This window comes from Rhipicephalus sanguineus, chromosome 3 (assembly GCF_013339695.2).
Source record: "Rhipicephalus sanguineus isolate Rsan-2018 chromosome 3, BIME_Rsan_1.4, whole genome shotgun sequence".
In the NCBI taxonomy this organism is placed as follows: Eukaryota; Metazoa; Arthropoda; class Arachnida; order Ixodida; family Ixodidae; genus Rhipicephalus; species Rhipicephalus sanguineus.
Genome location: NC_051178.1, coordinates 46,631,278 through 46,775,456, shown reverse-complemented (window position 1 = coordinate 46,775,456; position 144,179 = coordinate 46,631,278). Strand labels below are relative to the sequence as shown.

The 144,179-nt window shown below is 45.6% G+C and overlaps 3 protein-coding genes across 3 annotated transcripts in view; 2 read left to right on the top strand and 1 right to left on the bottom strand.

Moving 5' to 3' along the window:
* The first annotated feature begins 8,288 nt into the window (after positions 1 to 8,288).
* Positions 8,289 to 9,764, top strand: LOC119385446 (solute carrier family 22 member 16). The gene has a single exon (XM_037652878.1). It carries the CDS (start codon positions 8,289 to 8,291, stop codon positions 9,762 to 9,764), a length of 1,476 nt encoding a protein of 491 aa, XP_037508806.1.
* Positions 9,765 to 38,191: 28,427 nt separating this feature from the next.
* Positions 38,192 to 129,529, top strand: LOC119386617 (transcription termination factor 2). The gene is made up of 17 exons (XM_037653902.2): positions 38,192 to 38,578; positions 39,087 to 39,711; positions 53,435 to 53,714; positions 57,393 to 57,532; positions 62,397 to 62,474; positions 65,222 to 65,442; positions 69,864 to 70,039; positions 73,757 to 73,821; positions 81,218 to 81,300; positions 96,149 to 96,240; positions 98,185 to 98,314; positions 100,959 to 101,126; positions 105,862 to 105,923; positions 107,960 to 108,113; positions 122,921 to 123,003; positions 127,878 to 127,952; positions 129,252 to 129,529. Exons 1-17 carry the CDS (start codon positions 38,339 to 38,341, stop codon positions 129,385 to 129,387), a joined length of 2,808 nt encoding a protein of 935 aa, XP_037509830.1. The 5' UTR covers positions 38,192 to 38,338; the 3' UTR covers positions 129,388 to 129,529.
* A 4,804-nt stretch (positions 129,530 to 134,333) lies between these two features.
* The window catches only part of LOC119386616 (shootin-1), a 67,204-nt gene continuing 57,358 nt past the window's right edge, over positions 134,334 to 144,179 (bottom strand). Inside the window, exons 15-17 of the mRNA XM_037653899.2 lie at positions 142,609 to 142,656; positions 141,842 to 141,989; positions 134,334 to 141,064 (exon numbers count right to left, since the gene is read on the bottom strand). Coding sequence (XP_037509827.2) covers positions 141,003 to 141,064; positions 141,842 to 141,989; positions 142,609 to 142,656 — 258 coding nt within the window. The 3' untranslated portion in view covers positions 134,334 to 141,002. The remainder of the gene's footprint in view (positions 141,065 to 141,841; positions 141,990 to 142,608; positions 142,657 to 144,179) is intronic.

Genomic DNA, 144,179 nt, shown 5'->3' with positions numbered 1-144,179 from the left:
GATGTCCAGAATCGACGCCGAAGGGAATGCGAGGCAGTTGTTCAAGCGAAGCCGTAGGACGTGCGGAGCGAGAGGCACGTCTTGTACCCGGTCGCCGTCGACGAGTTGCTCGCGCGTTGCCAGCACAAACTTCTTGACGATTCGCTCGTCCGTCTCCGGATCGAAGGTCAGACTTTCCAGGATCTTTGAGCAGAACGCGAACCGCTTCAGTTTGGGCGATGCCTCGGCCACAGCCAAGAGGGACGTGGCGTCCAGGTAAGTGAATATCCTCCTCCATAGGTCGAGCGGGAAAAGTCCGACGAAGTCCGAGGCTTGTCGGGGAGGTACCGGGACCGTCGCCGCCGCAGAAGTTGATGCCATGGCTCACGGTACGTGAATTCAGGTGGTTACACTATCGCAAAACCGCAACTGCAACCGACGGTAAGTTCACGAGGAATGGAAGACTGTCGTGATCGAGCACGTCGAGATGGAGAACTCGGTACACGCGAATGGTCTCGTGGACGAAAGCTCTCGTGGACTGCTTGCGAAGGAGTCTCTTAGCGAAATGTGCAATGATGCCTCTATTTCTCTCTCTCCCGTTTACCTTATTGTGGAGAGCTATTTGCAGCAATGTATGCGAGAGTCTGCATGTTGCTTTGAGAAAGGGAGAGGTGAAAGAAAAGCTCTGTGCAAAGAGAAACCATTGTAAGGTGCTGAGCCGTGTGTTCGCGCAGGGATTTACAGGAAATAGCGCTCACCTTTTTTGAGGAACCACTTGACACCAAAGCGTGTCGAATTTTGGTTCTATACTGAGGAGAGACGGTCACCTGCCCACTCTTCCCTTAGCACACTCTGTTCCTTTGTTCCGCGAAGACAGGGTTGTAGAGTGAGATTCCTAAGCCTTTCTGTTCCTGATTGTCCACTTTGCCGAACACAGGGTGACCCTCCCCCCTCCCCTTTTCAACACGTCTAGTCCAGTGCAGTCAGGTGCGTAGGCAGAAATTTGTTCCGGGAGTGAGAGGGCGCCTATCTGAAGGGCGGGGGGGGGGGGGGGCAGGCAAGTGTCGTCGAGTGTCATTTCGTTCGGGGGGGGGGGGGGGCACGTGCCTGGTGGGCCACCCCCTGGCTACGCTGCTGAGTGCAGTCACTATGCCCCACGCGTCATTTACATAAGTCTATGATGCATGGGGCATATAACGACTGTACTCAGTTGCGTAGCCAGGGGGTGGCCCACCAGGCACGTGCCTGCCCCGCCCCCCAAATATTGTAAATATATTCTCCTTCTGCAGCAAAAGGGAGAGTCGGGCTAGTTGGTTTGCGTTCATATTGAAACAGCGCAAAAGACGTAGGACACAGAAAGACTTGACAACACAAGCGCTGAACTGACAACTGAAAGCTTTATTCAAGCGAAACATAGAAAGAGAGAAGGAGAAAGAACAAAAAATGCGCACGCAACCTATGCACATGACAAAGGGCTACACTTGTAACATCATTATGTCTTCTCCAAGTACGTTAACTCGCAATCAAGTAAAGAAATCGACGGTGCGCTGACACACGTGTCACTGTTTTTGCAGATAGCGAAGGCTTCAGCTATCTCTCTTATGCGAGAATCCGTGTGTCTAAAAATGGTGGTCGTGCGGCAGAATTCTGGGGTGCAACCACAGGCGGCACAGTGGGCAGACAAATGGGAGAACGGCGCACCCTTTAAGGAGCTATGGTGCTCACGCAGCCGAATGTTGAGGCAGCGCCCCGTTTGCCCCACATAAACATTAACGCATGAAAACGGAATATAATAAACAACATTGTTTTTGCAAGGGACAAACGGCATGCGGTGCTTGACTGTGCACGTTCCCCTAGACGACATATTCACACTCGTGGACAACTTATCGATTCTGGCACGCAAGCTGTTGAGCTTATTTTTGGCGGAAAAGTGAACATCAACGTTGAACTTGTCGGCAATCTTTTTTATACGGTGAGAAATACCATGAATATGCGGAATCACCGCTAGCCTCTTGCCCTTTCCCGATTTTGCATTACGAGGTTCTGCTTGAACATTTTTTACTTTGTTCAAAACTTTTAATGATGCGGAAACAACGGCATCACGGGGGAAGGCTGCATGTTCCAGACGTTGAACTTGAGATAGAAGGCTGGAGGACATTTTGTGAACACAAGACTTTGTTAAGGCAGAAAAAATGGTGTTAACAGTGATGCCAGATTTTACAATTTTCGAATGACTGGAGGAATAGCAGAGCAAGGGCTTCCTGGACCTGGGGGAAAACTCCCAGCAAACGTGGTCCTCAATAAACGTCAGAGAAAGATCCAGCAAATGAATAACCCCTTCCACAGGGTAGCTGTTTGGGCTTGTTGGTTTGGCATGACACAGGTTGAAAGCGCAAAATACGAAGACAGAGAAGAGGCTTGACACACACGAGCGCTGACTTACAACAGTATTTTATTCGGAACCAGGCAGCCACATATATAGCACAGAAGCCGTGACACATCACGTGTGCGCTGTCGGCACAAAATACACACAAACACACAAAAATACGCACAAACGTATCCGAGATGAGAGGGGGGTTTTTAGATGCGCACTGTAGATCTTGCACTGTTATGACCACGTGTGACCCGTCTTACGACGAGTGTTCAGTTGTGAGTAGAAATAGAAATTGGCTAACCCGCGAGATTATTGAGGCGGAGTTATTGATAGATTAGGTGACGCATGTGTATCACAATCGTCTATTGCTCTTTCTAGGAAAGAGTTATGTTTCTTGCGTCGGGAGATGAATTTTGTGCCGACAGCGCACACGTGATGTGTCACGGCTTTTGAGCTATAAGTAGGGTTGCCTGGTTCCGAATAAAATACTGTTGTAAGTCAGCGCTCGTGTGTGTCAAGCCTCTTCTCTGTCTTCGTCTTTTGCGCTTTCAACCTGTGTCATGCCCTTCCACAGGACCTTCACACGTAAAAGTCAGGCCTTGTCCTATTGCTTTGAAGCATTTCACAATATTGATGATGTGGTGTGTGAAATTGTCCTTTTTTAACACAATCAAATAATCATCCACATAGCGAAAAATCTTCATTACCATTCCTTCCAGATCTTTTGTCAAAACATTGTCAATGCTGCTCAGAAAAATATCGCATAGCACCGGGGCTACCCGGGACCCTATGCAGATACCCGATCGCTGTACTACATACACTTTATCGTTCCATCCAGCCAAAGTTGAGGACAAATAAAACCTAAGCAGCTCAACAAAGCTTTCAGTGCCGATACTGCAGCTGTTGATAAATGTGCCCTCATCGTTCTGATCTTTGATGCAAGCCTTCGCACACGTCATCAACTGCGCATGCGGAATGGAATAAAATAAATCAACGACATCAATGCTAAAGGCCATACACTTCTTGTGTTTTTCCGCATATAAATATTTCACTACATCGTTGGAACCATTAATGAGAAAAGGGTCATTAAGAGAAAGAGAGCTGAGGTGCTTTTGAAGAAAACCAGACACTTCATACTGCCAGGTATGGCGATCGGTCACAATAACACGAAATGGTACTTCAGTCCTGTGTGTCTTAGCCGTGAAAAAAGGCCTTAAAAGGTCTTCCTTAGTTTTTCCAACTGCATTGATAAGACGCTCCAAATTTAAGTCCTTTATGAGTGCAATGGCCTGCTTCCTAACCTGCGCGGGCTTAAGCCCTGAAGGGACAAAATTCTTGCTTATCGCACTGTGTGCTTTAAGCCCAAACTGCTCTTGGGACATAACTACAAAGAATCCCTCTTTATCCTATGAAAGCAGCCTCAAGCCGTTCGAAACAAAGTGATTCACCAGAGGTTCCTTTACCTTCGCACGCAAACTCTTTCGCGGGAAGTTCTTCATAAAAATATCTCGTGTGAGTCATCTCTTTCAATAACAATGTCTTCAGTGGATTGCAACCACTGATAAATCGTATTTAAAATCCCGATATCGAAAGGTGCCCGCAGAGCACCGATTATGCGAGATATTCGTGTTAAAAAGCATCGACACTATTGTCGAAATAGCTAGGCATACGTTAACGGACTCATGAGTCGACTCAGGCTCACTCGGATGTAGCCGTGAGTCTGGCTGAGAAACATTTTAGTGAGTTTGAGTCCGAGTGCGCCCGTGTCCTGCTCGCGCTTCTGCTTTTTTGCTGGATGCGAGGCTGGCTAACGAAACAGCCGCCTTTTGTGGAAGCGATCGCTTCTTCCCTACCCCTAATTCAGGCAGAACTGGATGTGATAATCATGCAAACAATGTCAGAAACCGAAGCGAGGGCTTTCTGGCCATACATGTGCGGCTGCGCCCGCGCGTTCGAATAAACGAAGGGGATTTCTTTTTGCACGCGGACAACCGCACCCACACGATTGTGAAAGAAGCTCGCATAACACCTGAGGAATGCCCATGCATGCCATCCTCAGCCTTATCTCAAATGGTATTCCTGGAAGACGCCAGCTCGGACTGTGGGCGATGGGGGTGTCTTTTTGTATGTCGCATTTCGCATTCTTTGTTACGTTATTTCTTCTTTCTTTTCTTTTTCTCCGTCTCCAATGTCGGTAGGAAATAATAAACCTTCAGGTGGAAGTATAGCACTTCTCTTCATCGTTTCTGAGTTCGCTGTCCTGCTTCGCGCTACACCACTTTAGCAAAAACTGAAGATCAACTAGCCGAAGCCGAAGTAGAAGGTCTTCGAAGTAGAAGGTCGTTTAAAGGAGCGGGCAGCAACGAGGGGGCTACTCTCCCTTTTCTCTCGAATGGGTCAATCAGTGCTTGAAGCTTGGCGTTACGTGTGAATTGCGCAACGAGCGGGTGGTTGAAGGTAGTTGAAAGCTGCCAATTCCCATGACAAAGGGATAAGATAGTATTCATTATCATCATCAACAACTACAAAGCGTTCGCGTCACTCGGCCTAAAGTGACCACCCGCGCGTATCATCTAAAAAGGAAAACAAAATTGAATTCAATGAATGGTTCATTGAAGGAGCAAGGAAGATGTCGCCGTAGTGTCTCAAGGAGCACGGTGTTAAATATCTTTTAAAATCGTGGGAAGGACCTAAGGACCCGGGCAATATTCAATACTGATGTGGGTTCCTGATCTGGTTTAAAGTTCTGCGGCTGTTGTTGTTGTTCTCTCCTCATGGCACATACCCAATAAAGGGGATCGGCCGAGTAGATGGTGAATTCGTCCTATATTTTCTGCATGTTGTGACTCCTTGTTACGCTATTTGCTTATAATTATTGAATAAAAGTGCCAATTATGAGTAATGAAAAATTTAATGCCCATGGAATTTAGCGAGAGATTCTTTTAGTAGCAATGATGTATTCCTGAACAGCAAGGAAAACATCCCTGTGGCTGTACCTCAGGGTAGTGGTCCCAAAAGAATTCAGTATGCTACTCAACTTGAAAACAAAGAGTTCTTGTGGTCCCGATGAAATCCCTAACATATTTCTCACGCGCTATGCCGAGTTTCTTGCCAAATTTCTTGTCATTTTGTTCCGTGTCTCACTCATGACTGCAGAATTGCCAAATGACTGGAACACTGCCGGGGTAGTCCCTGTGTTCAAAAAAGGTGACAGGTCACTTATACAGAATTATCGTCCAATTTCACTAACATCCCAATGCTGGAAGCTTGTAGAACATATTATAGCTAATTGTGTGCGTGAAATTCTGGAAAATAACGCTGCGCTAACGGAATATCAACATGGCTTTCGGAAAGGGTATTCAACGAGTACCCAACTAATAACGGTAGTTCATTCGTTCGCTTCATCTCTTGATTCTAACAGCCAAGTAGACGTAATATTCCTTGATTTTAGCAAAGCTTTTGACAAGGTTCCGCATGATAAACTAATTATGAAGCTTAGAATCCTTGGCATCCCTGAACACTTCATCAGATGGATTTCTGCGTTCCTTACGAACAGGAAGCAATATACTGACATTGGAGGTCAACTTTCCGAAAGTTTGCCAGTTGCTTCAGGGGTGCCCCAGGGCAGTGTGTTAGGCCCCCTGCTTCTCTTGGTTTATATTAATGATATAGTTGACGTAGTAACCCGTGGTGTTCGAATTCGATTATTTGCTGACGACTGCGTATTGTTCAAAGAAATCTTTTGTCCCGACGACCAAGTTGAGTTAAATAACAATTTAAATAATGTATTTCAGTGGTGTGAAAGATGGGGAATGGTCCTCAACGCTGATAAAACCGTACTCCTCCCTATTACGCGTAAAAAAAACGCCCCTTCATTTTACTTACACACTTGGTTCCTTGCCACTTAGGCAAGTCGACAATTATAAATACTTGGGTGTTACAATAACAACTACATTATCCTGGAATACACACGTCAATATCATTTGCTCATCTGCATTCAGGAAGCTCTGCTTTCTAAAACATAAACTTCGCGATGCCCCAAGTAATGTTAAATTAATGTCCTATTATTCTTTAATAAGACCTAAATTAGAATATGCCAGTGCAGTATGGGACCCATACACTCAAATAAACATCGAGTCTCTCGAAAGAATACAAAGGAAAGCAGTCCGGTTCATTTTCAATAAGTTCTCACGAGTTGATTCTCCATCTGAAATAATGAAAACCAACAACATTCCCCTTCTTAGCGCGCGTCGAAAACAGATTAGAATGGACCTGCTTTCTCTTCTTCTCAACCGCAAACTTGCCATTGACCCATCTCCGTATCTGACACCCCTATCAACCAGGCCCACAAGGCATCATCACGCCAAATCATTGACACCTTATTTCTGCAGAACAGACGCTTATAAATACTCGTATTTTCCACGCACAGTCACAGATTGGAACGAAATAACTCAGGCATCCTCTTAGTATTAATTCCTCCTCACATTCACCGTTCCTTCCACACGAAAATTTGATTGTCTCACCATTTCAGTTTCCACATATTTTGATTGCAGTGCATTTTTGCATTTTTTGCCGTCAATAGCGAAAATGTTTGAGTTGTTGTTTTGTATTTGTTATTGTGTTTATGTATTTATTGTTTATTCCTTCTGTAATCGCCAATATTATGTAGTATTGCCATGTAGTATCCTTTCTTTTCTTCAGTATGCCGTTATTCGCATTATTTATAAAATAGTTTTCCATGTCACCTTTGTATTTACTATGACTGTATCTCACAACCCTAAACAAATTGTTATGTCACTTCTGTATCAACCATGTCCTATTGAAAATGCCCACCTGCTTGGACCTAAGGGTCTGCAGTATGTACTAAATAAATAAAGAATGGGTTCTGATAATTCCAGGCCCTGTTTTCGAAGAGATGGTGCTAGTATTCGTTTCCTGAATGTGTTGAACCGGCGACATGATATGAAAAAATGACCAATCGTTTCTTCCTGATTACAGAAGAGGCACAGAGAGGAGTTCACTAAACCTGATCGATGGAAGTAAAAATTGAGGGACGTAACGCGGCAACGAATTTCTGTTACGGCAACTTCCATCAACCTTGAATTAGCTAAATCGCTGTGCCAAGGAAATAGAAGGTGCTTGTACTCTGGAGAAGCTGTCAACGCCGAGTTCTCCCAATATTGTACCCTTCTTCTCATTTTTCTTTTACAAAGAAACAGGGATCACATTGTGAGGAAAAGATCAGCCAGCCAAGACCAGCTTATAAGCATCGATCGCCATGCGCTCTTGATAATCACGTGCCTGCAGCTGCTGCTGATGAAGAAGAAGCGGATATCTATTGTGCTTCTTCTTATTATTATTTTTATTCTAATTCCTATTCGGAACAATGATTAAAGTGTCTGATCTGTATGTTTAAAAAACTATTATTGCACTCTTTCATTGATGCGTACGTGTTTTTTTTTTTATATGCATTGCTATTATTTATTTATTTATTTATTCTTTTTATTGGCATCTGCATTCAATACTCAAAATATTATTTTAAAAAATTTTTTTTGTAAGACAACTTCTTGGCCAATCCCCCTGAGTGGGTATGAGCCATGCAGTAGAGGACACTACTACTACTACTACAACGCATGCTGCGTCAGTTTGATCTGCGACGACGGGATATTCGACGAAACGCCTCAAGAAAGCAACACGTAGCAGATTTGATCTTGCAAGATGACCTTTCTCGTCTCGCCCATTCTGCCGACGAAGGCGTTGCTGGTAAGCGAGTCCTTTGACTGTAACGACGCATTCGGTCACGGCACCTTCCAGAAGCGGTTGATGCTGCTCTGCGCTTTAGGCGCGTTTTTTGGCGAACAGCCATGCCTTGGCGTTCTCGCTGATCTCGAGAAGCGTGGACTACAGATGCAAGCAGCCGACGCCGCAATCCAACATGTCGGCAGTTGAAGAAGCGGACCGATGCCTCGTCTACGAAGCGGAAGGCAACGTATCTCGCGCGGTGCCGTGCCGTGAGTGGGAGTACGACGTCGAGCGGGCGAGGACGACCGTCGTGAGCGCGTGGAACCTGGTGTGCCAGAGAAAGCTGCTCATCGCCGTCATGTCGGTGGTTCAGAACTCGGGCGCCGCAGTGTTCGCCCTGGTGGCTGGGTACGTGGCGGACAGCATCGGCCGAGCGCCCGTCCTTGTCGCGGCGGCTCTAGTGCTCCTGGTCTCGGCAAGTGCGAGCTGCCTTTCCGGCGACTACGTGACGCACGCAGCACTCAAGTTCTTCAGCGCGGGAAGCTCCACCTTGACCCTGATTTTTTCGGCAATTTCTCTTTTCGAGGTGACCACCCACAACAACAGACCGCTGCACGTGGCCGTGAGCGGAACGCTCGGTCTGCTGGCTTCCGACGTCTGGTATTTCTTCATGCTGCAATGGAGCCTCAGGTGGGATCTCGAACTGGCCACATTCATCCTTCCGGCCCTGTTGCTGCTGCCGGCTTACCTCTCGGTCTACGAGTCACCCCGCTGGCTGGTCGCTGCCGGGCAGTGCCAGCGAGCGGAAGGCGTCGTTCTGGCCGCTGCCAACACCAATCACTTTCCCCTGCCCAGCTCGGCGTGCCTGCTGGACAAAGTGAAGGCAGACATGAACCGCAGCGCGGATCGCCGGGAGACCATTGTCGACGCACTGCTGAGCGGCATCTCCATCCGGCAGCGTGCCCTCATCATGTTCGGCTCCTTCTTCTCGAACGCGTTCGCGCTGTACGTCGTCGTGTACACCAATGAGCGGCGGAGCATGCCGTGGCAGCCGTACACCTCGTTCTTCTTCAACTTCACGGGCTACGTGATCATGCATCTGCTCATCAGGAAGGTCACGATGCTCACCGTGATCGTCTCGCTGTTCGCGGCGCTCTGCGTGGTCCAGTGCCTGTTCATCTTGAACGTCACTGCGGGAGAATCGGCGGTTGTCACCGAGGCACTGACCGAAGTGCACGTGGCCTTCTACTACACCGGCGGTATCGTCTGCTTCGTCTACGTCCTGGAGCTCTTCCCGACGGCCCTGCGCGCTACGGCCATCGGTTGGGCGTACGCCTGCGGCCGCTTCGGAGCGGTTTCCGCCATGCTCTCCCTTCTGCTCAAGAACATCGGCCGCGAGAACGTGGCTTTTATAGCGGCGGAGTTTATCCTGTTCGTTTCACTGTTGACGCTGCGCAGCCTTCCGCCCGCCACCACGGTCGAGTGCACCAAGATGGCGTCCAAGCGCTCCTCGCTAGCGAGCAAGCAGAACATCGAGCGCATGAAGAACACACTTGCCACGGTGCAGGCGGACGGGGGCAGCAAAAAAAGCAAGATCGGCTCCGAGGGCAGCAAGACGCCGTCTTCCGTGCGAGGTGGCCGCTCCCGCCGCGCCAAGGCCAAGCAGTAGACGTCGTACGATCTACAAGGTTTCGTGAGCATCGCTGCCCAAGCTGTGAATTATGCTTCGACGTCGTCTACGAGCAGTCGCCATTGTATGAGATCCATTCAAATGACACGATTTTTTGCTTTATTTTGAGTGCTATAGCTAACCAGACTCGTAATTTTGCTTCCATATATATGTTTTTTGGTAGAGCTGAGTACACGATAATTTAAACATTTTCTCGTTTGTTTGTGCATTTCCTTTATTGAGCCAGTCGGCTATATCGAAAGTTAGTGATGTGCAGGTGCTTCTTTTTGGTGTCATCGTCATCTACAGTGACCCAGAAAAATGCAGTTTTCACCGAAAAACAGAAGTAGGCGGTCTATTGTGCCTATACACATGGGCGTCCGGAGGGGGGTGCAAGGGGGGGGGGCGGCTGCCACCCCCCCCCCTGGAATTTCGGATAATATCTTTCTATGCAGTAGCAATAAGCTGCACACGTTCGTTAGCACACAAAAGGTCCGCATATCCGTGTGAAAGGGCCTTCAGGATTGCCAGCCAACTCTGCACGTTATTACATATTATTGACTAACCTTGCCGGTCAAGTCACGGTAGTGAACCCCCCTCCCCCCCCTGGAAATATTTCTGCGGACGCCCTTGCCTATACATGTATGAAAAATGCACTGTACAAGAGTATTTCAGTGCAAGGTAAGCCTTATAACCTCCGACGGCCGCCATTTTGCCATGGCGTGTGTGACGTCATGTGCTGCATGCAGCGGAGCCGTCGTCTCCTACCATAGTTTAAGCCGCTGAAAATCCTTCACTTTCAATGTCAAGCTGGAAAAAAAATGAAATAGCTCGATTTCACGCGCAGCTGACCCCGGAACAAAATCGTTCGCCGGAATGCAGACGCTCGCACTGCAAGCAGCTTGTAACGTCACGGCTCGCGAGTGCCCCAGTGTTGCTGAACTCTCGGCCGCTCACATGTTTGTAAAAATATTCAAATATAAATTAAGCGCTCAACCAAGTGCGCTAAAATTTCGCCAGCTTGTTTGTGAACGAACACTGATAATTAACAAACATAACACACAATATGGTCTAAAATTAGGTGTCATGCCTCCTTTAGTTCCGAGAGAACGATTCTAATCGGAAGCAGTAACTCTGCCGATGTTGATAATAGAGAGCTCAACATTAGGTGGGGTGTTATGCGAACTTCGTGGCTAGGGATGCAGCGGACACGACGTGGAACACCTGTGACATTCCAATTTCTTTATATCGCATTCATTGCCTCGCCGTTGAGGCGAAACTATGCTTTCTTTCTTGTTTTTGTTCGGGCTTGCAGCTTATGTCGCTTCAACTTTATCCAATAATATTGGTTGAAGTCACATTAAAGAGATGTAGGGGCGGATCCAGGGACCTTCTTTTTTTTACAGTGAAAGCTGTTATGAGATCAGAACAAGGACCGTTTTTGGCGCCGTAGTTGTCCGCCGCCGCCGCCGGTGTCCGTAACCACTATCGCGCGAAATAAAAAAAGCCGGCAGACCCCACGCATTGTGGGAATCGATGTAATGCGAAGCAGCCAGCAAAGAGCTGCATACATCGTCTTGTATGTCATTGAGGAAAATGCGTGTCATGGTTTTCATGTTAACTCCTATTATTTATGTTCGTCACACAGTAACGTCGCGCAATACCAACTTCGGGGTCGATCAAGCTAGAGAAACGGCCGCCAGCGCACCATGAGCGTGGCACGTAAGTCATGCTGTACATGACACGTGTGTCATGACTTTCATGTTAACTCGTGTTATTTATGTTCGTCACACAGTCACGTCGCAAGATACCAATTTTGGTGTATATCAAGCTATCGAAACGGCCGCCAGCGCACCATGAGCGTGGCACGTAAATCATGCTGTACATGACATGCGTGTCATGATTTTCATGTTAACTCGTGTTATTTATATTCGTCACATAGTCACGTCGGAAGAGACCAATTTTGGTGTATATAAATCTAGCGAACGGGCCGCCAGCGCTCCATGAGCGTGGCACGTAAGTCATGCTGTACATGAGATGCGTGTCATGATTGTCATGTTAACTCGTGTTATTTATGTTCGTCACACAGTCACGTCACAAGATACCAATTTTGGTGTATATCAAGCTAGCGAAACGGCCGCCAGCGCACCATGAGCGTAGCATGTAAATCATGCTGTACATGACATGCGTGTCATGATTTTCATGTTATGACTTGTCATTTATGTTCGTCGTACAGTCATGTTACGCCATACCAATTTTGGTGCACATTCGATTAACCAAGCGACCACGGGAGCACAAAGTCGTAGGCGAAACGGCCGCCAGCGCACCATGAGCGTAGCATGTAAATCATGCTGTACATGACATGCGTGTCATGATTTTCATGTTATGACTTGTCATTTATGTTCGTCGTACAGTCATGTTACGCCATACCAATTTTGGTGCACATTCGATTAACCAAGCGACCACGGGAGCACAAAGTCGTAGGCGGCTAGATAGATAGATAGATAGATAGATAGATAGATAGATAGATAGATAGATAGATAGATAGATAGATAGATAGATAGATAGATAGATAGATAGATAGATAGATAGATAGATAGATAGATAGATAGATAGATAGATACGCTCTAAGTCGCAGAAATTCGCTAAGAAATGCTTCGCATTTAAAAAACGTTTAGCGGCGTCGTTTAGCGGCGCTCCGTAACATGAGCGCGGACATCACGTTGAAAGCTTGAAACATCCCTCTTGCCCTCACCACGAGACAACCGCGCGAGCAGACAGCGGAAGGCCAAGGTTCTCCTTGCGCAAATATAAGAAGAAGCGAGCGAGCCCGCCGACGACTTTTAAATGCGCCTGTCATGCTCATAGCGCCATCTCGCTGGTAATGAAGAAACGCTTATAAGCGCCGGCCATCTCTGAGTCCGTCCAGCGGCAAAGAGTGTGTATATAACGCTCGCCGCTAGCTACGTGGAGGACCTGCATTCCGTGGCGTAGTGGCTAGCGCCGCTCGCTGCGGAGCAAGAGGTCCCTGGTTCGATTCCGCGCTTCGGGAGCATTTTTCTGAATTATTTTTCTTGGGGCCTTTTATATATATATATACATACCTATACATATACGGTGCATGACGGCGGCGACGGCCAAATTCAGCCGAGACTGTCCATATAATTGCTATCGCAATAAAACTAAATAAGAAAAAATATCCGGGCTGGAACGAGGTTCGAACCTGGGCCCTCCGCGTGGGAACCTAGTATTCTACCTCAGAGCCATGCCGGTTTTTTCTTCTCGCTTTATTGCCTGTTATTAGACATGTACATCAAACAATAAGCACATGAGAGAAACGACAAGTTGTGTCTGTCCTACTGGACAGACACAAGTTTAAAATTCCTTGAGCGCTGTCAAGAAATTGAGCGCTGTCCTTGAGCGCTGTCGTACCCTCGACAACCACTCAGGTACGAACTCCTGAGCTTTCCGCAGTTCCACAAACTTGGTCATACACTCACGAAAATACATCCGTGCGGGCCGTGCATCTGGATCGCAATAAAATCCCGCCATATGAGCCCGCCATAAACAGTGAAGGCCATTTAGCATAATCAAGTCAAAGGGGAGTCCCTCTTCGTCATTTACTGGCAGAAATCTTATACCATGTGGATCTAACGGTAAATCCTTCTTTATCGTCCTTTGAAGTACATCCCAAAAATAAACTCCTTCCCAGCAATGTAAGAAAACGTGGTCTATAGTTTCCGGTTTTTTTTTTTTTTTTTTTTTTACAAATGAGGCCCCCAAGGTAAGAAAAGACCACGGTCTTCTTGAATTGCCTTGACAGATAATGTACCTGTGTGAAGCTTAAAAAAGAAAGACTTCGCGGCAGGAGCCACTTGCGTTTTCTTCACCCTCTTAAGCACATCTTGCCCTTGACCTCCACTGGTACAGAGGTACAGGTAGAACAGCATCACATACATCTTTGTACAGCTTTTTACGTGTCACTGAAAACAGATACTCATTAGAAAATCTAACAGATAAAAAGCGTACACTTAGAATAACCTCCTTAAAGGGGTGGTGCCATCAAATTTCGAGGCTATAACAAGCCTGTTGTGGGTTTCCTCTGTATGCAAGGACATTGCACACGAATGGTCGGACAAAGCAAACGTTTAGAATATATTTTAATTCACTTCCAAAGTGTACCTAAATGCTCATTCTCCCGATCGAAACCCATTGCTAGCGCGCCAACAGTGACGTATATCTGTAGGATGGGCAACGAAAGTTGTAGTGACGTCACACCAAATCTGCTGTAGTAACGTGAGCAGGGTGTCGGAACGAAATGTTTTTCGTTTCGGTTTTAGTTTCGTTCCACCGCAAAAAGTTCCGTTCCGTTTCTGTTCCGGAGCGAAAAAAAAAATGTTCCGTAACGGTTCGTAACGGTTTTTTTCTGCGAAAATGTGAAGTTAAGATAATCATTAAAAAAACATTAGATAGAGTTACTTGCCCTCCACTTAAAAAAGTGGGACAGGGGTAAAACACGTTCTTCAGAGGAGCGGGAGTAACTTTACCACGAATTCCTACCAACTAGCACAAACCAGTATACACTTTAAAGTCATAGTACTTATTTTCTCAAACGTCAATTACGATTTTTTTAGCGGGCTCAATGCTTTGTGTCAAGGGAGTGAGCACGATCTCAGAAGCAGCACGTCATTGAGTGTACTATCTGATGTGCGAGACCACTGTTCTTATAAAAGCATCGCCAGGTCTGCGCGGAACACGCAGCAGTCACAGCGAAAGCTGTAAGAGCGGCCTTTCTAGAGCCCGCTGTAGACTCTTGGGGCAACTAATGCAAGTACCCATGCAAGGTACCCACTACGCCAGAAATCATCGTAATTTTTCTGAAGTAGCGAAGCACCCACTATGCCATTTTTTCGTCATTTTTCGGAGAATCGTGGTACCCGCTACATATCTCTAAGGCATTATGTGGACTTCGTGCTGTGGCTGATGACGATGAACAATTATGACTGAGCCCTTTGTAACGGGTTGGAAGCATTCAACGACCGACTCGTTGCGCAATTCGCATTGTGTGACGCCAGTTTGTTATTTTACTCTTCTGCACGCCATATTACACATGCTAACACGATTCCTTGCCCGACATGGCGCCAGTATAGAGTATTTTTTCGAAGGATCGAGTTACAAGCACCAGCGTGGCTCCGTGGTGGAATATTCGGCTGCCACACATCCGGTCCTAGAAAGTTGTTTCTGATTTTCTTTTTCCTTATTTCACGCGATAGCAGTTACGGACACCGGCGGCGGCACGCAACTATGGCGCCAAAATCGGACGTCATCTCATAACAGCTTTCGCTGTAACAAACTTCAGTGCCGACAACGCCCTTTCCACGCTCGCCAGCGTGAGAGGCGCGCAAAAGTCCAATAGCGTTAATATTGCCACTGTTTTCGTTGTTCGCACAATTTCAGCATATTTTTGCTTTGGGATTCCTGCCTGAGGTACGCGCTAATACTGTACCCTAGGATATGCATAACTGCTCATGTTGCATGACCTCAGTTGTTCCGGATTGCCAAGTTTTCTCGTGAACCGAAAAACGATTGAAAAAATTTCGGTTTCACTCCGGAACGAAATAATAGATAAAGTTTCGGTTACGTTTTCGTTCCGGTCAGAAATATCGTTTTTTTCGTTTTTCGTTTCTGGTTTTCGTTCCGTTCCGACACCCTGAACGTGAGTGACCTCCGGACCTCCGCCACTTCCGCAACGTACGTACCGGCTGTAATGAACTATAGAATACATTAGTTCACTGTAGTACCGGCAAAGCATCGGTTGCCACATCACCTCCCCAGAGTTTCGATCGCTTCCTGGCTATGTGCGTCACAGCCTTGTGGGTCACGTGACCACGCCTCCTACACTTCTACGTCACTGCCCCAACTCGGCGCCCAGAAACCGAAACCGAAAGTTATCCAAATCAAAAGGCGATATTAAGTTATTTAGCGAGAATACATGAATGTTGGTGCATGCATCATGCTTCCTGGAGCTATAGGAAACGCTTACAGCAAAGGAATGCGCAAGCCACAAATTTGGTGGCACCACCCCCCTTTAAGATACCCGCGACAGCCAACCTCGTCATGTGATTCGTACCAACCACATATCCAGGTAAAGTAGGCCTCAGTCTCAGTTGGCACACCGTACGCAGGAAAGGATAATTTGTATTGCGGAAGACGAGGAACCTGTTACTACTTGGCGTATGCAAAGGTGTGGTAATCCCAACCCTCCCTGTTCACTCGTCTAAACAGATTAGTTCGACTGAATCTCTCCCAATTCGACGTCCAAACGAAAAACTGCGATACGCGATGGAGCTTCTGTATGTTGCCTTGAACAATGCAATACTTGCATGACATACCAAAGTTTTGCGGCAAAGACGGATTGCAAAACAGAAAGGGCTGAGCGTGTCATCAGTGCTGAGCCCCCTCCTCTGGCTTGCTTCAGCTCAGTCACAAAAGCTTTCTGTTAATATTTCGGAAGAATTTTGTAGTATTAGCTACACTTGCCTAGCCGGAGCCAATTTCGCGTGGAGCCTCATGAGCCGTGCTGCACATGCGCGAGGATCAGTGATGTCACACAGCTGGCTCACCGCTCTCTCCGCCACCGCGATCTCACGCGCTCTCCGCCACCGCCGCGCGACTCGCCCCTGCTGGTCTGCGCCTTCGGGAAGAGTGGCGTCGTAGCCACGGCAGACACATTGGCGCCGGCGCGCGCGCGGACTCCACCACCGCCGTGCGCGACTCGCCGCTGCTGGTCATTCTAGAGGAGTGACGTCTAATGGCAGACACACTGGCGCCAGCGCGCGCGCAGCTATTCGCCTTTGTTGTGTAGTCGCTGACACTGCGCTGGAGCCGATTGATAGCGCCTCTGACTGGCGTTTGTATGAGTAGCACCATGGAGAAGGAGAGCGCAAATGCTGCTGAACGGCGCAGAAGAGCCGAGAAGCTTATCTCATTGAATCCCTAAGTAGTTGCCTGGCAATTAGCGGTTCAACGTACGAAGAATGAACAGAAGAAGGCTAATAATCCTAGACAATCTGGAAAGCTAAGAATAATCAGCTGAACCTTTGCTAACGCTACGTATATCCTGGCATAGCCGAGCTAAGCCACTGCAATTTTTTAATTATATAGCAGTGTTGTACACGTTCCTCTAAAACAGGAACGAAAGCTAGTTCCTCGTTCCTTCCCAATATTGGAGCGAGTTCCCGTTACAAGTTCCTGTAATGAGAAAGGAACTCGTTCCAGCTACATTTCGAAAATTGAAACGTGTCGTTACATTAACGTTACATTTGAAGTTTTATTCAAAATATAGTGCCCGTCACTGCCGGATAATTCTGAAGCGAAATAAAGTGAGCAATTTAAAGCTCACATCGAGCTATACAAATTTTACAATTTTGACATCGCCAGCAGCAGGTTATATGCAGATAAAAGGAATCTAAAGAAACCTCCTAGACAGACTTTTTATAGACCACCGGCCATACTACAGACATGTCTAACTGCAACTTTCGTGCTCGTCTATTACAAGTGCAGCACATGAGGCACTTTCCACGTCACTCTTCAAATGCACAGTCAGAATACTGCGATTCAGATATTCTAACAAAATTTCCATAAGTTTCTTGCACAGGAAACCGCCTCGAAAGGAACAGTGCACAGGCACTTAACGAGTGCTGATTCAATATTGCAGTGTGAGTAGAAAATAATGTCCAGAATACGTATTCGCAACCTAGTAAAGCGCCTTGTTCGCACTCTGCAAGAGTAGCATCTAGATGTTCGTATCCGACAGACGAACCTGTTTTCTCCAACGTTTATAGATACTTTTTCAGTTTTCCGAACTCCCCGCTTCGCCTGCGGGGAGCAGGCGGCCGGCTGCAGTTCCCGCCACCGCGGCGCTGCAGTCCAACTTTGCGCCAACCAAACGAGGGTCGTCTGCTACAGCTAGGTGCGATGTGCAGCGTTTATCCGACGAATTCAGGTTAAGAAAGAGCCCTGCCGCGCAACTTCTTGTTTTAGGCACGAGGAGTACAACTTCGGGCCTAGATAACCGAGCTATGTCTTTCCGGGACCTCGGTAGAAACACGTAGTTCGCGTAAGTTACGCGTGCACTCGTAGATTAAATAGCCGTACACCGCCCTTTTTTCTCGTTATTCGGACACTAGAAGCAAAATTCAGAGTTCAGCTGTATGAGCTACGTCTTAAAAGCCTCGGTAAATGCTGCGACTCATCTGTTTTCTGCTAATAGTTATTTAAAAGCTGGTTCCGCGAGTCATAGCATTTGGATCTTCGACGCTCTACACATTAGCTCAGCGTGCACTGCCCTAAAGCAAGTTGAAACTGATCCCTTGCTGTAAGGTACGACCCTCGTTGAAAATCCCACTGAAACAACGTTATCTTTTCTTCAGGTGACATAAACCAGTGGACTTTTTTTTCCAAGTATTCAAATTTCTGGATGTCTGTCAGGGAATATTTAGAATCATTAAAGAAAAAAACGCAAATTTTGCAATTTTTTTCGTTATTCCTTGCTGTTTCATATTGTTTTCCCTTATGTATATCCCCACTCCCCTCTGTAATTCCCTTGGGCCCTGAGGGTACAATAATAAATAAGACATAGGAACACAAATTTATTGACACAAAAACACTTGCCACGATCATACACTATTTCACTAATATATCGCCTTTAGCTTACGAAATTGAAAAGGCATGTTTAATGCATACTTTCCACGAGCTTCGAATTTCACACAAGTTTAGCTTTTTTTCTTTCCCTCTGCGCTTTGATAGCACTGTCGTTGTTGGCATTTTGTCTTGCAAAAAAAATGCACCCGGGTTACAATGTATACGTGAATCAACTCTGCAGTAAATTTCGCTGTAGTGTTGTTGTAGTGATCGCAGTGGCGTATCGAAAGGAAACTTATTCAGCAATTTACCGCTCGCCGAAACCACGTAGGTCAAATCCTCGCGGATGACAGTGCTCTTGAGGATGCAGTAGATCTTCTTTGAATTCTGCATTATAGAAAATGATTACCGGACGTTTTCCCGGCTCTTCAGGGACCGCCAACTTCAGTTGCGGGGGAAGCTGAAGTGCAGCACTTTTCCACTAGGTCAGAAAAACTGAAGTTCTCTGAAGGAGCGGGTACCTGTTGAGGGATTCTTCCGGCAGATCGCAAGGCAGCTGTACAGTTTGTTGAGGTAGTACAGTACCCTTTTCTTCGGCGACCTTCGTCTTTGCGGCTGCATGACAAGTACACTGGCAGGTTCGGAAATAAACGAGGAACTACATCACTCCTCAGTGCCCACGCACCACGGTCGATTTCGACCTTCTCATTTTGGTTACTTATGTGTCTTCAGTATGTCACCTTCTTGAAAGTGAAGATCGCATACTTGCACGTCTCCCCAAAGGTTGTCCGCGCGTGGAATGACCTTTGCCACTTCTGCAGTAACAATGGGTCGACGGGGAGAGAAAAAGTGGCGTTTCTGGGGGTTTTTCTATACCCGTGGTGCACCCGGGCACAAAACCGTCGGCATGACGTCCCGAAGGTTACAGCATCACGCACAGGATATCAGAAGGTCCACACGTACACATGTGCTCGGTGCGTCCACCCGTGGTTAACGCTTGGACGGTCCTCGATATCAACATCGAGAGAGTCCTACGTCGTGGATGTCCGAGTGTTTGCATGAGTGTCGACGTCTCGAATTGTCTTCAGAAGACCGTGAAAGCCTGCCACGCGCACAGAGGGCGACGAGGCTACACACAGATTAAAAAAAAAACGGCACACCGACACCAACACAGACACGACTGCGACGGCAGGGAAGCGAGCGGAGAGTGGAGAGCGGCTGTTTACTTGGCGCAAAGTTGGACTGCAGCGCCCCCACACTACCTAGGAGCAAATCGCGCCCGCCTCGAAAGGAGGAGTTCGGAAACTGCACCTCGTTGCCAACACAAATAGGAACAGTCAACCGAGGTCGTAGGAGCGAGGGCAGGCTCAGCGGGTGCAACACGAATGTAGCTTTGGATGTAGTACGCGCATCGTTTATTACATGACAGACGTTATCGGTGCGGTGATGTTGGAGGTGTTCCTGCCCATGCGGCGCCACTGCGGCACCCACTGCGTTTCGGTCCTCTTCCCCGCCATCCACGCGACCTGGTGTCAAAAGACAGATTTGCTATGGCTGCCGGTACGCATGCACGAGTGCTAAAGAGACGATCGACCAGCCGCTAAAACACGCGACGAGAAAAACGTACGTTCCCAGGAATTGGGCCGAAGCTTCGCAGTCGGCGAGCGCGCTAATATAAAACCAATAAAACGTCGGAAGTGTATGCTGAACGCGGTAAGGCGTCCCCCAAGGATAGAACCAAAGTGTAACTTCGCCACCGTTACGTTAGTTCCCGACCATTCATGCGCAGTGGGAGGCCACCGCAGGCGATTTCGGTGGTTAGCACGATGGTGCTTCCTCACTTCTACGGCTAGTTTGTTTTTGGATCATCTTCCCATGCGCGTCAACACCAGATTCGCGACGATGATTCGCGCCGTTCGAGGACTCCGCGAAACCACGCGCAGGCGCCTCAATTACGGTAAGTCCGCTCCCCTACTTTTCCCTATGCGCAAGGCCACGGAGACCGCGTAGCTGAACCGCACGAATACGCAGCCACACGCACGCACACCACACACACACACCCACACACACACCACACACACACCACACCAAACCACACCACACACACACACACACACACACACACACCACACACGCACGCCGCACAGACGAGAGAGAGAGGGAGAGAAACATACACACAGAGAAACACACACACACACACACAAAACTACTTTCGAGTTGGACGAACAAAAAAATCACCGAGGTAAAAAAATATAACGCATCGTTTCCTGGCAGCAGCCTCACAATGGGGTTCGATGATTCTGGAATGTCAAGTAAATGTTCTGCAAGGTGTGTCTACACTGCAGAGCGACCCTTGATTGCTGTCACAGTGGCTCAGACAAAAAGAAAAAAATCTTCTGTTCCTACCGCGCGCACGTGGTCGGTCTCGGCATCGCGCGCTTCCCTGCGCCCCCGGCGGGCGCGTTTCGCACACAAAATGTGCCACCGGTGTTGTTTATGAATTTCCGCTCTCCTGCGCCGACGCATGTCGGCCAGACGGAAGGTGCGTGAATGAGCGTGCGCGGGAAACGAGCTTTCACTAAAAGGTAAAGATGGGGCACATTTGCGACCCACCGCATCCACTAAGTGTGAGCCGTGCTTGAGTAAGATTCAGAGTCGGGTAGAAGCGGCGACACCACGGCTCGAGAATTGGAGGTGTGGCATATTTTCTTCTTTCCTGGCACGACGCACTTGGGACATAAACGTAGTGGGTAGTCTGCTGTGGAGAAGGATAGGTAGTTGGAACCAATGGCGGAGATACAATAATAAACCGCGCTGTGGTTTCGGAACCGCGTTTCAGTGTGCTATCTTTATGGTGACCCGGACTACGAACGCGACTCCATGGAGCAGCGTGAGCATCTCGACGGCCTCAGCCCTGGTACCGCTGCCACTGATGGCCATGTACCCTTCGTCCGTTGCGTTGTTGGAGGTACTATACCATAACGCTACCACAGTGTGGCTTGCCGATCCCTCCTTAGTTCATTCAAGTCGAGAACCAAGTTCCGCTTCATCGCATCACGTCAGAAGTTCGCAGCATGAGCTCCTCGTTGAAGCGTTGCCGCCACAGGCAATGGCCGAAATACGCGACATCTCGTGGGCCCGCCTGGTGACACTCCATATGCGACGCAAACAGGCTCTTCTTCACCGACTCGTCCGCCTAAGCATCGGCGCATTCAGCAACTTCTGTGCACGAAGAGCTCGGGGACCGCAGTCCCACACAGTTTCTACGTCACCGGCAGCACCTGCTTGGGGACCAGCGGACGGCTTAGAAACATCCATACTACGTGAGTTGTTTCTACAGCGTCTTCCACCTACCGTGCGAATGGATCTTGTCCCAGCTCAGGATAAGACGCTGTCGGAGCTGGCGAATGGCCGATGACATGAGGGACGGCTCCGGCAGTCATAACGCTGCCCAACCTCTCCGATTGCTGAAGCAGATTCCCTTCGAGAAACGGTAAAAGATCTCGCAGCTGAAGTCGAACTTGCGTCTGCAATGCTGAGCATTCATAACTTAAATGACCATCCTCGTCCACACCGACCATCTTCACGTCGCCTGCTCCGCAACGGCCCCTCCACCAGCCCGAGCACCGCTTTTCACCGCAGAACACATGCTATATATCCGGCGTTCGTGCCGCGGCTCGCGATGTGTGCACCCGCTCATGGCGCATGGGAAACGCTCCGGCCGATCGTCAGTACAGCGGCGGGCGATCAGGCCAAGCATCAAGCGCCTCTTCACATCACCGACAGAACCACAGGTCTTCGCTTGCTGGTGGACACTGGAGCGAAGTCCGCATAATTCCAGCGTCCAAAACTGACCGGCGTCCGCGAGAAGTCTACTCCTTTACAATCGATCAATTCTTCGGTCATCGCAACTTACGGACAGAAGTCTCTGACCCTTGATCTCGGTCTCAAAAGGAAACTGCAGTGGTTATTTTGGATAGCAGACGTACGCTACGCAATCTTAGGCGCCGATTTCTTAAGGCATTTTCATCTGCTCGTGGATATGAACCGCTGTCGCCTGGTGGATAGCTATACCGGCTTATCGGTCAATGGTTTTCTGTCACGCGCTACGGCCCTAAACCCCACTTTCGTGAAACCGCCTACGTCACCATATACAGCTCTGCTCAACGAGTTTCCGGAGATTACAACGCAGTCTCCAATGGATAAGACCCCCAAGCACACTGTGACCCACTGCATCGTAACCACAGGCCCACCGGTTCACTGCCGCCCTCGCCGACTTGGCCCTGATAAACTTCGCATTGCTCGCAACGAGTTTGAGCATATGTTACAGCTGCAGATCATTCGTCCGTCATCAAGCTCGTGGTCGTCGGCGCTACACATGGTTCCCAAGAAGAACAATGACTGGCGGCCCTGTGGTGATTATCGGGCTCTCAATGCAGTCACCGTTCCAGATCGATACCCGTTACCCAATATTCAGGACTGTACTGCCTTTTTAACCGGCACAACAGTATACTCGAAGATTGATCTCGTGAAAGCTTATCACCAGATCCCCGTTGAGCCTTCTGACATTCCCAAAACTGCAATAATTACCCCATTTGGGCTCTATGAGTATTTACGAATGCCCTTCGGTTTGAGAAACGCAGCTCAGACATTTCAGCGTTTTATAGACGAAGTCACAAGAGGCTTGCCGTTTTGTTTCGCCTATATCGACGATCTTCTCGTTGCCAGCAAGGACGCTGAAACGCACAAGGCACATCTACGTGAGCTTTTCACTCGACTGCGTGATTACGACCTTGTCATCAATGTAGAAAAGTGTCAGTTTGGAGTCTCGGAGATAGCATTCCTCGGACATCAGATCACTAAAGATGGCATCACTCCTCTACCTGACAAGGTTCAAGCTATCCTCGAGTACCCGCCTCCCACGTCCATACGTAGTCTGCGACGTTTTCTCGGACTCGTCAATTTTTATCGCCGCTTCATCCCTACATGCTCTACACTGCTGCAGCCTCTGGAAGCACTACTCTCGACTTCTCAAGCCGAGTCAGCCGCACTTCCCTGGGACACGGTCGCGGATCAAGCTTTTTCCGCCGTTAAGACCAAACTCGCCCAGGCCACCCTCCTGCATCACCCTTCACCAACTGCTCCCACTAGCCTCATGGTGGACGCTTCTTCAGAAGCAGTTGGAGCCGCTCTTCATCAATGGATCAATGGTGCATGGGCTCCAATTTCCTTCTTCTCCCGCAAGTTACGCGACACTGAGCGCCGATACAGTACTTTCGGACGGGAGCTCCTCGCAGCCTACCTTGCGGTGAAGCATTTCAGGTACTTCCTTGAAGGGCGACAATTTGCCATTCTTACCGACCACAAGCCACTTGTTTCGGCTTTACGTTCCTGCAGTGCCACGCACACTCCTAGAGAACTTCGGCACCTTGCTTTCATTGCCGAATTCACCACAGACATACGTTATGTAAAAGGCAGTTTTAACAGTGCAGCGGACGCTCTCAGTCGTATTACCATCAATGCCACGACAGGCACCACCGACCTTTCATTGTCTTCGCTCGCGGAGGCACAGGCATTAGACGATGAGCTTCCACGACTCCGATACTCTACTTCCCTCCGACTGGAACAAGTCAACTTTCCCGACGACGACGTTACGCTCTGGTGCGATGTTTCACACAACTGCACTCGTATCTATGTTCCTTCACAGCTGCGTCGTGCTGTTTTTGACACCCTCCACTCCATCTGCCATCCAGGCGTAAGAGCTACGCAACACCTGGTCACTGAACGCTATGTCTGGCCGCGCATACGCGCTAACATTCGTGACTGGGTTCGCACTTGCACAGCGTGTCAGCGTATCAAGGTACAACGGCACACCAAGCCTCCATGGGGAAAATTCCCTCTCCCTGATGCACGTTTCGACACCATTCATTTGGACATTGTCGGGCCTTTACCTCCATGTCGGGGAAATACGTATTTGCTTACGTGTATTGACAGGTACACTAGGTGGCCTGAAGCAGCTCCAATGCCTGACATCACGGCAGAAACAGTTGCTCGTACCTTTCTTGCTACCTGGATTAGCCGTTTCGGTGTACCATCAACGGTGACTACCGATCGAGGCAGACAGTTTGAGTCAGCGCTTTTCACCTCTGTCACATCTCTACTGGGTTGTGCGCGTATTCGCACAACTGCGTATCATCCAGCATCAAATGGCTTAGTGGAGAGACTCCACCGTCATCTAAAAGCAGCACTCGCCTCGCAGCCTCACGCCGAAGATTGGGTATCACACCTCCCTATCGTGCTTCTCGGCCTGCGTTCAACACTTCGGCCAGAACTTGCCTGCTCTGTAGCCGAGATGGTTTATGGCTGCACACTCCGTTTGCCTGGTGACCTCGTCAGCCCCGTTACTACGCAGAGTGTTTCGGATCCATCTTCTTTCGTCCAGCGTCTGCGGGTCTTCATGCAAAACTTGCGCCCATCACCAACTTCAGCTCATACTAAGAACGACGTTTTTCTGCCGGCAAACCTACAGACATCTTCACACGTTTTTGTTCGTGTCGATGCGTCTCGCCGTGCTCTTCAGCCTCGCTATGACGGTCCTTTCCCAGTCATCAAGCGTTCTGAACATCATTTTACAATCCTGCGTAATGGGCATGAAGACACAGTCAGCATTGAAAGGATCAAGCCGGCACCCATTCTGACAAGCTCAGTCTGACCATTTTTTTTTCTTCAAGTGCCCACGGCCACTTGTCTGCAGGGGGGGCCTATCTGTGGCATACTTTTCTTCTTCTTCTGGCACGACGCACTTGGGACATAAACTAGTAGTGGGTAGTCTGCTGTGGAGAAGGAAGAGGTAGTTGGAACAATGGCGGAGATACAATAATAAACCGCGCTGTGTTTTCGGAACCGCGTTTCAGTGTGCTATAGAGGCATTTCATATAAAAGCACGAGGTTCCATGTGTATCAGTGATACGTCGTTGTCTCTCGCAGGCAGAGAGCAAGCTCATAGATCACAGGTTGTGATTAGGGTAGTATGCGCTCGATGTGTGCCTAGTTTGCTGCGCATGCCTGTGCATATATATTTCGTTGCACTGTCTCTTGAATAAACAGTCGAAAGTTTGCGCTCCCCTGGACCCCTCCTCGCTATTTCCTTGGACAAGAACAGGCGTACGTTTGTGACTTGTACTTGAACAACCGACTAGCCCAGCAACGTGTATACTTCTAAAAGTAAAGTACTTTGCAGTAAACCCCTTTTGTTGCTCTAAAGGACCCTTTGGAGAAAGAAGTTGCGCTGATGACACATGTACGGCACCGCACTAAGTTCTCTAGGTGGTTTGAGGCCTCCGCGATTATAGTACCGGTTTGTCTGATAAGCGCCGCAAGAAAGAAAAAAGAAAATGAGAGAGAGAGAAAAAAAAGGCATGCTCGTTAAATCGGCTGGTGAGAACACATTTTAAAAACCACGCTGTTGGTTGACACCCATTGAGCAGACTGCAATGCACCACACGACACTATCGACAAAGCAAAGGACACTGCCGGAATCCAACATGGCGGCGCTAGCGACGTGATGCGGGCGTACGAAGGATGACGTCACTGCCCGGGGACAGCAGTGTATTTTGGGGGGGTCACGCACACAGGCGTGCGCAGGGTTCCCCTCAAGGAGGGGGGGGGGGGCGAAGCTTCATCGCAGCGCCCCCCCCCCCCACCTACCTTTAAGTCAATGTATGGGGCAAACTTTGCGCTCCCCTCCTCTTAGGTGACTATATGGGGGCGGCCGCGCCCCTGCCCCCCCCCCGTGCGCACGCCATGGTCACGCATATTTACAACGTCACAGAGGTGATTAGTCGACACCTTATGAGCCTTCAGTAAAAGGCTGCATTGTCGAGTCGTACACACTGCATGCGAGAGAATACCATTTACGTTCGAAATGTGGATGCAGAATCCGCTTTCCCTGAAAAGGAACATTGCCGGGAGGGAGATACTTCTTCGTCTTGTGACACTGCTCATGAACGACTTTCCGGAAGATGCCCTCTCGCGTAAAGGACGTACTCACAGCGCCCGTTCTAGGCATGCTCAAGCAGGCGAGCATCCAAACATTATGTCTGAAGGTGCGCGTAGAAGTGATGGGTGCATCAATTTTCTCGCCGCAAACCATGCCGCGAACAGCCAAGGTCGCCGCAGCGGCCTAAAGAAACGCCGCGTGCCGAAAAATTGCTGTCGAGAAGGTGACGGGGATGGGGGGGTGCGGTTGGTGGTTTTGTAGGAGGGGGGGGGGGAGCGATCGCCCAATCTAGGGTGCCTTGATGATCGAGGCACCCTAGCCCAATCGCCCCTCCCCCTTGGATCCGCCATTGAAGAGATCGTTATCGGTGCACAGGAAGTTGTAGGGCGCCGTGCAATAAAAAGCCATAAAAAACCGAAAGAATCTTTCGAAATGGGCTCACCTTTGGACCAGGGGCGTAGCCAGAAATTTTTTTCGGGGGGGGGGGGGGGTTCAACCATACTTTATGTATGTTCGTGCGAGCGTTTGTATGTGTGCGTGTATATATACGCAAGCAAAACTGAAAAATTTCGGGGGGGGGGGTTGATACCCCCCAACCCCCCCTTTGGCTACGCCCCTGCTTTGGACTATGTTCACAAGCCAAACCAGGTAACCTTCTGTGGTGTTCGCGTGTGTAATCGGTTTCGGTTTCGAAATGCCATGTAAAGATGCCAGGGGGCGCCGCTCTGGTGTCGATATTGTATTGTCGATATTGTATCGATAACGATACAACGTTAATCAGGAAATTTTGTGGGATATATTGAAGGAAGTGGGCATAGGTGACGACTGTGTACAGCTTTTGAGGGAAATATACCGAGAAAATACAGTTTGTATAGAATGGGAAGGAATAAGTAGCAAGGACAGCGTTGAAATTAGCAAGGGGCTGAGACAGGGATGTCCTTTGTCCCCGCTGTTATTCATGCTGTACATGGCGAGGATGGAAAAAGCGCTAGAAGGTAGCAACATTGGATTTTAATTTGTCACACAAACAGGTCGGAGCGATGGTTGAGCAGAAGCTTCCAGGTCTATTTTATGCTGATGATATTGTCTTATTTGCGGACAGTCAAGATGATATACAGCGACTGGCAGATATATGCGGAAGGGAGTGTGAGGCTCTAGGACTAGGATTGTACAACAAAATGTGGATTGATGGAATTCAATGATCACGGAGACCATACGGTCTTAATACAGGGCCAAAAAGTACCGAGGGTAAGCGAGTACAAGTACCTCGGAGTATGGGTAAATGAGGGGGATAGATATATGGAGGTACAAGAGGAAAGCATCGGTAGCAAAGGAAAAGAGGAATGCTGCAATTATGAAGCACAGAGCTTTATGGGGATACAATAGGTACGAGGTGCTTCGAGGGGCTGTGGAAGGGTGTGATGGTTCCGGGGCTTACATTTGGGAACTCAGTGGTGTGCACGAAGTCAGAGGTGCAATCAGGAATGGATGTAAATCAAAGGACGGTGGGCCGCCTCGCCTTGGGCTCTCACGGGAAGACGACAAATGAGGCGGTAAAGGGTGATATGGATGGACAGGCTTTGAGGTGAGGGGAAGCGCAGAGCAAAATGAGATTAGAAGAGAGGCTGAGGAAAATGAAGAAGAGTAGATGGGCAGAGAAGGTTTTCAGGTATTTGTATAGAAAAAGCGTTGACACGCAGTGGAGAAAAAGAACTAGGAGGCTCACCAGTAAATATACGGCTGGCAGTGCGGGCGATATGGCAACAAGGAGCATTAAGCGGAAGGTCAGAGAGGCGGAGAGGACTTATTGGATGACAGCGATGGAAAAGAAGTCGATGAGGGTGGCGATTTGGGCTTGTTGGTATGGTTGCATGATAATTGATGGTAGCGCAGGCCAAAGACACGGACAAAAGAAGGCACATGAGACACCACAGCGCTGTGGTGTCTCATGTGCCTTCTTTTGTCCGTGTCTTTGGCCTGTGCTACCATCAATTATCATGGAAAAGAAGCCGGCTCTGAGTAACTACCGAAAAGGAAAAAACGAAATCAGGAGGGAAAGGTTTTATGATAATTCAAGGGGAAGCGCTTTACTGTTTGAAGCAAGGTCGGGCTGCCCGCGTAGTTGTAAAGCGAGATTCAGTAACGAAGAAGAACAATGTACATGCTGCGGGGGAACTAAGTAAACGATGGAACATGTACTGATTGAATGTGGCGATATTCACCCAGGTATACGTGTGGGCACGAGTCTACATGAAGCCTTAGGTTTTAGGGACAACAATGGAAAGCTGAACACGCCCGCGATAGAAATAAGTAAGAGACGGTTAGAGTATTGGTGGCAGAAAAGTAGAGATAAAGTACAAAAATAAAAAATTGGGGAAAAAAAAGAAGGTCATTCTGCCTTAAGAAGCAGGGAGATGGACCGTGAATTTATATTTTTGGTATAATAACATAGATTTAATCAATGTAGATAAGGCATTAGGACAACATGAAACAAGGAAGTTTCTTTTTTTATTATTTCTTTTCTCCTTCGAGCCTGGTGGCAGACATGTCACCGCCCCGTAATAAAGGGGACGCTCATAGCATCCATCCATCCATCCATCCATTCAACCGGCGCACTTGTAAATAAAGAGAGTGTGTGAGCAGTACTCGTCGAGTGCGGACGTTCTTCTTTTCTCGGCGCTTCGCGCCAACTCGCGTGTTCGGGGCTGGACGGCGTCCCCGCCGGCCGCGTTCGTCAAGCCGGTCGTCTTCGCCTGCCTCCTTCGTCGGGACCACCAGCCGCCGACACACCAATGGCGACGAGGTGAAGTACGAACAGTTTCCTTCGTATTCCTTTTTGCCGGTCCGCCTCAATGATTCCATTCTGCTGCGACGCTACTTCGGCGTTTCCCGCCAACACAGCAATGGCGACGAGGACATGTAAGAAGTATTTTTTCTGCTGCGAACTCTACTTTTTCTCTTCTGCAACGAACCTTTCGTACTAAGCCTAACCGCTCGCCTTTCTTCTCGGCATGGTGGCTGCGGCGTCGCCTCGTTTCTCTGTTCTTCCTGCTCAATCGCCGCTGCCTTTTCTTTTGTAAAACGGTGTCTACTGGCGTCAGTTTCTTCTTCCGGCTTTCACCTTCACTTCTTTCGTCACGATGGCGTCTCTAATTCCCCCGCCTTTGTTCCTTTCAACGCCCGGGGACCCTCCAATTCCGTGGGCTGACTGGAAATTAATTTTTCAGGCCTACGCCGACGCTGCCGGGGAGGACGCCGCCAAGCCCGAGCGTCGAAAAGCTCTTTTCATCAACGCATTAGGCTACGCCGGTTTAAAACTCTATCAGACTTTGAGTTCCGCCAACGCGTCAGAGACGCCTGCGTCGTCTGACGTATTCCAAGCCGCACTCGCATTGTTCGACGACCATTTTAAAAGACGCGTCCTGTGATTATGTCGCGCGCCTCCGCTTCCAAGAGCGTCGTCAGCTTCCCGGTGAGCCCGTAGTAGACTTCATAGCTAGTCTCCGGTCGCTAGCCGCGTCTTGCGGGTTCGGCGCGCTCGAAAATGACATGATCAGACAGCAACTCTTTTATTGGCGTCGTGTCGCAGAATGTCCGTTGCCGACTCCTCCAAAAAGGCTCGTCCATCACTCTTTCAGAAGCCCTCTCGATTGCGCGAGAGGATGAACTTGTTCGTGTGCAGTTGGAGCAATTCGCTCCGCACTCAGTGCAGCAACTTTCTGCTGCGGGGGGCCATGGCGCCGGTCCTTTGTTTCACGGGACGCGCCAACAAGGCGGCCCTTCTTCTTCGTCTCGGCGCGGCGGTCAACATGGCCGCCCGCCTGCACAGTCCTTTCGTGGCGGTCAACATGGCGGCCCCTCCGCGTCGCGGGGTCGGGGAAGCCGTCAACATGGCGACCCCATGTCGCCGAATTCATTCTTTTCGGATCAGCATCGAGCTTGGGGCTCGCGTCCGCATTTTCTTTCACATAGTACAACCGCACACAGTTTTCGTTGCGGATCGGCTCGGCATTTAGCCAACTTTGCGCAGTGTCCGGCAAGAAACCGCACTTGTCTTGCGTGCGGAAAAATCGGACATTTTCAGTCCGTCTGCAATTCTTGTCCTGTAAATTTTCCTGAAGCATTTCCTTCATCTGCTCCGTCGAGTGCTGTCGCGCAGACCAATACAGTCACAGTCTTAAACGTGGATAGTCTCCACTCAGCTCCGGAACCCCGCGTCGTGGTTTCTGTAGAGCACGTTCCTTTGTCGGTCTTGGTTGATACTGGTGCTTCAGCATCTTTACTTAGTACCGAAGATTTATACAATAATTTTCCTGGGTTTCACTTGGCGAAGTCTAAGTTTCGTCTTCAGAATTATTCTCGGCAGGTTATTCCTAACCTCGGACACTTTGTTGCTAAAGTTTCTTACGGGGACACGAACGCTCCGGTCTTCTTCCACGTCACTCCGCGTGGTCCATCACTTCTTGGCCGTGACGCAATTCGTGCTTTGGGCATCAACATCTGCGGTGCCACGATGTCCTGCTTTCCCTCGGGAACCGGTGCGACTTTGCCCGCAACTACAGCAGTGACTCTTTGTTCTTCCGAGCCGGCTGCTATTTCCCCTGCAGTTCCTCCTCCTGTGTATGCTCCGGCTGCACCTTCTGCGTGTGCACAGCGTTCTACAGTGCCTGCATCTTCTGCATGTGCTCCGCCTGTGCGTGTGCTTTCATCGACGCTGCCAGTTTCGCCCATAGTGAATCTGAGTCTCCGACAGATGCCACTGCCGTGTTACCTGACAGTGTTTCCTTTGTGCGTCCGACAGTTCCGTCTCCGCAAGTGCCTCCCGGTACCAGCAAAACTTTTCTTCAAGGGGGGGAGGCCTTCTCAGCTCATCGAGATGGACCAAAGATGAAACATCGTCCTGCAGTTTGTGCTACGAAGTCGTGTGAGGAGGCAAAGCCATCACCGCCTCTCATCATTCTGAGCGTCTCGACACAGAGTCCACCTAGTTCTTCAAGAAAGCGCCGCTCCAGAAGGAAGCGCAAAAAGCCGGGACGTGTTGAGGACTCCGTTACGTAAACTGTTAAGTTGCTTTCTAACGTCCGTGATTAGTGTGCAGTGTTTTGTGTAACATTCTGTGTAATATACTATGTGCAATAGTTAGTCATAACAGGTTCTTTTCCTATACAATTGCTCATTACGTGCAGTGGACTGACTCCACGTACATTGTTTCATGCAATAATGCTCTGTACATTCTGTGCATTTCATTCCGTGCAGTGTTCAGCACACATTCAAGTAATGTGGACTGTATTACCAGGTGCATTGGCAATGTGTAGTGCTGTGCTCAGTGTCTGTATTAAGGTACATTCCGTGTATTGTAATAAGGGTATTCTGTGTGTCGCATTGCAGTTTACTAATGTCTATTTTCTTCGAGGAGGGGATGATGTGGTGTTCGCGTGTGTAATCGGTTTCGGTTTCGAAATGCCATGTAAAGATGCCAGGGGGCGCCGCTCTGGTGTCGATATTTAGAGTCACTGGAAAATTTTCAGAGTATCGCATCTGTTTTCCGCGCGCCGCCGCCGACGCGATTGGCTTACTCGCATCACGTGACCTCTCGCCGCCATATCCCTTCCAAGCGCTTTGGGTGCAGGCGCGTTCAATGCAGAGCGTGGCCGGACATTTAGCAGTACCACGGTCCCAGAAGTACTTCGTCGCTTTTTTAAACGCGTCATGCAGACAGACATTTTTTTTTCGGGGGGGGGGGGGCACGGGCCCGATGTGCCACCCCCTGGCTACGCCACTGCATGTAGATGCGAGAAGAGAGTAGCTCACCATCAATCGAACGTTACTGCTGAGCTACTCTGGGAATCTCGTTTGCCGTGTGGGAAAAATTAATGTCAAAGAGCGCCGTTCTACGTGGCTGCATAGTTGGCCTGAACGAATTCGCCCCCCTCGAATAACACTCCTTCCCGCAGTAAACTACACTAACTTTGCTGGAAAAGATCTTATGCGACAGGATACTTCACCTTTTCGGTTTGCTATGGTCAGCGATATTGAAAACTATATACCTTTCTATTTGCTCGGCTGTTTATATCTCGATCTGTTGAACAGATTACGCATGCTGTCCGAGTTATAAGCGTGCCACGCACGAGAGCGATATCGAATATTTATTAAAATAATAACTGTTTACTGGTATACCTTGAAGGCAATTGTGGCATGGTCTTTGGCACTGCACAAAACAGAAGCGTGGAACTCTGTTGATAAACTTGGTATAAGGCAATGTTATCAAGCGCATTTTTACATTTGTTGAAAAAAAATGCTGCTAATAGTGCATTACACCGAGCGTACCCTTAAAATACTGTATAGTTGGTGAGAAATGGTCACAGCCAGGGGCGTAGCCAAAGGGGGGGGGGGGGTTCAAACCCCCCCCCCGAAATTTTTCAGTTTTGCTTGCGTATATATACACGCGCACATACAAACGCACGCACGAACATACATAAAGTATGGTTGAACCCCCCCCCCCCCCCACGAAAAAAATTTCTGGCTACGCTTCTGGTCACAGCAAAAAAAAAAAAAAAATGCAGATCTCACGTATTGAGGAAGTCGATTTTATGCGAGCCCTAGGTCAATATACATACTGTGTTGCAGTAGCATGCGCTTTAAAAATTACGGAATGTGCTATCTCTGATCAAAAGAACATAAAGCACCGTGCCGAGGAAGTTTTAATAAGAGTGCATTATGAAAAAAAAAAATTGCAGCAGTGCAGAAACTGAACCCCAGCTGTTTACGCGCTGGCAAAGCCAAAAAAAGAACTGTTTGTCGGAACAGAGAAAAATATTTGCAAATTCATTGGGGAATATTAGGGAGACAAGAAATAGGAAATGAAACGATTAAGTAGTGATGTCAATAATTTTTGATGGCCTCTTTTCTACATTTCGTAAGATAAGATGCACCTTACCTACCGCACGCCGATTTGCCCGTGCGTTCGGCTGCTGGCGTTCCGAATCAAGACATCGCGAACATCCACCGTACACACACAATTTCTATTACACATATCAACAGTTGAACAACAAGCACGGTGCGCAAGCAAGCTATGCATCAGCGATCAGTCGAAGGACGCAATGTTGAATGTTCTCGATGTCGTTCGATAACGTTCTCGAGTGCAGTGAACCTGAACACCGACTGCAAAGCTAGCGCAAACAGTCAAGATTCACCAAATGTCGAAGTAAATGGCATCTTGCACCAGGGGCGTAGCCAAGGGTGGGGGGGTTGGGGTGTTCAAACCCCCCTCGAAATTTTTCAGTTTTGCTTGCGTATATATACACGCACACATACAAACGCACGCACGAACATACACAAAGTATGGTTGAACCCCCCCCCCCCCCCCGAAAAAAATTTCTGGCTACGCCCCTGTCTTGCACGATGTCACTGCGCTAATGCAACTATGTTTACAGATCCGGACCTAACGAACACGCCCGGGCGTGACACGAAGAGAGACCGAGGAAGCCATGAAGAGAGTTCGCGAGCGCATGGCAACATTCGCCGTACGTTCATTAGTTGCACTGCTAACTGCGCAGTCGATCCATACCTGTCGATGACTCGAAATCACTTCTAATATCCTCTTGAAGAAACACACACACATAATGCCGTTCTGCCGAGCGTAACACGGCACAGAGGCTAAAAGATCGGTCACTTCTCAACACACGCTAGCAACGCGCCGGACGGTCTGGAAGGGACATGGCCGCCGCCACCCAATGTTGCCCGCGTGCAGCCTACCTTTGCGGTACTCAGTCGATATCAACCGGCGCACTTGTAAATAAGGAGAGTGTGTGAGCAGTACTCGTCGAGTGCGGACGTTCTTCTTTTCTCAGAAGAGCTTGGGTGGGGGCTAGTTGGAACATACTGTAGAAGATTTTCGCGCTGCAAAGTTGAGGACGAAAAAACATGGACAACACAGACGAAGCGCATCTAACAACTGAATTTATTGAACCAAGAAGGTCAAAAGGAGAGGAAAAAAAGACGTAACATACGAAAGAAAGGGCACTGTAGGCAAACCACGCATGAGCCAAGCATCGGTGCTATCTATGCAGTGAAACACGTGCATAAATCTAATTCAAACTTTACGTCTGTATCAATGAGGTCACTTATGATCCGATTACATTTATATTTGTGTCGCTAAACATGACACTTGTCTTTCCGTGAGTGCTATAGATGGGGAGCTAACGCATGCGCCAAACTTCCCCGACATCAAGCTTCAATGATAGTTCTTCTGTTTTTGTCCTTGCTGTGCGCCACAATGGAAGTGTCCCTGAAATTTGGGTTACATTTACAATCAGAGCAGTGCTGAGCGAGATTCCCTTCGATTGCAACCCTACTACACAAATTTTTGTGTTCCTGAAGCCTTTTGTTCAGGCACCTGCCCGTCTGCCCAATGTAAGATGCCCCGCAGGTTAAAGGAATCCTGTATACAACTCCTACCTTGCACTCTACAAATTTTTTGACGTGTCTGACGCCACATTCTGCATCTCGGGCGTCGCCTTCACTACTCTGGGAGTTGACTTTCCTACACAAGCCTTTTTGGGCGCCGAGAATACCACTTGCACACCATACCGGGAAGCCACTTTTTTTAATCTATGCGCTACGGTGTGCAAGTACGGCAACACTACCACCGGATTCTTGTTTCTTTCCTTTTCTTCTCGGTGCTATTAATCTCTTTTAGGCAGCATTCTGCCACTGCCGACAGGACCCCGTTTGGATAACCGCTCTTTTTTAAGCGCTCTATTTGCAAGCTCATGCTTTCACTCGTTCTGTGCTGACATGATTTTTTAGTCGCCTGCATCATGCACGATTTTGCAATGCCTCTTTTTATAAGTTTCGTGTGATTAGACTCAAATGGCAAGATAGGTTTGCCACTGCGTGTCTTGTACATCCAACACGTGTGCTCCGACCCGGCACTGATTTCCAAATCTAGGAACTGCAGCCGGTTGTCCACCGTGAACTCGAACGTGACGTCTAGGCCGTGACGTGGAGTACCTGCACGTGGAGAAGTGGAGTAAACTGCAGATGAAATACTGATCTTATAAGACTTCTCTTAGGCTTTACATGCGAAATAATAGCTGTAGATGTTAATAATATACCGTATATACTCGCATAATGATCGCACTTTTATTTTTTAAAAATTGACGCCAACTTCGGGGTGCGATCATTACGCGAGGTAAATTTTCCGTGAAACAATATTCTGAGCACCGAAAACGCAAAGAAGTCGCTAATCTGAATTCTTACGATAGCTATCATGAACATAACCAAAAATAAAAGTAGAGTAAGGCTTACCTTTGTAATAAAATGCATGCATTACGCAGGAGCAACATGCATGGAACACTGCCCTTTTATTTTTGAACTCTCTGACCCCCTAACGTTCATTCTGAGTCCGAAGCGTCACTGGCGTCAGTGTCGTCGCCGCACGATTCCCTGTCGGAATCGGCAGTGTCTTCACTGTCCCACAGACGGTCATCTTCTGTCCCGTCGAGCGCGTTGGAAATGCCAGTCTTCTTAAAGCTCTTGACGACCACCTCGTCGGAAATGGTACTCCACGCTTCGAGAAATGGTACTCCACGCTCGAACGTGACGTCTAGGCGTGACGTCCAGTTCCTAGATTTGGAAATCAGTGCCGGGTCGGAGCACACGTGTTGGATGTACAAGACACGCAGTGGCAAACCTATCTTGCCATTTGAGTCTAATCACACGAAACTTATAAAAAGAGGCATTGCAAAATCGTGCATGATGCAGGCGACTAAAAAATCATGTCAGCACAGAACGAGTGAAAGCATGAGCTTGCAAATAGAGCGCTTAAAAAAGAGCGGTTATCCAAACGGGGTCCTGTCGGCAGTGGCAGAATGCTGCCTAAAAGAGATTAATAGCACCGAGAAGAAAAAGGAAAGAAACAAGAATCCGGTGGTAGTGTTGCCGTACTTGCACACCGTAGCGCATAGATTAAAAAAAGTGGCTTCCCGGTATGGTGTGCAAGTGGTATTCTCGGCGCCCAAAAAGGCTTGTGTAGGAAAGTCAACTCCCAGAGTAGTGAAGGCGACGCCCGAGATGCAGAATGTGGCGTCAGACACGTCAAAAAATTTGTAGAGTGCAAGGTAGGAGTTGTATACAGGATTCCTTTAACCTGCGGGGCATCTTACATTGGGCAGACGGGCAGGTGCCTGAACAAAAGGCTTCAGGAACACAAAAATTTGTGTAGTAGGGTTGCAATCGAAGGGAATCTCGCTCAGCACTGCTCTGATTGTAAATGTAACCCAAATTTCAGGGACACTTCCATTGTGGCGCACAGCAAGGACAAAAACAGAAGAACTATCATTGAAGCTTGATGTCGGGGAAGTTTGGCGCATGCGTTAGCTCCCCATCTATAGCACTCACGGAAAGACAAGTGTCATGTTTAGCGACACAAATATAAATGTAATCGGATCATAAGTGACCTCATTGATACAGACGTAAAGTTTGAATTAGATTTATGCACGTGTTTCACTGCATAGATAGCACCGATGCTTGGCTCATGCGTGGTTTGCCTACAGTGCCCTTTCTTTCGTATGTTACGTCTTTTTTTTCCTCTCCTTTTGACCTTCTTGGTTCATAAAGTCAGTTGTTAGATGCGGCTTCGTCTGTGTTGGTCCATGTTTTTTCGTCCGTCAACTGTTGCAGCGGCGAAATCTTTCTAACTTCTATTTCTTCGGCGCTGTAGCGCCAACTCAGCGTGTTCCGGGGCTGGAACGGCGTCCCAGCCGGCCGCGTTTCGTCAAGCCGGTCGTCTTTCCGCCTGCCTACTTCGTCGGGACCACCAGCCGCCGACACATCCCTTCCTGACGTTGCTGCCCACTGAAAGCGGGAGAGCGTAAAGCGCAGCTCAGCCCATCTACACCGCTACCCACGCTCAATCATTTCGCGAACCGCAAGTGCAAAACAATAGGCGTGGATAGTCTTAATGGCTGATATTGTAGGCTGCTTGGCGTTAACCCTTTCAGCCCTGTGTTTTTTATTTTTAGTCGGGGAGTGTGTTGTGCCTTGTTTTCGTATAGTTATGACCTCAGAAGACCACAAACGAAAAATTGAGCCACGGTGCAAGTATTAAGCCGATTTACAGACATGACATCAAATTAGGTCATTCAGGGCTCAGTGGTTGTGAAAGGGGGGGGGGGGGAAAAAATGGCATATTTTTTTCCTACTATTCACTAGAGGTACACAAAATGTGAACCAGCGTCTGCAATTTTCAGTGTGATACTCATTGAAACAGACTTCGGTACGTTCGACCCGAAATGGCTTAGGCCGCCTCGGCTGACCCGCCTCGTCGTACACCCTTCACTTCGGTCAAGCTTCTTCTCTTAGCGGCACCATCTTCCGCCAGGCATGTCCACCATTTTGGTGTCAATCGCAGTGGGATACATTGAAGAAGTATTCCCCCAAGCAGGGGCAGTTTCGCGTTTCATTTCCGAGGTTGCTACAGGAAATGTTGGGTGATGGTGTCAATTGACACCGCCAGGGCCGAAAGGGTTAATATTCAGTTCAAACGACGCGCTTTTAGAACACGTGAGTATGAGAAATGCGGCGCTGTTCTTAGCTTCGTATTTTACGTTATTCATTCGTGTTCTAGAAAAGCTTATTAATTTGGCACGCTTAATTTTATATAATACGAGGTTAATTTTCGCATACGCGATGAAGCATTTAGATGTGTGAATAAATAACCAAAATAGTCTTCTTACATACGATACTAAAGAAAAACCGAAAGGGCTTTCGCGGTTTGTCGACTCGTGGTCGTCGTGGTTTTGCGATCTTGGCGGCGAAATTTGTAGTGCGACAACGTCGACTCCGTTGCCCTACCAGAAACTGTATCATTTCCCTAAGTGTAATGCCTCGGTGACAACGTTTCACGCCTTTGAGGCTGTGCTTGCGAAGTATGGAGTCTTTAGGCGAGTGCGGCAGGAAAACAGGCGAGCAACCTGAGAGCGAACGTCGAGAAAAATCGGAGGCGTTCTCGCGTCACCGTGGCAATGATCGCGTGGCCGAAAAACAGAAAGTGCTGAGGCCACCATCGCTGCAGGACGCGCCTGAAATGCCGACCAGGACTGCGGCGGCTAAGCTCCCATCCACGACCAAGTCAAAAGAGGCACTGGAGTTGGAGATACAGAAGAAAAAGGTTAGAGCGCGTGCTACAGTACGCGTTGGCACATTCCTTGTTGTTCAAACTGAAAGCACGCGAGCGTGATGCCTTTATTCGAGGAGTTGATATGCGCAGCTCTCACGTAAACAGCGGCAGCGCTTGTTTCGCCCGTATTTGAGGCGTGTCTACTTACGCATGTATGTCATAATGTTACTGAATCTTTCTGCTTCTGGGACCGTGAAACTAGTGCTCGAAAGCGTGAGGCCCTTGTCGCCTTGTATTCCATACACCATCTTTAAAAACGGTGAGCGAAGCTTGAAAGAAGCGTGGAATCGTTTCTGAGCACAATGAAAGTCCGGAAGCAATGAAAGAAACGTAAAAGATATCGTGTCGAACGAATCAACGTTAACCTTTAGGATTGTTTTCCACGCAGTGAGTGTAATCGGTTACTGAAAAGCTACACGCCGCTTAGGTTAAGGTGACTTCACGTAAACATAAAAAGCACTCAAAGCACCCTTCAAAACTTCTGTTTTTATACACGCAGAAAGTAATTGGAACCATCAAGCTGAACACCCTCCCCGACGGAGGCAAACGGCTCAAGGACCAGTTGAAAGAACTGGAAGACCAGCTCTCGCTTCTGTGCCTGTCGGCAACAAGCGATACTGGCACGAAAGGCTGCGCAGCAAAGGATACGAGCGTGGCTGCTGAAAATTCTTCCCGAGGGGACTGCAGATCAGACGTGGCAGTCGAGAGGGCGGTGAGACAAGCTGACACAAGGGCTGAGCGGCCACCTGTCGCTGCTAAAGAGTCAAAAGAGAGTGCCCCAACCAAAATTAGTGCCAGAGAATGTGACTCTTCAAAAGAGAGCCGGCCTGACAAAGGCTCTCAAACGAAGGATAGTGCTGATGCACATCGTTCAAGTGCATCAGCATCAAGAGGCGACGATAAAAAGTGTAGTGACAGATTAAGCCAGGATGTCGGAAAGAGCTGCGTTCTGCCCGAGTCTACAGGAAAGCAAAGATCACCCGAATCGAAAGACAACAGAGCACAGAGCTGCTCTCGAGAACATCTTCCGGCAGATGGTGATCTGTCCAAGTCCAGTTTCCAATGTTCAACGGCAGCTGATATTTCACCGAAAGGGATGTCATCTTCAACGAGTGTGCGAGAAGGTATGTATGATCTGCTTTCTTTTAACAGGCAGTTTCAAGCAGAGATTGAAATGTAGCTTTTTTTTGTAGCTTTGTCTTTCATGTTGCACTGTGGCAGGCCCTTTCGTTAGTACAAAAAGCTCGGAGGATGCCTAAACAGGTGGTGTCACCAAATTTTGAGGCTATTCGCCGGGTGTGTGACCGATGGCGGCGCTGCAAACGGCACCTGTATGACATTAAGAGCGAGGATTCGCGCACTTTCGTCTGCTACGTAGGCCCAGTGCCGTGTTGAAACCACCGTTGTGGTAAATCTCAACAAAAAAAGCAGTTCAGTTGGTCATCTTGTGTATGGTGGCTACTGATGCCGTTCGAACAACCGTGGGTCTGCTTTCGACGTTCAGTTAGAACTACAGCTCTTTGTTTCTTAGAACTGCGGCCGCTTGTCTCCGCGGCGAGTGCTGCGCAGTGGTGAAGTACTGCTCTGACATGAAAGCAGTGATGCACTCTGAAAGCACTCTGATGTGAAAGCAGTGTTTGACGAAAGTGCAGAAAAGATACATTCCATGCAGAGCAAAAGTTTGTAAAGAACTACATGTAAGCTGTTCAATGGTGTGCTACTATGTGTGAAAGTGCTTAGAAAGTCACTGCAAAGTTCCCTGGGCAAAGCAACAGGCCCTCACTATATCTTTATTTGTGAAGCGAGAAGTTGTGAATAAATTGCTGTTGTACAAACTAGTGAGCACATGAAATTTCACTATAGTTGCCTTTATTGCAGTGACCACTCAAACAACATATAAAAATGCTACACTGCATTTTTCAATACATGAAAAGTTAACAATTTTGTCACAAAATTCTGCATTACACCTTATCCCATGTGGTGTCAAGCACCCATATCTGATCGTGTTAAACATGGGAATGATGGGACACAACATAAATGGGCTTCTTGACTAGTTCACATGAGAACTTGCAAGAACTTTCTTTAACTGAACACTGAATAAACAGAACACATTTATTGCTACAATGCCTGCATCAAGCATGGTTAGACACATTTGATGCCCTTTTGTTGACATTTTGTACAGCTTGCACCACATCCCTTAACAAAAAAAAAGAAACACTTTCAAGTTTTAAACACATAACATAGACCACCTTCATACTGTGATATGCTAAAAATAAATAAAAATGGTGCATTATTTTTGTACTCAAATGACAGGTTTCTGCAAACGTGTATTGCACAATCAAGAGCATGCATGGTACTAGATGCAAATTACAGTTCCAGTATGAATTCCTGCAATGAAAGATGTACCAAGCAACATTAAAAGAAGACACTGCCTATTGGCTTTCCCCTGAGCCTTAATATAACACAGATGCAACCAGCAAAAGCACTTCTGGCTGTGATCTTACGTCACTGGTGTTTCCTTTAGTGAATCACGCCCTGGCAGCTGGTCTGCTGAACATAAGAAAAGTACAAGGTGTAGCAAAGCCAAGTTATGGTAGCAACATTAGATGTATACCTCAGGCTATTTATAACCAGTGGCATCCACACTTGAAAAAGTAAGTCGTCGTATTAATGCACAGTGGCAGTACAGTACTCCTAGTTCATTAAGTAGTACCTTGTTCTACTTCCTCGTGTTCTGCTTGCGCTAAAGTTTGTCATGAATGCATGCTAACCGTCTTGTCAGTGCATGCTCATGAATACTGCCTTGCGCTTTGGAAATGCAGACACGTCTCTGCCAGCAGCACCAGGAGTTTACATGAAAAGGGTTTTGCAAAAAGAAATCAAATGTCAGTGCAGGCTCAGCTTGCAGCCACTTAAACGTTATGTTGTACACTACTGCACACAGTGCAAAAATCTAGGCTATGCACCTAAGCCCAGAAAGTTTTTTGTGGTGCCTCATCTCGTAAACACTTGACTATACCTGTAAGTAAAATAAAAAATTTATGCACTAAAAGCTTGTGCACTTTTTACTGCTTATCACAGCTTATGCCTCTCCACATACAACATTCTTACTGTACCAAATGAAGAATGTGTGGCAAAACATATTGCCTAAATGTAAAGTACATCTTTCAACTACATCTTCAAAACAAGGCTGTGAGAAAGGCACATTCAGAGTTATGTTCTCTGTCTCATTGACATAGACAAATATGTCAGTTACACTAAAGTTCGTAGCTCCCATCTACGCCTGTGCTTGACAGAAGTAGCCACTTCTATGCTTTATGTGCCTGGTGCCACCTTCACAACATGTTTCTGACTTCATAAATTTCTCTCTGCTCTTGGGGCATTTCACCTACAGAAGTCTTGGTGGACAGCAAGCACACGCCACAACACCATCAGGGCTTGCACCAATGAATGGCTCGCGCTGGAGCACAAATAGGCCACATTCTTGAATACAAAGATTATCGTGTTGGTGATTTTGTTCCAAGTAGCAGGTCTTGACAGTCGGCTCAAGACTGATGCCTCTCTGCATGTCTCCCGTCCTTGCACATTTTTCTCGCATTAATTGTTTCAACAGAGGGCGCACATCGTGAGGCCCCATCGGTGGCCCACGGTGAAAACACCGTGGGCCACCGATGCAGTTATCATTCCAGTGTGGTGCTCCAGCCAGAAATTGTTGATGCTCTGCCCTCTCGTAGCACGTTCTATTTTCTCAATGTCATCAGAACCACGCAGTTGATAGAGGCTGCAGAAAACATCTTCTACCGACACCTGTGTAGCCTGGTTTGCAAACTCCCTAATAGCTGTCTTCAATGTCCTTGGCCCATTTGTGTCATGTCCTTGTTTTTCTTCTTGCGGGACTTTTCTAGCTGCAAAATCAAAATAAATAACGTGAAAAATAATGTGAAAGTTCGTTTTGTACAAGAGCTGTCAATTTCTCCAAATTTTATCAACAACGTGATATTGAAATGCTGAATGCAACTAAAAGTCCTCATTGCAGCTGCTTGTCATCACATTGCTCAAATGACGTTAGATGAGCTCACTCATGGACAGTTTGGGGCAATGTAAGCAAATTTTCAAAGTTCGGATAAGAACAGACAAATTTGATATCACATATGCGAAAACATATTTTCAAGTGGCTAGTGGCTTACACACCACCTTTGCATGATGACTGTAATGCCTAATCAACCTGTAGATAATTTAATTACTTTAGTCATGATAACATAAATGATGAATAGGATGTACCACCGATCCTGCCATTACCGTGAGACATACATCTGTAGGTTAGGCTGCTACTGACGGCTAGTTGTGTTTTTATCCACATTCATTTGCGTTTACTTTTATCATTCCTACACTTTAATTAAAAACTATGAATAACTTTTGTGTTTTGCATGCTTCATTATCTGTTGGCTTGATACAATCATGACTCACAAAATATGGGCAAAGCAGCTCCTTTACTAATTCATGGCTGTTATTTCATGTTCTTACTGTCTGGCTTCACAAGGTTCTGATCTCATAATTAGTGACACATAACAATGTAGCACATAACTTCTAAGAGGTTCACATTTAGAACTGATTAATTTTTCAGATCACAAAGACAGGCATGAGATGGCCTCCATATTTATGCAACAGATGTATATGAGATCATTTTTCTCAAGTGTGTACACACACACGCACGCACGCACACACACACCCACACACACACAGAGAGAGAGAGAGAGAATTCATTCCTGACTCATATTTTAATAATGCTCACTTTTTGTGGTCAGCCCTAGACTGCAGCTATCAAACAGACCCTGCATGTTTCAATAGTCCTACAACTACTTTGCACGCCCAACGAAACTGTCGTTGGGTTTTCACCTTCAGCACTTTACTGAGGTAAATGAGCTGCACATTCAATCTTAGTATGCAATACTTGACTGACGAAAACTCAAGAAAGAAGAAAGACGTTTATGACTACCTGTTACTTCCATATCACACTTAGAAAATGTAAAGCAGATAACCGAGTTGTCATGTAGAACTGAGTTTTTTGTTTTTTTATTGCCCCACTATTTCTTTGACACACTATTAGTAACTTATTTTGCTTCCATTTAAACTTTATATTTAATCATAGTGTGTGTGTCCGAAGTATTGTGTGTGCGAAATATTTCTACAAACAACCAGTTGGCAAGTGAGAATTTAATCAATTTGAATAAAAGGACAGAAGCTAAGTTGACTGAAAAGGCAACCAAAACAAATCCAAATGTCAGTTAGTGGCTAGAGCAGTGTTTTCTTTGCGTGGACAGGATAGTCCTCGTTTCATTAAATGTACATCACGCAAATCGCTATGTATGGCAGGCACCTATAGAGTCGGCTGTATTTCTTTTAAATATGGGTGCATATTCATATGCTTTATAACTTGTTATGCAATTGAATGAACATCACAATAAGGACCAATTAAGCGCAGCTTAATTCTCTATTACGTTGTATTAATCATTATAGTGACTTAATCATCTGAGTGACTTAGCCAAGAGGCACCCTAACGCATGCATCTTGCTTTTCGGTGACTTTAATTACCCCAATATTGATTGGTCTACTACGCAGTTAGCTACAGGGAACTCGGAAGCTGCTGAATTTCTGGACTTCTGCCTTAACCATAATCTGACCCAACTGATAAAAGAACCAACTCGTGTCACGCAAGATTGTGCCAACACGCTTGACCTTATTCTGACATCTCATCCCGAATACATGTCATCAATTAGTTACCTTAAAGAAATAAGCGACCATAAAGTAATTCATGCCACATTTTCCCTCAAACCACCTTTTCACCATTCACCAGCAAAAAAAATCCGCCTCTACAACAAAGGTAACTACTCGGCCATAAACGACGAACTGCATGAATTTTATCAGTCCTACGAGTCGACATTTGACAATCACTCTGTGCAACAAAACTGGTCATTATTTCAGGACAAGATTAATGTTTTAGCCGATAAATATATTCCACTCACCACTATTCCTTCCAATCGTCATAAGCCGTGGTACACCAAAACCCTGAAAACACTTGAGAACAAAAAGAAGCGGCTCTTTCGTATTGCGAAGTTTAAACCAAATGCCGACTCGTGGGACAGATACTATCAAGCTGAACGAGCATATCTCGCAGCAGTTCGTCAACGTAAACATTCCTTTTTTCACTCGGACCTTCCCCGCATGATAACCGATAACCCCCGTAAATTCTGGCAGACAGTTAACCCTCAGCCCAACCGCACTATCCGTATCTATACTGATCAGGGTGATATTCTTTCAGATTCTGAGTGCGCTAATACATTTAACGCCGCTTTTTCGTCCGTTTTCACAGCCGAACCAGACGCCCCTCTACCTGAGTGTTCTGCCCCTACCATGTCAATAATGCCGGCTATAAATTTCTCGGCTGAAGGCGTCGCATCATTGATTGAAAAACTAAAGGTATCGTCGTCCGCAGGTGTTGATGACATCACTTCTAAACTGTTAAAAAACACTAAGCATATTTCTGCCGCACTTTTAACCTTGTTGTTCTCGCAGTCTCTATCATCAGCCACTCTACCAAACGAATGGAAGGTGGGCAAGGTCGTTCCCGTCTACAAGTCAGGTAACAGAGTTTCACCATTAAACTACCGGCCCATCTCCATAACCAGCATACCGTGTAAAATCATGGAACATATCATTTACACTAACATCATGAACTTCCTCGATTCCAACAGTTTTTTCCATTCATCGCAGCATGGTTTTCGCAAGGGTCTGTCCTGCGAAACACAGCTCGCTCTTTTTCTTCATGATCTGCATTTAAACATGGACTCTAACATACAGGTAGACGCAATATTCCTTGACTATGCTAAAGCCTTTGACAAGGTACCACATCAACGCCTGCTGTTAAAACTTTCCCATTTAGGCTTGCATCCAGATGTCATACAATGGGTTAAAGAATTCCTTACCAATCGGTCTCAGTGTGTGCGCATCAATAACACAGCTTCTAGCCCCGTCCCTGTATCCTCCGGCGTCCCCCAGGGCTCCGTTCTGGGTCCCCTATTGTTCCTGATATTACATTAAAAAAACCAATCAAGTAAAGTATTTAGGTGTTACAATTACAAACAGTTTAACTTGGGAAACACATATAGAAAATGTGTGCAGCAACGCGCTAAAAAAGCTCGCATTTTTGAAACGAAAATTGCGTCGTACGTCATCAACCGTAAAATTAACTGCATACAAGACTCTCGTCAGACCGAAATTAGAATATGCGGATCTGATATGGAGCCCGCATCAAAAGTACTTAATCGGGAAATTAGAAAGAGTGCAAAATCTGGCCTTGAGGTTTATATACACCACATACTCGCGTTTTTCAAGCGTGTCCGTTCTTCGCGACAGGGCAAATTGAAAAAACTAGCTCATCGCAGAAATGTATGAAATTTTTATATCAGCTGTACCACGGTCACTATAAAATTCCTCGTGAAAGTTACTTAACTGAGCCCCCCATGCGGTCGGGTCGTACAAACCACAACAAAACCGTTAAACAGCCATTTAGTAATCTTAAAATACACCAGCATTCCCTTTTTCCGCATGCAATATCACTATGGAATAAATTACCCGAAGAAGTAGTTAACGCTAATACAACAGAATCGTTTGTTCAGTTTTTAAATAACCTTTCGTTTGACATGTAAAGCTATGTTATGCTGAACAGCTATGTTGGCAGTTGACTCCCACGTTCATTTTTTTATGTATAGAGAATTTACCTCATGTGTTGAATTGTTGTATGTGCATGTTTTATCACTGTTATAATGTTGTGTGTTTGGAATTGCGAAGCATATGTTGATTGTAGTTGGCGTTTGCTTTACCGGTAATTTAGCGACTGTTGTAATCAGTATTGTTGTTATTGTTTATGTTAATGCTGTTCCCACTCCTGCTTGGGCCCGAGTAGGGCCTGCAGTATTTGTAAATAAATAATAAAAAATATCAATGATCTACCTTTGGAAGTTACTTGCTCTATTCGTATGTTCGCAGACGATTGTGTTATTTACCAGTCAATAAGAAATACCTCCGACCAGGCCGAGCTGCAGAGCAGTTTAACTAAAATCCTGAATTGGTGCGATCGCTGGCTTATGATCCTGAATCCCAGTAAATGTAAAGTAATGTCCGTCACCCGCTCGCGAAGCCCTCTCCTCTATCCGTACAAAATTGCTAGCACTCCTATTGAATCTGTTAGTACCTTCAAATATCTCGGTGTAACTATCTCCAAAGATCTCAATTGGTTTCCACATGTGTCTAACATCATCTCATCCAGTAACATAACCCTAGGCTTTCTCAGACGTCATTTACGAAGCTCTCCTCCTCACGTTAAACTTATCGCCTACAAGTCTTTAATTCGTCCAAAACTTGAGTACGCTTCCGCAATCTGGAATCCTCATCAATCTTATCTCATTGACGCATTAGAAATGTTGCAGAACCGCGCCGTCAGGTTCATCCACTCATCATATTCGTATAACGTTAGTGTATCCTCGCTAAAGGCGGAAACCGGCCTGCCCGCCCTTTCCTGCCGCCGTCGCACTGCCAGCCTATCCCTGTTTCACAAAATGTACCACAGTCCACTCAATCAGCCACCTTACATCTCACCGCCTGCTCGCATATCCCTTCGTACAGGTCATTGCTTAAGTGTTGCTCGTCCTCAAACCCGTACTCTCACCTTCTCGTCTTCTTTTTTCCCACGCACCATTGTAGACTGGAACGGCCTTCCCCACGCCATCGTTGCCACCGCCAACCCAGATGCTTTCATTGATGCTGTAAAATTGCACTTCTCATCCTGAATGGTCATGTATCATGCACCCTTACTGTACACCCACCCCTTATGTAATGCCCCCACTCGGGGCCTTTAAGGAAATAAAGTGAAAGTGAAAGTGAAAGGTACTGCTTTAAATTCCATCAACTTCATGAGTGCTTCCAAATGTTTCCAATAGTGTGAAGTCAGTTCAGAGCAAAGAAACCCACTTCTAATGTAAAGTTCAAGGCTGTTTCTACATTTCCATGACTGTCTTCTTAGAGGCACTTCACATTAAATTAACACATAAACAAGCAAACGAACAAGCACTTCATGACAATGACTGAATTCACGTACGCATATTTTCAGTTAGCTATCCTTCAGAGTATAAAAAACTGATCTCTCGTTTCTTAGTTTGCTGCAGCACTGTAAGACTGCCTGTATGCATGAGCAATACATCGCATTGTTTTGATAATTCGCAATCTACATTGTAAATCTCAACTTTACAAAAGGGTTTTAATTTCAGTCTAAGTATGGTAGCTTGTTCAAGGTGCATTTGGGCAGGCAAACCTTAAGGAAGACCTTGAAGTAGTCTGTTCAGGATGTCACCCTGGATTTCTGGGAGCTGCTTCATTTTCATCTGCAAAAGAATATTACACGTGTGATACTGCACAAATTTGTAAAGCCATGCCTGCTGCAAAATTTGATTCACTTTGCTAAACTTACATGCAGATGACCCAAAAAGAAACCTTAATATTGCAGTGATGACATGCGATTTTCATGATACGGCACTGCTGTTTGGCATGAAAAAAACAGAAACATACACTTGGCAGCAATAAGTTTCAGTGCCTAAGAACAGTGCTTCAGCGCTGCAAGCAAACACTTCTACATAGATGCCTTACACCAGAGAGCAGCATCATGTTATTGGACTTTACATAAGCACAGCAACAACTAAATAGTGTTTGCAACAAAGAGGGGAAATGGGTCGAATTGAAGCTGGTCACGCTTGCTCTAAGGATTGAGAACTACAGTCCTTGAAACCCTTGCTCTGGCCAAAGCCCACTGAAATTTATTGAAAAATGAAGGCACTTCACAGTTATAAAATAGTATCACTATCCAAAGAGTGTGGTGCAATAGACCAACTAGTGTCACTTGGTCATGCAGGCCATTCTTGTGATTGCGTACCAGTGAGTATCTGGGCCATTCCTGTCGTTATGTGCCACCAATATGCACCCAGTAATGAATTTTAGCTGTATTTATGGGTATGTGCCATGGGCAAATGCCCCGCTGACCGTTGGGTATGTGCCACTTTTCAATAAACCTCTTTGCTAACAACCCGAGGGTCCAGCTTCAGGCCATAAACAGAGAACCTATGCATCGGTGCTCACAGCATGCGAGTGAGGGACCTTTGCATGTGGCAACCATCATCTGCTCAGGGACCACTTTTAGTGGCTTGATTCAAGTACTGTACGGCTTATAATTAGGGCAGTGCCTATTCCTATCTGCAGCTGAAATAACTGTCACCTCTACTTATTGATGATACAGATGGAAATCTGGGAAAATTGACAATATATGAGATGGTATCGTGATATCTATGTGTCGCATGCAGAGAAGAACATGTGAATGATGACAACACGCCGTAAGCGTCATCTGTCATGCTGTGGCAAAAACCACATTTCTTCCATGACACTGTCGGGCGCCCTCGCGTGCTGCGGTGCTGCGGTGGCGTTCTCCTCCTCAAATACTTCTTTTGCTGTGGTTTCACCGTGATCAACATAATGTAGCCCACCTTCGCAATGTCTTGCAAAACTTTTTTTTAATATTTAATTGATTAACTCTGTGTCCTGCTAATGGAAGGAAATTTTATTCAGTTTTCTCTACAGCTGATGCATTACAGAAAGGAGTCACTATTATGTAAAACAGTACACGTTTTAGCAGCATGTTGGGGTGCACAGTAATTACGGATTCAAATGCAACATCAAATTTTTTAATATAACGACTGGTATGCACGATTTCTCGAGATAACCGTGCCATGTCGCGACGAATCTGGTCTCTAAAGATAATGTTGACTCTGATTTACGCGTTTGAATCGAAATTGCACCGGTATGACCCGAACTGAAGACGGTGGGAACGAAAGCATGTGCAATACTTAGCCCTAAATGTGCTGTTTCAATCCGTGAGTACAGTACATGAATTTGTTAATGAGGGCTCACTCAAATATGTCAGTACTGATGATGCAAGAAGGGAAGTAGTGCGACACTGAACTTGCTGTTAGAACAAAGCAATGCCTCTGCAGGGTGTCGCATCGTCCATTATACTTGGAAAAAATACACGATGGTGGCTGTAACATATATAGTCGGCTAAAAACTGGGCTGTAGTAATATTATCTTATGAAAATAAAAGGGAATGAGATATTATTACAAAGTGGCACTCAAAGCAGATCAAGGATGGATTTCAGTATAGTGACAGTTGCATAAAATGAAATTCTTTGCTTAAAATGGGAGCTTAGCTGTAGCTACTGTTACACATTCTGTCGCATGTTTTAAGGGCATGACATCAGGAGGGCAGGCGATTACTACAAACTTGAGTCATTGAAATTTCCTTATTGAATGCAGTTGTGCTTACCAGAGAAGACTATCAATTAGTGGTAACAGTTGCTGTGCAGTCTTTACTGCCAAAACCTAATTATGGTGACAGCAGTCTGCCTCGATTTAAAGACATTGTGCACCCCGTATCGACCATGGTGGCAATAATTGGAGTGCTACACAGTGCTCGCATCAGTCAATCAATTGATCAATCGATCTGGAAATTTATTTTTGCTGCAAGTTGCAGTGGAAATAGTGGGCGAGAGAAAAAAGCTGCACTCACATAGCATGAATAAGCTCTGTCTGCTCGTATGGCAGCATTGATGCAATCGTGCATTACAGTCCAGTTCTATGAACATATGAGCAGCTTTAAAACACTTCTAGACCACAACCATAGCTGAGTAGTTGCGATGAAAATTATAGAATGTACATTTCATATTGTACAATTACACATGCGAGAATTTATGGAACATTTATACAGACAGGTTAAAATGCATTTTTGTTATTAATTACCATAATTCCAACAATTTTCTTTTATTTTGGAACTTATTTCAGCATGGTTGCAAGCATGTATTGAAGTATTTTTTTTTTCATAATGGGCAGGCAAATTCAGTATGGTGGTTGATACCAGAAAGAAAAGGTTTTGCTTTTTTGAAGATTTGCTCAACCTAGAAATATGACGATTTTTCATACGATAGTAATGAACCTATATTCTCAAAAGATGTTACTACAGTGATAACAGAATAGTAGTCTTGGAATTTCTTGCATTGAGGTGTAAAGAAGACTGCAGTGATAATAAATACACAGAAAGAAAAAAAATTAACATCAAAACCTTACAACTGAAGTAGACACAACATCATATTGGCCTTTTAGCTTCTGGAAGAAGTTAATCTCTGCACATCGAAATTAAAAACTGGCACAATTATAGCATGAAGGCTTGTTCCTCACCATTATAGAGACCGAATGTTATGCTTACACATATGCCGAGCCATGTCATTTAGGCACTAAGCACAGGAGCTCCTGAATTGCAAATGTAGGGAACCTAGACAGCAAAGCTATGTCATGTTAATTCTAGTGAAGTGAGGCAATGCCTCAAAATGCACATGGTGTCAGTAGGATATTCCAGAAGTGCATGGCAGTAACTGTGAAAGTGATGGGAAAATGCAAATATTTCGTTTTGTTTGTCTTATGGCTTCATTCACAATGTGACAGTGTAAACGTCTCTCTTGACAATGTAATCACAGTGAGGTGCAACTTAAATGCTCTGTATTTTGCTCTGTGCGAGAAATTTGTTACGGAAGGCATCACATTTGATGCCTACGTCAACCGCGTGGCCGAACTGAAGGTGCTTATTGTGATGTCCTCCTTACAGACACTGACCTACAGGAAGCTTGAAAAGCTAAATAAGCAGATCTACAAAAAAAAAATCAGTTTCATTGCAGATGAAGCAATGAATGCGATAGCATCAACTTCTAATATGATACGAAGTAAGGCTGACAGCTAACTAACACTTTGGATGCGGGCTCGCGTAGTTACACAACGCTGGTGTAAGAGCAGAGGTTGGCAAACTCACTCATGAGTCGACTCACTCAGACTCAAATCGGGCCGTGAGTCTGAGTCTGGGTGAGTAATATTTTGGTGAGTATGAGTCCGAGTGAGTTTGGCTGAGGAAAATTTTAGTGAACCTGAGTCCGAGTGAGCGCTAAGAACAAAATATATTTCTTGAGTGAGTCTGAGTGAGTTCCACCTTCTATTGCCGACCTATTGTCCTATCTGCTCATCTTCATCATTACTATCAGTCTTATATCATAAGGCTTGCATTTATACTGAAGTCTATTGACACATATGTCAACGCACGAGTGTTCATGCGCCACCTCAATATTTATTGATCAGAGGCGCAAGTGGGTGGGGGGGGTCCTCCGCAAACTCTTTCACGGGAAGTTCTTGATAAAATATCTTGTGTGAGTCATGTATATCATAAAAATGTCTTTAGTGGATTGAAACCACTGATAACACGTATTTGAAGGTATAAGATCAAAAGTCATATCGTAGAGCACCGATTATGTGAAATAATGGCATTAATGAGCATTGGCACCATGATCGAAAAAGCTAATTTTACGCTAACAAACTCATGAGTTGACACACTCAAACGCAGGCCAAGTCGTGAGTCAGAGTCTGAGTGAGTCTGGCTGAGTAATATGTTGATGAGTCTGAGTCCGAGTGAGTCCGGTTCAGAAAAAGTTAAGTGAGTCTGAGTCCGAGTGAGTTCGGTTGAGGAAAATTTTTATGAGTCTGAGTAGGAGTGAGCCCTCAGAGCAAAATATATTTCTTGAGTGAGTCTGAGTGAGCTCCAGTTCTTTTGCTGACCTATGTGTAACAGAATACGGCTGCTCAAAGGAGAGAAGCGTTGAGGTCACAGCATTTAGAAGGGTATACGAGACGTCTGTGATACCAGCTAAGATAGCGCGCGCGCCAGCAATCGCGACTGCACCCTTAATGTCAAAAGTCCACAGTTGCTACTCGAGCCCCCCTCCTTCCTTCCCTCGCGCTTCATGCTCCTTCAAGACGGGCGGCGCATTTCCTCTCTGCATGAGTAGTGATCAACGGCAGGCCTGGCAGGCGGTGTTACATTATTGCATGCGCCCTCCGTGCAATGGGGATCGGTCGTCTCTTTTCATCTCTGCCTCAGCCGCGTTTGTCACCCTCGCTCGTGCGCTTTTACCCAAGGGTAAAACATATGATGCGCAGGGGATGTTATCGATTTTGACTTTATACGGAACATGACTGCAATGCCGACGGCAAAAACCTGTTCAGAATGTCCATATAATTGCTGTCGCACTAAAAGCCAAAGCAGTAATCTGCTAAATTATATCACTGATCTTAAAAAGGCCTACTGCTATGTAATTGCCATTCTTGTGCAACCACATTCTTTTTGTTGTTTTTTCAAATTTTTACGGAGTGAACCTAGCTTGCAAAACCTTTTTTTTTTTCAATTATTTCATGCGTTTCTTACTCGGGCTAGACTGGTCGCCTAGTATTTAAAGAGGTAGTATAGTTCATACCTGGCGATACTTTCTCCAAAGGCTGCTTCAGTGTTATATCTATCCTAGGCCAATTTAAATATGTACTTGTCCACCCCAAGCTGCTACAAATCTGTTTTTCAAGCTCCTGAGATGACAAAAAATTCTGCTAAGTGCTCCAAATCAGGGTTCTTCTGCTCCAAAATCGAAATCTTGCTGCTCCAAAAACTGCTCCCAAATCAATTTCAGTCGTCTCACCCCTGCCTTCTGGGAAGGGGGCTTGGTCCGTACAGTGACGCACCAGGGATCGGTGGAAGTCAAAGTAGCTGTGTACTGAGGGTGGCATACAAAATATATCGCTGCTGTAATAAGAGCTTGAAATTTATTTGTGCAAGAGGTTCAATGTGTTTGATGTCGAATCCTATCGCCTAACCCCAATATCCAGCACCAATGGTACCAGGGCCCAGTGGCAGTGCTGTGTCAAAGAGGCGCCCCGTGAGCCCAGTGGCGCGTGTAAGCAGCTGCCAGGAAGATCCTCGGCCTCCAACAAGTGCACTGCACAGTGTGTATGACCGACGCGTCCTCCTCACGTCCCCGTTGCCGCTCAGCAAAGCGGCCGCTTCTTCGGCTGCAGGGAAGAAGGGAGCCACGTCGGAGACACTGGGCACCCGCATTTCCAGATGCCTGTCCGAGCACTGCACAGCCCGCCTGCAGCCCTTAATCCAGTGGGTACCTCTCCCTTATAGCACAAACACCATTGCTGTAAGCACAAAGAAACATTCTCATATGAACACAGAAAGGCACTGACATCAGGGACAGACATATGTTGTTGCTGTGGTAACAAACACACAGGCTTGTTAAAAGGAACATGAGAGTGTATGACAAAAGCATAACGTAAAACGCATCATGTGCCCACCCATCGATAGAGGTTGATACACACACAGCTTTGTGTGAGGACGCATGCCCTGCTGTGATGGTTCTTTCCAACTTTCTTTTAACTTGAAAGCTAGAAAAGCAAAATCTGAAGAAAACAAGCAAAACTATGGCAGAAGCGATTTGATGTTTAAACTGAAAAATGTAAATTTCGATGAAAATAAAAGCAACTATCACAGTAAGATGGGCATCCTGGCACCCATCAGGCAATATAAATCTTTTGATTATTAGCCAACAGCATGCATTATTGCTCCAGTGTGGATTTAGGGTGGATGTGTGAATGTACTCCCTAAGGTTACACCTATCATTTTCCTTTCCATCGCTCGCTGCATCGTCCTCAATTTAAGTTGAACCCTCTTTGTAAGTCTCCAGGTTTCTGCTTCGTAGGTAAGTACCGGTAGGTAAGTACCGTAGGTAAGTACCGTAGGTAAGTACTCTCTCAGCTTATGTGTGATGCAGTGCCAGTATATGGCTCGTGACAAACTCATCCAGTCCTTTCCTCCCAGCTGTTACTGTGTCGTTAGTACACCAATCAGTTTACTACAGTAAAACCTTGGTGATACGAATCCTTGCGGTGTCACCAAAAATATTTGTGTCATCCGAAATACCATTAATGTGGCATCAGTATACGCCCAAACTGCTAATGCAGCCAAGCAGGTTGCCATCGCCATGGCTCTCCTAGATGACAATCACGAAAATGTATATAGTGATTCTAGGGCGGCCATTTGCGCTTTCATTGTTGGTGCTGTGTGCAGGGAGGCCAAAGCAATACTCAGTGAAAAGTGACAACTCATACCTTTACATGGTGCCCTGCTCGTATGGGCTCCATGGGAGAAGGGATTATCAATTTAGTGAGCTGGCCCACTCCAGGACATGAGGGTTAAAGGGACCGACAACTGCCCAGAACATGAAATGAGATGACTGCACTGATGGAAAGATTGTCCGTCGCATTGACTCAAACCAACCCTGTTTATCTCGTGAGAGGCGGATTTATATTTTTATTTCTTCATTGAAAGTCGCGAAAAAGGACCTTTGGCGCCTCTGGTGGCAAAATCATAAACGGTCCGATGAAGCCGGTCACGTGACCATTGATTGGTGTATGCGTTCGATGACTTTTCTGTTAGTACTGAAATATTGTTCATTTCTTTATATTAAAAGATATTATTCCATAAAAATGTACATATAGGCCTGCGTTAGTTGTATGCAACAAAGTGGCGCTGCCTTCGCTTGGCGTAATGATCCCATGCCGCGAAAAGCCATCCATGACACAGGCGCAGGCAACCTTGGTCGCAGGCGCGCACAACGCTGTACAAATACCGAGAAGGTGTGTAAAGCCACATCATCTCATTGTAACAGTTTGCTATTTTCAAAAATGGCTGGAAAGCTCAAAATAAAGGTGGTTAAGCATAGCTACAGTAACGCCTGCGAAAGCAGAACAACGACAGCTTTCACAAGGGCTAGCGGCATTGCTATCAGTTCTCAGCGTTGCTGAAACAAGCCTTCATGCGCGTTTGGAGCCTTTCAGATCAAAAAATACTGCTTATAAAATGTGCTTTTAGAATAAACCACTGCAGCTACAAACGCTACGAAGGGTAAGCTTCCTGTCGCGCCGTAAAAAGCTGGGTCGAGAAAAATCAGTTGTCGGTCCCTTTAACTATCCGCGACCATGGAGGTCTCGGCCTGACTGTCCCGTCGTGGGAGCTGCCCGCCGTGTGCTAAGGCACACACCTCCGGACTTTGTTAATAAGGTTTTTCCAATCCAATCCAATCCGAAATTCTTATCACCAGAAAACATGGAAAGTTAGTATGCGACAAAGCTGGCGTACATTTTCATTTATTGTTTCTCAGCCCTGGTATCGAAAGCAAATAAATAGTTCTTCTTATATAGCAAGCTTTGTCATTACAATTTTTGTTTTAAGGAAGAAAATAATTTTTGAAGCTCCCCATTGATGGCATTGGGGAACTTCAACGAGGAAGCTGCCGTATGACCAAATAGCCATCAATGGAGAACTTTTTCTTCCGTCAAACGAAAAGTGTAATGATAAAACTTGCCACATAAGAACAACTATCTATTTTCTTTCAATTGAGATGTAAAGCTGTTTTTTAATTAGAACACCATGGTTGTAAATTTCATCTTAATGTGGAGCGAAATGATGATTTTCTCAAATTGGCGATTTGTTCTCGTAAAATTTAGAAACATCAGTGGCCTGCAAATATTTTTAACACAAAATATACCTTCTGTAAAGTAAGTAAACCACACTCGGATGATATTCTGCGAAATTCGGAAGGCTTCCCATACATGACCAAAAAATTTTTTCTCTCCGAAATATTCTAGCAATTCACTGTTTTCAATACAAGCATAGAGTTTCGTACAATAATCTAGAGAGGAAACTGGCGCTGCGATCATTCAACCACCATGGGAATGATGAGAAGTACAGGCTTCGGATTGGATAGCGTTAGCTAACGAACTCTCTACGGATCTTTTTCTACAGTTTCAGTTTCGTTCTTTGCGAGGCGTGGGCAGTGGGGTGCATTGCTAAGCACTCAAGCAGTGCCTTTGTTGTTCAAAGAGGCTGAAGACCGCTAGATCTCTTGGTTTGCTGCGATGTTGCAGCTTTACAGGTTGTATATGACAGTTTTAGTAAAGCGTCGTGCACTCACTGCTGCACATAGATGTAGCGTCCCATGCCAGTGCAGGAAATTGCATAAAGTTCACGTTTTTTTATAAGTGCGTCTTGCCAAAACTCGTTCAAATCGGTTGCAAAATGACGCCGAAGCTAAGTAGGCGCACCATCACGCTCCCCTGACTTGACTTCACAACAAAACGAGAGATGCGTTGGGGACAGGCCACTTGGACAGACGCACCTGGCATTGCAGCAGACGATACGTTAAGTGTTTCTCACTCAATACAATACTGTTATTTCCATAAATAGATAATGCGTACTTTCGAGGGAAAAACAAGCATGTTTGTTTTCAAGTCTTGTAAAAAAATAATTCATTATTTGGTGATGCCAAATCTGGAACACAATTGCAGAGCAATGAATACCCTGGTGGTGGAATTTGTCTAGGTTTAATTTCCCTCTCACGGTCACGCAAACATTTTGCAATAAGTTTTATGCACAAAAGAATGAAGCAAGTTTTAAGTGGAAATAATTTCATGTCATTTTGTTTTACACTCGGCAAACAAGCGTTGTGAATCTCAAGAACCTAATCCATCCGAAGCAGATCCGAAGCGTGTACTTCCCATCATTCCCATGGTGGTTGAAGCGCCGCTCAAGGAGCCCGCATAAACACTAGCACCAGATTCCCCTCTAGGTATTATAGTAAGGAAACTCTATGAATTCAAGAAACCAAGACGATTTTTTCGAATACATTTGAGATGGTCGCCAGAATGGCTAGGATGGTTTGGCATGGAATGACCCACCTGTAATTTTATGTGCATCTGCTGTCTCTCTGTATGTGGCAAGCAGGAGTCTGTCCAGCCAGCCTGACGAGTGGGATGAGAGCCCCCAGCCGCAGGGGGTGCAGACTTCCCTGATGGCCCACCAGCGACAAGCCTTGCGGTGGATGCTCTGGAGGGAGGAGCAAGAGGCTCCAGGAGGCATTCTGGGTGAGCTTGCATGGGCCTTGATTCTCAGAGTTTGAGAAAAGCCCGTTGTCTGCAATCTTATGCCAAGCGGATAGAAGCAGTGGAGAGTGAAGCCAGCTGTGAAGGGGCATCGGAAGAATGAAATTGGAAAGGCTATGTCTTGTGAGAATTCGGAGGGCAGGTCAATCTGTCTGAGAGCATGGAGTATTGGCGAGAAATTGGCTTATGTCGGTTCATTTCAGAGATTAGCTGTCGAATGCATTGCCAGAGACACTAAGGTTGTATAGGACTAATAAAGGGAAAAGGACATAACAGGATAATGTTAAAAGGGCCGGGCCGTAATGTTCAAAGCTAAATCATCATATCACAAGAAGTTGTTTGTTTGTTGATTGGTTTATGGGAGTTAACATCCCAAAGTGACTCGGGCTGTGAGAGACACTGTGGTAGAGGGCTCCGGATAGTTTTGAACAGCTGGAACTGTTTAATGTGCACTGAAATTGCACAGTACATGGGCCTCTAGCACTTCGCCTTCATTGAAATGCAACCACTGCAGCAGCTATCGAACCCACTTCCGTTGGGTCAGCAGCCGAACACCACAACTACTTAGCCACCGCGGAGGCCCACGAGAAGTAGTTATAGGAGGGAATCAGTTGGCGAATATCACTGCGTAGCCTATGGCTAAAGGGCAGGAACAGTTCTTCTATATATTACATTGTTGCAGTATTTGTCCACAGGTATCCTTTCTTGGCTACGCCAATGCCACTGTATTCATCCCCTTGGCCACCCGGAATTGCCATTCATCTGCACTTGCTCCTGTTCATACTCATGACTACTTCATAACTCGGTAACACACTTGCACCTGTCAAATAAGTGTAAAGCAAGCATGAATTAATGTACGTGTGAGTAAACATGCCAAACCATTGATGTTGATTATTATTATTTTCTTTTTGTCGTGCCTTTTCCACACCAAGTCATGCCATTTCAGATATTGTGGGTGCTAATAACAGTTATGTACCCTGCCCTGCCACTGCGGCATTTCTCATAGTCTCTGTTTTGCTTTCTGACATTACTCCGTGGCAATCAGCAATTCTGTCAGTCAGCTAATCAGTCATTCAGTCAATTGCAGCACCTAGTAACAGCCTGCATATAATTGCGCAGAGCCTGTATACAGTGGACTCTTTAAATGGATCCTCGAGGAACCAGGGAAATGAGTTTCATTTCTCAGGGGCTCCGTTTGCTGAGACCAAGGCGAAGGTTTGACAAGATGCTCCTTTCAAAGAGGCGAATACTTTATTGATACTGGGTGCAACTGCAATCACAAGAGAGGGTGAACTGGTAGTGAGCTTGCACAAAGCCATTGACCCTGAGCAAGTATGGTACAGAAGCAGAGTGAACTACAAAAAGGCACACGCAGTTAGTACCGTTACATATTGGCTAGCCACTTGACCAAGTGCTGCTCAAGATTCTTGTTGTTCACTGATCACAGCCTCTTCTTCCTTTGAGAACAACTACTCGTGGAAGTGTTCAAGAGCTTCTTCCAGGAAAAAATCTTATTGACAGTGAGCACATTGTGTTGCATTTTGGTGTCGCCATGGAAGACACTAAGCGAGCTCATAGGCTGAGGAAACCAGAGCCAACCTTGAGCTTAACTATGACCTAGGATGACTCGAAGGCGAAAGCCGTCTTGTTCTCTTCTTTTTTCTTCTCAGTTGATTGTATTAAAACTGGGAAAGCTTTTGGCGACACTGGAAGCTTTCTGCACCCAATGTGGTTTCGCACTGCCTCCAGGATCGGAGGCATTGGAATCATTGCATGATGATTTTTTGCGTCACTTGTGTTGACACTGCCAACACCGATGGTCACTTTATGTGTGTGATGAGGCCTCTAAGGCTACAGCCTAAAAATATGAAGAAATGAGCTAGAGAAGTCAGAAGCATGGGCAGTGGTCTCTTTAGTTTTGTTTCCCAATGATGGTTATGGTTCTGTTTACCTGGAGTTGCAAACCCTTTGCTTTTATTTGACCCACTGCTTTTTATATGGCCCAGAATGCAAAACCAAACAACTTGACACTGTTCTATTAAAGCACATTCAGTTTATCGAGACTACAGTAATGGAAGTACTGCTCCAATTGCTCCAAACTGCTCCAAATGAGAAATGCTGCTCCATGCTGCTCCAAAGTGTAATATTTGTTAGTAACTGCTCCAAACCTGCTCTGAAATGGCATTGGGGAACTAAAAACAATGAGCTTTAACAGTGTGACCATCCAGTGAAAACAAAAATAAACTGTATACTAGCTGTACACTAGCACATTAACAATGCTACATGTACTGGTATTGTCGATGTACAGGGTGTTTCAAGAAATGTGTCCGAAAATCATTAAAGGGCCCGTAAACAGGCTGCGACTTTTTTTTCACACCCGCCAAACAAGCTCGCTAATCCGTACAGTAGACCGCGGCGATCACGTTTTCCGAATATTACAGCGCTGCGCCCCGCGCAGACCCTTCATTTCGAAAAACAATTCCCGCTCTTCTTTCCTACGCCTGACCAGTCCTCCTCGTACGCGCAGTGACGTCAACTCGGCGATCGCCGAGTTGACGTAGCACTGAGCTCGTCGATTGGTCTAAACCAGGTCTCAACAAACAGTTGTCAAGTTAACGTCAGTTCCTGTTCCCACCCACCGCTACGAAACTGCGCCCTTGTTTTTTGGCCCTGCGGTGATGCGGTTTCGGCCACGCAGTTGTCGCGCGTATATTCCTCGCACTGCATAGCACCTGCACGCACTTCGGCGAAGCGTTGTTCAGTTGCCGGCTGCAAATCGAGCGGGGAGAGGGGAATCTCCGGTAGCTCGGACGGGTCGCGCTTGCTCGCGCGGCAAGCGGGGTTCTCCAGGCTTTTCTCTCGCGCCCCTTCGACGTCTCGGAAAGCAAGCACGCATTCCTGCTGCATTGTGAATTGTCACAAAGGTTTAAAAATAGTGAAGAGCCGAAAACTGCCCGTCAAGTTACGGAGCACGTGCGACAATATAAACAATAAACAACCAGGAGCCACAGCAAGCGGAAGTGCATTGCGACTGATCGAGCTCGCCCATGACGTCAATTGTTGACGTCGTGTCACGTTGCCGAAGTGGGCGGAGTCACGACGACGGGCTACGCCTTTTCCTCCATGTGGCGGAGAAGGGTGGTGAGACCGCGCGAAAATTTGAAACCAGCTGAAACGGATGTTCTAACCCCTGTAACTTCCTTATTATAGCACGTACTCGCAAAATTCTTGCGGCAGCATGTTCACATAGCAAAAGTGCGCATATTTCTTTTCATTACAATTTTTGGACATCGGGGTTGTTTACTGGCCCTTTAAAAAATTAGGGAAATGGAATATTTGCTCACTGCCTTCATACTTACTTTTTCTGTGACGGGAGACATCTTAAGATTACCAGACAGTAATTACGATATTAATGAAATAAAATAAATTAAATAACTTCTTAATTAGCGGAGACAGATGGTCGGTTCAAATGGCAGAATCGCTGTCCTTCCTGCGAAAAAGGCCATTGCTGCTTTGAGATTTTGAGAAATCAGCGTCCGGTAATTATTGCGGAGCAATGAAATTCAGCCAAATTCACTGGCAAAACTGAAACCAAATCTCCGATGAACGCAACTAGCAGACGATCGGAATGATGTCACTGTTCACAACGGCAATTGCAGGCATGTTAGTTCCTCTGCATTTGTTAACATACATGCACCCTAGGTGGTCTAATCGCAAAAGAAACCCACACAACCACAAAGCGAAGTCGATCGATGGTTGGTACAAGAACGCTTGCTCATTCTAGACGTCTAGGAAGAGTATGGCTGTTGCGCTCTTCCAAGTTTCGGTTTCATCGGCGAAATTTGTCATCTTTCATTACTCGCTAAATTGCCAGCGGCTGCTTTTGTGAAATCTGAAAGCGGCAACATGCTTTTCGCAGAAAGGGCTGCAATTTTCCCATTTCACTCGACCACCTGTTTCCTCTAATTAAAAAGTTGACTTCATTTCTTTAATTCCTGTCGTAATTGAGGCCTCTACTCAGCTTAAGATGCCTGCTGCCACAGAAGAAGTAATTACGAAGGCAGCGTGAAAATATCTCATTTTCCGTATTTGTGAAGATTTTCAGGTATATTTCTTGAAACGCCCTGTATATCTGATTTAGTTGTATATTTGTACTTGACAAGCACACTGTTTTGGTGAAATGTGTGTGCGATTAGTTCATTATCATAACGATTACTGTTTCCGTGACGACTTTGATGTGTGACTGATAACATTTTGCACTTTATCAGCTTTGACCTCATTTATGCCACATGAACTGGCATTTCAAGTGTATAGCTCATTTAGCTTATTTTATTTTTTTAATTTTCAATGCTGGCTATTTTGGCGAAATAAGAAAATGACATGTTGAACTCGTACCGATTATAGACTGCTGCTTTGGCAATAGTTACATGTGATTGTGGCTGCTTTTGTAAATTGGTGCTCAGCTTTATCGCTTTTATATTATTTCTGCCACGAGTACTGGTATTTTAAATATATGTTGCTCATCTTAATTTGTGGTCCGTGACCATCCATCTGCTTAATTATTTGTTTCTTGCAATTTGAAGTGATTATTATATGTGCAATAAATATTAATATTTATGAGATGCTTAAATGATGCTTTAAACTCCAGGAGTCGTTTTGAATATTTTGCCATCTGCTCCGAAAACACCAATAGGTGCTCCAAAGCACCATTTTTTCTGCTCCAGAATCTGCTCCGAAAATCAGAATGTCGCTTCCATCGCTGCTGTTGCATTTGACAGCATTTTTAGCTTGTAGCATGCAAGTTGTGACATTTTGGGTGCCCTTAATTTTCTTCTCTCGTCCACAGCTGATGCAATGGGTCTGGGCAAGACGCTGACCATGTTGTCACTCGTCGAAGCAGCAGCGGTCAAGGGACAAGGCACACAAGTTGGCCTCGAACATCAAGAGTAGCGACAAATGTGGTACACGCTTCTTGTGCTTGCATTTATTTATACAATGTCATGGAATTATCACATCCTCAAGATTTATCGAGTTTCCCATTGCCCCACAGTAAAGCAAACCATTATAACGATGCAGTTATCGGTGATGTATCGGATACGATAGAATTCTGGCCACCTGGTAGGTGCTTACTGCAAAAATTTGCCTGACAGTTTGATAAAATAAAGTACTTTCAAGAGAATGATGTCGAAAGGTCGTTACAAGTGCTGCAAGCATGCCACTGTAGAGGAATCTGTGAAAGGAGCGTTGTGTGTGGCATACATCACACTCTCATCACCGCAATCACTGAAGAGAGGAGGGGAAGAGCTTGCTTGGTTGCAGCTGCACAGCGCCTGGCAATGGTTTCTAACGCACCTTTCCACCTGTTTGTGCATTTGTGAAAGATGGCACAACTAAGCAAGAGGCAGTATTTCTTGAGGGGAAGCAGGACATTCATCGGGATTTCCGGCAGCGTCACGGAAAAATATCACGATCTGCCCCGGTATCACAGGCGAGGGGGGGGGGGCGAGGCCCCCGCGCTTAGGAAGGACGACCCAGCAGCATCACGGCGGTCACAGCTACTGACCGAGAGCTGCGCTCGTCGGTGTTTATTCTGGTCTCGCGACCAGTGCTGCCCGCCGAACCTGGCAGGCGAACGAAGCTGCACTAGAAGGGGCGCCACATGCTTGTAACACTTTCGCATTTGACAATCTTATAGGGACACTAAAGAGCAAAACTATTTTTCTCATATCAGTAAAGTACTCTTTCACTATACCAAAAACACCACGCTTCCTGCGAGAAGGCGCTTAGTAGGCGAGAAAATGCGCAAAAACAAAATGTGGGTGGCGACACTACCTTGAAGTTTCCGCACTGTTCGTCGTGATGTCACATGTTTTGATGGCACTTACTAGGGACTATGTAGTTCCTAATCAGTAAAAATGAAGTACATTGTCCTCTGAGGGGGCCATAGACTTAACATACCAAGTTTGGGGTAATTTTGCTGAGCCAACGGCGCCAAAATGCGATAAATACGCTTTGAAATCCGTGAATTCACGCGGGGAGATTTCAGTGCAAAATTTAAAAATGAAACTTTGAACTTGATTTTCTCCTCTGTTAATAAACCTATGATGGTGAAATTAATGACATTAGAGTTCTCGGAGCACAATTTATCGATCTGAACTGATTCATTGTTTCTCTTTAGTGTCCCTTTAACGATCCTCAAGGCTGGCGCCGTCCTCAAGAATTCCAACTTTTGTGCAATGTCCGACTTTTTTCAGTGTGCTTAAATAATTTTATGGCTTTTTATCTAACTTTTAATAATGTGCTCAGTGTTCTCTACCAAGACTATCATTGTTCGACCCGATTCACTTTTTCTTGGTGAGTAATGAGACTTACGTACAGGGCGAAACATGTGGGCATGTTCTTATCTTATTTTTTTAACAAATAGGTAACAAATAGGTGCCCCTTGGAAATGTAAACTTGCAGACAGGTGGGAAATGTTGGAGAATATAATAAGGAAGATATGAAAAGTTACATAAAGGATATCCTATATTACAGGGACTTGTGTAATAGCAAAAGTATAGTATTTATTGTATAAACTTTAGACTTGTGTAAGAGCAGCATGCGAAAGTATGCAGCATGCAAAGATTTCCTGATGTGTGCACGCATTGGAGTACCGAATACAATTACTTCTTCACTGGAAATGTTCTTTCCTGATTTTGGTCTGCCAAGTCATGGGTGCAGCTCCTGCACATTTCTGTATAGTGCAGCATACACTCATCATAGTGCACCTCTGTAGGGGTGAAGCTTTCAGACAGGTTGAAAAGGGAGTAGGCTGAATTCAAATACTGTTTACTACAAATTTCTGTCTGAATGCAAAATGGGTCTGTTATACCCACAGTAAAGTGTAAGCCTCATATCGACTTAAAGAACTGATTTATTGAAGCCTCTCTATTTTTGACGGTGCTACACAGAGGGCAGCTTTAGACACTATGTGGGCCTATGTCATTACGAAAAATTAATCTCGAGCCATATTTGGCTCACTTTAGGCCTTGGGATGTAGACCAAGTCTTGAGCAGCTGTCGCCCTCTGAGCTGCTGCAGTATGTCTCCCCTCTCTGGCCTTCTAGTCTTCCTCGTGTACTTCTTCTGTACACACCCTGTGGTCATGAGCAACAGTGCACATTTGAGCAGAGCAGCTTTTGAAGTTGGCAGCTATTGAAATTCGAAAGTCCACAGCTAAGAGATCTATTGTGAAGGTGTGTCGAGCACCTGGACGACCTTAGAATTTAGTCAATTATGTCCGAATGTATGTTTTAACAGGATTCGTCGTAAGCAAAGCTCGATCACTGGAAATGGTGGGAAAATCGGCAAAGCATTGCACCTTGGTATGTCTGTTGTAAGCAGATTTTGTTGTAATGAGATTGTACTGTATATTTTTGATTATAGCAAAGAGCTGCCTCTTGTGCATAATTTTTTCGCTAACTGAGGGATAACTGATTGAACAGCAAGGCATTGTCTATCAAGCCGAATCTTCTATGTGTGCCAGGCTTTTGAGATACATGTGCTCAGCATATTTGTTTGAAACAGTCATTTTAGTCGTTTAGTTGTTCTATTTCACTAGTCAACTTTGCTACAATACGACTGCTCACTGATGCAGATGGCAATGACGACTGTGAAACGGCAGTGGCTGTGTCGCCCAGGGGTGGGACATTGGTGGTGTGCCCACTGTCCCTACTTCACCAGTGGGAGGAGGAGGTGCAGCGACACCTGCCCGATCGGTGGCAGGTGCACGTGCACCATGGGCGCAACCGTACAGCCGACCCAGAGGAGCTAGCAGGCTGCGACCTAGTCGTCACCACCTACGACACCATCAGCAGTGACTGGGCTCGCATTGATGCCACAGGCAACAGTGCGGTGGGTATTGCTGCCCACACCTATGATGCTGTGGACCACATTCTGAAAAGGCAGATCTTTACATTTGGGTGTGGGAAAATATAGAATTTCCCACACATACGTGTCCGTGGAAGAGCACGTGAATGGTGGGAACGCGTTAACACTTTTTCTCAAATATGCTTTGTCCATGGGTCTTCACCCAGAAGAGCTTTTTAGTAGAGGTGTGCGAATAATCGAAATTTCGAATATTTTTCGAATAGTGTTTGCTATTCGATTCGATTCGAACTGGAATTTTACTATTCGAACTATTCGAACTTCCCAAAAACAAATACAGCCAACGCCCGATTGAAAGTGACCCCTTCAGATTTTTCTTCAGCAGATTACACTCTCGTACTGCGGCAAAGCTGCCTTTCAAGCTCCGTTGCGGTCGAACTTTGCCAAAAGACAACGTCCAATTGAAAGTGGTCCCTAGATTTTCAATATGCTTCACCTCATCACACCCCGGTATTGCGGCAAAGCTGCCTTTCAAGCTCTGCCACGGTCGCAAATGTATTAACTCAAGAAAACACTGGTTCCAACATGGATATGAAAGATGTGGCAAAGGTGGGGGCTCAATTAATGCTGTTTTGGACCTGGAATTTGGGCAGGAAGTCCGAAAAATCGGAAACCGAAGCTTTTTAGCATCCAAAATTTCAGATGTTCTTATATATCAACCTCTACGAGGCAGATTTAGAACTCCGGACTTGAAGGGAGCACACCCTTGTCCGCCACATCAGTTGGGCTTCCACAGAAGTTGAAAGAGGATGAGAGGTTGAGGAAATGGCATCTTTGCCTATCACGTGTAAAGTGTTGTCGGCAATACTTTGGTTGCACCAAATCATGTACATAAATGCAATTCGGCCTCTACATTGCCTCGTTCTTGATAAGACAACGATGAAACACCACCCCACCAGTGCTTCATCAACCTAACGAAAAGAAACACTTTCATGTTGCTATCTCATAAGAATATGCTTAGGAATCCTCTTTAACTTTTTTTCCCGCAATTTCGCTTCAAAGTATTCGAAAAATATTCTAGAAATATTCGAGAAATATTCGAAAAATGTTTGATTCGATTCGCACCCACACTTCAATATTCGAATTTGCTTCGCACCCAAAATTTTGATATTCGCACAGCTCTACTTTTTAGTACAGTAGAACCCCGCTGTTACGTTCCTCACTGCTGCGTTTTCCCGGCTGTTACGTCGTTTTCCGCCGGTCCCGGCATAGCTCCCATAGGATACAATGTATTGGGATCCCCGCTGTTACGTCGTAACTGTCGGACCGTTCCCGCATGATACGTCGCGAAGTGCGCTCGGAGCCGACCGAGTGACTACCAAAGTGAGCCGCCATGGTGCATTTTCACGCAGTTTGGCCTTGTTTGACCGTAATATTAGCCGCATGAGAGGCGCAAGCAACAGAATCTTTCAATTGATGCAAACAAAAGCATGGCCTTCGAGATTCAAATTGCAAAGATGGCGTCTATGACGTAACTGCTCGCGAAAGCAAGGCCTTCGAGATGGGCATTTACTATTGACAAAAGCATAGCCTTTGAGATTTGTATCGCACAAACATGGCGTGTATGACGTAATTGCTTGCGAAAGCAAGGCCTTCGAGATTGGCATTCACTTCTGCCATCGCGTTGGCGTAGACTCATCATCATCGTTATTTGTCGGAGAGCGGGAGGAGTTCGAGCTGGTTGGAGCTCGCATGGTCGTGCGTGCGGTTCGCGGTCGGACTCGCTGCGCCGGTCGTGATTGCGTGTGCTTAGTTCTTTCATGCCTACAGCTGTTGGTGTTAAAAAAAATCACATACGTTGATTACATTTCTGTGGATGAGGCCGTCCTGTATAAGCTCCGCGTTTCTATCCATCGACTAGATCGCGGCTGAGCGCGCCAATTTTCGTGCTGCTCGTAAGAATTGAAATAAAATTCTGTACCACTAAATATTTTGCCGTTTTTCCTGTTTTTCGGCTCTTACGTTTCCCGTCTCTTACGTTTATTTCCTACGGTCCCTTCAAAAACGTATCAGCGGGGTTCTACTGTAGTTCATTCCACCAGCACATCTGGATTTGTAATTGCTCTTGTGATAAATACCCCCTAAAAAGCCCTGCACTTTTAAGCTCATGAGAGCTGGGGTCCCAATTCAAATTTTTTTGCTTGCTTTTTTTAAAAATGTCATCTCATTAATAAAGGTATGCCTCCTGGTCGGAGCAGCCGCAATTCGGTTGTAATATACGCAGCTGTCAGTAGGGAGCCCGGCGCTGACGGCCCTGGTGTCAGAAGGCCCACTGTGAAGCGGCTACACCATGTCATACATCCGCCCCTCGCTTTTCAGGGTCAATAGCTGATGGTTAAAAAAAAGTACTCCATGATGTGAAATCAGCTGCTCCAGAGTGCTCCCAGATGCAAAATTACCTGCTCCAAAGTGCTCCAATATGAAAATTTTCGCTCCACCAAAGTGCTCCAAAATCAAAATCCTGCTGCTCCGAAAATTGCTCCAAATCAGAAGTCCTCAGTAGCATCACTGAGCTATGATTTCAAACAGAAGTGCATACATCTTTCCTCTTAGCCAGAGAGTTAAGGGTCCCACGCACAAACACCGCAATGTAAGGCTGTGCAACGTCACGAATCGTAGTACTTGACCTTCGCACATCATCTAATGCACTGTACTGCCTCTAATAGGAGGAGAATGAAGAGAGGAGTGGGGCCCATGATGTAAGTTTGATGCAGTTCCTCGGTATGAGAGGAGGTAGGGAAAACCTGCGGTTTGTGGAAACCATATGGGGCAATATTTGTAGTTTTTAACTAAGCTGTGGCAATTAGGAGATCGAAAAAAGAAATGCGGACAAAAAAAAATGGCTTGCTCTCAGTGGGGACCACACCCACTACCTCCGCCTTACACATGAGCCACATTATCAATCATGACATGACATCAGCCGCCATCCACTCTCTTGCATATGTGTAATAGTGGGTTAAGCGAACAGGGCAGAAGTTCAGGAGAAGACGCTGGCTCTCAATAACCACGAACAGGGGGTGTCGCTGGAGCCATTGTTGACCCTTTGTATCCCACAGCCAATCTAAATACTTTTTTGCGTATATGCAATAACTAGAGACCAGATTTTAGGCAAATGCCTATTTTGTTCCCTGCGCTCATATCGCCCCATTTTGATATGTGAGCATGAATTAGAGGTTAAGAAGGGCTTTCGTAGTGTTTTTACAGTGCCTGTAAATGCCTATTTTTTGGCATTTGTGCCTAAATGCATATAAGTGCCCATAAGTGCCGATAAATGCCTATTTTCAAAACTGGTGCCTATATGAGCACAATTTAGTACACCTATGGCTGACGCGATCTGCATTTTAAATTAGACTGATCTTTAGATGAGATTTAAAATGCTGCATTTCTAGTGAACCTTTATTGCCCCATGGCTGATGCAGCATAGCCCAAGTCACTTTTACACCATTAAACCCATTTAGCCGAGTTACTTTTATGTTTCTCTCTTAATTTTTATTTGTGCTGTACTAAAGACCAAGTGAACGGAGTCGCAGTAGCCAGGAAATGCCGACAACAATTCCTCCATTTGTTTTTGTTTCAACTGAGAAAAAAAATTGGGGCAGCAGAGCTGGTAGCGGTGCCCTCCTCCTTTCCCTATTGCACACCCTCACTCACCTTTCCCACCCCTTGCTATACTATGTTATACATGGCTAAGCATGCTCTCTCTTTTTTCCAGCTCTCTTTTGTGTCTCTTTCTCTCTAAGTCTATTTCTTTCACTATCTTTGTTCTCTTTCTTCTCTTTCTTTTGTGGCACATCATATGTATGCGTAGGGTAAGCACGAGCAATCATATTTTAGAATTTATATCTTATTGATCAATTATTCTTTGGATATAGATTGGTTATCACAACACATCGGTCATGGATATTTTTGGGTCAGGCTAAGCTAATCGAAGCATTTTCCGTGATGTATTGGTTATTGATCGATTATCGATTAGCTATTGATTGGCTATCACAAGGTATCGGTCATGCATTTTGATTCAGGCTAAGGTCATGCATGCATTTTCTAAGCTTTAATGGTTATTGATTGATTATCGATTACCTATTGATTGGCTATCACTAGGCTTTGGCCATATATTTGGGCCACGATGTGCGCATCCAAGCATTTTCTAGAATTTATTGGCTGTTGGTCGATGATCGATTAGCTAATGATTGGTCATTGATTGGCTATCACTAGGCATTGATGTCTATGCTAAGAGCCGCTTGGCACATACTCACTTTCAGTGGCGCATACTCCCCCCCCCCCCCCCCCCGAGTTTTTGCGAACGCTGGACGCAGAATAAAAAGCTTAAACAACTCCGCTGTTAAAAAAGAATCTCTTCTCATGCTGGTTTCTCTTTCCTGCCCACGCAGCTGTCCCCACTGTTTACAGTCAAGTGGCGCCGCCTGGTGCTGGACGAGGCACATAACATCCGCAACCTGCACACGCGGCGGGCCAAGGCCGCCTGCGCGCTGCTCGCATGGTCACGCTGGGCCCTCACGGGGACCCCCGTGCACAACGACCTCAACGACATGCGCTCCTTGCTCAAGTGAGGACGACCACCTCTTCCTGCCTATGCTCATTTGACTTGAACGTTTCTGTGTCCTGGCAAAATTCAGAGATTCTGCCAAGCAACATAGTGTTGTACAAAGGCATATTTGAGAGCCACTTAGACGATGCTAATCCATTGCTTAAATTAACTGGTGCTTTTCTCTTGTTTAGCGGCCATCGAAGTTTTGAGGATGGGCCAAGCCGCTTTTGAACATGGGTCAACTCAGTTTTCTAATTGGGAAAAGTCAGTTTTCGGGGTGGACTACCCAAATATTGGTGTTGGGCCAAGTCCATTGTGGAGGTAAGCCAAGGCAGTGTCCAGAACACCCTAACCTAACCTACCCAAGCCCTACTTTACTTATTATTGGTCAAATTCGGCAAAAGTCATTCTAGGTCAAGTTTTGGGTGGGCCATGCCACGTCCTACACATGCCCGATGTACAAAACGATGCATTGCCATTCGTATCCTGTAGAGCCAAATCGTAGAGCCAAATCGTGCGTTGTTTGTCGCTTTGCCGTGCCTATCCATTCCCCCACAGAGTCCACCTGAAGGCTTGTGTTTTTTTTTTTCTGATATCCGAAAAATATCAATAGGTAAAGTAAAAGTGCAATAGTGGAATTTTTATATCAGGGCCTACACGTCATGATGGACTTTTATTAAAGTCTTTGGCATCAGTGAACAACCACTGTCACTGGGGAGGCTAGCAACGGCTGGCCAGTATTAGTTGTTTTGTGACGTGCCTTCGGCACAATTATGGTTTTGCCAGTCATTATTTCCAATCAAAGCCAATTCATTGTTATCTGATGCACATCACCCAATGCAATTATCAACTGTCCGGACTTATTGCTGTATCCATGACGGTGTCTGTGCAGTGGTCTGAGTGCAGTTTTGCTGCGCTAAATGGATATTTTTTCACACGTGTTTTCTGTTAGCTGACCCCCTCACATTCTTCTTTGTTCTTTTAGATTTGTTATAACAAATTGCGCATCATATTAATCACATTCACTTTTGCTTAATGGTGCATGATGATACGTTTGACATACTGGAAAGAACTGTGCCTGCATTTGTGGATTGTGCTTACAGTAGAATTTGTACATCGATGAATCATGCTGACGAGCAGTGCAAAGTGGCATTGAACATATAGTATGTGTGCGCATTTTTCGCAGACTGCTTCTCATAGTCATTTTCCTGGCTTGAGGTATTCCGTGGCTCGTTCCCAACCACCGATCTTTTACATAGCTAAAATTGCAAGGACAATGGCGATCTGCATCTGAATACTTTTCAGTCTGGCCAAGTCACACTATGCACCATAACTGTATACTGAAGTATTCATAGCCTATGGCATTAATACATTATTTACTTGAAGATGTTAATTAAAATGTTGAACAGGGCCAGTTGGCACATGTTTGTGATTCAGTTGTGCCAACTTTTAAAACTGAAAGACGATCAGAAGGAAGAGCAAGGTGTTGAGGTTAAGCACTGAACATCAAAGTTAAAACTTAGTGACCTGTATAGTTTTAGTTCACAGGATTTCAATATTGTTCTTCATCTTTCCTTCTCATGTTCTTTTACTCTTTCACTGTTAAAACTCATTGCGATTCAGTCATGAGCATGTCCTAACTGGCCCCATCCATTGCTTTACGTAACATGTTCAAATGTTTAAGTAAATGATGTTTTGTCATCATAGCAATGCTTAAGCATATTAATGAAGCTTTATTAAAGGGGTACTGACGCCCTCTTTCGAAGCCGAGTTTACTCCGCCATACAAATCTCCTGTATACAGAGACAGCTGTGAGCAAGTGTGAAGCTCAGCAAATGCTGATTTTGATTTTAAAGCCAATTTTTCCATGGCGCACCTACCGACATCGACACTAGCTTCACATCAGGCTACCGTACCAATTCTGGTGACTTCACGCAGCAGTCTGGCCAGTTGTGATGACGTTAAGTACCAAAACTTCCAAGATGGCCGCTTGTGCATTACCAAAACATTCAAAAATGGCCGCTTGTGCGTCACCAACGGAGCCACAGTGCGGAAATGCCGTGGAAACGTCATTATATATTGTGCGAGCACGTGACGAGAAATTCATACCGTGTTGTGATGTCAGCATACAGTATGAACCGAAACTAGTTTTTAAAAACATACTGTAATTACTTTTTCAGGGTGCACTTGCGCTTAGCACTACCTCTTCTAGGCTCTTGAGGGCTTGACCTTTCATTTGACGCAAAATAAACGACAACTGAAAGTTGTTGTGTCAGTACCCCTTTAAGTGGCACTACACTGCTCGTCATGGGTAGAACTTAGCATAGCACACAGATAGTATCAAATACAGTTGTCAATGCTTTGGTGTTCACAAGAAGTAGCTTGCTACGCACTGAAATGGTGCGATCTTTTGTAGTGTTGTGCTGTGCAGGGTTGCCACTGACTTTCGAGTAAATGTCGCCAAACGACGAGCAAAAGTCGCCAAAAGTCGCCATTTTCTTACAAATTTCACCAAAAAAGTCGCCATTCTAGATATGTGCGGCATAGCTAGTAATAAAAATTTCCACTCACGTATAGCCCCGTAGAACACAGTACCATCCAAGACCCTGAAATTATATTGACGTTTCTCAATGCCAGTCGTATCGTCCGCTTCACCATGGGAGTGCATGGTGGTGCTTCTCCGACTAGCCGCAAGATGTGCGTGGTGGCGCAAGGGTGAATGAATGAAATGCTCATGATATCTTTCCATCCCTGTCCGCTCGTTTCAAAGGTAAAAGTGTGGTAAACCTTGGGCGAAAACCGTGAAGGCGTTGTTAGTAGACAGCTTTATGTACCCTTATATGAATTAAACGGATTAAAAGGTTTATTGAAGGTAATACGACAGAATTCTTACAGAAACCGAATATGATACCGGACGCAACCGACCCTTTCTTATAGTCACCTATATCTACACGCGTCAATCCAATGCGTTATTAATGATCAGGTAGACAATGTAAAATGCCATATAGCAATTGTTTTGATTGCATACGCTCACCGAGAACAGTGTAAAATGCCTCAATAAATATTTTTTTATTGCACTAATAGTCGCGTATCCGCCTCTCCTCGCTGTTCCAAAACAATCTTTACTAGCTGAATCGGGGGTACTGAAACAGTGAATAAGTCGCTAAGATATTCAGAACAGTTGGAGCTTTGGCGGAACAAATGGTCGGAACACGCAGCCAACCCGTTGTCTAGCCCCTTCAGAAGCGAAACTTTAGAGAAGCTTAAAGCACCTAAAGCCATAAACTTATAGTCAAACACTGCCCCCTCGCGGTTTGCAAGGCAGTCCGCTGACTTACATTTTGCTAGAATGTCGCTGGGGGACGTTCCAGTACCTCTTGCATCTAGATGAATTGAGGCGATACACACGAGTTACAGGACAGACATACCGAATGACGCGTAATGTGCACATTCTACTCGTGGGTCTAAAATCAAGAAAAATACAGAGAATGTTGACGCTCATTCGTTGGGGAGACACTGAGCTTAGGATGCGTAACTCAGTGGAGACCTAAGCCGAAAATCGCCAAAAACTCGCCATGTCGCCATTCATAATTTTAGGTCGCCACGGGCCTCTCAAATTCGCCAATTTGGCGAAAAGCAGCCACCATTGGCAACCCTGGTGCTGTGGTAAAATAAATGGCGGTGTCTAGTTTTTCGGTCCAGTGAAAGTGTAATGCTGTGTCCACGTATGCGCAGGTTCCTGCAGTGCCACCCATTTGATGACGACATCTTTTGGAAGCAGTGGGTAAAGGAGAATCCTGGTGAGGAACAGTTGGTAGAGGGTTTTAGATTCATAAGGATGTTGATGCTGGTCACTGTTATAGATAATACGGTGTTGGCTGTTCGGGTTAAGACACTTAAAGGGATCCTGAACCACCCCTCATGCTTGGTGAAAAAACACATGCGGAAAGCAGGCACTGCTCTTGCAGGTGTCTTGTAGGTGTCTAAAACTTGGTCTCTGAATGCCTGTACAGTAACAGGAGACAGCAGGTGTTCACGTGTATACTTAAGGAATGCATAAAATTCTGTGATAGTGGTGTTTATTTTTTTGTTCGTCTTGGTATACTTCACCAGAATACATTGTGTGTGCTTTACTATGTAACACCACTAAATTGCGGTGAAGCTGAGTATTAAAAAGTGCTGTGGCTGGCCGTAGATCGGCGTGCGAAAAAGGCTGGTCCGAGGCAGCGATGTAAGGAACGTGGCAGTAGTAGCTTCACTTAACGTCATTTTATAGCTGAAACAGTGATGCTATGTTAGAAATATCGAGGTGGCAAAGTGTTTCAGCTTTTGAATTTTCAAATGTCCTCATACATTGGCTCTATTACGAAATGACTGGTTCCCCAGATGTGAAAGAGAGACGTCCGTTTAATGGCAATACTAAAGGCGAACTGCCGCACCGGCCACGTGCACGCGCCCTCGATGCCCCCTCGGTTTTCTCTTCTTCGGTGGAGTCTGGCACGCCTGAAGTTGCTCCGTTCTGCACTATTATGCAACAGGCTCTATGGGACATGTGGCAGTGCAGCCGAGGCATTCAAATCATCAGGCATGCCCAAAAAATTGTGCATTCTAAAAAATCAGTCGTTTGCTGTACGTTCTTGTCACTGTGATTTCTGGGAATCCATCGTGATGTAAAGGCACATTTCACATTTGCATGCGATGTGGACAGTGAAACAGCCTTTCATCTTTGACAGCTTTTGCTACATTTGTCGCATGCACAGCTTGCACTAAATTGATTTCACTAGGCTTGTGTGAATAGTAAATTTTAGGTTCGAAGCGAATAGTGATTTGGTCGAATAATTTCGAATCGAATTCTAATAGTATATATCACATATAAAGAAAAATGAGAAAAATTGTCATGAACCAACTAACCTGCACAATAGTTTTTTAAATTGAAACAAGGCACGTGCAGATGTCGTTCTTTTCTGTTCAAAGTAGAGATGGGCGAATATTCGGGCGTTTCAAATATTCGAACAAATATTAAAGTATTCGAATTCGCTTCGATACGAATTTAGATTATTCGAAATGAACGAATATATGTATAAATTTGACCGCACATAACCCCCTGTAAAGGTGGTTTCACTGCAGCTTCTGGTTGCTGTTCCGTGAAACAACCCATCCAGGGGAAATCTGCACTGCCGCGAAGCCACACTTTAAGGTTAAATGTACATATTTTTTTAAGTATAAAAGTGTGTTATATGGGCTTATATGCGCTAAGTATAGTAATTTTTAAATTGTAATATATTGCACCACTTATAATCCTACTGCTATTCAAATCTTGATACTATTCAAGGCTGCTTCATTTCAAACCAAAAAAATGACATTCACTCATACCTAGTTCCAATCCTTAAAAATATTGTGCAAGGGTCATGACAAAAATGCTCATTTTTCTTAATAATATGCAGTAAATACTATTCAAACTATTCGATTCGAAATTATTCGACCAAATCACTATTCGCTTCGGATTCGCTTCGAACCTCAAATTTACTATTCGCCCATCCCTAGTTCAAAGGAAAGTGGAAGCAACTTTGAATAGTAGCAGGATTTGACTTTTGGTAGAATGCAAGTGATAACCTGTAAAATATGTCACTTTTTAATATTTACTCTACTTAGAGCATATAAGCTGGTATAACAAGCTTTGAAACTTTAAAAATGATGAATCGATGTGAGGGTAATATTAATATGTTAATTTAACCTTGAAGTGGGGCCCCACAAAAATGTGCTGCCATGCCCCGAGCGTGCTGCTTCTACTCGCTAGGCTGTCTGTTCTGCCGCTACTGTCACTTAGCGAAAACTACCGAGTGGCATGCGTAGTGGGGTTCAGTCTCAGGTTCTTTGTTGTGCGTAGCGTGTTCCTTCGTCCGCTGCGGTTTCCGTGTCAGTGCTGCTGTGTGTGGTCACCTATGCGTGCGTTTGCCGCGGGCGAGTACCTTGTTGCGTCAACGCGGTGTCAACAATCTTCCTGCATGCGATACGTCTCTGCAATGCTCTAGCACATGGGTTCTCAAACTGGGTTCCGTGGAACCCAGTGGTTCCGTGAAGGACATGTTAGGGTTCCACGAGTGGCCAGAATGAATGCAACCCACTCCCATTTTACCCCCATTAGCAACTAACTTATTTATTTAGACAAGCAAGCTTACATTGCATTTTGCATTTAACGAAGCCGTCGCATGCCGCATCCACACATCCGGTGTCTGCGGGTAGCGAGAGACCCACGTGGTAGCAGCACTAAAGACTCGTTGTCTAGTGCGCGCCATGAAACATGCACGGTTTGTGGACCTGTGGCGACAGAACGCATAGAGCACTGGTAATTCACGCTCGTGAGTGTTCAAATCATTTCAAACGACATTAATGGGCACCTTGGTGCTTTATTCGTGGCTCATGGCGCGTCGGCGATCAGGTGGCACAGTTTTCATACCCAGTGATTTGCCACTGCTCGGTTTTGCAATCAAAACGTGCAACGAGCGCTTTGATACGCGTAAGAGGCGTTGCTTCGTGCCGGCTGTGGGCTACATGAGCGTTTAGGCTTAGCTTTACGACTGGTGTATCGGTCGACGGGCGTTTCGCTGTGCAACTGGCATGCCTCCTATTTTTGTCTTGCAAAAAATAAAACAGGCCTCAGTATGTCCAGCGCTTCGTCTGCGTGAACACATTGCTTACACTGCGCGGTGCCTGAAGCACGCAGTGTACAGTCGGCGGGTGCTTTGCGCAAGTTGCAGAGCAGCCCGGGAGAGGGGGGGGGCACTTTTATGTATTATTGGGAGTTCTACATCAACAACTATGGCCTTCGATATTAAAGAAAAAAGAACACGCCACCACAGGCAGTGTTAATACTGTGGCTGCGCGCGTTGAGAGGCGATATCACTCCCCCCCCCCCACCGCTTTCGATTGTCTTCATGCTCAAGAACAAGTTAGGTTCTTCGGCACTCTGAAAGAGCCGTTGGGGTTGCCCAAGGCCAGAACGTTTGAGAACCCCTGCTCTAGCAGTTTTGCACAAGGAGGCAGCAGAAGATTGATGCGATGTGTGTTTGTGTTGTCTGCCAATAAAAGTGTACAGCACGCTTACAACGGCATTACTCTTGCAGTACCATACACACATATTCTACGAGATAGTCAGTGCGGTGAGGTTTCTTGGCACCCGCGGCCGCACTCTTGAAGGTGGTTCTGCATGAGGTGGCAGCAAACGGCAGTGCAGCGCGCTTTTGTTGTCTGTTAAAAGTGTGCAGTACACTTGATGCTATGCCAACCGTGCGGCCGAGTAGATAGCTAAAGGCGCTTATTATGATGTACTCCAGAAAAAGAGTAACACTGACCTACAGGAAGCTCTCGGGAAGCTTGAAAAGCTAATAAGCAGACAAAGCAGGCGCACAAAAAGCCAAAGCAGTAATATGCTAAATCATATCACTGATCTTAAGCAAAGGCCTACTGCTATTTACCGTATATAGACCTTATGCAAAATCTACTGCCATCTAGCGGTCGCCGTGCACATTTCCGCCATGTTGAAGGCTGAGCGCGCTCTGCATGTGCAGACACGGAGCGTACGTATCGACGTGTCGCTGATGGGAACGGCAATGCCGACATATTTTCGTGTGTCGTGTTGCTCAGATTAAGGAAATTGGGGTGCTGAAAAAAGGTTCATAGGAAACTAACCTCCATGTTATTAGATTTCCTCGCCGCCGACGAGAAGCGGCAGATCGTTCTGTTGCTCCGGCCACTGCTCACGACTAACGCCGTGTTTACGTTCGCCGTTCTTAATAGATGCAGTATGTGACAGCATCGGCACTCATCAGAGAACACTTTTTCGTGTCATGCCGGAACCAGACAGTTTTCGCGCTGTGCGCTTGCAGGCACAGACAAACTGCGGCTTCGTGTACAAGCTTCAAAGCTACATCGTGGCTACTCGCGCATGCCTGCGCTGCTGTTATTACTTTGTTTATTAAATTGCGATAATAATTACATGTTAGACAGGTCGGTCGAGTGCGTCATTGATTCTCAGAGAACGGACCTATTGTGTTGGAGCGTGTTGTTTGTAGTTTGTTTTTGATTGTGGAGTTTTACAAGGTAACATTTGGTGGGATGCTTTGCGTGCGTATTGCTTCACTATGCGTTTTTTTTTTTCAAGCATTTCATGTGCTATCACCAACAAATTCAGAGGGGCGGCCCGGATGGCCTGACCGCCCTCCCTTACTATTTTTTTAATTTATACATACCCCAAGAAGAGCATATATATCAGGCTCTCCCAGAAGCTGACCCCCTTCGGAAAAATCCTGTATCCACCCCTGTGTGCTATGCAATGTTAACATATGCTTGTGTGTGGCACTTTTCGTATGAAATTGAAAAAAAAAAAAGCTCTTCCGGCAAATGTGTTACACTCAATCGTGGGTGCATTACCATTGGTTATGTGCTGAGGTGGGTTCGCAAGCGTTCAGTCGGCGACGCAAAACTGCCTTGCGGAAACGGGTTGAAATTTAAGGCGCCAGTAGGCCTCGAAAGTGACGATGTGAACGCGAATATTCTTGGCGTATCGTGTTATTTACAGCACATGTCCGCTTTGAAATGGGCCAACAGCATTTTCTTACCGTTATAACTGTGCCTAGCCGTGTCGCGCGCCAAAGTCTCCTCCCAACCATCCTACACTACACGCATGGTATTCAGATAGCTAACAACGCTTTATTCGTTACACTGAGAGCAGACGCAAAATTTATAAGCCAGAGCAAAGCTTCATTCTCAATGACAGCAGGCCTACATGCGACTCGGTGACAAACTAGTACCTTCTTCTCGTTGTGAGACAGTTATTTACACGTAATAACTGTCAACGTAATAACTAGGAATTGCCGGTAACGTGTACATGCCGTTACACACTCGTCTGACGTTTTTATGCCCCGGTTGCCCACTAACGAAGCAGATACAAGCTAGAAGTTATAGCAGCGACAGCAATCCGATTCGGACACAAGCCTCCAACATGGCGCCAAATCGGTAACTTTGTGAAACCTCCGACAGATGGCAGCAATTTTGCATAAGGTCTATTGCCGATTATAAGTCGACGTTTCTTTTCATAAAATGACCTTCCAAAGTTCGGGGGTCGACCTATGATTGGAGTCGACCTATACGCGGAATCGTAAAGTTGACTTATCTGTGGGGTCCCACGAAAGGTCGTCGTCCTTGGATTTTCTGCTATTCGACGCGTCGATAACATCAGCCGCAGAGGCAGCGGAATCGCGGCAACAGCTATCTCCCAACGCGCGCGCGCCGCTTCCGGAGCCAGGCGTTTTTGCGATCTGCCACGACAATCGTGAAACTATAGCGAAACCACGCGAGGCGAAACTACGGAGCGCGTTTAAAAATCACCACCACGTGGCATTAATGCGAACTGCTTGGGAAACACAGCCTCGAAAGCAGCATTTCAAACCTTTGATAGAGGGCGAACGATGCTCTATTGAATAAAGAGGAATTTACCTTGCGATGCGCCCTGCAGTTTTGTTTTCATACAATAGAAATGATTTGTTGACAAACCATCCGCATCCGTGTGGGCTGGCAACACTTCGCGGGGAACTAAACCACATGACCAGTCACATGCGCCCACAAGCGTCTTCGCGTCTTTTTGCACTCACGCCTGTTCACCATTTCTGCATTACGCTTCGCTTGCGAGCAGTGGTATGCGCAATTTGCGACGCTGCCAAACGGATGCCAAGATGTCACCGCTACGCCAGCAACAGTACAGCGCTGCTTTCAAGAGGCAAGCGATCCTCTACGCAGAGTCGGAAAGCAACGTTGAAGCAGGGCGCAGGTTTGATGTGTCGGAAAAGTGCGTGAGGGAATGGAGAAAACAAAGGCCCAAGATCTTCGCGTGCGCTGCTATACGCCGTTGCTTTTGCAGACCAAAGTCTGGACGATACCATGCCGTTGAGGAGGCAGTTCGAGATTGGGTTCATGACCAGAGAAGCACGAGCCTGAGTGTTTGCTACGATGATATTAAAGCAAAAGCACGTACTGTCGCGAAGGAAATGTGCATCCCGCAAACAGAGTTTAAAGTATCCAAGAAATGGGTCAACGATGCCTGGTATGGACTGCCAACCGACATGGTTTGCGCGGTGTTTTCCACGTGCGACATCTCAGTACCACCGGCACCCATTCCGACGGCGAGCAGCAGCATTGGCTCACACGATGGCAATGACCGTGACTGCGTCCTTCTCTCAAGCGACGACGAGTCGTAAGCAATGTTTCACGGGCAAATAAATGTTTCTTTGCATCACTCCCTCTTCTGAAAAACTTATTGGTGAGCTATGGCCGCAGCATGAGGCTGTGTTCGGAGTCAACTTTTTTTCCCCTAGAAGGTGTTCTAAGTTGGGGGGTCGACTTATAATCGGCAATATACGGTAACTACAATTCGTATGCAATCACAGCTTTTAAAATTTTTTGTGTGTGATGCATTTTTCGTTTTTTTTAACCAAATTTTTGGAGTGAGCTTAGTTTCCAGAACCATTTTCCAATTATATGTTTGCTACACGGGCTAGATAGGTTGTGTGGTATGTAAAAAGATAGTGTAGTTCATACCTGGTGATAATTTGTTAAAAAAGCTTGCTCCAAAGGCTGTTTCAGTGTTATGTGTATTCAAAGCCAATTAAGGTTATGTACTTGTCCCCCCAAGTTCCTACAAATTTGTTTTTTCAAGCTCCTAGGACAACATATCAAATGCTGTTAACTGCTCCAAATCAAGGTTCTTCTGCTCCAAAATCAAAATTTTGCTGCTCCAGAAACTGCTCCCACTTCAGTTTCAGCTGTTTCACCCCTGCATTATGCGTGATGCAGGACATTGAAAAGAAGTATTATGTTGGAACAGTTCCCCACCTTTGTTACCACTATAAATTTTTCTAACTCTTCTGTATAAACTCTTCTTGTTCTTTTATCCAATGGCCTTCATTGCCTGGTCTGTGGAGGTCGCAGACTTACGCACACCTGCTCTGCATGTTGGTTCAAATCTTCCATTTACTCTCTCTCCTATCTCTTACACTACTGGTGGTGCTGGTTTGTGCCCCCTTATGTTTTTTTTTATGAACTCTTAACACCTTGCTGTTTGCCATGTTTCAAAATGTAAATACTATAACAGGCTATCCCATTTATGACTGAATTATGCCCTTCCCCCCATTTGACTTGCAGGACCAGAGGCACTCGCCATGGTGATGAAATGTGTCCTGCTTCGCCGAACCAAGGAACAGATGGGCAAGGACGGCAAGCCGTTGGTGAGTTGGGTACCTTTCGCACGCCTCTTACCATTTGCTTCATCGTCTTCTTTCTATTTCTTGTGCACACTGCTCACCTCTTCTGCTTTCTTGCCCAGTAACTTTTCCTGATGTGTTTCTGGATCAAAATGCCATATTTGAATATAGGTCACCTTTTTTTTTTTTTTCAGGGGTCTTACTCAGTATGTGCACTCGATTGTATTTGCAACATAGGATTGTTGAACTATATTCATGAATGAAGTTGAGCTAGCGAAGTTCTTCTGTTGCGTTGATGAGTGCCTCTTGCAACCGTGCACAGTGCTCAGAGGCAGCTCTTGCACCTGCTGTGCCAGTGGTGTTCACCTAATCAGTGTAATGGTGGGCATTCTCCCACAGCACATGGCAGTAACATTTGGCAGAGTTGCTTGTTTTCTTTGTTGATTGATGTGACATGTCTGTTCGTACTTGTGATTTGCATTGGCTGTTGCACAACTGCTTGACAATGTCTCCTTGACAGAGCTACACTGCTGCTTCCAAGCGTGATGTGATACCTTTTGCCAAGAACTCCAACAACTGCGCTGCTTAGTGGGAGTTTGGTGTAAATGGAAAGCTGATTATAGGGCAGAGAAAGCAGCAGGACGCACTTTTTATCTGCAATAAACAGTGCCGTGCCTTTTGCAAGCCAAAAACCGAGAGACACGATGTGCTTAGGCTTTGTGTGAAGGAGCAGCATGCAAAGGGGCTTGAAGTGTCTCACAGAGGCATTGAGATTGAAGTCCAGTATATCCCCTTCAGTGGCAGTGTGTAGCATTGTACATATAAACCTTAGGGGCTTGTAATGCACCGCATGTTACTTCAACCGACTTGAAACGCAGTATGCACATTTTACACGCTTCCCCAGTGGACAAGTGCTGCTCATTTTTCATTGCACTGCGTATTGCTGCAGAGGATGATTTTGCTAAAGGCACTGACATGTTCAACAAGTCGTTGAACATCGTTCCAAGAGCCACAAGAAAATTATAATTTTTGTTTGCTCGGAATGGATATAGCTCATAACAAATTTCCCATGTACAGTGATTCCACTCCTGCGCCAACTGCGCCAAAGTGCGCCAAATTGTATTTACTGCGCCATCCTGATAAGATCGACGAAATTTGCGCCAAACTGCGCCAAAGCCTCGGGTTTGGGGGCGTCTATCACCGGCAATCGCACCGCCGGTGCGTCAGAACATGTGCAGCTCGATCTTGGGGCTGCCAATAAAGTCGCAATCATGGACCAAGAATTATTCCGCTGAATAAATAGCGCTCGCGCGTGCGTTCCGAGTAAGCCACGATGCCATGCACGGTGCCGACGCAGCTTCCGTTCTGCAAGTCGGCTCGACAGCAAAACGCGCTCTCCGCAGAGGCTCGTGACGTCTCTAGGCCTATCGGTAGCGAAGTGTGGCGGCGATTCATCGACGGACGTCGTCTGTGCCAGAAACGCTGCGCATAGCTCGTTTCAAGCGTCGCACGGCACGTAAGGAAAGCAATGTTCAGTAATAACTACATGAGTGCCGCTAAAATGTGTCACTTCTGTTTCCGGACATCGCTGAATGAAATCTGGGATCGTTCGCAGTAGGTATATTGGACAATATCGAATTTTCCTTGCTTCACGTTTATGGAAGAGCACGCGAACGGTGGAAACGCGTTGACACTTTTTCTCAGATATACTTTATCCATGAATCTTCATCCAGAACAGCTTCTTCGTATATCCTTCCGCCAGCACGTCTGAGTTTGTAATCACTCTGCGGTAAATAGCCCCTAAAAGGCCCTGCCCTTTCGAGCTCACGCGCTAGGGTTCCAAATCGAATTTTTTGCTTGCTTTTTTAAAAATGTCATCTCATTAGTAAAATCATATATCCTGGTCGGAGCAGCCGCAAATGCGCAGCTGTCATTAGCGGGCCCGTCGCTGACGGCCCACAGTAAAGCGGCTACGCCATGTTACACGTCCGCCCCTCGCTTTCGGGGATCAATAGCTAACGGTTAAAAAAACTCAGTTTCGCTTAAGAGCGAAGCAATGAATGCGATACCAAAAAATTGTATTGTGAAACGAAGTAAGACTAGCAGCTAACTCTTTTGGATCCGATCACGCGTAACTCAACAAAACGCTGCTTTAAGGGAATATGGCCCTTCCAGGAACCGAAGCGTTTTCTTGCTCTGAGTTCTCTAAACGCGGAGTAAGCGTTGAGAGCACAGCAAGTTTACGAGCCGTCTCCTGATGCCTCGAGATAGCGCGCGCGCAAGCTACTGCGCCCTTCGAAAGATGCGGTCCCCCGCCCCCCTTCCGCTCCCCTGGCGTCCCTTCATGCTCCTTACAAAAGACGGGCGGGGCGTTTCCTCCCTGTTTCATCAGCAATCGACGGTGGGCCCGCACGCGGGAAGATGTTATCTCATGCGCTGTCAGTGCGGCGGAGACAGACGGCCGGCTAGTTTAATCTCCGCTTCAGCCGCGTTCGTCGCCAGCGCTCGCGAGCTTTTACCCGCGGTTAGAATGTGCGTAGTGATGTTATTAATTTGGACTTTATACGGAAAATTACGGCAACGGCGACGGAAAAAATCTACCGAGAGTGTCCATATAATTGCTATCGCAACGGTCAATGTACGGGGCAGATTTTGCGCCCCCCCCCCCTCTTGGTGATTGGGGGGGGCGCCCCCCCTGCCCCCCCCCCCCCTGTGCGCACGCCTATGGTCCTGAGATTATTTTTTCCATGAGATTTGCAATGAATCGAAATATTTCTAGCCTTCATAAGAGCCCCATAATAATACTCAGGTGCTTGAATGTTAAAGGGGTCATGAACCACTTTTCCAAGTAATGCTCTAATGGCCTCAGTATCGGAGTGTACTGCCTCCCGAATCGATTGCCGCAAAAATTTCTCGAATCCGTCAAGAATCAGCGGAGTTACGGGGGTTTGGCGCACGCTCCCAGCGCTTTCTCTCTTTTCTCGTGCCGGCGAGCGCACTGGAAGCTAGACAGGGAGGGATGGCATGGGGGAAAGAAGTTACGCCAGCGCGCGTCATGAAATGCGATCGCTCTCCCGCTGTGATTCGCTTGCGCGAGTGCGGCTACCGTGTACTGAGGAGTGCGGCGCCGGCAAGTGGTGGCACCCCGCGGCAAGAAGCGCATCTGATCCGAACGCCGCTCTCGATTTACGTCGGCTATCGGCCAATAAGCATGCTATGTCTCTTGCTACGTACAGCGGACAGACGCCCCGCCCACCGACGAGAGTGAGAACCGGCCTCTGTTTGAAAAGAGGGTGCCTGGGGAAACGGCAACTTCGCGCTCCGCTTGTGGCCATTACGCGGCGCGCACGACTGTAATATTTGGCAGAGCAGTTCATAGCCGTGTCAGCTTTCCGCAGGATGTGTTTTTTCAATCAGCCCAAGGGGTGCTTCATGACCCCTTTAATGCAATATGCTTCTGTATTGCACTCCAGGATGTAAAATTCGCTGCTCCAAAGTGCTCCCAGATGCGAAATTATCTGCTCCAAAGTGCTCCAAGATGAAACTTTTGCTGCTCCAAAGTGCTCCAAAACGGAAATTTTGCTGCTCCAAAAATTGCTCCAAATCAGAAGTCCTCGGTAGCATCACTGCATGTATTTCAGTCCTGAGAGTTGATCATTTTCATTCAAGAGTAGAATATGGCTGACTTCACAATAACCCACCACATTGGTCCAGTGGTCATGATGCTTGGCTGCCGACCTGTAGGTTGCGGGATCAAATCCCTGTCACAGCGGCCGCATTTTTGTGGAAGCGAAAAGCTAGAGGCTTGTGTGCCGAGATTGACGTGCATGTTGAAGAACATTGGATGGTCAAAAATCTCCGGAGCACTTCACTACAGCATCCTTCATAATCCTATACTGGTTATGGGACATAAAACCCCTACAATTACAGTAATACCTCGTTAACTCGAAGTAGTAAAAACCAGAAAAAATTTCGAGATAAGCAGATTTTCGAGATAAGCAAAGTTGGGCAAATTCCATTGAGAATTGTAGTTCTATCTAGAAACGTTATTCCTACTGACCAGTTTCTTAACAGGAGTGCCAAACTGGCTCTTTGTAAAGTTTTTGAAGAAAAATAATGATATACAGTCGAATCCGTTTATAACGAACTCGAAAGTGTCTCGAAAAGTGGTCGTTATATCAGTAGTTCGTTGTATATGGACTCGCCCTTAAAAACGTGCGCTTAGCGGCCAAGCCGTCTTTTTTTCTTTGTGCACTTTGATAAAAGTACTCACAACCCCTTCGGTGACAAGCTAAGCCTTTTCGCGTCGTGAAGCGACACCCGCTGCGTGCTCACGAGTGAATTAACCGCCTCTGCAATGAGCTGACACCGTTTCACCGAAGTGCGGTACCGCGATGTGGAGCCGATCATCCCTGGCTAGTTGCGTGCAGTGCGTCGCCTACTCGGGTCGCGGAGTCACTGCCGCGCCGCTTGCTGTATGCCGTATGCGCACGTTTGTACGTTCTTCGTGCTTGCTTCACTCCGGACCGTGCACGGGTGCGGCAACTAGCCTCTCCGTTCAACGCGGCGAAAACAAGCATTTTGCAAGCAACGCGCACTCCACGTCTCCGCTATGCTCTCGTGGCCCTGCACGGCGATGCGTGGCGCACTTCAGTTGTCACCTAGTCAAACACGCAGTATACGCTCGCTGTCAGTCAGTGCATCGACGTTTCTCGGTGCCCGCGCCGCTCAACAACAGCGAGCTACTTTCGTTTCTACAAAGCGACGCGCACTTTAAAGCGGTCTCGCACGACGCGGCGGCGGCGAACGGCAGCATGGCTAAACATGGCGCGCTCGTACCGCTGTCAATCCGCAGTGTACGGCGTACGCCACACGCGCAGCCGAGCAGATATCTACAGATGACTGTGATAAGGTGGTCGGCTATAAGGCATAATGGGACGTTCATCGACGGCCGCCACCTCGCCTTCGCTCTTTTCTGATGCTTATCCGCGAAGGCATCGCCGAAATCGCGCGGAAGTCGTAATCACCGATCGACCGGTCTCTGCCGTTACCGAAAACACGGACGACTTTTCGCGGCACATTGCGGCGTCGACGAGTTTAGGGACGCAGTAAACCTTTTCGCGATGGAAAGTTATCGCGGTTATCACTTCTTGCATTTATGCGTTCTTGTTCAAAGGCATTTTTTGGTTCATCGCAGACGGTCGTAGCCGCAGAGAACGGCGTCAGGAAGGTTACCGCGCGAAAGCTGACCGCAATTCTTCATGCTGCCTACTATTTTTTTCCCTCACTGCCATTATGCCACTCAAGAAACGCCTGGAAAGTGAGCGACCTCACTCGCAGCGTCCGAAATCTGCGTGCGGTGCTCGCCGATCTGGGTATCTTAGTCGTGAGTCCGTGGTCGCGAGTAAACTGGAGCGGGGCACGCGCGAACGCGCGCCCCTGTCACGCTTTAGAAGGCATGTTTTAACTTTTTTTCGCTTCGTATGCGCCATATTTTTACTGCGACCGTGTCTGAAGTGTTCGTTGTAAAAGTAGGAGGCTTTGAAAAATGTTCGCTATATCTGGACGCAGCTTCAATGGTTAGCATAGGAAAATCGTAAGTGCACCCAAATATGGTCGTTATAACCGATAGATCGTTATATGTGGGATCGTAATAAGTGGGTTCGACTGTACAAGCACTATTACAGCTATGTTTTTCGGCACTGCCTTTTTATTTAGTGCAGAGAGACCGACTAAGGCTGGTCTGCCTCTCAGTAACACTTGCACCTAGCAAAGCTTTCTCGAGTTGCTTAACACATCGCATGTGCCGATCATCCGCGCCGCTGCACTCAAATTTATTTCGCATCAAGCGAAGCATGTTTCTTGTTTCGGCGGATGTCGTCACCCCTCGAGTAGCTGCGTCGACGCTGCCGCGATCACTGTGCGTGACGCCACGTTGTTTGGCTTAAGAAAATGGTCAGACCAGCCCATGTTGCAGGCTAGATCAGTTTAGCCCACCGCTAAGTCTAGAGAATCGGCCTTATCTGTCGATGTGACCTGAAGGGGCTCCTCTCGCACGATGCCACACATTCAGCGCCATTTTGACGTCCGGAAACTTCGAGCCTCGAATCCGTTTCTTTGATTAGGGCTACGTTTCTCTGCAGCATCAGTGACTTGCTTTGCTTTGGTGGCGTTATCCTCACCACATCGCACGGCCGACGAAAAAATCCGCGCGACGTGCCTTGCGTAAATAAAATGCCGAAAATTCGCATCTCTGACGGTAAACAAAACGTGTACGACCCGAGCGATTTTGCAGGGCCTGCTTATGTGCACATCTATAGCGTCACATGACGTGACACAGGGTTGCTCGACAGAGTTGGTATGCCGCTAGGTTCCGACTTTACTTTCGGGAATAGTGTCCACTTCGTCGTAAATGCGGCAGCCTCGCGCGAACCTTGTGAAACGTATGACATTTTGCCGCTAGTATTTTGTGAAATGGTTCGGCGGCGAAGTTTTGGTTCCATTCTCAGTCGAAATTTCGAGATAACCGAAAGTGGGCACGGAAATACTTCGAGATAAAGGGCAATAAATACATTGCACCTATGGGAAATTGTTCGGTACCGCGGAAAACTTCGACTTAGCCGATTTTTCAAGATATGCGAGTTCGAGTTAGCGAGGCATTACTGTAGTATTATATTATGACTTCACTATAAGTATATCTTTAATTACACACTAATTAATATTAATTACTGAAAAATACACACATCAACATATTCTCTTTCTTGAAACATGATATCAAGTGTCTTGGAATTAAGTTGTATAAGTTTGACACACTTACAGATAGTGTGTCATAATTTGTGCAGGAAGGGGATATTAGTTGGTACAACAAGAAGGTACTGGCTGTCAGTACTTAATGCAAGTGAATGCTGGGTCCACAACTTTGTGTGGCACAGCACTGTAGAAGTATCACCTGCCTGTGTCTGCCACCAGAATGGAGGAACAGCTGGTGGTGTTGTGCTTTATGCACGCTTAGACGACTTATGGCGTAACCGCTTGTAGTGTAGGACCAGTTATGCTCTAGTTTTTTGTGACTCTTCCTCAGGACTTTGTACATGTACTATACACAATACTGCTTATTGTGCAGCTTCCCAAAACGATAGACTGGTTACAATGCAGCTGCTGGAAAATCTCGCAAGCAAGCAAAGTGGCGAGTGCGCTACTCAACGGAGAGGAATGCATTGAGGGTGAGACAGATGAGAAGGAAACTTAGAGTGAGGGAACAAAAGGCATTGGCGAGAAAAAAAGCAATAGAAAGGCGGCAGCATGTGGGGGCAGCAGTTGCCGCGCAAAGTATGTGAGAGGGTGAGTCGCATAGGCAGTGAAGAAGCATTTGTTCTGACTGCTTGTAGCTGTGTGCACTCCATGTGTGTGCCCATGTGCACATCAAGTACACATTACTGCTGTTTGACTCATCGGCATTATTTTCCTGAAAATAAATAGTTTCATCATCATGGAATAGAGATATCGTGCATGTAGACTGAACTCTAAGTTTACGCATTGTTCTGGAAAGTGACAAGCTTTTAACTCTTTCGTTACCGCAAGAAAATGGTCATTTTTCATATGTCTCAGGAAGAAAGCTTTTGCCAGTTTGAAAAGTACTCCAGCACGCATTGCAGGATACCAAATTAAGCATAAAGAAGTGGTCTTTCCAAAAAAATATAAGTTGTAAAGCAACAAAAATATTATGGAATGAAAGTGCGTAACTTTTTGTTGCCAGCTGATAAACAGAGCAATAAAAAACACTACATATGCAAACACGCACAAAACAAAGAAAATTCAGAATATACATTTTGAAGATAAATGACCCAGAAACAGCGTAAAAAATAATAAATGTTCTACACAATGTTTCCATTAATATAGACAGAAAAATCTGAACCGAGATACTGCTTCATTGCTCGTGCAATGCGGTGAAGCATTTTCTGGTTTTCGTGAGACGCAGGGGCACTCGTGCACATTTGACGTAAAATTTTTGTTTTTTTACGGGAATAGCCTGCTGGTGTTCCAATATAGATGGATGCCCGTGATGTGAACAACGATGTGATATAAATCAGATGGGCAATCAACTGCACCAGTTCCATGGGCGACCCCTCTTTCCATGAGCGACCCCTCTCCGCATAGGTCGGCGTTCCAAAATATGCGTCCAAGCATATTAATTTGTATTTTGCAGATAGTATTGAAAAAAAAAGAATGAAATCGCGCACAGTCCTAAAACATCGCGCCTCAGGGACAGGTGAACCTCGGAAGTAACGAGAGTAGCTCTAAGATTGTGCACAAAGGTCAGCAGCTACGCACGCGTGGCAGAGGGGAACTCTTGAGGCCGTTAACGAAAGCAACCCCTGAACGGCTGCGGATGTCCAAGGCTGACGCGAAACATCGTCGCCATCAGAGCTTGAAGCTGAGGTGATGTCATGTGCGGACTCAAACCTCGTTGTCACTAAATTCAGGCGTGGTTGCAAGATAGTTTCTCGCGGCACAGGTGCGCACCCATGTGGGTGTGACGCCGCCACCATAGGAGCGACTACCGACACGGCATGCGGCCCTGTGTCTGATATAACAATACAAGCGAAACCAAAGCTGCTGGAAACTGGCTGAAAAGGTCACCTCCACACTCTATACATGCGGCAGACTGTCGGAAATAATTTTTGGTAGAATAAATCTTCCTCAACTCTAAACAACAGCTCTCCAATGACTTGCTGGCATGAATTTCAGGCCAATACAGTAGAACCTCGTTGATACGTTCCCGCTTAGTACGATTTCCCGGCTCCTACCCTCGAGATCGCGAAAATTAAAAATAACCCAATACAGCTGTGTGCAATACGCTCCGGTTAATACGTTCCCGGAAATTACGATTATTCGGCAGCAACGTTCAGCACCGCGGAAAACTGCGGTCGTATGATACGTTTTGTAGTCAGAAACTCCCATTCAGGCACGCAAAAAGGTCCCTCTCGTGTAGCGTGAAGTGGCAGACAGCCGCCACACGGCGACGGCGGCATTCCCGCAGTGTTTTTCCCCCTCCGCGCTTTCTCTGCTTTGCTCAATTGTCCCCTCCGCGTCTCTTCCGAATTGCTCGATCGTCCCCTCCGTGTCTTCTCCGAATTGCTTGATCGCCCCCTCCTTGTATTCTCAGAATTGCTCGATCGCCGCTCTCTGTCAACCACACTCCGACCCCAAGGCAGGCGGCAACGCTGGCCGTCAAAATCTTCAAACGGCTTAAAAAAAAAAGAAAAGTCTTTTCTGTAGCACGTGGCACGATTTTGCTGAGCATTGCAAATCCTTCATCCGTAGCACGGTACATAGATGCACACTCGTTCCACACACTTTTGTTCAGACCCCATGGCTACAACAGCCGGGGGAGGGGGGAACTAACAATACGGCCCAAAGAATGGAGGCTGTCGCTCGTCCAGTCCGCCACGGTTCGGTACAAGACCTACGGAAACGCACATGCCGTCGCCGCATCGCCGCCGCTGCACAGCACGCCGCGACACGTAACCGCAGCAACGCCGCCATTGTGCCCAGTGAATATGGCTGACAATTTCCCCCACACTTTTCTCCCGGAGTGCGTTCGTTTTCGGGTCGCTCCGCCCATCACGCGGCGCGTTCGTTTTTCTCTGGCTGGACAATTCTGCCCACCAGCGGGTCGTCAGAAGCTGCCAGAAAAAATTTTTTCTGGAAGATATCTGGGAGTTTTCTGGTGATCAGGCGAGACGGATGCGCGCTCGCCGCCATCTTTTTGAGGACTCGACGGATCGCAATGAGGGCGCTTGGGGACTTCACCTTCGGTTGCCATTACGCAGGGCGTTATCTTTTAAAGCCTGTTCCGCCGTGCGAGATGATGTGATTACGAGTGGCGGCGAACATACCAGCGCATGTCTCAAGTTAAGACAGCGCGCTAACTGATCAGCGCGAGTGTGCGACGTAGTATGCGATAGCCGCGAGCAGCTGTCGCTTTCGGGGCGCTTATCACTTTCGCGAGATTTCGCAAATCGTGTTGTACCGCGATTGTTACGTGCACTGCGCAGAGTTGAGCTTGTTAAGCCTTTAGCGGGGTGGCAATTTTCTTCATGGATGGGGCGAGTCGCGCGTGATCTTGCGAACGTACGTGATCGTATGCCAAATGCGTATGCTCGAGATTATAACTCCCGCTCTTCGGCAAACCTAGCCTCATATTTCCAAGCAGCAATGCAGAAAGAACCGACGCTCATGCGGCGCAAAGTTTCGTCTGCTGACATGGCGGTAGCGTTTCTATACGTTTACGCTGCTTGCATAGGTCGGCAAAAAATGTGGAGCTCACTCAGACTCACTCACGAAACATATCTTACCCTCAGGGCTCACTCGTACTCAGACTCACCAAACTTTTCCTCATCCGGACTCACTCGGACTCAAACTCACTACAATTTTTTCTCAACCGGACTCACTCGGACTCAAACTCACCAATATATTACTCAGCCGGACTCACTCAGACTCAGACTCACGGCTCGATCTGAGTCTGAGTGAGTCGACTCATGAGTTCGTTAACATTTAATTATCCTTTTTCTACCATAATGTCAATGCTCTTTAACGCCAATATCTCGCATAATCGGTGCGCTACTTAGCAACTTTTGATCTCGTACCTTCAAATACGAGTTATCTGAGTTTGCAGTTCAATAAGGACCTTTTTATTGAAACTCATGACTCACACAAGATATTGTTATCAGTAACTTCCCGTGAAAACGTTTGCGGGGGGAGGTCAAGGCACCTCCTCCCCCTCTCTCTCCTCAACTCACACCTCTGATCAATAAATATTGAGCTGACGTATGAACGGTAGTGCATTGAAGTATGCGGGAGTATACGGGAGTATAAACGTGAGCTGACATAGGGCTGATAGTAATGCTAAAGTTGAGTAGATAGGACCATAGGTCGGCAAAAAATGTAGAGCTCACTCAGACTCACTCATGCAATATATTTTGCCCTTAGGGCTCACTCGGACTCAGACTCGCCAAAATTTTCCTCAACCGGACTCACTCGGACTCAGACTCACCAAACTTTTCCCCAACCGAACTCACTCGGACTCAGACTCACAAAAACTTTACTCACCCGGACTCACTCAGACTCAGACTCACGTCTCGATATGAGTCTGAGTGAGTCTGAGTGAGTCGACTCATGAGTGAGTTTGCCGACCTATGGCTGCTTGTCCCAGAGTTCGATTTTGCAATATTCGGGTTGTCTTGGGATTTCAACACACGTGACCACGACGTTATTTCCAGTCAGGACCGGAACTAGCTGGCTGGCCTCTGGCTGCCAGCGAGATGCCAAGTGTTCGAAAATCGAAGAGTCCCTCCATGTTTTTTGAGAAATAAATGTTTTTTGCCCATGCACCTCAATATGGGCTTGTCAGCCTCAATTTTTACTGGATTCGGATCGCACGTTTTCCCAGATCATATGTTTATTTTCCGCGTTTTTTTCGGAAACGTATCAACGAGGTTCTACTGTATTACCGCTCAGCACTGTCACATTGCTAAGCTGACAGCATAATTTGGTATTGGACTTGCAGAAGTTATGTTGTTTACAGAATTTTGTTGTTACTGAAGCATAACCATGAGTGGCACGCATTTCTCTCAAATTCTTCAGCCAAGCGCATTTTCCCAACAACGTACGCACATTGGTTCGTGCAAAGGTCTGTGAAAAATCACTATCTTGCCAAAACGGGTAAATTCAAACTTATTCTGAAAGTGCAGTGGCTGGACTTACTAGTTGGAGGTGCTGGGTGCACGAGAAACATATTCAACATGCCAAAATCGACGATTCAAAGCATCGATCACTGGTGATCGATTTGAATAGGCGTGGTAATGAAAGAGTTAAGTAGGGGTGTGCGAATATTCGAAATTTTGAATATTTTTCGAATAGGGTTTGCTATTCGATTCACACTGCAATTTTACTATTCGAACTTCCCAAAAACAAATATACGTCAACGTCCGATTGAAAGTGACCCCTTCAGATTTTCAATATGCTTAACCTCATTACACTCTCGTATTGCGGCAAAGCTGCCTTTCAAGCTCCGTTGCGGTCGAACTTTGCCAAGACACAGTCAACGTCCGATTGGAAGTGGCCCCTAGATTTTCAATATGCTTCACCTCATCACACCCCGGTATTGCGGCAAAGCTGCCTTTCATGCTCTGCTACGGTCGCGAATGTATTAACGCAAGAAAACGCTGGTTCCAACATGGAGATGAAAGATGTGGCAGTGGTGGGGGCTCAATTAATGCTGTTTTGGACCTGAAACTTGGGCAGGAAGTCCGAAAAATCGAAAGCCGAAGCTTTTTAGCATCTAAAATTTCAGATATTCTTATATATCGACGTGTACGAGGCAGATTTGGAACTCCAGACTTGAAGGGAGCACACCCTTGTCCTCCACATCACTTGGACTTCCACAGAAGTTGAAAGAGGAGGAGAGGCTGAGGAAATGGCATCTTTGCCTGTCACGTGTAAAGTGTTGTCGGCAACACTTTGGTTGCGCCAAATCATGTACATAAGTAGAATTCGGCCTCCACATTGCCTCATTCTTGATAAGAAAACCATGAAACACCACACCTCCAGTGCTTCATCAACCTAACGAAAAGAAATACTTTCATGTTGCTATCTCATAAGAATATGCTTAGGAATCCTCTCTAACTGCAATTTCGCTTCGAAGTATTAGAAAAATATTCGTGAAATATTCGAAAAATATTCAATTCGCACTCACACTTCAATATTCGAATTCGCTTCGCACCCAAAATTTGCTATTCGCACAGCTCTACTTTTAGGCTTTATGACCTGAGCTTTCACCATTGCAACCAGCAGTTGCACATCATAGCTCAGTGGGTTTTTGCAGGATAACTGCCACGGCTGATCTGGCTGTGCACCCAAGCTTTGTTTCACGTGCACTGCCATTGGTTCATCCCCTGTGTGTGATCTCTTCTATGCCCCATCTCCATGTTGTGGGGTCATAGCCAGAAAGTTTTTTTCGAGGGGGGAGGTGGGTTCAGCCACCCTTTATATTATGTTTGTGCATGTGTGTGTATGTGTATATATTGTTACAGAGGGGAATTGAAGGAAGACGAAGGGCTGGAGAGCCTGACTGGCACGCGAGTGTGGTGGTCAGCCATCTTGACTTTTTTACCAATTCTTCTTTGTAAATACGTATTGTATATACTCAAACAACCCCGTATCAATATATATATATATATATATATATATATATATATATATATATATATATATATATATATATATATATACGTATGCAAAATTGCATGTCCAACCCTCCCCTTGGCTACACCAATGCTGTGTTGTCAAGGGCACACCTCCCGTGATGGCATGCCACCCGACATTCAACAGGCTAAGCCTAACTAATAGTAGCTGCGCCTCATTGATGCTCGTAGCTGTAGCCAACTGAAGTTGCAGTTTGGTGCTGAGTCAAAAAATGCTTTGCAGTTGCCGAATTTTGAAAGCAGAGGAATTACTCTGACAACAGAAGTACGATGGAGTGGGTGGCATATGCAACACTCAAATGGCAGCGAGTTGGTTTGCAAGTGGCATGTTTCCAGCATTGCACAAGCACCTAGAAAATTGAAAAATATTCAGTACAATGTGTAGTTTCAGTTGCTTTTCTACATAGCTACTGTGTAGTTGGTGCCATGGGGAAGTCGGCATAATTGTGGAGGTCTGAAAAATCACTCAGTTTCCTTATTTTCCTGCTTTCATTCTGTTCGCACTGCAGATCCTGCAGTGTTGATCTTCAAGGGATGATAACCTACTGGTCACATACTTTGATTCTCAGATAGCTCGGATGGCTGCTTGGTCTACATGTTTTGCATGGTTTGCTTAAAAATATTCTTTTTTGTTATACAGTAAAAGCTCATTCATTCGGATTTCATGGGACCGTAAGAACTGTCCGAATGAACCGAATGCCAAATTATCAAAAAAGTCAAGAAAACAAGTAACAAGTGTCTTTTTCATCAATGCACTTTCATTTTCTTGCAAAATACATAAATACAGTAATTATCTTGCATAAGAGCATTGCAAAAGCCGTAATTTTCGTCATTTGCGACTTCGTTCACAGTGTGGACGCGGCTCAAGACCCAGTGTCTTAAGCCGAAACGTGCTCTGAACCCATACCTTATTACGTACCAACAACGTGATTGTGGATGGCAACCACGCCTTTCTGAAATGCCACGGCGGTTTCGGCTGTCCGTGAATGCCGTTTTCGTTGCTTTGCGTCGCATATTTGCGGAGCTTTGTGCTTGGCGTGCTCCAAGGAACATCCGAATTAACTGGGTTGCGCCAAATGTGACCGAATTAACGAGAGTTCGATGCCATTGAACGATGTATATGCTGGCCAGGACCAAAGAACACGTCCGAATTATCCATTTTCCAAATTAGCAAGTGTCGAATTAATGAGCTTTTACTGTATACTGCGGTACAACTTATGGCACGGATATTCAAAACTCCGTAGACTTACGTTACTAGCGGTCTAGGCCGTATTGTCAGTGTGTGGCACAAAAACCTTCTGGGCCAGATAGGGAATGGTGACTAAAACTGCAGTGTACACTCTGGCATCTACAGCCACAAAACGATTATGGCGAAAGGATCAAACGACGTGCATCTGCTGGCAACAGGTGATGAGGACCAGTGTTTCACATTGCAGCTGTGGTGCACTGCTGAAGGGTGGAACAGTGAGCAGACTCGCAGTAGTAAGATGCTCTCGCTGAGCATACTTTAGTGTCACAATACTGTACAAGTGCACCACGATTTCAAAATGAAGTAAAAGGAAATGTTCACCAAATAAATGTGTGAATTCCTCCGGACCACTTTGCAGGTGCCTCTGCCTAAAAAGAGCATCGTCCTGCACAAGCTGTCTCTCGAGGGAACCGAGGCTAAAGTGTACAAGGAACTGGACGAGTGGTCTAGGTATTGTCCAGATGTTTGTATTGTGTTGATTCTTTTTTTTTTTTTTTTGAGACTGGTACTTTCCCAGTCACCGTTGTGGTTTTGTCTTTGTAAAAGTCGTACCCTTTCGTTCATGCCACAGCTTGAAAAATGCTGATGTCGTCTGTAATTTAGCGTGGAAACTTGGGTGTGTTGGTAATTCATTACAAAACAAATGCAGCATGAAATTATTGGGGACAGGGAGGACCAATGCACACACACACAGTGCTGTGTGAGCAGTTTTTTCTTTTCCCTGTTTATTTTGCGTGGTATTTGTTTTGTCATCTGTAGTCGTGGCAGCTGAAACCAATAAGAATCACTAAAGCAGCAGATGACAACTGACCCTGCTTTTGATAATGCTACATTAACAGACAAGTGCATGCACACTTGCTCATATGCTGGCACATAGGTAGAACGAGAGAGAGCCTTATTTGTGTAAATATGGCGTTACCATCAGCACCATTCACAGTGAGAAAAATGACTTTCCCCTGGGACTTGTGCTGAGCTGGGTGCAAAATAATCGTTTGGAACTTGTTGAAGCTACTTATATTAAAGGAGTGGTGACAGAAAACTTGTGAACCTCTGTTTTTCGCTCTTAATCAGTGGCTACTGACTCCTTAATAGCGGCAACGAAACTCATTTGCCCCATCTCAAGACGAATGTTTAATTATATGCTCGTATGTTACAACCGGAGACAGTTTCGATTTCGAAGGGCAGTTGGTGGCCCCGTGACGTAGTCTGCCTACACGTTAACAAATACTATCAGGTGACCGCGAGATCCAGTGACGTCACTGGCCAGCTTCTGCCATGTTGTCAATGCTGCTGCTTCGTCTGCTGTGTTGAGCGTTGCGAGTGCTTGTTTCCTCAATCATCAAACACTGTTGCTTATCTAGTGCGGCGATGGACGAAAGAGCTGGGAGGAGTGTAAAAATCAGTCAGAAAAGCTCGATGCACTTCGTGAATCTCGCCGGTGGCTGTGATTTTGTTTTTGCCGTCGTCCTACAAGTGAGGCGACGTTTTCCGTGAGGTTTGGAGCAGCCGCAGCATTAGACGCGCTGAAACATTTTTGCTTCGATCATTTGTAAAGTAGTAGCTTGAGAAGTGACGAAGGAAGCAGTGAAATTACAACATTGGCACTGTGTAACAGTGTTTATAAGTAACATGTAAGTGACGTGGTGTACGCTTTACTGATTTGTATTGAGATTGGGCAACGCTGCGTTCTCAAGCCATACCAATCCCATGTACGCACGTTGGAACGCCGAAGCAGTTATCTGTTCACTACGCAATACGACCCTGGCAGTAGAGAGCTTTAGTTTGCCTGTAGACTTCCTAACGTTTGCGGATGCCTGGTCACCGGAGCTGCTGACTGCTGTAGCAGTAGCAGCAGCCACAGAGCCGGCAGCGATATCTTGTGGCGTTTTGTCCAACTACAGTAACTTTTTTTTTTTCTGTTTTCTCCGTCACGTTGCTGTCCTTGTCGCAGAAAAACCAATGAGAATACTTTGAGTTGCTAATTATCTCAGTGTTATGCTTTACACAGAGTCAATAAGCGGGTAAGTCGCTGCAATGTTATTTTGTAGGTCTCTAGTTAGGCTATGCATCATCAGGTGTCGCTATCAGCGTTGTCCGTCTCGTCCACACCTCCGGTAACTTGGCCAGAACTCGTGCCATGCGTTGTTTCCAAAACAGCCCCGCTCAATGACATCATTGCTTTTTGCTTCTATTTCCGATTTGGCACTTTCACGAACTTCAAAGCTCAATTAAAATACTTTTTAGGCTGTATTTGTGGCTGATATTGTACTGATGACACCTATATGCACATTAGTGTGATGCAACAGTAGAATTGTGTCCGAATTTTTGTGTCACCACTCCTTTAAGCACGAGTCACTCCACTGTTCACGCCAGTCGCTTCATAAATGCCTGCAGGTCAAGTGGGCCCGAGAAGTACAGGGACCCCGTGACTGGGCGTGAGCTGTACCGCAACACGGGCTCTCGGCGCTTTGTCATGCTCATCCGTCTTCAACAGGCCTGCTCTCATCCAGCTCTGCTCAAAAAGGTGAGAAGAGAGAGAGAAATAGATGAAAAGGAAACGCAGGGAGGTTAACCTGGCGCGAGTGACCGGTTTGCTACCCTGCACAGGGGTGGGGATATAGGGGTTGGAAAGAGGACAGAGAGAGAGTGAGATAAAATGAAAACGAAAAAAAAACGCACGCATGCACACACACGCAAGACGTTCCAGTCAGCCGTTCTGAGAGACCAGTTGAACGCAGAAAGCGCAGTAGCGCTTGCACAGCCTTTTTCTGTGACGTTTGGTCCGGTCGATGGCGCAGGATTCTCTCTTCCGACAGAGTGAGGTCGTCCAACTTATCGAGCGCGTTGCAAAGTGACTGTCTCTGTGAACAGTACTGTGGGCAGTCGCACAGAATATGTTGAATTGTTTCATCACTGCCGCAGTGGTCACATGATGCGGTGTCGTCCATTCCTATGCGGCACACGTACGCGCGCGTAAATGCGACACCCAACCATAACCTGCACAGGAGGGTGAGAAAGTGTATAAAGAAGCAGCAGTGTGCATTGCGTCCCCTCACTTGAAATGTGCGGGCTAGAACTGGGACATTGTGTATTTAAAGAGAAGCTAAAGGCAAACGACATTTTATTTTAGAGTGAAAGAACATTAGTTGAGAACATCTACAACATCAACATTATACGCAACAAGATTTTAGTAATTGAGGACTTAAGGTAAATGGTAGGACACGAATTGTGCCACCAGGGGGACGTTCTGGAACACAAGCTCGATGACATAGAACATCCTCAGTATGATTAATCGCAATTACTCAAACTACCCTTGACAAAAAATATTTCAGTGCATGCAAGACGGAAGAAAATTGATTTTTACAGACAAGTGCATCTCTCCTCATTGCACGAGTTGCTGAGGAGAGTTTACTGCGGTGCAGCTGAGTGCATCACTCAAGAGAGGGCATTGTTCTCCACTTGTTGAAGTAAGAAACGCTTGACATTAAGGCACACTTGTTTACGGGTGAGGGGGTGACTGTTCTTCAGAAGAAAGCTCGCTCAAAGGCGGGATGCAGAATACACCTGCTGCCTGTATTCCTCTGCAGTGCCATGCCGTGTGACTTCACAGTATAAGAATATGTATTCCTCTGCAGTGCCAGTACTAAGCTTTTTGTTGAATATTCTTATTTAATCATATTACTTCATCTCTTTATATGTGTTTACTGTACCTTTCTCTTTTTGTATGAGAGAGAGAGGTTTATTATGAGAGAAAAGCTGAGGTTGGCCTGAATCAATTTTCTGACCTTCTACTCAGCATTGGGAAAGGGAAGGGGGTGGAAAAAAGAGTAGGTGTTGATGATGATGAGGATGAAAGTGGTCATGAAACGAGACCTTGAATGTCCAAAAGCTATTTACTGTCCTTCCTTGAGTTCTGTCTCGCGCAAAAACTTGTTCTCGAACTACCTCACGGATTACCACTATCTCTGCAGCCGTCGATGTCGTTTGGTGGTCTAGACGGAAGCATTTGCTGATCTTCAAACTTGGTATGACGAACGCCGCTGTTGAGGCGGTTGGTAACACAGATCCGTCAGTAAACACATGTATGGAAGCAGCATATTCATGCACTACTGAGCACTTAGCTGAAGATGCTTATCAGAAGGATCGTCAGCGATTAAGCCGTACTGGTGCGTTTGCCGCCTGCTATCATCCCGCCTCCGTGCATTTCCGGTGCTTATCCGTAAAGACATCACTGCATTGGCTACACTGTGCCTTGACAGTGGCCCCTTCAGATTTTCTATCTGCTTCACCCCATCACACTCTGGCATTGCGGCAAAGCTGCCTTTCGGACTCTGCTACGGCCGCAAATGGATCAACTCATGAAAGTGCTGGTTCGAACCTACGAGACGATAGACGTGGCAGAGGTGGAAGATCTAATTAATACCGTTACGGACCTGAAATTCAGGCAGACAGTTCGAAAAATCGGACGCCGAATATTTTAAGCGTCTGAAATTTCAGACATCTATGGGACAGATTAGGAACTCCCAGCTGCGTGCCCTTGTCTGTCACATCAATTTGGCCTCCACAGAGGTTGGAGGAGGAAGTTGAGGAAACAGTGTTTTTTCCTTTCACGTGTAAAGTGTTGTCGACACCAGTTTGGTTGCACCAAATCATATAAATAAACACACTATGGCCTTTGCATTGCCTTATTCTTGATCAGACAACCAGGGAACACCACCCCTCCAGCACTTCATCAACCTAGCCAAAAGAAACGCTTTCATGTCGCTGTCTCATAAGGATATGCTTGGGGATCCTCTGCAACTTTTTTTGTAATTTCGTTTCAAAGTATTAGAAAAATATTCGAGAAATATTCTAAAAATATTCGATTCGATTTGCACTAAAACTTTAATATTCGAATTCGCTTTGCACCAAAAATTTTGCTATTTGCACAGCTCTAGTGTACACTGAGGTGCATCTGTCGCATCTCTCTGTATATATTTGCTAATGAAGGCTTTTGTTGAAATCTTCGTATCTAAGTATATTTCTGCAATGCTTTCTATGTGTTTGCTGTATCTTTCTTTCTGCATATGTAATTAATGTTTGTGCTGACTTGTAACCCACTCTTGCCTAAGGTCATAAATCGAGACCGGCAGTGTTGTAATAAATAAATGAATAAACAAATATTGCAGAAAGTGCTGGAGGATGCAGCCATAGACACGGATGAGCTCCTATCAGCCGGCATGGCGGGACTGCAGCTGTCGGACGACTCAGCTGCTGGCGAAGACAGCCTGGATGCACTGAACCTGGACAAGTACACCAGCGCACGAGAATTCGATTCTGCCTACGTCAGCTGCAAGGTTTGTAATCCACAGTTTATTGATAGGTCATGACATGAATTCGTTATTCATGTCATGATCTGTCAGTCATGTTCGTCATACACTCATGTCGGTCGGTTGGTTGGTCGGTGTTGAAAGTGCCTTTGGTTCACTTTGTCGGTCGCAGCTGGTCGGTCAGTGTCCGAAGTGCCTTTGGTTTGCTAAAAAAAAACTTTAAAAAGGAGCAGGGTAGGTCACGCATGCATGTATTTCCAAGAATTCTAAGTATCTGAAACAAAAATTCAGGTGCCCTTGCCCTATCAGGAAAATAGGGGCAAGCAAAGCTCGCCCCTATTTTCCTGATAGGGCAAGGGCACCTGAATTTTTGTTTGATACTTAGAATTCTTGGAAATTTTAAATTTGTGTCGAGCGAGTTCGAATGCTGTATTGTTATTGAAATATTCAAATTGCTCGAATATTCGCTCAGGCCTGTTAGTCAGTCAGTGGTAACAACCAATGACTTGGGTCTTATCACTTATTCACCTTAGCATGTAAATCACTCTTCCTATAACATCTTGCTAGATACCCATGATGATATGATAGACTGAAATTCAGAAATGGCGGGCTCAGATTGGATCACTAATGACTCGGTCATAGTACTGCAGCTTCATGTAATCGTCATTGCATAAATCATTGGAATGCCTTTTCACTTAATACCAGTTACAGTTTTGTTTCGTAAATCCTGAGGATGGCAAGCTCAGATTAGTGAACCTTGATCACCGATGAATTTATGCTGTCACGATATCAGCACCTAACTTTCAGTTTTTTCTAAAACCCATGATTGCAGAGTGCAACATGTACAGTGAAGTGAAATGAGTGTATATTGGTCACTGGTGACTTAACGTTGTCACTTCACATGAGCGCTTCATCTGTCATTTAAAGGCATTTCATATGATACTCACAGGTGTGAGTATGCATATTTGGGAGTTTGGATCACTGGTGATAGCCCCATTACATAGCCACATAATCGTCATTATTATTATTATTGCCTTTATTTATTTAGTACATGAAAATGTGGTGCCAAGAAGGCTGCACAGAGCATAGCCATAGCATGTAGAAACCTCAGTAGGGTGTAGCCCTGCCACTCCCCCATTATCTTCAGCATATCACTAATTTAGTGGCTCATTGTTAGATAACCACGATAATATGGTGTGGTGAAAGTTAAAGGCTTCACATGATGCACAGCACTGCAGCCATGCTATTAATCATCATTCATGGTGTGATGGCATCCATGCCATGCGAAGGACAAACAACCAGTTGTGGTGATGTTTATCTCTCTTTAGTGACTTATGTGTCAGTCTTGTAAAAAAAAAAAAATTGGTCATCCAGGCAGCGTCACTTATACAGTTAAACCTGCCTTTAACGATCCTCCATACAACGAATTCCTCGGTGTTATGAAGTGTTTCTGTTCCCCGCCGTTACTCCATAGAAGCATATTGCCACGTCCGCTTCTTGTTTTATTTTGATGTATTCGGGTTTGACCCACAAGGACGGTTAGCAACGCTCGACACTGGCCGCGCCGCAGTCTTCGAGAAGCTTTGCGATTGTAGTAGATCACTTTGTTAAGATTGCGCGCAGGACACGAATAGTCTAGATTATTCCAGAGCTTGCGCAACCACCAGTGATAAGACTGGAAAGTTCAATGCGTGATGTATAAAAGACGAAAGATGTATAATGTCCCAGCCGTGAGCAGTTTTATCGACGGCCGACGCTCTCTTCGCCGCTATCGGTGTACAGAGTGTATTGCTGTTGTTTGACTTTCCGTTTCCCGGCCACAAGTTCGGCCAAATAAAGAGTTTGATCTTGGACACGCCGACTGCTGCCTACGTCAACGTCACGACCCTGTGACAATATGTACTTGGGACCTCTATGTAACAAAGTGACAACGCGAGACACCCTTGATATAACAAATTTTCGCCACCGACAACCCAGGGATTTTGCCCCAAATTTGTCATTTTGGCACTAGCAGGACCCGCATGCATCTTCTGCGGTTGCCCCACTGCCGCTGGAGCGTGAAGCGGCGGCGTCGCGCATGGCGCGCACAGAGCCCCGGTGACTGTGAGACGATTGCGTTGGCAGCGCCACTCTTCGGTTGTTGCAGAAGTGTCTGCATGGCCTCCAAGATTGTGTGCCGGACGGTTTTTCTCACAGTCTTGGAGGCTGTGGTCTGTATACTGCACTTCGTTAACTTGACAAGAGGTGACACCACTAAAAAGAAATTGAAATCCTTGCTCCGTGTTGTTACGCTTCTAGTTCGCACTGCATACGTGGGGCCGCGTCTCATATGGAGAGTGCTTTTCCGAATATTCCGTGGTAGCCGTGTCGTTCGCTCTTTGTTTTCAACAGCATGCATCCGTGCATAGTTTCACTGCGCGCGCGTGGAGTAGCTCCTGACAATGTGCAGGAATTGTTTTTTTGGCCGAGGAGATGTCAAATTAGGCGCTGGTGGAAACTGTCTGAGACAACAATGGATCTTCAGAGGTCGACTCGTCACAAGCTTTGCCCTCTTGCACCGGGCCGCGGGTTCGCTAGACCGCGATTAGCTCTGGCAACGCGACGGCGCGTTGCTGGAGCCAATCTCTGACGCCACGGCTAGACCGTGATGGAGCAGCATTGTATTGATGTCCTACGAACGTCCAGTATTGGCATCCCTCACGAACAAGCAATAGAGCAGAATAGCGCAGTTTTTTGCTGCTAAATAAATGTTTTGTGTGAGCTCTGCCTTCAGTTCCCCTTTTGTTTAATTTGTGCGTTCATTTTCCGAATTTTCGTGCTGAAGCTGTGCATAATGAAAACCTGTTTGTATAAAATTTTGGGGGGAGTTTATCAATTTCGTTATATCCAGGTTTAACTGTAGATCCTTCACAGTGTTGCACTCTAAAATAAAATATTGGTAAATTCACCACGCTACCACTTTAGTGAGACCAGCTATTTGCCATACTAGCTTAGCAGGTCAGGTGTCGCACCGCTCAGCCCGAGGGCACGGGTTTGATTCCCAGTAAGAACATCCATGCATTTAAATTTAGGTGCATCTTAAGAACCACAGGTGGCTGAAAGTAATCCTGAGTCCACATGTATGGCATGCCTTGTAATCATGTTGTGGTTTTGGCACGTAAAACCCCATAAGTTATTATTAATGTGGTCAGCTGATTACTTTATCAAGGAATTTTTTTGTTACATCTGTTGTATTGTTTGATAAACATTAACTTTTAATTTGCAAGGAGCTCGTGCCACTGATGACTGATGTCTGAGCCAAATTCTCTTGGTGGCTCTTGCACCCCTGTACTTGGCGACAACTTTTCTTGACAGCACTGTGGAAGCTACAGAACCAAAGCGCATGCCTGCTACCGCGCCAAAAAATAGTGCTTAATTTTACTGATAATTTTGTCATTTGCCTTGCTGAAAGAAGTGCTGCTTTATTTATTATGAGACTGAAACAGTTGCGGGAAGTCGTAAATAAATACGGTTATTGTTCACTTTGCAAGAATGCCTTCCTTTTCTTTCCATTTCTTAGACAGCACCACCTTTTCAGCACTCCCGTTTTCTAAAGTAAACATGGCGACCATGACGTAGTGGGTCAGTGTGTGGCCGCAAACATGCTGTGTAGTTCTCCAAGAAAAATATACTCGTAATATGACACTAAATGTGCACTGAACAATCGAAATGTTTCTCCCAATCACATTTTTCCTGTATATAATATTCTAAACGTGTTAACGATGTGAGCAAACAAGACCGAAATCAGCCGCACGCTGCTGTACTACTTGCGGAGCAACCGGAATGTGCAGAATCCCCGCCTCAGTAGCCTTTGCTGCGCTGTCAAGATAAGCTGTCGCCTAGTATAGTGCACTCCTATGGCTTGTGTGATGCGCTACTGATTGCTTGTGACCATGTCATAAGGCTTGTCTTTGTGTGCTGCTTATATGCGAAATTGGCAGCAGTATCTTTCACTCTCAAGAGAGCACTTCAAATTAATGAGAAATAGGGAGGTCTAGAGACACCATGCTATGAAATACTGAATATGAATTGCTATCGTTACAATTTAATTTATGACCTACTACTATTTTGTATACGACAGTGTTACCAGTAGCTTTAATGGCATTGAATTTTACATATATTGGCACCCTAACACATTATTGGAGCACCTTGGAGTCGTGTGCTTCCTCTGTTGAATTCGGTGTTGAGTGCATTACAACCGTGCATTCTGCGCAGTTCAGTCTTCATGATCATTATGGCTACCTAGCATGACATGTGCGACAGGTTTCTGTTGCTAGGAAATATGTCACATAATGGCATGCTGCTGCATTACGCTGCAATACTACTTCAGGATAAGAAAATGATGGTTTATGCCTGCTGGCTCAGAATTGGAGACCTAGCAGTTAGAATAATTTGGTAAGACTGATTTCCAGCAGAAAGCGCTGTCGAGAACAGAAAAAGCATGACATATCAGCGTTCCGCTTGGATTTTTGTCAACTAGGAAGCTTTTGTTTTGAAAAAAAACAACTGCTACAAATGGTAGTTGACAACACTTTCCTTTCGCGAACCACCTTACTCCACCTTCTGGACTTGCGCAGAAGTGATTTTCAATACCATCGTCATTGCATCTCCTATCTGACAGCTGCTTGCTCATTTTGTCGCCTGAGTTTTGATGATTGCGTGACTTGCTTTGCAGCCATACTTAGATCCGTGATTGTGATTGTGTTTCTCTCTGTGCCTGCAGATCAAGACTCTGCTCGACATGCTGCTCAAGGTGCGGGAAGAATCAAACAACCAAGATAAGAGGTGATTTTTTCTTATTTTACTGGTCTAATCTTTAGTTGCATGTTTGGCTACTTTTTGCCAATGTCTTGGCACATTTGTGCTGAACAGTCAGGCTTCTTGCAGGCGATGAACTAAACAGTGTCAATGGCGCTTACCCGATTGTCAGTACACTATAATAATGCTAAAAGATTTCATCATTGCTGGTAAGGGGATACGGTTAAACTAACGATGTCAATTAAATGAGCAATTTACTTTCTTATATCGAAATGTTGTTAAATTGAAATGCGATATTTTATGCAATGTATAGTCACCGAAGGGTTCATTTTTACACTGACTGAGTGTGCTGCAGAAACGTTCTAATGACACAGTAGCACGAAAGAAACTAATTTCAATTACGTAAAAAGTCACCTTTGTTGAACTTGTGATCTGGCGACCATGGTTTGATGCTGCACTGGTGCAGTCCTCTTCGCAGCAGCCGCACGTGATGTTTGAAGCCAAAACAAATGCAGCTCTGATGCTCTGTGGGTAGTATGAGACCAGCAGGGCTGTCGCACCAATTCTGCCACCATGGCTTGTCACTGAAACCTTGTGTAGTATTGCTAAGAGTGGTGCAACGATGATGCTGTTGAATCACTTGCTCTGCACGAAGTCCAGTGAGCATGCACAATTGAAAACACCACAAAAACAAAAAAGCTGCTCTCTGAAGTCGCATGAAAGCAAGGTGCCAAGCTAAATTATCGCACCTCTGTTTATGGTGCGCTGGTTTTCTGTGTTGCGAGGTTGCTTGCCAAATTAAAAATAGAGCAAAACCCGTTACTGAATTACGGTCACTGCTATGCATCGACTCAACTGAAGAAAGAAAGGGTTTTGTAAGTCGGCCTTATCACAGAACATCACAGAACATCATTCCTTATCACAGAACATCATTGCAGCTTCTGACAACCTGCTGGTAGGCACAATTTTCCTGCAAGAGAAAAACAAATGCCGACTGGAATTGCGCCGCGCGATGGGCGGAGCAACCTGAAAACAAACGCGCTCCGGGAGAAAAGTGTGGGGGTAATTATCGGCCATATTCACTGGGTACATTGGCGGCATTACTATGGTTACGTGTCGCGGCAACGCAGCAGCGGCGTGTGCGTTTCTGTAGGGCTTGTAACGAACCGTGGCGGACTGGAGGAGCGACAGCCTCCATTCTTTGGGCCGCATTGTTAGTTCCCCCGGCTGTTGTTGTAGACATGGGGTCTGAACAAAAGTGTGTGGAACGAGTGTGCACCTATGTACCATGCTACGGATGAAGGATTTGCAATGCTCAGCAAAATCGTGCCAAGTGCTACAGAAAATACTTTTCTTTTTTTGAAAGCCGTTCGAAGATTTTGACGGCCAGCTTCACCGCCTGCCTTTGTGTCGGTGTGTGGTTGATAGAGAGCGGCGATTGAACAATTCGGAGAAGACATGCAGGGGACAATCGGGCAATTCAGAAGAGACGCGGAGGGGACAATTCAGCAAAGCAGAGAAAGCACGGAGGGGGGAAAGGCATTGCGGAGAAGCCGCCGTCGCCGCGCGGCGGCTCTCTGCCACTTCACGCTTCACAAGTACACGAAAGGGCCCTTTTTGCACACCTGAATGAGAGTTTCTGAGTACAAAACATATCATACGACCGCAGTTTTCCACGGTGCTGAACGTTGCTGCCGAATAATCGTATTTTTCGGGAACGTATTAACTGGAATGTATTACACACACTTGTATTGGGTTATTTTTAATTTTCGCGATTGCGAGCGTATGAGCTGGGAAATCGTACTAAGCGGGAACATATCAACGAGGTTCTACTATACACTCAAACCTCGATATAATGAACATGGATATAACGAATTATCGGTTATAACGAAGTAAATGACGACTTGTCATATGCACAGTGTTACCGATATACATTTATAACGAATTTTCGGATATAACGAACTTATTTTCGTTTCAGATGAGACTTTGTTATAATGAGGTTTGAGTGTACTTGCATGGTCTAGCGTAGTACATTATGTCACGTATTGTGGCACATTGTGCAGTGTGGTGGTGTCTCGGTGGACTTCACTCCTGTCACTGGTGCGCCATCATCTGGAAAGGCGAGGCATCCCCTCTGTCACCATCCAGGGTAGCGTCCCCGGTCACCAGAGGGCTTCCTACGTGGCCAAATTCAATGAGCAGCGAGGAGGACCCACAGTGAGTCGCGTGGTCAGCTGATAAAACTACTGGCTGGTTAGGTCAGTGAGCTGAGTTCCCTTAACAAACGTAACTGTAGCATTTCCTGTACAGGACCTTAGAATCATGAGCTGAAACAAAGTGTATACAGTTGCCATATTGCCTACCGTAACCATAAGCCTTTTTTTTGTTTAAGGAAAGAGAGAGCACATAAAGAGGTCCCAATCCCAATACTGCAATGGGACCTCGTTTCTAAGCCAAACATGACAAAGCATGCAGGAGAGCAGCTGTTTTATTATATACAGCAGGGGGCTCTCAAACTTTCTGGCCCTGGGGAACCGCAACGGCTTTCCCAGAGTGCCGCGGAACCTAACTTTTTCTTGAGCATGAAGACAATCGAAAGCGGCGGGCGGGGATGGGGGGGGGGGGGGGGGGGGGGTTTCCTTTAATATCGATATCGAAGACCGTCACCATTGATGTAGAACTCCCGATAATACATAGACTTGCAATCGCCCCCCCCCCCCTCTCCGCGAGTCGCATAAAGCACCTGCCGACCATACACTGCATGCTTCAGGCACCGCGCAGCGTAAGCAATGTGTTCACGCAAAGGAAGTGCTGGACATACGGAGGTCTGTTTTATGTTTTGCAAAACAAAACAGGAGGCCTGCAAGTTACACAGCGAAACGGCCATTGACCGATACACCGGTGGTAGAGCTAAGCCTTAATGCTCATGTAGCCCATAGCTGGCATGAAGCGACGCCTCTTACGCATATCAAAGCGCTCGTTGCGTGTTTCGATTACAAACCGGCATGGAGCAGTGGCAAATCACAGTGTATGACAACTGTGCCACATGATCACCGACATGCCATGAGCCACGAATAAAGTGCCGAGGTGCCCGTTAATGTCGTTTGAACTGGTTTGAACGCTCATGAGCATGAATTACCAGAGCTGCACGCCTTCCGTCCCCACAGGTCTGCAAATCAAGCAAGTTCCATGGCGCGCACTAGACGAATCTTTACTGCTGCTACCTTTAACGGAAGGAATAAGGCGCAAACGAGACAAACACAAGAAGTGACATGGACAGACGCCTACTGACAACTGATTTTATTCACAGAAAGCGGAAATACATATAGGCTCACATCTCGACAGCGCTAATCACATGATCTTAAAAACGATAAAAGTTGTACGTGATGACGTATCTTTAACGAAAATGGAAATGTGATCAATGACACGTGGCTGCTGCTTCGTGGGTCTCTCACTACTCGCAGACACCCGATGTGCGGATGCAGCGTGCAGTGGCTTTGTTAAATGCACAATGCAGTGCAAATTTGCTTGTCTAAATAAATATATTAGTTGCTAATGGGGGTAAAACGGGAGCAGGTTGCATTCATTCTGGCCGCTCGTGGAACCCTAAGATGTCCTTCACGGAACCACTGGGTTCTGCAGAACCCAGTGTGAGAACCCATGACATACAGTATACTATCGATAACTTGAAATCTCTTCATTGAAATTAACAGATAATTCTAACTGTACAGTTGATATGGCAAAGTTCTGTGTACAGTAAAACATCTATCATTTGAACTTGGATATTTCGAAATCTGACATAATTCAAAGAATTTCTGTCATGGATGTGTTTTGTAACATAAATTTGACAAGATATCTTGAAGCAGCGGCCTGGGTTTTGAAAAATTTTTAGTGCTCCTGATTTCGCCAGAAGCTCGAAGAAATGGCAACTCTGTGGAACCACAAAGTGATGTCAATGATGACAGGTGAAGCACCTCAGCCTCAAAAAGAACAAATTTGGGTGCCAAGCCTGTAAGCACTGCAACCCTGGCCTTCTCGTATAAAGAATTGTCTTTTTTGAATGAGTAGTAGTGTCCAAATTGACTGGTGTTTGTGTACATATTGTCGATAAAGAATGAGATAACTCCACACATGGGCGTCTTGTTGCAGCATGTGGGAATCATAATCACATAAATCTGTGCCTTCGGTGTAGTAAACTGACAAAAAACTTAATGCATATGGTGTGTCCCTTCTTGTGGAGCCTGTGTTGCTTGTAAACTTGTGATTTATTTATATGTGACACACTTTGCACTTGAATTTCCTGTAACCTCACCTATTCATAGGCAAGGCTAAAGGAAAGTTTAACAGCTTCTTCCTGGGATAAGTTTGTTGTACCTAGAGAGTTATGACGTAAGATGATGCACTGACTACACCTGGGAAAAAAGAGCAAGGTTGCAATACTAATCCACTCGTTCCGTTTATTAAAGGGGTCCTGAACCACTTCTAGTAATCACCTAATGACGTCATTACGAGAGTTTATTGCCTCACTAATCCATGCCGCAAAAATTTCTTGAATCCGTCAAGAACGAGCGGAGTTACGTGGATTTGTTGCACGCTTTAAGTGCTTTCTCTGTTCTCTCGTCCCGATGAGCACGCTAGAGGCTACACGGGGAGGGGTGATATGGGGGAGAGAAGTTACGTCAGTGCATGTGATGACCTTAAGCGTGCATGGTGAAACGCGATCGCTTTCTCTCGTTGTGATTCCTGTCTGCGAGTGTGGCTCACTGTGTAATGGTAGCTGACTAAGGAGCGCAGTGCCGGTACATGGTGGCACACTGTGGCAAGAAGTGCATCTTATCCAAACGCCGCTCTTGATTTATGTCAGCTATTGGCCAATAGCATGCTATCTGCTGTTCGTCGTCAAACAGCAGGCGCCAGCAGCTCCGAAGAGAGTGAGCACAGGCCTCTGCATGAAAAGAGGGCGCCTGAGAAAATGGCAATTTTCTCAGGCGCACGGCCGCATGATTTGACTGAGCTGTTCACAGCAGTGTCTGCTATCCACAGGACGCATTTTCTCATTGAGCCTGAGGGGTTGTTCATTACCCCTTTAAGTATAAGAAAAGTGATGGGTAAGTTATACTCTCGTATGCAGGAATTGTATCTTTATCATCGCTAGTGCACATTTTGTGCTGATTTGGCTTTACACTTCATCTATAGGAATACTGGTTTACGAAAGAGAAGACGGAGACGCTTATCTGACATGTTTTCGCAGTGTCAGAGTTGTTGTTGTAGTGTGTTGTGAATGGTGTGGCGAGGTTGTATTAGCTAGCCACAAACATTTTAGATCTATGCTTTGTTATATTCAATGGTTCGTTATTTTGAGGTACAACACTGTTGTTGATTCTGTTCATGGCCTCCTGTGAGCAGTACAAAACGTCCACAGTAGCTGAAGGAGAGAGCTGTACACAGGCTGGGATTAACCAAGCGAATAACCAACGTCTTATCGCGAACACCTGATGCCAGACGGCAAAAAATGTTGAGACCGGCACTGATCAGCCCTGGCTAAATATTCTGTCGATCAAAAGCTGCCGTCAAAAGCATCCAGTGTGCAGTGGCACACTCAGCCAATCAGGAAGCACCATTTCCGGTCGTTATGCATGCTGGTTGCTATGAATGCTGGTCTTCCGCACGCTTGCCTTTTTTCACGAGGATACATGTCGTCTCAATGACGTTGGTGCAATCACATCTGCAATCATGTCATTGATGAGTGTCAGGGCCAATCTGAGCATACAATGCAATCTTGTGTGCGGTCCTATGTGTGCACCATGTAGTAGTAGTTGTTTGTAGGTGTCCTGTGGCTGTTTGTTCTGACATGCAATTATTCAGGACACGAGGGATGGGCGTCTGAATGAGCGAGTACGCTCCAGCCAGGTCCCGCACCCCAGTGCTATGTGCTTGCAACATTTTGTATCCTCGTGAAGAAGTAAAAAAGAAGCACTTTGCACAGCCCTGCTTCATTTTACATAAACATAGCAATGTGCATTTTTGGGCTAGTTGGTAATTCATTGATACTTCTTAGTGCAAACTTCAGAGACAGGGAAGGAAAAAATTGCAGCACACACAAGTGCCAACTTCCAACTGAATATTTGTTGTTCAGAAACATATTTATAATGATAGCCGCACGCCTGCACTCTCCACTTCCACAAATCACAGGTGAATTATTACCATCTATACTCGCATAATGAACGTACTTTTTTTTTTTAAATACCGAAGCAAAGTTGGGGTGTGCATTTATTATGCGGGGTAAATTTTATGATCGGGATAAGCAAAAAATGCGGTAAAAAAAGCTTGGTAGCTTACCTTTCGCCGTAAACATACGCATACACTATTTGGAAACAGCTTTTTTATTGCCCTTCACTCTTTGTCAGAATCGCTAGACACGTCATCCAGGTCGCTTGCCAATCGTCATCTTGCTCCCACAACTGGTTGTCCCTGCTGCCATCCAGAGCATTTGCAATTCCAGTCTTCTTAAAACTCTTTGCGATCAAATCGGCTGGCAATGAGCGCCATGCGTCCAAGATCCAGGAGCACACAAGCACGACGGATGGCCTTTTAATCTTGCCGGTTGGCGTCAGGGTGTGCCCTCCATGGGTCATCCAGTCTGTACACAACTGGTGCACACTGTCGTTGAACGGCTTGTTCACACAAACATCAAGGGGCTGCAGCACCGAAGTGAGTCCACCTGGAATGATGGCGATTTCGGTGTGCAGCTCCTTCAGTTCCCGGTGTACATTCTTTCCCAGGTGGCCGCGAAAACTGTCTAGCACAAGGAGAGACGGGAGAAGCAGGGCGACAGGGCGCCGTCCCCAGACTGTCCGGACCTAATCAGCCGACATCCATCCTTTCTCTTGGGCTCGCACGTGCATGCTGGCTGGCCTTTGGCACGGTTTTCCATTTGAAGATAACGTACGGTGGCAACTACCTGCAGTCTGCCGTGATAACCAGCATTACTGTGAAACTCTGCTTCTCGGCACCTGTCGTTTTAACGAGCACGCTGCGTGCTCCTCTCTCATTGACCGTCCTGCTGATCGGCATGTCGAAATTGATGGGCGTCTGGTTCGCATTCCCGATTTGCGAGAGAAGAAATTCTCGATCCCGCCGCAGGCATATTTATTTATTTATTTATTTATTTATTTATTTATTTATTTATTAATACTGTCAACCCTCTGTTGAGGGTCCTTACAGGGAGGGTAGAAATAAATGCAAAAAACCAGACAAACAGGTATGCCAAGTGGCAGCGCAATCATTTAAATACATGTCTAACAATTTTTCAAATTGGCAAACATCACTTGCATTTTCTACACAGCTTGGTAACACATTCCAAAGTTCAATCACAGCTGGGAAAAAAGAATGACGAAACACATCACTGAGAGCGAAATATGGTAATAAAGCATAATTGTGATTAACACGACTGCTCCGTTTCCCTGGCAGCTTCAAGTACTCATCTTTGTTAATTTTCAACTGTCCTCAGCTGTTTCACGAATTTGTGAAAGTCCACTACCTTTTCTTCGTAACAACGAGCCGGTCGCTGACAAAGTGATGTGCGCCTCCTCAAGCACAGTCCGTTGCGCCACATGAAGCATGTCGTCCACCCATGACACGCCTTAATGCATCCTGATCATTTCGTGCGAAATGACACAGCCATCCTTTCATAGGTCCCAGACAGATTCCAAGACCTCTTCTTCCACAGCAGGAAACATTCTGGTCTTCGGTCCCCTAAAGGCACGCCGCTCCCTATTCGCAGCGTGCAGCTTGTGCTGCTTCCGCCAGTAACGCACACGGACATCGTCAATTCTGAAATGCCTACCGGCAGCACGATTCCCGTGCTCAAGAGCGTACTCCACAGCCTGTAGCTTGAAACCGGCCGTGTAGCTCACATTTCGGCCGATTGTCCACGGCAAAACACAAAACAGACTAATAGCGAACTCACAGCGGAGTGGGAATGGCTGGCGGGAACAAAAAAAGTAGGACTGGAATCTGGAATGGCTAGAACGCTAGAACACGCGTCACTGTCTAGCGTTGTTTTGATTGGCTGTCCCACCCGGCCTCGGAAACTCCGCCACTTCAGTGATAGATTGTGCTATCTTCTGCAAGCTGTCTCAACTAGGCTTGTGCGAATAGTAAATTTTAGGTCCGAAGCGAATTCAAAGCAAATAGTGATTTGGTCGAAGCGAATTCGAATAGTTTATATCACATATTATAAAGAAAAATGAGCATATTTGTCATGACCCAACTAACCAGCACAATATTTTTAAAGTTGAAACAAGGCATATGGATATGTCATTCTTTTTGGCTCAAATGGAAGTGGAAGCAACTTTCGGTAGAATGCAAGTGATAACTTGTATAATATGTAAAGATTTAAAATTTACTCTACTTATAGCATATAAGCCGGTATAACAAGCTTCTAAACTTAAAAAATGATGGATCGATGTGAGGGTAATACAGTAAAACCTCATTAATTCGAACTCGGTTATTTCGAAACCCCGCATAATTAGGAGGATTTCTGCGGCACCGTATTTCACAATGTAAATTTTAGTGGATAATTTGAAGCGGCGGTCAGTACCAGCCCGGTTAATTCGAAAACTTTGGGTGCCATCTGCCAATTCCTGATCCCGATTTAGCCACAAATCTGCAGAAACTATGGCCCTTGGGAGCCACAAGACAATGCAATGTAGTGATACTAATGGGTGACAAGTGAAGCATCCCAGCCTCGCTGCTGCCAGCGCAAGAAAAAAACAAAACAAAAGGCGGTCTCGTGGTGAGCTGAAATGTGCGCCTGCGGAAGAAGACGTGCTTCACTGCAACACAATGGTGACACGTGGGCAGCATGACGCATGCTTCTCTCAACGTCAGGGCGTCATGATTTACCCATTCTTTCTGGGATAATAGAGAAATTAATAAAGGGGCGGTCTGACGGAATTCGCGATGTATGCGAACCTCCGATTGGCGGTTATTCCGGCAATTTGCACACTTGCACTGCTGGCGGAGTACCTGCCTGCAATGCCCACTTCGAAAACTTCATCAATGATCATCTTTTCCACCCAGAACACATGGCGAATTCCGTCACACTGGTCATTATTAAATTATTTATTTTAACAGAAAGAATGGGCGAATGGTCGCATCACGACGTGCTGACGCTGCGAGGAGCAGGTGACACGCTGCCCGCGTGTCGCCACTGTGTTGCAGCGAAGCATGTCTTTTTCCGCAGGCGCACATTTCAGTTGACCACGAGACTGTTTTTTCTTCCCTCTTTCTTTCTTTTTTCTAACGCTGGCAGCAGCAACGCCCGCCGTTTCCCCGGTTTAGCGGCAAAACTTTGGCTAGGTATTGCTGGAAAACATAACCCTTGTAGCCGCAAACTAGCAGGAACAGCAAACGACCACCTCAGGTTACTTCCAGTAATTCAAAGTTCCTTGCATCCCGCTTTTTGTATGTTTGGTTAATATGAAAACCCGCTTAATTATATTTTTCACAGTCCCAGTGACTTTGAAATAACGAGGTTTTACGTATGTTCATTTAACCTTGCAGTGGGGTTGATGATGATGATGACAAACTTTATTTATGTACAGGCAAAGCTCCTGTGGATTGCCTCGTAGGGGCCTTGCTGATGGTCGGGGCCCTTAGTCCAGGGCTCCGCTGGCTCTTGCCATCCGCTCTGCTCTCTGAACGAGCCTGATCTGGTCGTCGAGGGCCGGGCTGGACAGCAGTGCCTCCCATTGCTCACATGAGGTGTTCATGTTGTGGTGTTCGAGGTCGTGTAGTGTGCACTCCCATGTAATGTGGTACAGGGTTGGTGTGGCCCCGCACCATGGGCATTCATCCCTGTAAGATGTGGGGTGCATGCGGTGTAGTGTGTGTAGGTTTTTGTAGGTTCCGGTTTGGAGTCTACGCCATGCAGTGGCCTCCTTCGTCGCAAGCTTTTGATGAGGTGGTGGATACCTTAGGCGTCGCCCTCTGTGGTAATTCAGTATTGTGGCATACTGGAGGTCAACTGGCTCCGGGTCCGCTGCAGTCGACGTAGGGAGCGCTCGGTTGTTGCAGTGGGGCTTCGCGGCAGTGCGGATTTCTCCTGGAAAGGTGTATTCACGGTATAGCACACTTCCACTGCAGTGAAACCATCTTTACAGGAGGGTTACATGCGGGTTATATATGTCTATTCATTCTTTTCGAATACTTCGAAATTTCCTAGAATTTAAATTCGTTTCAAAGCGAATACGAATACTGTAATATTAGTTCGAATATTCGAAGTGCTCGAATATTCGCACAAGCCTAGTCTCAACGCGTTGGCTGTCTCGGCATGCTCCTGCAATCGGTTTCCGCTGGCTTCTTAAAGTTTCGTATTTGCAGAAAGCGACTGTTGGCTGTCGTAGGCAGTTTCGTGACCTTCACTCGCTGTGTGCTTGTGAGCCGTGATGTCTCTACACTCGCACCGTTCGTGAATCCTGCTGTGGCACATGGATACTTCAAAAACAAGTACATAAAGAGAGGGACGTGCTGCACACAGATAGAAAGAAAAACAAAGAACTGTGCGCAGCAGTGGGCGGAGGGGAGGGGGGAGCGAACCGAGGGGGGTCGGCATAATAAAGAAAAAAAGAAAGAAAAGATCTACGGGCGAGGAGGCGCTGTGCGTCGGTTTGTGGGACTGCAGCAGATGAAAAGTAGGGGGCGCGCTTATTACACGGCAGAAAAATAAAATCCAAATTTCGACCACTAAAGTTGGGGGTGCATTTATTATGCGAGTGCGTTCATTACGCGAGTAAACACGGTATGTACAAGTTTTTAGTGTTACATCTAACTGATGCTTTTTATATTGTAAGCTCACTTGTTATCACTTCAGGGAGTCGCGATTTGTGAAAGCGGAGGGGCGCAGACGCGCAGTTATCATTATAAATATGTGTCTGAACAGTAAATGTCCAGTTGGAAGTTAGCGCTTGTGTGTGCTGCTTTTTTTTTTCATTCCTTGTCTCTGAAGTTTGCGCTAAAGTAGTATCCATACACAAACATAATCAATAGAGCTGTGCGAATAGCAAAATTTTGGGTGCGGGGCGAATTTGAATATTAAAGTTTAAGTGCAAATCAAATTGAATATTTTAAAAATGTTTTTGAAATACTTCGAAGGGAAATTGCTGAAAAAATGTTGCAGAAGTTCCCTAAGTGTATATTCTTGTAAGATAAGAACATGAAAGCATTTGTTTTGGCTAGCTTGGTAAAGCTCTGGAGCGGTGCTGCCAAGTGACATTTCCCAGTTGCCTTATAAAGAATGAGGCAATACAGAGGCCGAAGTGTGTTTGTTTACATGATTTGGTGCAACCAAAGTGCTGTGGAAAACACTTTACATGCGAAAGGGAAAGGCGCTATTTCTTCGACCTCTCCTTCTCCTTCAACTTCTGTGTAGCATAGGTCGGCAAACTCACTCATGAGTCGACTCACCCAGACTCAGATCAAGCCGTGAGCCCGAGTCTGTGTGAATCCTGGTGAGCAGTATCCTGATGAGTTTGAGTCCGAGTGAGTCCGTTTGAGCAAAATTTTAGTGAGTCTGAGTCCGAGTGAGTCCAGTCGAGGAAAATTTTGGTGAGACTGGGTCCCAGTGAGGCCTCAACGTGAAATATATTGATTGAGTGAGTCTGAACGAGCTCCACATTTTTTGCCTACCTATGGTCCTATCAACTCAACTTCAGCAATACTATCAGCCTGCTTTCGGCTGACATTTATGCTCACATCTGTTCACACATACCTCAACAGACTAGCGTTTATACACCAGCTCAATATTTATTGATCAGAGGAGTGAGTTATGGGGTGGGGGGTGGGTGAATCATATCCTTCAATAAAAGATGTCCTTACGGGACTCTGAAGGCATGAGATGAAAAGGGGCCAATAAGAGCACCGATTATGTGAAATAATGGTTCAAAGAGTATTGGTACCGTGGTCAAAAAAGTTAATTATATGCTAGCAGACTCATGAGTCGACTCACTCGGACTCACTCAGGCTCAGACCAAGCCGTGAATATGGGTGAGGAATATTTTCGTAAGGTTGAGTCCGAGTGAGTCCGATCGAGAAAAATTTTTATCAGCCTGAGCCAGAGTGAGTCCCGTTGAGGAAAATTTTTATGAGTCTGAGTCCGAGTCAGCCCTAAGTGCAAAATATATTTCATGGGTGAGTCTGAGTGAGCTCCACGTTTTTTGCCAACCTATGCTGTATAGGCCCAACTGATGTGACGGGAAAGGGCGTGCTGCCTTCAAGTCTATAGAGTTCTTCATCTGCTGCGCAGATTATCCTCTCCTACTCCGTGGCCGCGAGTAATTTCTGCGACATTTGTTGGTGCTGGCGCCAGTTCTGGTGCAAAAGGTCATGTGCTTCCCACGCACTGCTTTAGCCGACGCGGGACGAGTGCATGTCTTTGCAAACCTGGCTAAGTAGTGCTTTCATGGTAAAATGTAGTGCAGAACATGGCCAAAAACAAAATAATTCCTTTCGCACGGTAACCCGTAGACCTGGCAGCAGTGTGAAAACGAAATTGTGCTGCTAGCTGTCGCGTAGTGGCGTGGGGCAATATTGGAACGAGCCTGGAAAACTTGATATTCCGCCATTTTTAGTGTGATACTGACGAATTTGATATCGCAGGCTGGTTTCGCGGCGCCAAGGCATTATTCAGAAAGCACATTTAGCAAAACGAAGCACATTTAGAATAAAACCGAGACCACGTTCACGGGATTAACAGCCGACCGTCACTAGCAGATGTAGTGACATCGAAATGGCAATGGAATGCATTTTACAGCCAGCCCACTAGGTGTATTTCGTACTCAACTAAGGAATGTCCGTGTCAAATATGTTCCCAGAGAAGTGGAAATAGTGCAAGCCCCTTTTGTTATAAAAGCTCATATGAAAGAAAAGTTCTTTTGCCCACTGAGGACAGCTACGTCGCGTCTATTTTGCATGCCCAAAACCTGTGTCCATGATTGGTGCAAACATTGGAAGGTCATCAGCTGCACACATCCACCAGGAAAAGTGTCTACGGGCCGAAAATGGTAAAATATCCGGACCTCGATCACAAGCTTACAGGTGTTCTCAAGCAACTCCGTGTAAACTGAGTTTGTCAAGGTAACGGCCCTTGAATCGGCACAAAATCGTGGCATATCCAAAACTGAATCATCGAAGGAAAGGAACTGCCAGCAGAATAAATTTCACTTTCTGTGAGGGTGAATTGTGCTTGCGTTTTACAGCGAAAGCTGTTATGAGATCATTTCACCGGCCGTTTTTGGCGCCGTAGTTGTCCGCCGCCGCCGCCGGTGTCCGTAACCACTATCGCTCGAAATTTAAAAAAAAAAAAAAACGAAATAAGAAAGAAAATTCCAGGATGGAACGAGGTTCGAACCTGGGCCCTCTGCGTGGGAGCCCAGTATTCAACCTCTGAGCCATGCCGGTGCTTGAAACTGCTTTGCAAAAAGGTCCTATACAGGCTTCATGTCGGGAAAGAACCACATTAGCATATGCAATATAGCGTGGTAGAAGAGTAAAATAAGCACCAAGCGTCGCACAACGCGAAATCTGTAACCAGGCGTCACACAATGCGAATTGCGCAACAAGTAGGTTGTTGAATGCTTCCAACCCATTACAAAGGGCTCCGCCATAATTCTTCATCATCATCAGGCACAGCATCAACAAAGTGCGCATAATGCCTTATATGGGTTTAGCAGGTACCGACGCTCTCCGTAGAATGACGAAAAATGGCACAGTGCCTGCTGCCCTACTTCTCAAAAATTACAATGATTTATGGCGTAGTGGGTTCCTCGCAAGTGCACTTGTATTGGTTGCCAAGGAAGCCCATAAGCGCATGATCCACTTCCTCGGGGTCTCAGTAAAATTACAATGATTTATAGCGTAGTGGGTTCCTCGCAAGTGCACTTGTATTGGTTGCCAAGGAAGCCCATAAGCGCATGATCCAATTCCTCGGGGTCTCAGTAAAGTTCTTCGCCCCCCCCCCCCTCCCGTCTCTCTCCCACGTCAACGTATGTTATACAGCATGACGGGAGAGGGAAATAGCGACCAGGCGTCACCCAATGAAAATTACATAACTGGTGAGCCGTTTAAAGATTCCAACTCATTACAAAGGGCTGAGCCATAATTCTTCATCGTCATCAGTCGTCGCGTCAACAAAGTGCACATAATGCCTTACAGACGTGTAGCTGGTGCCTCGCTTCTCCGCAGAATGACGAATAATGGCTTAGTAGGTGCTTCCTAACTTCACAAAAATTGGGATTTATGGCGTAGTGGGTACCTTTCTAGTGTACTTGTATTTTAGCCCCAAGAGAGCTTAACGGGCTCTAGAAACGCCGCTTTTCCAGCTTTCGCTGTGACTGTGCTGCGGGTTCAGCGCAGGCCTGGCGTTTTTTTGAACTTTTTTCTTCTTCTGGTTGTAAAATTTGGGAGCGCGTTACATTCAATCAAGTACGATATAAGCAGGTGCTGCACTTCGCACTTTTAAGCTGTACTTTTTCTAGCCTGCGCACTGATCGAGCTAACTGTTCTAATATAGCGTTAGAGTGCTGTGACGACCGTTAACCATTTGATAGATCGAAGTTCGCGAGGAGAATTGGGTTTACGCGCATCATTTAGAAGTGCTGCGATATGATTTTCAGCTAATGAAACCTTTATATGTATTTTCCGAAAGTTCATATATTTCAAATAGTAAAATTCTAGTGTGAATCGAATCGAATAGCAAGCGCTATTCGGAAAATACTTGAAAGTTTGAATATTTGCACACCCCTAATAATCGATAAAATATCAGCATGCGTTTCTGAGTGACAAACATGTCACAGCTGTGCACACCATCACTAACAGCTCCACTGACAGCCACCGATAGGGACAGTAGGCCTAGCTAGGCGGATGTTGTTTGCAATCCACCATGAACGCATCACAAAGTGCTTATTTTTGTTGGTACAATTAACAATGGTCCTTTATTTTTCTTGTTAATATTTTTCATTAGATTTCGAGGTGCCTCAGTGTGAGGAACAAACACAGAAGCAAAGTGAGCCACTTCTCCAAGTGTCTGTTTCAGGGTTACCAGGTTTGGCTGCCCTGTGCCCAGGCCCGTAGCCAGGAATTTTTTTCGGGGGGGGGGGGGGGGGGGGCACTTGCTGGAAACCTTGATTATTTGAGAAAAATGCCTATTTTCATTATTTATTTTTGGTAAAAATCCCTACCTCACCAAATTTTCGGGGGGGGGGGGGGGGGCAAGCCCCTAGTGCCCTGTGCCCAGGCGCTTCCCAGTAGGTGCTTCCCAACTTCACAAAAATTGTGATTTATGGCATAGTGGGTACCTTTCTAGTGTACTTGTATTGTAGCCCCAAGAGAGCTTAACGGGCTCTAGAAACGCTGCTCTTCCAGCTTTCGCTGTGCCCCCCCTCCCCTGGCTACGGGCCTGCCTGCCTGTGCCAATTTGGTCACTTTTGTAGGCCGGTGGGGGCAGAAAAAACATCTTTACTACTTTTTGGCTACCTTCGTGTTCCTTCGATTTGAACAAAATTATTAATGTGTTGTGACGTTGCAGCCGCTGGGGTTCAAGTATGTGGTGTCAAAACGTGGCGATCAAGGCGTGTTCCCAGCTTCCTAAATTGAATTTGGTGCTTGCTTTACACCAGGAGTCTTAAACTCAACTCATCCAGCGGGCCACAGTCACGAAATTTAGTTGCAAAGACGGGGACAGCGAAGGAGGTTGCAGGCGGGGAGGGAGAGGGGGGGGCACATGCAGCCCACGACCCCTGCTTTACACAAAAGAAATTACTTTTGGATACGTCGCTTGGACTTGCGAGAAAACTGTTGCATGAGGCCTCATATTGCATACCGCCTATTGCTGAACGCGACTTTAAACTGTAATTGGTAAGAGAAAGGGACCAGTGAAAGCACTCCGCGTACACAACGCCCTTCACTCATCGACATTAGAAATCGAACATCTGACGAGATGTCCGCATTATTTCTTAGAATTAGGTCAGGAGTAATAATTGTTCAGACTTCGTCATCACACAGGAAACATTTGCGAAAGGGACTGCAATTTATGCTTGAATCACAGCAACAATGACTTTGGGAACACTCATCTAGTAATTTTAATTGTCGCAACAAGTCTGGTACTTTACTCTGTTTCAGGAAAGAGCGTCATGTATGCAACACAGGAAGAAACTTAGTCATCCTGCATGCAATGGTTGCTAAAGTCAATTATTTATGCTTTAATCTCAGCAATTACAATTTTCAAGGGTTCTTGCTGTACTTTTTTACATTTCCACTAAAAGGATCTTGTGTTTAGTCATTTAAATAAAAACGTCTTAGCTGTTTTCACACACGCATGGCTACTTGTGGCTACTTTTACTGCCCTTGGCTCAAGTAGGCTACTTTTTGGATAGTTCTTCAAATTTCTTGGCTGTTTGCTTACTTTTTGACCTGGCAACCCTGGTTGGTATCATTAAATGCCCTCTCATCACTCCTTCCGGTTCTGTAAGTGGTTTGGTACTATGTGCTGCCTTAAAAAACCAGAACACCACTGCAGGAGTTGCTTTATCCGATTGGGAACTATTCTTTGTTGGAAACGAATTGTAGTGTTTGTTTTTAATGCTGTTGTGAGCAGGGATACTGGCAAATGCATCATCAGGGAAGACTGCGAAACGGCGAGGAACCAGCTGACTACGAGTACTGCGCTGTCATTGGCTGCGGCAATATGACAGTACGGCCGTTGGACAACAGGTTGCACTACGAAAACCTACCCAGTCTGTGGTGTGCTTCTCCGGAGCAACACGGCAGTGTTTTGTAATGTCGTTTTACTTACACGGAGCAGCAAACGTTGGCTTTACTGCATTCGACGCGTCTTCTTTTGACACGCAAAGCTTGCCGCGGAAGTTTACTCCATACGGTCTTTAGTATTGGCATATGCTTTCTCAGTTAAAAGTAGCTGTCACATAAGTAGTGCCAGCCTTCATGAGCTGCCTTCCTCTGCACAGGTAATGTTGCTCTCCCTTGAAGCTGGTGGTGTGGGCCTGAACCTGGTTGGTGGCAATCACATGTTTGTGCTCGACGTGCACTGGTGAGTAGAACATATGTGAAGCGGGCACAATGAGTCTAGGGGAGGCCTGGTTAGTCGTTGAATATATTTTAAAGGGCCCCTAAACCACCCAGAGGTCGAAATTTAGTTGTGGTGTTGCAGTTGTGCATGGGTCTGCAACAAACGTGTAGCCGTGAGAATTTTTCAAAACTGTGCTGTAATAGCGGAGTTACACGTGTTTGATGATACTGCCGCGCACGCTTCTTTTGTTATTTTTATGTAACTAGCCCGTTGCACACTTAGCCACTGCCTTGTGCAAGCCGCACCCTAATGTCTGGGAAGCTTCCAGATTGTTAGAATCTTCTTGTAGGCGTGAGCGTGAAAACACGAACAGCTGAGATTATTCTGGATCTAACGCGGCCACCAGCGATAAGGCTGGAATGTTCTATGCCTCATGTATAAATGGCGATGTGCCTTGCTGCAGAGCAGTTTTTTTCGACGGCTGACGCTTTGTTCGCCACAATCAGTGTACAGCGTGTATTGCTGTAGTTTGATTTTCCGTCTCTTGGCCACAAGTTCGGCCAAATACAGAGTTTCATCTTGGACACGCCGACTGGTGCCTTCGTCGACGTAAAAAACAAGTGAAGGCCTCTTCTGTATTGTCATGACCCCGTGACAATACAAAAGAGGCCCTCACTTGTTTTGCTCTTTCCTTCGCTATGCTCCGTTTGTTGGCTCGTCTCTCCACCTGGCTGAGTACTCCTCCTCACCGTGTGAGGAGAAAGAGTGGCGAGTGCATGTACCTGTGTGCAGACAAACAGGTTTTGTAGATGACATGGGCAGACGACAGTGTTGACGTCACGGCAAACGCTGAGGGGCTGAAGATTGCTGAAAGACCCAGAGAGGAGAAGGGATTGTTTCTTCGAAACACGGCAGCTCGTAGTGCTGCCACGTTTGGCGTTGTTGATTGTGACAGTATATTCTGAACTCAATGCGCGCGTTTACTTGAAATGTTAAAAAATTATCGGAGGTAGTTCAGGGGCCCTTTAAAGGCCAACTTTCCTGAAACTTCATTATGGCTAATTTGGCTATAAATGAACCCACAAACACTATTGAAGCAATCCTAGAAAAGCCACAAGGCGGGTAAATGTGTCATTTTTCTGATTAACAACATCTAAGCAGTGCCTGAGAAAACACAACATGCGCCTGGTGGTTAGTGGCTATGACTCAAGGTTAAGTACCTCACCTCCGAGATGTTTTAATGGCTTGTGGGCAGCCATGGGCACCGCCTGATCACATAGGTCTTACTGCGGAGCTGTGCTTTTAAGCATCAAATGCTTTTAGCTCCCGTTGTCGGCGACCTTCAAGCGGCCTTGAGTCAGATGCCAGCGCCGGTATCCGGGCGCTACAAACGAGTCATCCTGGCATTCAGACGAGTTCATATGGGCATTGTGGACGAGATATCCGGGCATTCAGCCCAAAAGTTTAAGTGTGGTCTTTGGCTGTCACCCCTTCTTACAGGACTGCATTACGTACCCTGGCAGTGGTCCAAAGAAATTAGACAATATATTGCTTCGCAGTTCTTAGTGTTTGTTCACACTGCTACTGAAGCTGTAACTTCTTGTATGCTGAACCCTTAGTTACCATTTACAACAGTGACGTTCCAAAGGCAGATAGGGCACCATACACTTGCTCTTTTAAGTGCCAGTGCCCAGTGTGTGCTCCTTTGAATGCCAGCAGCGGGCAAGCAAACAGGTTTCGTGGTACGAGTCGCTGTATTTTGTGAGAGATGGCACCACGGTTCCATGCGGCGCACCAGCCTGCTGTTGCATTGTGGCCACATCAGCCACATACACCAGGCAAAACCCAAGATTTATCTCGCACAGTGACAGCAAACAACTGCTGTCTATATCAGGGGTGAGACGGCTGAAATTGAATTGAGAGCAGTTTTTGGAGCGGCACAATTTCGATTTTGGAGCAGAAGAACCTTGATTTGGAGCAGTTAGCGGCATTTAATATGTTGTCCTAAGAGCTCGAAAATGCAAATTTGAAAGCAACTTGGGGGGACAAGTGCATATTTTAATCGGCTTAGAAAACACACAACACTGAAACATGAAACAGCCTTTGGAGAAAGTCTTTTTAACAGATTATTGCCAGGCATGAACTACGCTACCTTTTTACGTACCACGCGACCTTAGCCCTAGTAACAAACATATGAAATAATTGAAAAAAGGTTCTGGAAACATCGTTCAGCTCTAACATTTGGAACAAAAAAAAAACGAGAGAATCTCACTTATCAAAAATTTTAAAAATTGTGATTGCACAAGAATTGCGATTACATGGTGGTATGCGCAACCACTGTATTAGCACTGCTGGCGTTAGCCTGTAGCAGAAGAACCTTGATTTGGAGCAGTTAGCGGCATTTAATATGTTGTCCTAAGAGCTCGAAAATGCAAATTTGAAAGCAACTTGGGGGGACAAGTGCATATTTTAATCGGCTTAGAAAACACACAACACTGAAACATGAAACAGCCTTTGGAGAAAGTCTTTTTAACAGATTATTGCCAGGCATGAACTACGCTACCTTTTTACGTACCACGCGACCTTAGCCCTAGTAACAAACATATGAAATAATTGAAAAAAGGTTCTGGAAACATCGTTCAGCTCTAACATTTGGAACAAAAAAAAAACGAGAGAATCTCACTTATCAAAAATTTTAAAAATTGTGATTGCACAAGAATTGCGATTACATGGTGGTATGCGCAACCACTGTATTAGCACTGCTGGCGTTAGCCTGTTCTCTTTAATATCAAAGCCCTCCTTGAGTAGTGTAAAGCACCCGCCAACTATACACTGCATACTTCAGCCACCGCGCAGCGTAAGCAATGTGTTCACTTAAACGAAGCGCCGGACGTACAGAGGCCTGTTTTATTTTTAGCAAAACAAAAAAGGAGGCATGTCAGTCGCACAGCGAAATAGCCGTTGATCGATACACCGGTCGTAAAGCTAAGCCTAAATGCTCGTGTAGCCCACAGCCAGCACGAAGCGACGCCTCTTACGTGCATCAAAGCGCTCGTTGTGCGTTTTGATTACAAAACCGGCATAGAGCAGTGGCAAATCATCGTGTATGAAAACTGTGCCACGTGAACGGCGACGCACCATGAGCCATGAATAAAGCGCCGAGGTGCCCGTTAATGTCATTTGAAGTGGTTTGAACGCTCACGAGCATGAATTACCAGTGCTGCACATGTTCTGTCACCGTTGGTCTGCAAATTGTGCAAGTTTTATGGCGCGTACTAAATGAATCTTTAGTGCTGCTACCACGAGGGTCTCTGGCTATTCGCAGACACCCGATGTGCGGATGCAGCGTGCAATGGCTTCATTAAATGCAAAATGCTATGCAAATTTGTTTGTCTAAATAAATTAATTAATTGCTAATGGGGGTAAAACGGGAGTGGGTTGCATTCGTTCTGGCCGCTCGTGGAACCCTAAGATGTACTTCGCGGAACCCAGTTTGAGAAGTGATGCGCTAGAGCATCGCGGAGACGCGTTGCATTCAGGAAGCTAGTTGACGCAACAAGGTACTCGCCCACGGCAAATGCTTGCGTAGGTGACCACGCGCAGCAGAATAGACACGAAAACCGCAGCAACCAGAGGAACACGCTACGCAGAGCAAGCAACGTGAGTTAACCCCGCTACTCATGCGACTCGGTAGTTTTCGCTAAGTGACGGTAGCGGCAGAGCACACAGCCTAGCGAGTAGAAGCAGCACGCTCGGGGCACGGCAGCACATTTTTGCGGGGTCACGCATATTTACAACCGTCCAAAGGAGATTATGGCGGCACCTTGGGAGCTTTCATTACAAAGGTGCATAGAAGAAACACGCTTGGGCACTTCTATGTGTTCCTGGCGCTGCTTGGAAAATCATGTTGTCAACTCAGCCTAATTTCCCCACTGAATGGCTGTTTTGGAGCAGTGCGGTGCAATTTTTGGGATTTTTATACTTTTGGAGCAGCTTGGCGCAGGAAAACGGAATCGTATCAAAAATGCGCAATATGCGCAGCTGTCTCACCCCTGCCATATGGATGAGTGCACATGATTGTAGCCAGTATAATCTCCAACCAATATGCTATGCCAGTCTACCCTTGATTGTGGGAGAGCCAGCCATTTTTCTAGCTATGCAACATTTCAAAAATATTTTGGCAGCTCTATTTTATTACCTTTCTGTGACACTCTTACTTCAAGTGTAAAGTTTTGCACAAAGGATTGTCTACATCACCACTACCTTAAACAGAGCTCTTTTTGAAACAGTACAAAATTTTATTGCTGTGTGCCTTTCAAGGCTATTACGCGAAGCTCTACTGCACTGCTCAGGCAAGGCGTGACGCTTGTGGAAGATATATGTCCACACACATGCACATGCTAAAGATGTGTACTGCTCAGCGGACTATCAGTGTCTAGTGTCTCGTATTATCTAGGGTCCGGTGTCGTTATTAAAAGCTGTATGTTCGGGCCCTACCAACGCAGGTAGTTCCCTTCCATTTATGACATAATTAGTATACTACAGTTAAAAACAAATAATAATGTCCCCTATGCTCCCCTTGGCTTCATTGTCTATTAGGTTCATTAGGTTGTGTCTAACACAGTAACGGGCCCTCAGTCCATTTTCCTTCTTTAGTGTCTAACAAAACCACCCAACTTGTTCAACAACAGATTTCTATGGAACAAGTGGTGCACAAACAACAGCATTGCTCAGAGAAGGAGTGATGTGCAGACTGGTATGCATGAATCAGAAATGGCCATTGCTGTAAATACTAAAATGGCAAATAGCAAAAGTGAGAACTGCTGTCAAATGTCATAGGCTAGAATGGTGAGGACACCATCAAACTTGACTGACACATTTGGCCGTACTTCCAGGAACCCTGCGCTGGAAGCCCAGGCATTTGACCGTATTCACCGTGTGGGGCAGACCAAGACAGTTGTCATCAACAGGTGAATACCGAGTCACTGTCTACGTGTAATCAACAGGCGGTTTCTCTGGGAACTTGTGCAGTCCTCATCGAAACTCGAAACAGGTTTTTGACCTCTACGGCCTGTTTAGTTAGCTTCTTGAATACATACACATGGTAACAGTAGGAAGAAGTGCTTTGGTACGAACATCCCGCCTGGTTGATTTCTATCCTTGGAAATCTGCCCATCATCTTTAGGGGACAGCAGCTGGCCCACCACCAAAAACCAGCTCTGTTTGAAAAGAGATGGTTTATAAAGAGGACAACATTGCACTCTACTTGTGAAATTCCATATGCCACACACAACAGCAGAATTCGCTGAGATGACCACAATTTGTCTTCTATGTGTGGTTCAGAGCCACTTTCGAAAAACACCCGGTGATCAAAATAACCTGCTGTCCCTCACTATGCTGTGTCTCTGGTCAGAGTGTGGTTTTGGCACAGAGAAGCCCAGAACGCAACTTTTTAATTTAGCAACCGAACAACAGACATTGGTTTGATCCTACACTCAGCAAGAGTTTTTATATTTAAAAGGGCCTTGAAGAGAAAAAACTTTTTCAGCTGTGTTAGTGAATTATTGTGGTGCAATGCTAAAAAACCAACTCTTACTGAAAGAAGATGGTTGGTAAGCCTCAAGGCAGAAAAAAAGAAAGAAAAAAGAGAAACAGGTGGTGAAGCCACCTTTGTGATGCCAAACCAAGCTTGCTATGGCATCATGCATTTTGGTGATATCTTCTTGGGCCTAGTGATAGTTTCTGTGGCAAAACTTCACTACATAGTATTCCACAAAAGCACGAAAAACTGAACTTGGGAATTTTCATAAACCTTTACTGAGCCATGACGGGCTAAACATTTTTAAAAAATTCAAAATCTGTGACATCATACTGATATATACCTTACCAGTTGTTTAGCACGAAGTTTTAAAAACGAAATTTCTCTTCTGTTAATCTACCTATTGTATCAATTAGAGTTCCTAATTTAGCTAGACTGATTATGCTTTTTCTATTTTGTGTTTTTTAACTACAAATCCTTAAATCTGTACACATCTTTTTCTTTTTTAGCTTTCTGCTATGTATTCACAGGTAAATGGCTTCTCATTGCAGTCAGGTTTGTCTGTTATGCCAACTACATGCGGGTAAAGTAGCCTGAGTCAGGCACATTACCTGTTGTCTCAGTACTTTCTTCTTCCTTTAAATAAACAAACTTTAAGAAAGATGGCACTTAGAGCAGTCATAGAGAACACAATCACTGACCAAACCGATGTTTCGTTGTCTGTCTCCAGGCTCATTTGTGCAGGCACCATCGAAGAGCGCATTCTGGAACTGCAGAAGCACAAGCAGCGGCTCGCGGAATCTGTCGTTGCACGGAGACGCCTGACAGCCAACGACTACGACTTCCTCTTTGCCACAAGCTCTTGACTGAATGCATAGATTGTAAAGTAAAACCACAGAGACATTTTGGTTCCACGTTATTTAAATTTTCTACTGTGATCGGTGGCTTTGCACTCATGCTTTATTTTTGTTGTGGTTGTGTTTTAGGCTATGTAATAAAATATTCCACTGTTGCATCTACATCTTGAACCTGGTTTCTTGTTCTGCGCCTTTTTCACATTTCACTTGCACATACTGGTTCACACAGTTTTCCTACTGCACCCTCCCCTTTATGCGTTTTTGCGACACAAATTTTCGAAAAACCATCTTTGATAGATAATGGAGCTCCATCTCGCCATGCTTACCCTGTTTATATAAAAAAACTGGTGAGGGGTAAAGTATGTAGGGAAGGGTGTTTCAGATCCACCACTGTGAAATCTGTGGAGGGGCAAAGCAAGCAGTGTGCACAGGTGTTTCCCACAGCAAAATCGCTGCTAATGGGCAATGACAGACAGAAGAAAGATTAGACACAGAGACCCGCAGTCCGGTTTTAGTTAACGTGCACACTGCGAATCTTTATTGTTCAACTACGCACAAATCCCCCACCGGCACTACATTGGAGGTCAAGATCCAGTGCCTATATATACGGGGTGGCTGGTGAACGGTCGTGCAGCGCGAGCAGTTTGTTTTTTTAATCAAGAAACTCGCTAGCAGACTCTGCCTACGTCAGTGTCTCTCGCAAGCGAGGGTGTCTTCTCATTCTTTGCGAGCTGTTAATTCAGTGTTCATCACAAAAAGAGTGTTTCCATAGTCAACGCGCGCCATTCGCTCTCTCTCACCACACGACGAGCGGTGATACGGTGGCGCCCTCTCTTGCACTCAAGCAAATAGATTCTCCTGACAGCAGACGATGATGCACGATGCATGCCGACACGCCAAGACCTTAAGGTGCTTCGCCCCTAAAAATGTTGATAATATGGTAGTGCACTGCATACAATTTACACTAAGTAACTAATACATACATAATTCATTACTTTTAGACACATTTCAGTTGCACAAGAGCTAAAAAAATTTTCACTTGCAGGTATGCCTGAAACTACCACTATGGTAGAATCTCATTGGAATCTAAAGGAATTGGGACAATATGTCCCATTTAACAGGATATTTCTTTTACGGAGAAATATGTGTAGCAGGTCCAGCACCCATATACAAGACCAACTGTATAAGTGATTTCCATTTACTGACATTTTGCTGTATATTAACCTAATCATTTCCAATAATGGCTCCATGATATGTACTCATGAGTAATATGAAAGGGAATACTGAAATCACCTTCAAAAGGTCATAAAGGCTAAATGGAGGAACCAAGCTTAAAGCATAATGCAGAATGTTCAAGTGTAAAGATCCCTCTTGCAGACCAACATGGCAGATTTGTGTCTGCTCGTCACGAGTAATCATTGCCCAAGTATAAGCTTCATGTTTCCTGTCATATCGCTCACAACTGTACTTACAGTAGTTAGATTAACATTAACACACTGTGTCTGGCGCAGCTTAGCCTCAGTTGCTTTTGTACCATTAAACTTAGCCTCAGTTGCTTTTGTACCATTAAACCCAATTTAACTAACTAACATCAGATTGACATCATCGTGGCCGCTATCTCGAAGTGCTGACATGTTGAGAAGCTAAGTAAAAAAAAAAAACAGCAAATCCATAATTAAAAGTGGTCACCATCAAAAACCAAGTGGCTCATAATTATTATGGTTTCAACACATGAAGCCTTGGAATATTATCAAAAAGCAAACACTTAACGCGTTATAATGTGGTGCTCTAGTGTGATCATGGAGTCCGTCTTTGGGTACTGTCACAGAGAGCTCTTGTTAAGCATCTTGTTCCTTACGTATCATTTTTTTTTTCTTCAACTTTGATGTGAGAAAGGTGGAGAGGTCCTTGCACACAACCAGCTTATCTTACAGCAGAAGTTCTCGTATGTTACTTTCTTGAGCTGTCCTAATGAAAACCAGCAGGAATCAAGCCAAGGAATGTATAGCGAACATTATTGTACTGTTTTAAGTGTGCTGTAGCAAGTATGATATAGATGCAAAAAAGTGAAGTGGAATAAAAGACAACCTGCCGGCGGCAAGAGATCTTTTCGTCTACTTCACTTTTTTCACATCTATATCACAATCACTACCACACACTTAAAACAGTACAATAATGTTCGCTATACGTTCCTTGGCTTGATTACCTGCTGGTTTTCGTTAGGGTTGTGTCAAACAAACAAATGAGTTAGGACGTTAAACCCCAGATATTATTATTAAGCAAACAAATGAGCCTTCAAAATACTCTTCTTTCATTTCTTGAACTGTCATGGCTTCTGTAAGCTGTATTGTCAGTATGTTTCTTTGTTGAAAATTACTGAAAAGCTCTTCTTTTTCCACCGAGGAGTTGGCGCTAGGTGTGCAACTTTATTGTGCATGATTTGTCATGACTTCATCGTCAGGATGTGTTCTGGTTTACTGTGCAGTCATTATTGGTCAGTTACCTAAGGTCCATCGTGAGCCCTTCATTTTTGTAAAAAGGTTTTGTTTCCATCAGCAGTCACCAAACATGCTTCGCCCGGCAGTTTAAATAGGATGACCATGTACCATTTGTAACATTCATAACTCTTCCCTTTCAGATCTCCCATAGTCAGGTACAACTTAAGAAAACTAGAAAGACCCGCTGCGGTGGGCTAGTGGTTATGGCTAGTGCTGACCCAAAGATTATGGGATGGAATCCCAGCTGCAGTGGCCATATTTCGAAAGAGGCCAAATGCTAGTGGCCCATGTGCTTAGATTTAGGTGCAGGTCAAAGAACCCCATGTGGTCAAAATTTTTAGGGCCCTCCACTACGGTGTCCCTGATGCTAATTGTTGGGATTCTATGTCCCAAAACCACAATATGATTAAGTCCAGAAAGGCCCCTGCCCAAATGTACGGCAGTTTATACTGGCTCCACGACTGAAGAAATGGTCCCGCTCATGCTCTAGGCAATGTTTTCCGAAGGCGGTGCCACCGGCCGTCTGCTTCGTGATGTCAGTTTAGAGTGCATGCCCATTGGTGCAGGCTTGCATGTATCCAGCATTTCTCATCATCCACCTTTGAGGAAGAAATGCCACAGACTTCTACTAAAGTTGCACCCGACTGTAATGTCGTAAGGATAAATGTTGTGGCTCTAAAATGCTTCAAGTTGACTACAAAGGCATTGCAGAACCTCTTCCAAGGAAGGTAGCCATTTGTCCATGCATATAAGGTCATTAAGCAAGTGTTGTTATTAAGTGCAATTTACATTAAGCGACCACCTTCTCTCACTTAGAGCAACCATCAATTTTAACTATCATGACATAGGTGTACCATCTTTTGAGAAAAGAATATGAGATACAAATTGTGCAATGCTGTGTCAACACCAGTGTGCACAGCATTGAACAAAGGCGAATAGATTCAAAATTAAGGTTTCCATGTAGTCCTACTGTCAAACATGCATACTGTACGAAGCCATCGTTTTCCTCAAGAGATTCCTCGTTCCTCTGCAACTGCAATTAGCAAAGCACTAACAAACAGTCTGTTTGGCTGCATATAAATGCCATAGTGCAGCATAAGGTGAGCCAATATTCCATTTACAAGAGCTTTTAAGCCAAAGTGGAACGGTTAACTCTGCATTAACCAGAGCCTTTTCAATGAGAATGCATTTTTTAAAATCTGCATTGTGCAGGAAACAGTTCACACCTTTGCTCTCTCCCTAAAAAAAAAATAGAAGGTGCTTAGAACTATCCAAGAATGCATAGGCAAAAGCCTGGTTTGACCAATAGCAATGTGGAAGGAAACACTGGGCCCACGCAGCGACATATACAAGTCGCACTGCAAGCGTGGTGCAGCCATTTGCAGAATGTTCTACGTGCGTGACTGCTGACAGTTCCCTCCCCTAGCCCAGTGCTGCTGCTTCCCTTTCCCTCAATGCCCTCCTATGCCACCGCTGAAATCTATTAATGAGAACAGACAGTCTAACAAAGAAAAACGAGCCCTTAAAACTAATCTTTTTCCTTCGCTGAAATCTATGTCCTCCCCGGCACTGCTGTAGCCTTTTTTGCACGTCTTGTGTTTGTCTTGTGCCTTTCTTGTGTCCTAAGCAACGACTTCCGGTCAGCCCCTGGACTTATCTTTGCGAAATTCAAAAAGTGTTTCTAAATTCAAAATAAAAACTACGACATCTATGGTTGTGGTTCAAGTCAAGAGTTATATTGGATACATATGATATTGAAGCATAAGTTTAGTTAAGATAAGGTCCAATAAACTGTCGGGGGTAATCAATATGGTTGAATGAGTTCACTGAACGAGCAGGTGGTTTTCTTGCGAGCCGTTGGGATCATTGCAGCACATGGTGGAGCAGATGTCAACCACACGCGTGGCCTCAATGATCCACTTTGGAAGCTCTACGAAACAAAGTTTGAATGCCGAGGTGCGAGTGCCACTGCTACACACCTAAGTCAAGGATTAGGATCGCAACCAGTTTTGTTTTTTTTTTCACTCACGCAAACACCTCCAAGATGAAGTGGAAGCTTGTGCACTCGCGTCATACTTGTTGTACCTCAGTGCCTCACAACATGACCTTGAAGCAATTATCTGAGGCTTTTGCCTTAAAATAAAAAACACGTGTCGCATGTGCGACTTGCCATCAGAAAGCTGAGATACTGTAGACATGCGAAGTGCTTTTCTACTTGTTGAATGCATAGTTTATTGTATGACTTGTCTTGGTAAAAAAACCTGCAATGACGACTACTTGTTGCAGGTTTGTTGAAGAACAGGAGAAGGAAAAGTGTCACTTGCAACAAAGTTTATTCTACAAGGGTTTTGAGGTGGGCTAGTTGGTTCATGGATGGGACAAAAAACATCAGGACACAATCCTGTACGTTGATAGTCAGCGCTGTGTCCTGTATGTTCTTCGTCCCGTTGTCTGCGCTGTTCTGCCACAAAGTTTATTCCGAGTGGACACCACTTTTCTGACCAAGGTGCCAGCATGCACAAATGCATTTGCATACTGAAATGAGATTGGATAAAAAAGTAACTAATATTGCAAGGATTACGATTCATGCTTATTTTAAACATAAATCTGAGAAATTTATTTTCAATCTTTTGCAGAACCACGTACATATTGCTAATGCAAATACCATCCATCCATAGTTTCTTCCAAGGTTGTGTGCCTTCATTAACATGAGCAATTAAGTAGTTTCTTCATGCCATTTTGCATTTTTTTCACAATAACGAACTGGTTTTGCTGCCTGTTGCCAATATTTGACAACAATGCAAACTATTTTACCAAACAATGCAGAAGACAAAAATTCTGTTTTCTAAAACTGTAGTCAGCGCAAAATCTTTTTAAGCAGCTTGTTGGTATATGCATAAAAACTCGCAGGTTCCTCATGCATTTGCCTAAGACGACTCAAAGGCGAAAGCCATCTTCTTCTTCTTCTACTCAGTCGATGTATTGATACTCCCCCGCCTCCCTCTAAATGCTTACATGGTTTTGCATTGCCTCCAGGATCGAAGGCATTGTAAGCTTTCTCCACCTCACCTGGTCTTACACTGCCTCCATGATCGGCCAACGTTTGACCAAGCGATGTCGTGACGACATCATCATGTGACATCACAAATTTTGGCAATCTGTGACGTCATCACATGATGATATTTTGCATCACTCGTGTTGACGCCGCCCACGCTGACAGTCAATTTTTGCGTTTGACGAGACATCCAAAGTTTCTGCCTTAAAAATTGGCTGTGCATTCATACTTTCCAGATGATTGGTTATGCTAGTACAATTGGCAATTGATCTTATAATGGGTGTTTTATAAGTTGTGATGATTATGAACAGCAACAGTGTATGAACTATCATACTAATGCTCATCACATTAAAACAAAGGCCACTGTACTTTTATTTTGGCTGGCTGACTGGCAGCCCCATGCTAAATAAATGGGACACTGATACACACATATTGTTGTCCAGCATGGTTCTTTTATTATATTATGTGCCACTGTTTTATTCAAACCTTTTAGATACCCCCTTGAGGTATGTTTAAAAACATGAAAAATCTCAATGCTGCAATGTCATTAACAAAGTGATGCCCTTCGTGATGCCCAGCCCCCATGTGCACAAACGTTCTTTGTTACCTTATCACAACCCCAACATCAACCACAAAGAAGAACAACACAAACGAAGATGTTTTCAAAGACTGAACCCACAGCAAGACACACACACTAGGAGGCAGTAAGTATGCTCCTTAACAAATATATGAAAGAAAAAGAAAATTACAACACCATATTTGCTACATCGAATCTGCATCAAAGAGAGCATTTCAAAAGAAGCATGCAGTTGCAACATGTTGCCTTATATTGCATCTTCAGATCTGTCATTGGAATCTTGAGCAAGATTGAAATACTACACGCAGCCTGAAGCAAAAACTAGGCGCTATATTGCACATCTTTTGGCTGGCTTTGTTTGTACTTGTCAAGGTACAAAACAACATACAGTCTCTGTCAAAATAAATGAAGCCACTCTGGACAACACATCAGCCTACATGCAACACATGTAGCTGAGCTTCTGTTATGTGTGCACTCGCTTTGGCAAAGACAGATGAAGTTTCACTCAGTGCTTGGTATTACAAGTTGTTCATTGGGCAAAACATGATGCAGCCACCACATGGCAACACTGGTGCTACCAGTTGTTTCATTCATTCTGACAAACCATGCATGTGACTACATCAATGCTGACAACAAGTCTGTGGAGGCTTTTGAATAGAACGTAGGATAAATTGAAGATGAATAATATTGGAAAAATGGCTTCATTTACTGAATGGCATGTATTTGCTTCTTATAGATGTTAAACAACAAAAACATGAGCAAAAATGCTTGGCCTATTTCTTTTACTTTTACTTGCAGGTGAAGCAAATGGCCTCTGAAGTTGTTGGCTGGCATAGAACAACACTTCGAGTGGCTAGCAGACACTTGAGGCGCTGCTAGCCACTTGAGGCATGTGCAGAGGCCGTTTTTTTTTCTTGGCATGGAGTCAAAAATGGTCACAGTAACCAAGCATGTTAAACTAAAATTGAGTATTTTGAGTGATTGATAGTCAAGCTTTCAAACTGAATACTCTGGTTCAAAACAAGGTTGTTCGACCCAAATTTGAAGTTTTGAATAATCACACACCCCTGTGTATTTGTTCATGCGTGTTCAAGCATAAAACAATGTGCTGTGCACAATGTCAAAGCACTCTACATACATGTCACAGCTGGGTATTTTTTGCATGTGTCGGAGCACTGTTGCAGTCTCAAAGATTAGAACTAAAATCTAGAAAACCAAAACGTTGACAGCTGTTGGCATAAAGCATATATTTTGCTTTGTATGGCAACGTACATGCAGAGAAGACAACAATTTCGTATTCATAACTCTCTGTGTTGAGAAACCTGTCTCTTTAAAAAAAAAAGCCAATGTTAAAAATTGTCAACACATGCCATTGAAATAACCGACCGCATCAGGCCATCCTCCTTCGAAGAACAGAGGCAGTCTTTAAACAAGGCTTTGAGTAGACAGTGCAGCCAAACATCTGTGTCCTTCTAAACACAGAGCATTTGTTACATGCTGATGGAAGCCGGAACAAAAGCAATGAAAGGGGTCTCAATACTATGGTGATTGTTTCTATTGGCCCCATTAGGTGACGATTGGCCATGTTACAAACTGATGACCTGAAAAAACGAGTGTAGGAAAGGTAAACACAAAAGAAACAATATGTGATAAAAAGCCAAGGATTCTGTCGAGTAATTTCCGTCGTACGACCTGCACTACCCACATGCGAATGCAACACTGGTGAAATGATTTCTGCTGTCTAACAATATTGTATAAAAAGAATGCTTCTAGGCCTTTTCTGTCGCTGACAACCTTGCCTATGCAGAGTAAAATGTAACTCCCTACATACAGGCCAGCCAAATTCTCTCAGTTTTAATAGAGTATAAATAAAAACTTGCTGGGTCCCTTATGCATTCGCCTAAGACAACTCAAAGGCAAAAACTATCATCATCACTGATCACCATCTGCAGAGCTTGAGAGGTCACGCAAGTTTTTGTACTGCCCACCATGTTTTCACGGTCAGTGTATGATGAGGCATAAAAAACAAACATCTCTCTTGAAATTCATTAGTTGGTCCCCTTGCTGGCACTGAAAGCAAGGCCACTGTTGGACTAGCAAACCAGACAGTCAAGATCTGTGCTATCCAAGTGGCTAGAACTGGAGAGTAGAAGATTGAAATATGTAGCAGAAGCTCGAAAATAATTTGTTCGCTAAGAGAGCTTTGCAGGAACGCATTAGAAAAATAAAGAGAGGCTCTTAATGAGAATGTTGGGTATCTGTGAGTATAGCTCACTCACTTGTAATACGAAGTCAACAAGTAATGAAGCTAAGGAAAGCACAGGAGGTCTTATTCGTAGCACTCAGTTAAAACTACAATTCAATACAATTAAAAGCTACAAATAACACCCCCATGCTTTCCTTGGGTTCATGTGGTAGTGTCCAGCAAAACAAAAAATGGGATCTTCACCATTCATTTGCTTATAAGGCACATAGGTGTCACTGAGTAGACCCATGAACACAACGTGCTCTTTCAAGAGAAAGTGGCTGTGGGCAGTGGTCTGTACACCCCCACCCCCCATCATCCCCAATTACACATATATATAAATATACACGATACCAGCTTTAACAATATTCTGGAAATGACAATGAGCAGCCAACACACAGCAGAACATTTGTATCTTTCCTTTGTGAAAGAAACCACTTACGATAATGTTCCGATACTGAATTATCAGTAATACCAATCAAATCTAGCTCCTTGACGTGTTTGCAGAAAGGAAAAGGAATGCTTGAAAGTGCTGGAAAAAAAAAAGAAACGATGGGAGCTACTGCACCCACCTGTGTACCATGAGTTCACAGGATAGAGCCAGTTTTCCAGCCTTCTCCGCATCTCCAACCTTATGAGAATGTCACTCATCTGTCTTCCACCCCTCCGAACGTGAATGGACTGTGCTGTCGACGTTCCTCGTAAGATATCCTATCATGCCTCACATGCCATAAGCTGTGAATGCAAGGAAAACGTACTAGGGCAAGTGGGAAATGATGTATGCCAACCAAGTGCACAATGACAGCAGGGGAGATGAACTGTATGTGGTTGGGAGGGTGGGATGTGTTTCCCTTAGCTGGCGTGGCTGCTCCCTATCTTACAAGCAATCTGCAGCGAGTGCAAAGGCCACGTAGGCCAAGAGAGCAGAGGATTCCAGCTTTTGAAAAGACCACCGCCGCTTGCTGCACGCGGCAGGAGCGTGTGGGTTGGCAGCTATAGTCAATCAGGCGTAATGGGCAAAGCTGTGCACCTGGTGTCAAGCACGAAGTGATGGGCACTTTTTGAACTGAACAAGGCCCAGTACACTCTGCAGTCTAAGGAAGAAGAGAATGGCGCTGGTTGCACTGCCATTATGAGAAGAGCAGTTCTGCCCCTAGCCCCCTTTTTGTATTTTCCATTCAGCCAGGATCACAATTACTAGTTATAACATTGATATTTCCATGGCACTTGGATATTGTTTAGGTGGGTTTGAGTGCATACATTACACGGCCAAAGACGAAACCCTGGATAGGTTCCTGGTTGTCGAAAATGTGACACGAGAAAGCTTGTCAGTGAATGCACGAAACAGTCTGCAAGGTCAAGAGAGCAATCCAACAGCCAAAACCAGGCAACACAGAGGATTACAAGAAGATGTGGAATTGAAGTGTTGGTCAAACAGGATGCTACTGGAGCCAATATTCCATAAATGAGCAAAAAAAAATTGAAAATTAAATTCTGGAGTTTTACATGCCGAACCCATGGTATGATTGTAGGCACATTGTAGATTGATTTCAAGCACCTGGGGTTCTTTAATGTGCGCCTAAGTCTAAGTAAACAGGTGTTTTCGCATTTTGGCCCCACCACAACACGGACGCTGTGGCTGAGAATTGAACCCGTGGCCTCACACTTAGTCGTGCAAAGCAATGGCCTCAAAGGCAGGTCTTCAACGAGGAGGCTTCTACAAGAGAAGTTCCTAAAGAAAACGAGAGAAGCCCCGATCATGGTAAGTCTGTCTTCTTGCCACAAAATGGGCTCCACTTACATTCCTTGTTTGACTGCTGCTGATCATTGCATAGTGAAGTACCACAAAGCAGATGCCCTGACAAAACAGAAACTAATGCCGCTTCCTCAACAAAGCCTAGTCTCGCACTTGTTTCTCAACCTTAGTTGCTCAATCTCTCCACTTCATGTGCAGCCTCTCTACAAAGTCTGCTTCCATAACATTCCTTGGCAAATCCAGCAGTTTGATTAACAACCCTCTCTTCCTCTGAGCTTGACATCCAGCGTTGTCGTCATTCAGCCACTGCAGAAGCAACAGGTATAATAAAAATTTTGTTGTTTGGGACGATTTCATTTAAAAAAAAGAACCCTTTGGTTTGTACCACTGTTCCCTGCATTTAAGTCTAGTCAGCGATAGCCTCACGGCAATTATTCGAGGCATTTAATTGCTGTACAATTGCAAGTAATTCATGTTATCACCTAAAATTAGTACATAGTTTGTTTGCTTCTGCCTGCAATGTTTATAATACCAGTGAATGAAAAATCAAGAGCGCTGCATTTGTCTCTGCTTGTCGTGCAAAAATATTTTTTTTATAGCTGGCCACAAAATTCTGGCGAGCATCACAATCGAGCGTGCTATACAATCACCTAAAAATCGAGTAACTGCTGAAAGTGCCTAACAATAAAAATTATTGACCACCAGCTGCAGAGAGGCATCAGCGATGCGCTGTCTTACATCAAGGTGGTGCATCAAGTGGAGGAACACTAGAAAAAAGGGGAAATCCCCTTGTTCGAGCACAGGGAGAGACGTTACTCTCGTGAGTACTTTGAACATCGAAACAACAGCACAAATTTCACAGCAGCAGGAGAAGAGAGCATGCATTATGCACGTCAGTGAGGACACCCGATGAGCACACCATAGGACGACAATGGCAATCATCAAAGGATGCTTACACACAAATCAATGCAAGTGCCCCGACAAGCCCCTGCATGTTGAAGTACATCGTGGTAATGATCATTTCATGGAGGTTTCCAAAATTAATACATAGTGGTGTTAAAAGTTCCTTAAAAGAGTGAAAACTTGAGCTTGTTGGCTTAGCTGTTGTTAGCCAGCGCCAAGTCCAGTCAGTCTCTCTTGTCTCGTGTATCTGCGCTGTTCCCTGCTGTGAAGTTAAAAATACCCTTTTTTTTTTCCCCTCCCACTGAGTTCGCAGTTGTTGGCAGGAAGCATTGCAGCGCATTGTCGATATCACTTCAGTTGCAAGTTGTAGCAACTGAACCTGGGCTGTGACAATGATGATGGTTCTTTTTGTGCCCTCGAGTAAAACATAAATAGAAAGAGCGACGTAACTTTGAGCATGCGCACATCAAAGTCTCGCTGTTCTGGAAGGTGCAATCACGTGAGAGCAGCATTGCACGAAATACTGTATGAGGCACAGTGTGGTCCCTGTGGTGTGACGCTGAGTGTTGTCACAGAAGAGGTCACATTGGTCAGCTGTTTTCTGGAGCATCCACGTCTAGGCTCCTGACTGAACGCAAGCTCTCGGAGTCGGCTGAAAAAATAGCAAAATTAAGGAGAGTAAACGCCTGAGTGATGCAAGGAGCCACATGGTGGGAAGTGCAAATTGTGCTAAATTTGAAGCGAGGCTGTAACTTTCGGTGATGCACCATTATTTCTAGTAGTCATAGAGAAACGACATAATTAAAACATTCTATGTACCCTGATGACTTAAAACTATAAGGTTAACTCCAGAATCATAAAGTAAACTTAATGACTAGTTTAACTATACTTCACACCATGGAGAACACATAGTTTGAAGAAAAACTTTATTATACCATTAAACAATAGGTGTGTGGGACTGTCCACAAGTGAAAGCTCTGTCCAGCATATCTAGATGGTTTCATAGACATTCCTGCGCTTAAATAGGATTCTTGAGGGATGAAACTGAGCACGTGAAAAATGATATGCTGAAATTTGCGAAGTTAGTACAGTTGAAACTCAGTTTAACAAAGTGGTCGGGACCCGCAAATCAGTTCATTAAATCGGGAACTTCGTGAAACCGAGAGAACGATAAATTTCGTTCGAGAGAATGACAAATTTATTGCCTAGTGAAAACGCTCGTGATTTTTGCCTGCTCTAAAGTATAGAAGTATAGAGACCCCTGCTCTAAAGTATAGAAATTGTCCATGCTGCATGGTTCGTGTATCGTTCGTCCAGGCCTGATTCGTGTATAACCTGCACCCGAGCAAGATTTCATGAAAAAAGTGCGGCTTATACACGGGAATATACGGTATAACAGAAAGACATCCGAGTAGGCTGATGTTCTCACCCTCAGCTCTGTGACGGAGGTTCTTGGACTGGAAGAGGCGTTCCAGCTCACTCTGTTCTTCCCGGCTGCTGGAAGAGCTGCTGGCCAGGGAGTCCATCGAGCCACACTGACGAACCCCTCGGGAGCTCTTCTGACGCTTGATGTCACCCTGCAAGCCGGCAATGAATGACTGCCTTGTCTTGCGTCAAAGGTACAAGTTTCAATGTTACCATTGTGCAATAAAACCTAATGAACCTTCCCAGATGGTTTCAAACACCCCTTAATTAGCAGCAGGCAGTCACTGTGTGCCGGTCGCTCTCATCTGTATGTAATGTGCTGTGCTTTCCTGTGCTCCTTGCGATAGGCGCTGAAACTGTACAATCTTTTTGGCTTAGTTGACAAAAGCAAGTGCCGTTCCAGCCTACTACATGTTTTCCACATATCCGCACAATCTGATGGCACGAAGTTTTCACAACTGTGCAACTTGACTACGCTAGTTCTTACTATTCTGTCTTTTTTAAACCATAGTCGTTTTAAAACTGGTTTACATTTATCCTAACTGCAATGCTCTTTGGCAAGAGCCTGCAAATAGGCAGTCTCGGTGCTATAGCTTCGTTCAAAGCCCTATCTCTTCTGTGCACTAGCATCGCAAGCGTGCATTCATGTTCCAGTGTCATGCACTCTAGTGGCATGCAGTTTCCATACTGCAAATCAAGGAAAGAAAACAATAACAGCCCAGCACCGTCAGGTCACGAAGATGCAAGCTATGAAAACGTGCACTGACGCACCCGCTCGCCAAAACAGGCTTCCACGGGAGAGTGCGGGGCTGTGTGTTTCTGAAAAGGTCCATTCATACATTAGCAATAACTTCTGTGAATTCATGACACAATTCAAGAAGCTTTTCTTGGTTGCCCTTCAGTGTGATGAATTGTGCCTGGGAAATTCACACTTGGTAGTATGTTCCTAGTAAGCATCTGCTATTACAAGCGACTCCTTTTCAAAGTCCCCTAAACCACTCAGAAGTTGAAATTTAGTTGTGATGTTGCAGTTGTACACGAGTCTACAATGAACACGTAGCCGTGAAAATTTTTAGAAACGGTGCCATAATAGTGGAGTTACACGCGTTTGATGATACGAAAGACACCCTCGCTCGTTTCTCTCTTTCCTTCGCTATGTTCCGTTCGTCGGCTCGTCTCTCTTCCTGGCCGAGTGTTCCTCCTCACTGTGTGAGGAGGAAGAGCAGCAAGTGCGCATACCTACGAGCAGACAAACAGGTGCTGTAGATGACGAGCAGACGAAACGTTGACGCCATGGCGAACGCTGAGGGGATGAGGAATACCGAAAGGCACATACTGGAGAAGGGTTTGTTTCTTGGAATTTGTGGGGTGCCCGTGGCTTGTAGCGCTGCCGTGTTTGGTATTGTTGATCGTGACAGCATTCTGAACTCGATGCACGCCTTTACTTGAAATGTTAAAGAAGTATCGGAGGTGGTTTAGGGGCCCTTTCAGGGCTATCTCGAAGAAACACTGAAAGGTTTGCATGTCTTCAGGAAACTTTGTTTCAATAGGGTTGCAGTGCTAGGTTCCAGAAACAAAACATTCCTGAACTGTACAGCTTATCAAGGAACACACAACTGAACAGACACAGCTTGCTGCGCTTCAGCTCTTTGGGCTTGCTCGTATGACGTTAACAGAGTTGAAAAACACGTACACTATGAGAGACAAGTGAAAAATATGAAACACCAGCCTTCTGACAGTCAGTTTTTCTCCACAACAAGGATGACGGCACATAACCTGTTTGCAAACGGAATACCTACACAAATTTATACCAATTCAGCACAGTTCTTCCAAAACTATGAAATCGGCCACCTCCTTCACTATTTGAAAGTTTGACAAGTTAACAATAAGCACTTAACTAAACAAAAACAAGATAACAAAGGCAGACGTTTCTAGGGCTTGTGGAAGTCCTGTGCTTATCATCACTGGATTATTTTATGTCTACTGTGGTACGAGTGTTTTTTCCAGCTACCTTCGAATTCCCAAAGCTCATCACACCTTCCATTTTTATATTGTCTTTGACTGTGTTTCCCTTCTGTGCATACCTATCCTGTTACTCCAACAGACCACCAGTTATCCACTGTATGTATTGCAGGACCTGCTCAACTCCTCTAGTCAGCACAGAGGCCCTGAGTGGTCAGGCGGCAGCAAAGTTTGTAAAAAGTGGTGCACGACTGCTCCACCTCACAAGCAATCTGCGGGGTTCCAAAGGTTGGGTGAACAAGTTACTTCGTGTGCCTGTCCCTACTAAACCCTGGATTTCTGCAGGCCTAATGTTGCACCTCACATTATCTTAAAAATCT

What these genes read in the sequence shown, in the direction of transcription:
- LOC119386617 (XM_037653902.2), top strand. Translation starts at nt 38,339, where the DNA reads ATGGAGTCTTTAGGCGAGTGCGGCAGGAAAACAGGCGAGCAACCTGAG. An exon ending in TTCAACGAGTGTGCGAGAAG is followed by an intron (nt 39,712 to 53,434) that starts GTATGTATGATC and finishes CCCAATATCCAG; the next exon opens with CACCAATGGTACCAGGGCCC. An exon ending in GCAAGGACGGCAAGCCGTTG is followed by an intron (nt 81,301 to 96,148) that starts GTGAGTTGGGTA and finishes ACCACTTTGCAG; the next exon opens with GTGCCTCTGCCTAAAAAGAG.
- LOC119385446 (XM_037652878.1), top strand. Translation starts at nt 8,289, where the DNA reads ATGTCGGCAGTTGAAGAAGCGGACCGATGCCTCGTCTACGAAGCGGAA.